The sequence below is a fragment of the Lithobates pipiens genome, unplaced genomic scaffold, assembly GCF_037356315.1.
Source record: "Lithobates pipiens isolate NorthernLeopardFrog02 unplaced genomic scaffold, aLitPip1_a1.2 Scaffold_3, whole genome shotgun sequence".
Lineage (NCBI taxonomy): Eukaryota > Metazoa > Chordata > Amphibia > Anura > Ranidae > Lithobates > Lithobates pipiens.
The window spans coordinates 32,419,312-32,538,061 of NW_027507790.1; the positions used below are offsets into that span (position 1 = coordinate 32,419,312).

The 118,750-nt window shown below is 42.4% G+C and overlaps 2 protein-coding genes across 3 annotated transcripts in view; both read right to left on the reverse strand.

Moving 5' to 3' along the window:
* Positions 1 to 28,813: 28,813 nt before the first annotated feature.
* On the reverse strand, positions 28,814 to 70,843 carry SLC7A4 (solute carrier family 7 member 4). Its single transcript, XM_077461422.1, has 5 exons — positions 70,686 to 70,843; positions 51,369 to 52,421; positions 40,594 to 41,288; positions 36,733 to 36,841; positions 28,814 to 29,572 (listed from the first exon to the last, which is right to left on the reverse strand). Exons 2-5 carry the CDS (start codon positions 52,348 to 52,350, stop codon positions 29,376 to 29,378), a joined length of 1,983 nt encoding a protein of 660 aa, XP_077317548.1. The 5' UTR covers positions 52,351 to 52,421; positions 70,686 to 70,843; the 3' UTR covers positions 28,814 to 29,375.
* Positions 70,844 to 114,647: 43,804 nt separating this feature from the next.
* Positions 114,648 to 118,750, reverse strand: part of DGCR6 (DiGeorge syndrome critical region gene 6) — a 25,104-nt gene continuing 21,001 nt past the window's right edge. For both annotated transcript variants that reach the window (XM_077461424.1, XM_077461425.1), the window contains exons 4-5: positions 117,159 to 117,299; positions 114,648 to 115,013 (exon numbers count right to left, since the gene is read on the reverse strand). In XM_077461424.1, the coding sequence (XP_077317550.1) occupies positions 114,930 to 115,013; positions 117,159 to 117,299 (225 nt within the window). In that variant the 3' untranslated portion in view covers positions 114,648 to 114,929. The remainder of the gene's footprint in view (positions 115,014 to 117,158; positions 117,300 to 118,750) is intronic.

The following is a 118,750-nucleotide window of genomic DNA, read 5'->3' on the forward strand; positions in this document are numbered from 1 at the left end:
GATGAAGACACCACTTTTGACTGTGTAAAAATGATGGTCTTAGAACTCCTTCTCCTGCACAAACTTGTTCCCTTCTGCACAAACTTAATGTTACTGAGTTAAAGTATGTCACATCTTTTTCCTTTGATAGATAAGGACTCACTCTGAATAAGCCCCTCATCTGGCTCTGTTTGCTCACTGCTACTAGGCCTGAGGCATGCAGAACCTCTCCTGAAGGCCTAGTGGTTTAAAAGCATTACTTCAGATGGTGGACTACTGCTCCCAGCCAGTCCAACTTGCAAATCCTGTGCCCTCAAGCCACATCGACTTGACACGAATCCCCCACAGTCACTTCTCTGATCCAGGACTCCCCATCATTCACCGTGTGTATGATGGAGACTCTGCTAATGACCGTGTAGAAGCAGAGTTCCCTCACAGACTTCCTGGCACCTCCAGCCCTCCATTGTGGTAACACTCACCAACCTTCCACTGCCCTGAGTCCTTGATGAGGAACTTGACCGGACCATGTATTCCGACAGCTTCACCTGCCCCTCTGCTCCAGGAGTTCTCTACCACCGACCGCGTGGTGGCAAAGACATTGCCAATGACCGTGTAGAGTCAAAGTTCCCCCACAGCTCTCCCCTCTAACCCTTACTAACACCTACCTATTGGTAGAGGGTGCTACAGACTTAAAAGAATACTTGGCAGGTCTTGGAAAAGTGCAATCCATTGTGAATAATGTACAGTAGCTTGTGATTAGCTGTCCTCAACATCAGAGGGGGGATATATTATCTTATAAAGCTATGGCAAAACACTGGAGAATATTGTGGTCATGTACAATTATAAACTGGCAATTATTGTATTTGCAAAGACTAACTTTGTCCAAAATGGATAGATTTGTATTTCTGCTGGCAATCTAAATCATAGGCTTCTTTTTAAATGAGCCTTTCCAGGCCTAGGGACCAATAAAAGGATGTTTTTATCTACAAACATAATGGTAATTAATTTTTGTGTACCTACAAAGTCCTGTAATTTGGTCTTTTGTATTTTTTATTTGTGATTCATTTGTTGCACCACCTCTACCCTTGGTAACATCCTAAGCATTGATTTTTATTAATCTCCTAATACTAACATAAAGGTATATTTTAGCAAACCATGCTACTTTTATAAATTAGAATAATTATCACAGATGAAAAAGAAATGGATCTATGTATTAGAAACATTGGAAAGTTTTAATGCAAACATACAGTAGATGTAATAATAAAAATGTGTAATTGGTAATGTGTCAGTACTTAGTTTTGCTTCCCCAATTTTGATTTAAGAGTTGCACCATTGCTACCCCTAGAAACACCCTAGGCATTTAGCATAGGGACATATTAAAGCTAAAAACTCTGTTTGGGCTCAACCGACCCCAATGACATACAGGGGATGGGGAAAAGAGAAAAGGAAATACACAGCCCAGTGTGCAATTGTAAAAAGTCAAAATGTATTATATCAAAAACACATAAATGGAATAGTCAATGATAAAAACAGAATCGTTCGAAACGTGTCAATCATACTGTGATAAAATCTCAATGTCCACCATTCTTGCCCCTATATTGCCCATATATATATATATATATATATATATATATATATATATATATATATATATATATATATATATATATATATAGCAAGGAATGTGAAAGTACAATATATTAAATCCTGAGCAGCAATTGAAATATAGAAATTGGATGCATGTGAATAGGATGTGGAGCTAACTTGGCTCCCATTGGGAAATGGATTCTAGGAAGACCAGACCTGGATCCTGGGAAAGAGGCACGCTGGCATATTGTGGTGAGTTACGTTAATACCTTGATGTATCCAGAAGAGGGGGGGGAATTGCTGAGATATGAAAAGTTGAAGGGACAACACCCTGGGTCATCAGTGGTCTAGAGAAGGTGTATGGAATTGAAAGATACAGTCACAGTATGTATGTGGCATGAAACGCCAGAGATTTGAATGCAAAGCAATGTCCTGTAACCTCCCTCCCATTGTTCAAAACCATAATTTGATATCCAGAGTGTGCAAGTAGGTTGACAGTCCTGGTCCATGGGAGACCATACATGGATCAAAGCATATAGTCCAAAGTAGAAAGAGAGTAAATGGATACTTATCAGGTGCTGATGGAAAAACAGATCTTCAGTGCCAGTACCATTGCCGATTTCCAATGAGGCCCGTCAGGCATAAGCAAGTGTTCATATCCTCCAGTCACAATGGGAAGGTGGACAAGGAAACAAATGGTGGACAGTGGGCTATGTATTTCCTTTGCCCTTTTCCCCATCCCCTTTATGTCATTGGAGTTGGTTGAGCCCAAACAGGGTTTTTATTATGAGTTTTTTATGATATGATACTGAGAGCTCCCACTCCAATCCTTTACCCCCTGTCTCCCCTTTTTGCAGTTTGAAACGTATAGGGGTTTATTTATATATTTTTAGATGTATTCATAACTGGCATTAGCAGGGTTTTGCACCTTGAGGGATCCTATCTTTAGTTCTCCATATTAAGTCACACCTCTTCGTTTATATTCTAACTTATACTTGTAGTCATGTGAAGAGATAAAGTCAGTTATATTTATAAATAGTCCATGCGTGTGTAGTCCTTTGGTGGTGAAACATATTGGAAGGAAGAGCTATATTACACACAGTGGCATCAGTTCCTGTGTCTTTGGCTTGTCTCTGATGGTTAATTTGATATTCAGTATTTAAAATCAGTGCAGTCGGAAGCAATGACTCGTATAAGTTTTTTATCTTTATGTTTTTAATAAATTCATATGGATTTGCACTACGTGGAGTTCTCTGCTTTGTGAACAGTGGAATGTTGAAGAGGAGAGGCTTTGAAAGTAAGGGGAGGGGAGTATAATGAAGCAATGTGACCTTTCCCATTACTGATGCAGGTATGAACAACCTTTAAAGATTTTGTCATGATTCTTGAAATATAGAGGTCAGTATTTTCGGGTGAGTTACCTGTGACATAGAGGTGGTGGAATCACTGGACAATGGTTACGGTGATATGCTGCATTATTGACACTTGGTGTGACACACATAGGGGTTGTTCGTCAAGCTGGACAAGTTTGTTGAAGAGTCACTACTGAAAACTGAAGATGTCTAAACACAAGTTTAAATTACTACATGTTCTTTTGTATCTCTTCCATAAACCCTCTTTGGTCTGACAATCCTCGAAAAGGTCTTCTAATATTCTTAATGCACCTCTTGCTGATTTTTGTTCTTATCAAGGGCTGACAGCTGTTTTTATGAAACCAATGAAACAATACCTTGCACAGAAAAAGATTTAGATAAACTTAAATGGAAAATTTAATTTGACAAAGCTTGATGGAAGAGATAGAGACCGATTAGTACTGAGATAGTGGGAGTCCCTGCCTCAGAAATATTTGCTAATGTCACACAACTGGGTGGGCTCAGGGTGAAGTTCTCTTCGCCCCCAAGCCCACCCTTTTTTTAGACCAATTAAAGCCTCAGGCGTATGGATTAGGGGGGCAGTGCCCATTATCGAGTGGCCGCACTACTTGGGTAGGACAGAATTGCCTACCCCTAGAGGAAAAGAGATTTAATCTCCAAATATAGAAAGGTTTCTTCACAGTAAGAGCTATGAAAATGTAGAATAGACTCCCTCCAGAGGTGGTTATGGCCAGCTCAGTAGATTGCTTTAAGAAAGGCCTGGATTCTTTCCTAAATGTACACAATATAACTGGGTACTGCTATTTATAGGTAAAGTTGATCCAGGAAAAATCTGATTGCCTCTCGGGGGGTCAGGAAGGAATTTTTTTCCCCTGCTGTAGAAAATTGGAGCATGCTTTGCTGGGGTTTTTCGCCTTCCTCTGGATCAACTGTGGGTATAGGATTGGGTACATGGGATTGTATGATAAAAAATTGTATTTATTTATTTTTATGTTTAAACTAGATGGACTTGTGTCTTTTTTTTCAACCTAACTATGTAACCCTGTGTCCGGGTGTTGTGGACTGCCAGCAGGGTGTGTGCCCAGGTACACACAGCTCATATAATGATGAGCTGCCATTTAGATTCAGAGCCCTCTCAGAGAACCCAGTGGTCTCTTTCTGAGACTGCATCCCTGGTTAGGGTTGCCACCTCATTCCTTTGAAACCGAACATATATTAATTACACAGGTTCTGTGGCTGATTAAAGTAGTAATTAAACCCACTCGGTGCCTTATCTGCATTAAATTAACCTCAGAACCTTTGTAACTCATATGTGTTTGGGTTTAAAGGGATGAGGTAGCAACCCTATCCCTGGTGAGGAGGGCTTCTTGCCTAAAGGATGTAGAAGGTCGGGACAGCTACATGGGCCTGGGAGACCAAAGTTCAAGGGTGCTAGAGGAAGTCCTGAAGTCTTGGAGAGAATGAGCCCAGGGGGGCTGGAGCATCTTGCTAAGGCCAGGAGTAGGACTGAGCAGCAAGGAACTGCCTCTGTATTTTTTTAATTTGTTGCATTTATTGGAGAAGAATCCTGTGTATGAACTTTTACTCACTGAAAAAGTATCTACTGTACCATGAGCTAAACATCCCCCAATATTTCAAATGGTGGAGGATGCGGGCATACACAGTGAAATCCAGATCCCTGCTCCAGTGGTGAGGCTTTCACGCCAGAAACTGCCATTAGCTGCGTGTGGCAGCCAGGTGAACAGCACAATTGATGAACTGTGTTGCATGCTGGTGGTGTACTTGTGGAAGTGAGAGCTCAGCGTGGCCTGAGAAGATGTTTGCACCTAGGATGGCCAGAGGGTCCAATGGTGTATGAGACAGTAAATGAATGGTTCGAGTAGAACCAGAATAAAGCCTGGGGCACAGTTGCGAATAGCTGAGGTCTGGGCCTCTGACTATATGCCATCCATGCTACTACAGAGGAGGTTGGGGACTTCTTAGTAAAATTTTAAAGTCGCTATGCAGAGAAAATGGCCTAGGGACCGGTGGCCAGAATTTCTGCAACCGTTATTACTGCTGGAGTTCAGGTCGATTTGCCATTTGATGGATTGGGACCAGGATGACTACCGCAAGTTTAAAGCGGAAATCCTTGTTAGAGGAGCGATTCAGCGTATCACTATCCACCCAGCAATGTGTCAGGATGGAAGAGGTGTTACTGGGAGGTCAAGGTATTGGAAATTCAGAGAAACGCAAAGTTTTGTGTTAGGGCTGCTTAGGGAAAGTGTTCAGCCCAGAAAGGAGGGCACAACAGCCAGCATCCTGCATGAGGGATAGCCACCCATCTTTGGAGTGCAAGTCTGCGGTTACCCCTAGCAATAGAGATCTTGTGTTACCTGCAGGAGACGTCAGTGGATCTGGAAAGGCTACAGTGTTGCCCCATGACAGCATGGGGGAGTCAGCCTGTGGAGACACCATAGATGAGAGACATTGCACTCAAGTTAAGGCTATGACACCAGCTACAGGAACTTTTAAGACTATTTCATTTTGTGGGACTGAACCCAATCAATTGGGGAGATCTGTTGCATGTATGGACATGAACTTCCTGTGATGTGCTACCCTGAGCAGTAGGGAGGCACAGGGTGAAGCCCAGCTGACAGCAAGGTTAAAGACTCAAGAGGACATGGGGACTCTAAGGGTGACCAAAACTGTTCGTGTGCCATGTTCCCTAGTGATAGGTGCTGCAGAGTTGCCCAGGAAAACTGGGCAAAAGAGGCTCGCAGTGACTGAGCGGAGTGTTTCTCAGGTCAGCTATGGAGATGCCCAAGTAGTAAAAGAGTCTCCCTTTAAAGAGAGGGTGCTGCGAAGAGCAACTCACAAGCTGTGGTATGTAATAGACAGAGACAACCCACAAAACCCGCAGTTATGTCTACATGAAATGAGAATGATGATGGTCATGCTGACAAATGTGTTACTGTTGATTAATGTAATGCTATTGATGGAAAAATGTATTTCTGGTAACGTCATGTTTGAAAACGATGGGAGTAGGTTATCTCCTGTGATAACCAGAGGCAGAACCACAGGGTTGTCCAAGGAATTCTTTTGGGGCCTCTGTGCTGTGGAGCTGGAGATTGTTCAGGACAACACTGGTACAGGTCTGGTGGAACAAAGGTGGACTGCAGAATGCAGTGAGAGTGTGTGGGCGCAGCCCCACAACCCTAAGTTTAGCTTAGTTGGTAAGGGGTTAATTCAGTCCGTCAAAGCTGGAAGAGCAGAGCTGTGTGTGTTGGTAGCGCCACCAGAGCCAGCTGGTAAAAACAATGTATTGCAACCTGCCTGGACTGATGAAGCATCATCCCAATGTCACATAGGTAAAAGTGTGCTTGCACCATGTGATGAATATAGAACTGATAAATGTGCTGTTTTGGCTAAAGAATCCCAGGTTTCAGTGGGGCCTTCTAGAACATGTGATGGAGCACTGTGGAGCGCCCCTAATGGAACCAGAATGGACTGGGATGGTTGGTGTGAGCACTCACAATACTAAACAATGTGACCATGTGTTACAAGGCTGTGGTGTATAATAATGTGGTGGACATAACACCTGCTACATCCAACGGAAGGATCGCAGAACAGCCGGTGCTCAAGGGCACATTAGCCCATGCGAAGGTTGATCCCCTCCAGTCTGAAGGGACGGTTCCGGGAGCGCCTGCATGGCAGATGTGTTGTTCACAGCCCAACAGCAAATCATGTCAAGTGTCAAGGTGACAATGTGACTAATGTTGACGTGCAGAGGCTCATTGTTGTTGAGTTAGAGGAGAGGAGTAGGAGACGTGTCTGACAGCGCTCCAGGGGAGTCCCAGGCTCTGATGATGGGTAGCTCCAAGGAGGTGGAGGTCTCTTTAAATGTCTCAACCTGCAGTGGTTGAGCCCCTCCACATCTCTGACAAGGGAAAGGTCCATAAAAAAAGGTCACACATTTAGATGTGGGATGACAGAAACCTTACAAGAAATGCTGGCGTTGGTAAAAACACGTTTGTCAGTCGGACAAGGTGGTACTGCATAGTACCAATGAGTAGAGCCAGGTGGGACAAGCTGTGCTGGGTAACCTTGATCAAAAATGGAATTGTGACAAATGCTTATTATCTCCCGATTCCCTATGAGGGTGCTTCCAGTTATTGATTGGTATGGAAGGCGCTCAGGAGAACTGCTGGAGACATCAGAGGTCTCTCCCCCTGGTGTGGTGACTAGGAACATCTCTGCTGGTGTGGTCCGAGGTGCAGCTGAGCATTGGTCAGTAGAGGGCACAGATACTGTCTCTCCCAGCACCCAGGGACAGCGCTGAAAGCTGAAAATTGACTTGGGCAGGAAGAGGGGAAAGTGCTCTATATTGAACTGGTTAAATCAAATTACAGAATTAATTGGTTTTAGACTTTAGAAGTTTGTTTTGGGGAATAATTATTTCCAGTTGCAGGCAGATTCTGTTGCCAAATAGGAATACTGAACCTTCACCTAAGGTATTGGGAACGTGCCAGGGTGAGGAGTATGTGTGAGTCTGGGGTACAGTACATGTGGCATTATGGAAAAGAAGTAATATAGATGATGTGCTCAATGAATTGAGAGGGGGGTGAAGTCGAGTTTAAGGCATGCTTTCTACATTGTGTAGAACTGGATACACTACTCATAAATCGCCCACTTCGTGTATCATCACCGCGCTAACACCAAACCCTCTAAACCTCCAGCTGCTACTTAAACATATAATTATATAAAGACAAGAAGGTGAATATAAATCTGTTAATCCAAATTACCACATAAATAACACCTTGTAGCGCTAGTGCTGTGTAAGAAATTACTTTGTTACCTCTACCTATCACCTATCACTGAAGGAGGTGTTGAACAAGGAAGAAGAGAAGAGAAGGCGGCGGCAGCAACAGAAGACCGGGCCACCGCTAGTAAAAGAGCTGGAAGAACAAATCGTAGGGCCCGGCAAGAAGACCCCAAGAGGGGGACAAGACCCCCGAAGTCGGAAGAAGACCCCCGGACGGCGGCGGCGATGAAGAAGAAAGCCGGGCTCCTCCGCTAGTAAAAGAGCTAGCAGAAGATAGCGGAGGAGTCCGGCGAGAAGACCCCCCAAGACGGAAGAAGACCCCCGGAGCTGTGCAATAAATTATTTTAAAAACATGTGTTTTTCACCAGGTGAATGGGTAGGGGCGCGTTGTGCAGTGACTTATATAGGGATAAGGGGTGGGGTCACAGGATGATGTCACATGGTGGCCCCACCCCTAATGTCACAGTCCCAGCATCCTTTGGGGAAGAAGAAGACGTTTTTATGTACACTTTTTTTCCCCAGGTGAATGGGTAGGGGTACATCGTACCCCATACTCATTCACATAGGGTAGGGGGCCGGAATCTTGGGGCCCCCTTATTAAAGGGGGCTCCTGGATTCTGATAAGCCCCCCGCCTGCAGACCCCGAAACAAACAGCCAGGGTTGTCAGGAAGAGGCCCTTGGGGACAAGGTGCTTTGGGGTGGGGGGGCCGCATCTACCTGGAGCCACATTCAAAATGAACAGACTTTATTCTGTGTGTGTGGGCAAGTCCATTCATTTCCAAAGTCCGGTGGACTAGCACACAGACGGCGGATTGTCCGCCAGACTGCCGAGTCCAGCAGACAATTTTGAGTCAAGACTTCTTTCAAAGTCCGCCGGACTTTTGGGAAGAAAAAGTCCGCCGGAGCCCACACACGGGCGAATTGTCCAAGTCCGCTGGATAGTCCGATTGTGTGTACGCGGCATGAGGCTACCTGCTATTCTTCTTTTGTTTCCTCACAGGGAATTGCTCCCTCCTCTTCTGCCTGGCCGGGTAGTTATTTTGCATTTATTTATTTTTTAAATGGCTTCTACCCTCAGGAAACAAGTTCCTCCTTCCCACCTGAGCCCATTATTCCAGAGATGTAGGGGTTTTGCATTTTGCATCTAGAATCTGTTTCTCTCATATGCTGCAGGACCAGGTGCAAGGCTGGAAGGTGCCACTGCTGTCAACTGCCCGTTAATCCTTCTTGCTTGTTTTTTGTTTGTGAGCCAGTTGCTGCTATTTTGCCTATTTTGTTGCCCACTGTGGAAATTATTACCTAGGGATGTCTCATGGTCAAAGAATCGATTCCTGTGTCATGTGCATCACAATTAAGATAACAGGAATTTTGATGTACCTGTAAATTCATATCCTGTAGTACAATACAGGAAACAGGTTTCTTCGCCTCTTTTAGCTGTAATTTCCTTACTAGTCCGGCGGTTTCCCCCCAAAAAAAAAACGCAACCTCTCAAAGTGGGCATGGTGATTTGGGTATACTGGGTGGTCCCAGCAAAGCTTTTGCCAGTGTACAATCACTTGAAGGTAGTGGCATATAGCCAAGGGTCTAATACGCAGTACTTGTGTCCTCTACTGTACTCCAAGATATGACATTTACAGGTATATCAAAATTCCTATTTTTTACTCTGTTATACTGTATAGGTTTTGTTCTAAACACATCTTCAAAAAAAGATTTTTTTCTTTAAGCTTCATATGTAAGAATTATGTGGTCTTTATATATAGAAAGTCACAAAAAAGATAAAATGTCATACAGTCAAGAAAATCTTTTTCTCCTGTAGCTTCTATACTGAATAGTGCTAATAAAACTCCTTATGTTTACACCCACTGAAAGTGGCTTTGTATTGTGTCTTGGGATCAGAATAGAAAGAACCAGAACCCAGGAACCCAGCTATTATTATATTCCCATTGATCACACGGATTACCTCTTAACGTGTATCCATGCCAACCTCCCTTATGGAAAGATGACTCATTGAAGATCTGTTTGCGTGTTCAATTACACAGGCTATCTCACAGAAGAGCTACAATAGAAATATTGAATTTGCAAGCAAAGATGCTGACGACTCAGTAATCAGTACTATTTTCAGTACTGAAAAGGAGGTAAAAGCATCTAACCAGATCTAAAACTTCCTTTTCAGCCAAGGAAGCTGCCATCTTAGCCTTTGTTTGATCTGTATTTGTCATTGTACTGCACATGTGATCAGTTATGACACCAGCTATTTTAATTCATATAAATTATTATCACTCTGTGCTATTCTCAAATAAAGACAACATTTTATGGAACGATGTATATAAGTGAATCAGTATGTCTTATTACATATAAGACCAATCACACCTATATATTTATAAGCATCACATTAAACAAAATAATAAAAATTGTGTTCAAAATAAAACCTTGTGCACAAACGTTTATATTGTCCCAAATGACATGCATTCATTCAGAATGTGCTATGGTATTCTAAATATAGTGCCTTGTAATACAATCCATGTGTATTGTGAATTTATAATCGATTCCACCTCCGTGTGAGGGAAGCTGAGGGAGAAGACGATGACTGTGGAAAATACAATTGCTTGGCCCGAGGGATTCCCCTATCAGTACTGTCTGTGTTTATGGGGGAATTGTGCGAATTCCTTTCCTGCAACCCGTCAATGCACCGTCAATGGCCTGCCTTACCTCTCTGAGAGCGCAGTCAAGTCCTTAGGTTTTGGTAGGATTTTTTTGAACAGCTTTAGACTTATTCTAAGTCTGACAACGAGCAGCTCTTATATTGCAATTTTTATTCTTTTTTTTTTATGTTGCAATACATTTATATATTTTCTCACAATTTAAATATTGGATTCTGGTTGTGCGGGTGTGGGGATATTAGATCCAGAGCAATAGGTGTCTCCTTGGCTTCTTGTATTTCTCTATTAGGAAAGAGCATGGGTCAACCAGTAGAACAAGAAGCAGTGGGGTCCGTAATGCAGGCCGCCCAATCCATGCATCTGGCCCCCAAATCTACATGCGGGGCACCAGACGCATGGATTCCAGTTTTTTTTTTTTTTTTTTTTTTTAGAAGCGTGTGATTAGAGCCAGAGGCTCTAATAGGCTTCAAAAAGGGGTGTGACAATAGCAAATTAATATTTGCCATTGTCTTCCCGATTCTCCTTCCAGCCAATCAGGAAGCAGATCCTGAGACCCGTCACCCAATTGGCCGAGAGAAGAAGCAATCCTATTGGCCACTGAGGAGGAGGAGGGAGGAGACACAGGGGAAGCCGCCGTGAAGCACCAGGAGGAGAAGATGCCTGTGACACGACTGACCGGGGGTAGTTTGCTGCCCCCCCCCAACAAAAAAAATTTACCACCAGCTGCCAGTGACAGGGACAGAGATTTTTCATCCTACAACAGGAAGAGCCTGCCATGAAACTTTGTGACAGAAATTACATTAGCTTGCAGATTAAAAAAATATTAACATTACATGCATAACCCACTTTTGAGTACACAATGGGGTTTATTTACTAAAGCTGGAAAGTGCAAAATCAGGCTCACTTCTGCATAGAAACCAACCAGCTTCTAACCATAGCTTGTTCAATTAAGCTTTGGTAATAAAACCTGGAAGCTCATTGGTTTCTATGCAGAAGTGAGCCTGATTTTGCACTTTCCAGCTTTAGTAAATAAACCCCATTGTGTACTTAAAAGTGAGGTATGCATGTATATTAAAATGGAATTCCAGGCTCTAACTAACGAAGCCTAAACTTCTCCCGCTACTCTTTTAACTCCTATTCCAACTACCCTGTAAAAGGAAGATGCTTATACAATTTGGAAAATAATAATTCAATCCCCTGCAGATTTTGTAAGTTTGTCCACTAAGGCTATTTTCACACTGGGGCGTTACGTGCCCTGGCGGTAAAGCAGCGCTATATTTAGTGGAGCTTTACCGTCGTTTTAGCGGTGCTATGCGGCCACTAGCGGGGTAGTTTTAACCCCCGCTAGCGGCCAAAAAAGGGTTAAAACCATCCGCAAAGTGCCACTACAGCAGTTTGCAGTGCTGCCCCATTGTTTTCAATGGGAAGGGGCGCTTTAGGAGCGGTAAATACACCACTCCTACAGCGCTCCAAACATGCGGCTTGCAGGACTTTTTTTTTTTTACCGCCCTACAAGCGCACTGCTCTAGTGTGAAAGCCCTCAGGGCTTTCACACTGGAGACACAGCAGCAGCTGTTTCAGGGCGCTTTGCAGGCGCTATTTTTAGCACTTTAGCGCCTGCAAATTGCCTCAGTGTGAAAGCAGCCTTACAAATAAATGAAGGATCTAGAATTATCATAGGTGTGTTTTAAATGATAGAGACAGAAAATTAACCAAAATTTCAGAAAAAACACGTGATACAAAATGTTATACATTTAGTTGCAGTTCATTGAGTAAAATAAGTATTTGATCCCCTACTAACCAACCATAATTCTGGCTCCCACAGACTTCCACAGTATGTGCTCATGTGGTACATAGATTATTCCTGTCAAATTTAAGAAGGTGTTCCTAATGGGAACTCGTTATGTGTATAAAAGACACCTGTGCTAAATTGACTGTGGTGCGTTTCTGTAAAACTGAAAATGCACTGCAAAACACTTAGGTGTGAACCTAGCCTGAAGCTGCCATTTTATTAATCAGGCTCGGTTCACATATATGTCAATTGGATGCCTTTTGAACTGTATCCAATTGGCACGACATGTGAACCAAACCGGTTTTCTATGGAGCCGGTTCACATATCTGTGGGCCACCGCAGTGCGTTTTTCAAAAGAGTCCTGTACGATTTTAGGTCTGATTCAGGTGCGATTTCAAGTGCCATACACTTAACAAATTCGCACCTCAATCGCACCTAAACTGGTGAAGGAAACCGCACTGGACTCCTTTGAAAAATTTGCAATAAAACTGTGCCCAAACGTATGTGTACGGAGTCTAAAGCCTCGTACACATGATCAGATGTTCGGACGACCTTTGTCTGTTTTTTTTTTGTTGCATGCTAGTCTCATGTCGAAAGTGAAGAGGTTACTCACCATACGAAAATTCTCATGCGACAGAATTCAACTTCAGAAGTGACATCATGCGTTGAATAATTTTGTATTTGATGCACATGGGCTCACTGTTGCCTACATGGGGCATACATTCTCTCTGCACCATGTACTTATGTCTAATGTGTGATATGTTTTTAACTATTTACCTTTTTTTTTTTTGCTCTGTTTGCATAATGTATTGTTATTAACCCCCCTAGCGGTAATCCTGAGTCTGGCTCGGGTTGGGATTTTACTAACAGGAGCGGTAACCCTGAGCCAGACTCTGGATTGCATCGCTGGATGCAGGGGAGGACACAGGGAGAGTTACTTACCTTGTCCCCTGGATCCAGCGATGTCCCCCGCGCTGTGTGATCGAGCTGTCCTCCGCTCGATTCACAGTGCCGAATGCCGCCGAGCTCCGTTCCCTGCGACGTTACGGCGCACGGGAGCGAAGAACGGCGGCAAATTCAAAAAAGTAAAAATACACAAAACACACACAGTACTGTAATCTTACAGATTACAGTACTGTATTAAAAAATACACACCCCCTTTGTCCCTAGTGGTCTGTGCAGTGCCCTGCATGCACTTTTATATTATAAATACTGTTTTTTCTGCCTGGAATTTCTGTCCCTTTTTCAGTGATTTAGGATTTGATTACATTATAATATAATAAAAATTATTCAATAAACTTTATCATACCCGGGATGTCTGCTAGACTCTGGTTTGAACAGATTTAAGAGAGTTATTCCTAAGAATTGCAGGCCTACAATATAAAACGCCAAATTTCCATGCAAAATAATTGTACCGCTTTCAGCACCTAAAACCTGACTGAATCATACCACCAGGGAGGTTAATAAAATATATTTTTTACCTATTCTTCGTCCAAAGTGCTTTTAAAGTCTGACACAGGACTGACTTTTGCCCTTTTTTTCTTTTTTGAATAGTTTTGTATGTATTCTTTTGTTTGTGAGCATGCGTAGTCTTGCTCTCATGATTTTTTTGGGCCGAAAACCGTACTAATTACCGTATATACTCGAGTATAGGCCGACCCGAATATAAGCCGAGGCCCCCAATTTACCCCCAAAAAAACTGGCAAACTTATTGACTCGTGTATAAGCCGAGGGTGAGACATGCCTGACTATCCCTGTGTGTGTGTCCGTCCATCCCTGTGTGTCCGTCCATCCCTGTGTGTCCGTCCATCCCTGTGTGTCCGTCCATCCCTGTGTGTCCGTCCATCCATCCCTGTGTGTGTGTGTGTCCATCCATCCATCCCTGTGTGTGTGTGTCTCCATCCATCCATCCATCCATCCCTGTGTGTGTGTGTCTCCATCCATCCATCCATCCATCCCTGTGTGTGTCTCCATCCGTGTGTGTGTGTGTGTGTGTGTGTGTGTGTGTGTGTGTGTGTGTGTGTGTGTGTGTGTGTGTGTGTGTGTGTCCAGCCTACCTTTGTCCCGAGCCTCCGTCCCGTGCCTTGCCTCCTTGCCTCCGTCCCGTGCCGTGCCTCCTTGCATCCGTCCCGTGTCGTGCCTTGCCTTGCCCCCGTCCCGTCCCGTCCCGTGCCGTGCCGTGCCTTGCCTTGCCTCCGTCCCGTGCCCTCTTCGTCGGCGGCCATTGTAAAATTCAAAAGCTGCGCCGCCGCCTTCGCCTGTGATAGGCGGAACACTGAATTTCCCAGCAGCCTGTGTTCCGCCTATCACAGACGTCGTATCATCCTCGTCCGTAGTACGAGGATGATACGATGTCCGTGATAGGCGGAACACAGGCTGCTGGGAAATTCAGTGTTCCGCCTATCACAGGCGAAGGCGGAGCCGGAGGCGCGGCTTTTGAATAGAATGGCCGCTGTCTGTCTGCTCGACACGCTGATCGAGCGGGCAGACAGCGATGACTCGAGTATAAGCCGAGGGGGGCACTTTCAGCCTCAAAAAAGAGGCTGAAAATCTCGGCTTATACTCGAGTATATACGGTAAATGAAAATCGGACATTGGGGGTTATTTACTAAGGGAAAGTGCACTTGGATGTAAAGTCGCTGTAGATCCGAGGGGGACATGCAAAGAAAATAAAAAACAGCATTTTAACTTGCACATGATTGGATGATAAAATCAGCAGAGCTTCCACTCATTTCAGATCTACCCCTCAGATTTAGAGCGACTGCACTTCCAAGTGCACTTGCAGTGCAAAGTGGAGTTGCCTTTCATAAATAACCCCCATTGTGTTCACATCCAACAAAAATGTTATATCCTGCACATCCAGCTTTTGTCGTATGCAAAACCAAAATCGGCCGTCGAAAGCACCATACTAACGATCTGAAAAAAATCGGCAGATCGGACAACAAAACTTTACTTCCAATTTTCGTATCATGTGTACGGGCCTTTGTAGTAAAGCCATGGGTACATTTGAAGACTTCAGTTCTTGATTTACACATGCTGGAACTTTAAGAAATCTCAAAATATTCCCCATTTTATTGAATATATATGCACTGGCCAGAGCGGCAGATTATCTGTGCAAAAAAAAAAAAAAAAAACTCTATGAATTTCTATCACACGTTCCCATGGAAGCATGCACCCCTGATCTAGGCAATGTGAGACCTCTGCTGGTCAGAGGCTATTTTCTACATAGCTTGATATGGTTAAAGACCTAAACTAGTATGCAGCATTCACTTAAGATTTCCTGTGGTCTGAGATATGACTGGGTGTTGGTTTCCTGCTGATCAGTATTTTATACTATAATAGTAATGTAATAAGTAGATGTCTTTAGTAAGACATTGCAAAGAGCAAACTTGAAGTGAGAAGTGCATTAACCTCCCTGGCGGTATGATTAGTTCTGGTTTTAGGTGCTGAAAGCGGTACAATCATTTTGCATGGAAATTTGGCCTTTTATTTTGTAGTCCTGTAGTTCTTAGGAATAACTCTCTTAAATCTGTTCAAACCAGAGTCTAGCAGACATCCAGTGGTGTGGCTGACAAAATACGTAGGCACAATGTGAGGTTTAATCATCCGCAGACGAAAAAAATTGTTATATAAAATGTCCGCTGGATCCAGGGGACAAGGTAAGTAACTCTCCCTATATATAGCGATGCGATCCGCTCGGGGTTACCGCTTATGATCGTAAAATACCAACCCGAGCCAGACTCGGGATCACCGCCAGGGAGGTTAAACACCGACAACCCGACTTTCCTCTACTGAAGACTGATCAGTGGACAATGAATTATTGAAAGTTGTGGGTTAGTGCATTTTGCATTCCTGACTGATTATCTTTGGCAGCCTTTATCAACCTTTTTAACCAGGGGTCTTGGGGGATCCTTAATAAAACCAACTCATTAGGGTCAATGGGGAAAAAATTTGAAGGAGCCAGCTGGAAAATTATTGTCCAAAAAGTAGCTGCATCCATTCAAACGTAACCCCTGACCCACTATTTTGACAGCCAGTGGTGTGGCTGACAAAATACGTAGGCACAATGTGAGGTTTAATCATCCGCAGACGAAAAAAATTGTTATATAAAATCCCAACCACGACACTACTAGTTTGCATGTTCTCCCTTCACCTGTGTGGGTTTCCTCCAGGGACTACAGTTTCCACCCACACTCCATGCTGGTAGGTTAATTGGATCCGGTCTAAATTGTCCCTAGTATGTGTATGTATGAATGTGAGTTACGGATCTTAGAGTGTAAGCTCCTTGAGGGTAGATACAGAAAGAAGGTTTATGGAAAAGCCAAAAAACGAGTGCTACCACTAAATTAGAAATAAAAAATAGTAAAAAAAATAAATAAATAATCCTTGAGGGTAGGGACCGATGTGAATGTACAATGTATATGTAAAGCACTGTGTAAATTGACAGCGCTATACAAGTACCTGAAATAATTAAAGTTGGCCATAGATTGCATACACCTGCAGGCTGAAAAAAAAAAAAAAAAAAAAAAAAAAAAAAAAAAAACAGTTATCCATCCATGCTATACAGTGCAGGCCACAGATGAGTTTTTTTTCCCATTCAACCAGCAGGTTGGCCTGTTCCTGCCCATCTATGGCCAGTTTAGGCGATTGATACTCTTGTTTTATAGAGCTGAAGCTCATTTCACACCAAGTACACTATCTGCTCAGAGATTTCAGGTGTATAGACATTTGCCCCTAGTGCAAATACAGTACAGTTATTGCTTTCTACCTAAATTGGCCCTATAGCGTGTGCAAATATTTTTTAAAACGAGGACTTATGTGAATAGTCTATGTACACTGTAAAAGGCTGCAGATTTTTTTTTTTTTAAATATAGGCAACCTAATGTGCAATTCGTTTTTTTTTGTTTTTTTTTACAAACATTTCCTAAAGGGGTACCAATAGACAATGGATTTTTTTTGAAGAGCATAGCAGGATCACTGATTACTTTCAGTCTGTCTCTAATTAAAATGTTATATCGAGCCCAGGCAGGAAGGGAGTGGAGTCGCTGCTCTGACTTATTCCATTGTGTCTGTCAATAATTTAATCAAAGCAGATAAGAAAACTCCCGCAAAACGCATGTGGAGCCTAACGTGCCACCTGAAAATTAAGAACGCTAAATATTTGTATTCAACATTTCATACATAAAATTCCATCATGTTTTTCCTAAAACCAGGTTTCTTCCAGCTGGCTACATGATAAAGTGTAATTTCTCCTCTTCTGTACTGTTGGGTGATTCTCTGTGCAGAAATGAGACACTGGGATGGCTTAGTGATGGTCTATTCAGCAGTCTTTAAGCCAAGGCTGTATTATGATGCATCCCCAAGGATGTGTCCATGATGGCCTGGGCTCACAGAAAGTGGGCTGAATGATACTGAGCGATAGCAAGAGGAGGAACAGAAGTGTCTGCAGTGGACAGCACCAGGGAGAAGGCGAGTATTCCATTGAAAACTGCATGTTTTATTTTGACAGGTCTAAACATATATGCATCGTTTTGTTTTTTTAATACGCAGGCGGATCTTCCAGCTATAATGCACTGTGCACTTTTTTTCCTCCTTGCTTAAGAGTAGCATAAAATCATAAAAAAAAGATGGGAAGGTGGCAAAAGAATCCAGAGGAAAGGTAAGTATACTAACAGTGTGTAGGCTAAGGTGACATTGGGGGTTATTTACTAAAGGAAAATCCACTTTGCACTGCAAGTGCACTTGGAAGTAAAATCGCTGTAGATCTGAGGGGGACATGCAAGGAAAATAAAAAAAACAGCATTTTAGCTTGCACATGATTGGATGATGAAATCAGCAGAGCTTCCCCTCATTTCAGATCTACCCCTTAGATTGAGAGCAACTGCACTTCCAAGTGGATTTGCCTTTCGTAAATAACCCCCATCGTCTTCCTAGCGTGAACTGTAAAATGCACAGTAGTCCAAATGTCATGGCGGAGATGCACCCAGCCGTGTCTTGCAGCTACTTCTCACAAAATATGAAGTGCTCACCATTCTCTGCAATCTCCTTGGCAGAAGAATGACATTACCCCTTGCACACGGAAGCTGGAGGAAAGGAAAGTACATTATCTAGCCCCCCAGGCATTTAAACTTTTACACTGATCCCCCGACACGTTCAGTCACCCGGGAACTACACATGCCGCATACCGCTACTAATACAAGCGAATGGCTATATACACACAACCATGCTCAGCAAAGCGCTGATGGCTTCTGCCTTTGGGAAGGGACCCTATTGCATTAGGGTGTGCACCCCAAAGCTCAAACACACATGCATGCGTGTGTCTACATATATTAGACACCGACACATTGATCTCCCTGCCGCCACAGTGAAAGAAGAGCATAAAAACACTTCTCTTATGGCAGCGCCGGTAAGAGGGAGATCTTTCCCATGTTCCTACTGCTAAACAGAGCGATAATACTAATGAGCATGGGGTGATTAGGGCATGCCTAGATACATCCGGCACACCCTGTGCCCACGCCTATGCTGTACGCACATGTGCAGTTAACCGCCAACACATCAGCATTTACCCGAGCACACCTGCATACAGCCATCTACTTGTATTAGTGGCTGTACATGTCAAAAGCAGCTTCCCAGGCTCCTGAAAGCACCGGGGATTTCACACTCCAGCACACTGGACGTAGTAAACTTACATGTGCATGAGGACTTAGACCCCATTCACACCTGAGCGTTTTGTAGCTTGACGCCTGAAGCTACAAAACGCTGGAGGGGAAAAAATCCATTATTCTCAATGTAGATGGTTCACGTCGCCTGAAGCTCAAACAAGTTCCCGACCCTTTTTTTTTTGTGCGAATCGGGCTGATTTGGGCTTTTTTCTTCTTTTAACATTGGTGACCTTTTGCCTTGCACAAATTCGCGGCAAATCGTGGTAAAAAACGCCACGAATCGCGGTAAAAAACGCTGCAAATCGTGGTAAAAAACGCCGCAAAAAACGCTTGAAAACGCTACGCTCAGGTGTGAATGCAGTCTAAAAGCAGAGGAAGTGCAAAGTCAGCTTTAAATGTGTCTGTGCACCTTTACATATACCCAGTGAAGTGACTGGCCTCAGGTGATACATGGAGATAAAACAAAACTTCCCACATAACTTGTACCTGTTTATCTGCAGTCTTCTCTACATGTTGGGGGGGGGGGGGAAGAGAGTGGCAGAGAGTTGAAGTGACATTCTGCAGAGCTCAGTGTGGAGAGCTCTGAGATCTGATAGGGGCTCTTAAAAAGCGGAATTACACATCTGAGAACCACGAAACGAAAAAACGCTGTTTATTCATTTTTGTTATTCAGCGCAAACTCAACCATCCATCCAAGCTTTATTTTGCAGAGAAATCATTTTGAAAACCACCCGCTAGCATTTCTGGCTGTGGCCATCTTAAGTAAGGGCAGATGATGCATGTAGCATTTACTTTAAATCCATCTGCCCTTAGCTCAGGCATACATACAAGAGGGTGTGCTTAGTTTAGCAAACCCCTCCTGAGATGTACAACATCATTTCCCTAGTGCTGGAAACCAGGAAGTAACTAAACTTTAAAAAGTTTAAGGCCCCTTTCACACTACTGATCCGTTCAGGTCCGCCTGAAAAACTGACAGGCGGATCTGAACGGATGTTCCATAGAGCTCTATGGAGCGTTGGATGTCAGTGATGACATGTCCGCTGAAATCCGACCTGCTCCGATCCGAAAAAGTGTGACGGAGGAAAAAGCTATTTTTCCATCCGTCATCGGATCGGATGACGATGGACACTGCGGTCTGTCATCACCCACTCTCCCATAGGGGAGAGCGGCACTGTGACAGGTCAGTCCCTGCGCAGTGTGCAGAGACGGACCTGTCATCTCCCTGCTCAGTGGAGATCGCTCCGGCGATCCCCGCTGTGCAAGCAGATATCCATGGGGCGGATCAGCACTGATGAAAGGACCCTAAGTAAATAGGAAAGTATATCATATCCATTTACTAATGCTAGCAGCATGAGGATTACAAATATTCAATGCTGATTGAGAGAGTGAAGTTCTGCTTTAAATTGAGACAAGTACACACCATAGAGCAGGGATATGCAATTAGCGGACCTCCAGCTGTTGCAGAACCACAAGTCCCATGAGGCATAGCAAGACTGACAGCCACAAGCATGACACCCAGAGGCAAAGGCATGATGGGACTTGTAGTTTTGCAACAGCTGGAGGTCCACTAATTGCATTTCCCTGCCATAGAGGGATATGCTTTCTTCATATTTCATAACCAAGGTTTACAAGCACTTTAATCCAAATTTACTAAAGAACCTTTTACGTGTACTGTATGTACAATAGGTAAACATTTATTTATTTAAAGACACACACACTGAGTTTTGCATCTCTAAACATTTATTATCTATTTTTTTTTTTCTTAAATAAATACATCACTGTACATTAAAACCAAACAAGAAAAAAAAAAATTTAAAAAATTATAGCAAATAGAGGATTTAAGGAGAAGCACTTTTTTTCCCCCAGAAGAATGTGAAACAAGTTGATACAAAAATACAAGCGGTTTCCCCCTCTCATTTTGCCATAAGCACTGATAATACAATAAAACTGCATGATTAGATTGTGACGCTGAAAATCACATGAATAAAACCAGTTCACAAGGTCATTGCATACACAGTCCTTTCTATACCAGCTAGAGAAAAAAAAGCTTTGAGTACAGTACTGGTTGCTGAATATTAGATGCACAATCAAATATCAAAACGGCAGAGAACGTGAACAGATATTCCTACAGTTCTTTGAAGTTTGTACACATGCAGTAAGTGTAATAAGATTTTTCTTCAAGACGACACATCTGCATGTCCAACAGTTTTGGTCCCACTGCACAGTTAGAAAAATTATCTTGCTGAACAAATATAGCATATACACTAACTTGGATATTGACATTAACACACACACCCACACCGGTTGAACTGGATCGACTGGTGTCTTTATTTAACCTTACTAACTATGTGACTACGTGATACAAATTCACACCGATCAGCCATAACTTTATGACCTTCGACAGGTTAAAGTGGTGTTGCAAAAAAAAAAAAAAATTATATATATATATATTTTAATTAAAATTCCTAAAAAACAAAAAACAAACAAAAAACAAAAACACACATTTGGATTTTTTTTTTTTAACTCACCTTTAAATGCCTGTTGCTAGGGGGTCCCTCGTAGTCTGCCTCCTTCAGTGCCTGGGCTGGTGACATCACTTCCCCTCTACGCAGGAAGGGCTCAGCTCTGACCCCTCCCTCCTGTCAGTCATCTGGGACACGTGGCAGGTCCCAGATGACTGCGCGGCCAATCACGGCACATGCGGCGCAGCTCGCGCATGAGCAGTGGGTGCCCGGCTGTGAAGCCACAGCCGGGTGGCCACAGTTAGAATGCTGGCTCCGCCAAGCTTCGTTCCCCCGCATCGCTGGACCCTGGGACAGGCAAGTGTCCGATTATTAAAAGTCAGCAGCTGCAGTATTTGTAGCTGCTGACTTAACATTTTTAAGGGGAACTCATCTTTAAGTGAATAACAGACGGTCTCTTTACAATGGCATCTGTGATATATTAGGGAGCAAACAAACGTTGTCACTGAAAGAAATTGTAAACCTCCAAAAAAAACAAAACAAAAAAAATTCCCTCCCCAAAAATAAAAGAAACTCTGCAAGACAAAAAAGGCTTACCTTCGAACGATGGCCGGAGTTTGGGTGGCACTGCAGGTCCCACGGCCAACATCTTTCCTGGAGTTACTTCCAGGTTCGCTGGCTCTGGCGCTGTGATAAGCCAGAGCCACAATGAGGTCGCTCCCACGGGTGCCGGCAGTCACAGCACGGGTTCTGAAAAAACTTCACAAATGGGCCGTTCCTTCAGTGCGCATGTGCAGATAGCGGCAGCGTATATAGTAACTATCTCCTAAACAGGGCAAGTTTAGGAGATATTTACAGTACCTACAGGTAAGCCGTACTATAGGAAGAAGAAGAAGACTTTACTTCCTCTTGAAGTTGATGTGTTGAAAGCAGAAAAAAAAAAGAAAGAAAAATGGACAAATCGCAGTTTGCTGTGTATTGGGCTACATAGCTGCAGACCGGTCAGGGTGCCCATGCTGATCCATGGCCACAGCCAAAAGTGTCTACAATAGGCATGTGAATATCAACTGGACCACAGAGAAATGGAAGGTGCTCTGGTCTGATAAAATGTTTTCTTTAACATCATATCGAGGGCCGGGTGCATGTGCTTCGCTTATCTCGGGAAAATAGATGCCACCAGCAAGCAGTGTGATGCTTTTGGCAATGTTCCGCTGGGAAACCTTGGGTTCTGCCATTCATGTGGATATTACTTTGACATGTGCCACCTACCTAAACACTGAAGCTGACCAAGTACATCCTTTTGTGGAAATGGTATTCCTTGATGGCAGTGGCCTATTTCAGCAGAATAATGTACCCTGCCACACTGCAAAAATGGTTCAAGAATGGTTTGAAGAACACAATGACAGTTTACCTGGCATCCAAATTCTTCAGACCTCAAACCAATCAAGCATCTGTGGGATGCACTAGAAAAACAAGTCTGATCCATGGAGGCCCCACCTCACAACTTACAGAACTTAAAAAGGATCCGCTACTCCCCAAGTTGTCAGATCGCCGCACACAGATATACATCACCCATCGGGCATACCTTACCCCAACTAGAGTGTCGAGGTACAGACAGGACCAAAACAGCCAACTGTCCTATGTGCACCCAGGCTTCAGGCACATTCTACCACCTGATCTGGGATTGTCCCAAGATGCAGGGCTTTTGGGCACAAGTAGTCTAGTCCAATTCCTACATGACACCATGGGATCCCCCATCACATTAAACCCCAAATCGTGCCTACTAGGCATATACCCAGAACCAGACATTAAAAAATTCATCAAGATATTCCTAAATGAAATGTTTTTCTCTGCTAGAAAAAAAAAAAAAAAAAAAAAAAAAAACACATAGCAAAACAGTGGATGAGGCCTACCCCACCTGAGTTTAAAATGTGGCTAATGGAATTAAACAATGGTTTAAAATACAAAAAACAATTTTTATCTACATAGAGTTTGTCCTTCCAAATATGGTAAAATTTGGGATAAGTCGTTACAAGCCCCGGAGACTCTATAATGAAGCCCCATCCATATACTTTTTATTTTTATATATAAAAATTGTTGAGCTCCTAATATCACTCTCAGTGGAGTGGGAACCATTAGAAGGATGATTATTTGCTGTGCCATGTGTACTATGTTTACATATTTTTTTGTCGTATTACCCTGCACTGTAAACCCCCTATTATTTCTAATTGCAATCTCCTCCCTATATGGGATCTTCCTCCATGCCTCATGCTGTAATTGTCACCCTCATTGACATTTACTGTGATAATGTCAGGGCCGTTTAAGGCAGGGCAAAAGGGGCAGCTGCCCTGGGCCCTGTCATTGTTGTGGGGCTCAAAGCAGCTGCCTAATCCTTGCCAACTATCCGTTTAAATTCCCTTGTCCCTTGAGGTTTTAGTCCTGTGCTGTGTCCCGATATCTCAGTGTGAAGTGATGCTACTAATGCTGCCCAGCTCTGCCTATTGTTGTGTACAGATGACTCACTGGCAGACCCTGTATTTACATGTAAATTACCGGCATTCATATGTAAATAGCGGCAGCATGCATACGTAAATAGCAGCGGCCGGCAGCATTGATATGTATATCATGCCCCCCTGAGGTCATATTCACAGTAATCTCTAGCAACAAGCAAAAATCATGTGCGGTTACCTCTAACAACTAATCAGTGAGCTGTAATGTGTGGTGTAACCTCTAGCAACAAGCCAGTGAGTGGTAATGATACATTGTAACCTCTGGCAACCAATCGCAATAGCTACCTGATCTGATTCAGTAAACCGATTTTGAGTCTAGCTGCTATTTATTGTATGTCTCAGAGCAGGTGGAGAGCAAAACTGCATGGGGGAGCCGCCCCCCAAGAAAAGTTTTGCCCGGGGTCCAATCAATATTAAAGATGGCTCTGGATAATGTTCTTACTGTATACGTTATTGAATGTACCAATAAAAGCGGATTGAATTGTTAAAAAGGGGGGGGGGGGGGGAGGAGAAGGATCTACTACTGACAGCTTGGAGCCAGATACCACAACATACCATCAGAGGTCTAGTGGCAACCATGCCTCAAATGGGACAAAGCTGTTTTGAAGGCAAAAGGGGGACCAATTCATAATTAGAATTAGATGGGTAGTCAAAGTTATGGCTGATCAGTGTATAGGAGCGTGTATGAAAAGTGTGCCAACATTCCTTGACTGCTTAAAACAAGTATACTGTCTACAGCTGCCATATACTGTACAAATTTTCCTGGTTGCTGATTAAATTGACAGAATTCACTGCTAGAATAGGACCTTCTTGGATAGTAGTACAATAGGCAGGCAGTACCTGGTGACAGTGCTAATCCTTACAAATACTTACCATAGTTTTCCTTTTCTGGCTCGGCGTCATGCCAGCACATGCCCTCCCTGGTCCACCAGATACTGCCTGCTTTTTCTACTACAAATCAGGAAGGTCCTATTACGGGTCAAGGGGGCGGAGTTGACCCGCAGTGATGGCATGACGCTGGGCCAGGAAAGGAAAATTACGTTAAGTATTTGATAACAATTTTCCGTTATATGTGCATAGCAAGCTTTGAGTCTATGGCATGTAACAGCAGCATATGGATGAGCTTTGACCAAAGAAAAAAACAGTGATATAGACACAGAAATGGCAAATTCTTCATCCCCCTTTCTTTACTCCCTTTAGTAAATCCATCTCGACGTGTCCATTTGTAAAGGCCTTTCTTTGGAAAGTGAAAGTTTACTTCGCTTAGTAAATGGGGTCAAGTTATCGGAACACCATGCTTGTGTTCAATCCAGAGCATCCCACTATGCCGATTTGCAGCCATGCCCACACCTCTCCTCAGGTGAAGTTGTGTGGTCAGTTACAATGCCTGCAGGTGGATCAAGGCAAAGCCAGCACTGACTGCACTGAGAAGGGTTCCTTCCTGTGACAACACTGCAGTGATTTCAATCAGCATGGTCACCTTACTGAAATTCTTAGGCACTAGCAAGATCACCGGGTATTTACGTACAGGAGTATAATCCAATCCTTTCTGTGGTTTAGACAAGGCAGGTACATATGCAGGAATCTATACTGCACCTAGTCAAAATAGTCATGAGTAAATATGCCAGTCAAATATTTGCTACATCATTTAACATACTAATGACCATTACAAACATCTCTCACTGGAACTATACATTTTCTTGGAGGGAATAGTTTTACCATGTTCTTTAAAACGGGAAATGTTCAAAACCTGTCTGTCTTTCTCTGAACAATTTTCTGTTCTTCAGTACTTTTAGGTTTGGTAATGTCAACTTTCTGATGGGGCAATGGTATGAACCCCAAAAAAATATAAAAATAAAAAATAAATCACACAAGGTCTTACATTTCCAAAAGAGAATTTCTACAGTATTTCATTTACGATATGGTAATATTTACTCAGCACAATACCCATATATTCTGCTATAATGAGAAGTACAACTTGTGGTCTGGAACATGTGGACCTCTAAACCCAACAAAGAACAATTACACATATCCTAGCTGTACAAAGGCAGAATTCCAATGTCCTTGTCACCATTAAAGTCTTACACATAAATATATTGAGCATTTTGCTGAATATAGTAGAATTTCAAGTATAAAAATGATCACTGTGCACCATTTGTTAAATGACAGAACAGTTGACAACTAAAGACCAAAAGAGAAGCTGCTATCCTCACAGTACTGAACCTTGTAATGATGGGTGCTGGCAGTGAATGCCCCAGAGAGTACCGTGCCAAAACCGGATGCATTGTCACCAATACTCAAAATAAATACATTTTACATGTTTATTGTAAGGGCAGCATCACATAAGACATGAGCAACAGACGCTTTGGTTGTCTCACAGGATCTCGATGTTGCCTTGAGAAAAGGACCCCCGCCAGGCTCAAAAATGCTGGTTTCTTATGCCTCATGTGATGTGATCTTCACAATAAACACATGAAAAAGCCATTTGTTTGGAATGCTGGTGACTTTGCAGAACAGTTGACATAACACTTTTAGCCACAATGAAGTTAACCGTCCACCAAATGATATCAGAATTGTCTACAGAATGTAATTTATGTACATGCTGAGGTCATGCTCAGATTTTACTTACACAATATTCTACATCTCACTATAAAATTGTGTTTGGAAATGAAAACCATTATAGAATTCTATAATTGAGCCTATAATAGAAAGGTCACAGCAGTGATCTTTTACACATTATTTGTGTGCCACTGGGTAATTACTTTTACTGCTAGATCACTTCAGGCTGGCCCCTTTTGCAAGTATAGCTACTGCTATGCTGTTTTAAATCAAGTAATAAGTCAGTCTTGCCATGTTCTGCACATGCTCAGTTGCTTTCCATTTTTGGGCACTGCCGAATTTGTAGAGGCCAATCTGCTGGCAGCCTTAAAGTGGAATAAACCCTATCTTGGACAATGCCTACAAGATTTTGTATAGATGGTATTACACGCTGGCTAGGCTTACACATTTTATCCCTGCCTTCCCGCCTAATTGTTAAAAGGATGCTCACAGGTTGGAACAATGACACATATCTGGTGGTCTTGCCCGAAGGTGTGCAGACTTTGGGTCAGGGTTTATGCCCTACTTTGCACTTTGCTTCATATCAACCTCAAACGAAACCCATATGAAACCCTTCTCTGCAAACCGATTGAAGAAATACTTTAGAGAGAGACAATTACCATTACGGTACACCTTTTTACTGCAATTAATTGGAGGATAGCAAGGGCTTGGAAAACCCCAATTCTGAGTTTTGAGGTGGCCAAAAGCTGAATGAATGACATTATAGTCAATGAAAAGCAAACAGCCATATTGTCAGACACTCATGGGAAATTTCTCTGGGTGTGGCAACCCTGGATCGCCCATGTTCAGCCGGCTTGGTTGGCTAGAGTTCTTTCGTCACTCTATCAACCTTGCATTGCGATTCCCTGGCGCTCCTTTTCTCATTCCTCTAGCTCCTGCTCTCTTTCTCCTTGGTTTGAAGGCCCGGCCCCCAAGCGTAGGCATGGCTTAGATGGTTACGATATGTACAAGCTTTACTTTTGGTACTGAAACAAGCCTTAAACATTACACTTCTAAGTCTATGCATTTGTAACATTAGAACCATTGTTTAATTTCGGATGTTGCCAACATTGATATGCCAACTTAAATCATCTAAATTTTATACTATAATGGCTCAGTACATTGGCTCTGTGGGCTTTTCATGCTCACATTTTTTCATTGTCGACTATAACTGTCCAATTTCTGGCTTGGTTTATTCGACAGATTAACGTCAATAATCCCTTGTAAAAGTGGATCCTTTACTGCCAATGAAGCTACTTCTGTTTGATCTTCAACTGCCATAGTGGTACACATGTGATCAGCTATGACACCACCCATTTGATGGTTTGACAGTTTGAGGACACAAGCAAATGTGACAGTTATCAATCCCAGCATTCTAGGAATGTAACTTTTTTGAAACCATTAAAAAAAAAAAAAAAAAAAAAAAAAAAAAAATCGATGGGTTTAGTTCTTCTTAATGATTTACTGTTGTTCAGGAGCGCTGGGCTTCAGCAAAATGGTGGCCTCCAGCAAGAAGAAACAGGAGCAATGCTGGAGGCAATTTACATCACTTTGGTAGCATTAATGTTAATCAGGAATGTATGCTCCTTGCTAAAGAACATTCTTTTTTTTTTTTTTTTTTTTTTTTTTTATTAACCATTTAAGTGGTTATGAGTAAAGTTCAGTTTTGAATCAAGGTTGCTACGGCCTGTCCCATGCTCATGTGGATAAAGGAAAAAAAAAAAAAAAAAAAAAAAAAAAAAAAAAAAATGCCAACCTCACAAAATCCAATAGCTACTTTAGAGACAGCAAGAGACAACATTCAAAGATACAACCGATCCAAGGCCAACGGTTGTATCCTGAAAGGCACACAAGCCAAAACAACATCTGTAGAATTCAGCAGAGATGAACTGAATAAACCACAGCACACAATACTTCCAAGGCTTATTAGGGGATTATCCCAGCAGCAGACTCCAGCCAACACTTCTCCGGTGCTTATTTTTTTACAAAATAAGCACAAATCGAAATGGTCTTTGTGGATGTATAGCAGGATCTTCCTTGATGCCGCAATAAAACCTAATGAGCAAATGGAAGTGTTGACGATTCCAAGCAGATTTCAGACAGCAAGTACACATAGCTTACTACATCAAGGTAATTTTGCCATAGTCCATAGAGAGTGATTTACTCACATAGCTCGTGTGGTTGGTTACTTATGTGCAAGCTTTTCTTGTTACTGACAAAATATGTGAAGTACAGAACCGGTTGTACCTTAACCTTCATTAGTTGAAATTATACAGGTATTTGCCAATTAGTGACAATGGGTTACTGTACTTTGTGTTTTTTATTTTTCTTAATTACATAACCTAGTGGTGTACATAACTTATGTATAAATAATAATAAAGAATGTCCTTTCCATATTTTTATTTTTTTTCAAAACCCTGACTAGGCCCAAAACAAGCAATTGTTCTGGCAGGACCAAAAACTACAATTCATTAAAACATACCAAATCTACATAATACTTCCCCATAACACCAGTAGGTCAGATATCTGGATTTTGAGGTCCAGATTAGCCAAGCCTTAAGGTACCAAAAGCTTAGGACTGTCTTTCAAATATAGAGAAGGTTATGGGACAGCGAACTGTCTTTCCAAAATAAAGACAGTTGTGGGGCTCAGGTCTGTCTTCCCAATATAGAGACATATATGGGACACATCACCCATGTAATTGTATATGACCAAACCATTATCCTTGTGCAGTTAGATCTAGCTTGTGAGGCTTCTTTTACATACCAAAAGTTACAAACTGTAGAAGAAACATATCTCTTGATTATGTTCTCTGTGCTTTCTTGTACAAGTATACAAGACTTGTTTAATGTGATTTTCAGTGCAAATGGTAAATTCCTTCCAGGGAAGGAGAGTGTACAACATAAGGGTTTCCTAGCATGTTGGGTCAGAATAGACCTTTTAGGTATCATCTCTTCTGGATTTCATCATCTATGACCTCTGCCCTTCCCATGGTGTCCTGAACGTTTGGCTGGACCTGCTGCACTGTTTCTTCAAGGCTGCTGTTTGGAAACACCACATAACGTGCCGTGACCCCATGGTTCTTCGGTCCTCGCAAGTTCTCTTTACTGTGCCAGATGCCATAACCAAAGTAAACAACCAGCCCTGCAAATAAACAGAGAATAATGATTTATGATTATTCCTGCATGGATGCCAAGGTGTTAGTTGGTACCAAAAGCCTATCTGGTTTCTAGCATAATACTGAGAATGTTTCTCATCAGTAATAAAGAATAGGCCTGAATGAAAAACGGTTAAAGTGGTTGTAAACCCTTACATAAACCCAGTGAAGTGACTGGCCTCAGGTGGTGCACAGAGATGAAACAAATCCTCCTACATAAGTTGTGCCCATTTACCTGCCGTCTGCTCTACGTCCATTCAAAGTGATGAATTTAAAAAGGATCGCTCAGCTCTGAAAAGCAGGGGGCGGGGAGTTGAAGTTACATCAGTGAGGAGAGCTCTGAGAGCTGACAGGAGGGAAGGGACACACCCACCAATCAGCACAAAGGAATAGAGCAGAAGCTGTCAATCACAGACCATGCCCTCCCCTGTCACCATTCTTCACCTGGTGTCAGGAAAACATGTCAGATGTGATTCAAGCCGATAGAGGAATGAGGTAACACAGACAGAAATGACAGTGCTCTGGATTGAGACAAGCACACACAAAGAGATATGATTTGTTTACATTTCACGCCTGAGGTTTACAATCGCTTTGGCAAAATTTTCCTCTAGCAGGTAGAAGAATCACCTGGTACAAATGTAAGTTGTAAGCCATCCTGCAATGCACTTAACATAGGCCACAACCCGCTATATATTTTAGAGATACAAGAAATTCTATAAGAGCACAGGGACATAAAACTTATAGTTCATACAATATGTCCCTTGTGCCGATTCTTCCTCTTTTAGGACATCTTTCTCTGTCCTACCAGACACATATTCGGCTTTACGTTTTAAGGTCTCATGCTCATCAGCTGTTCTTTGTAGCATGGCACAGGCAAAGACAGCAGATGTCTGTGCCATCTATTTATTTATTACAAGGCTGAAGAAAACAGCACTTCTGTTAGACAAGAAAATAACCGAAAGCCATTTCAAGGGCCACATGATTGCTGTGGGCATACATATGACTCCTTCCTTCTTCTTAAATGTGGTAGAATGTTGTTAAGTAGTTCTTAATCCACTGTATGAAACTGCTTTTTGATTTCAAGGGGCTTGTGAAATGCAATGAAGTAACTTTTCATTTGTATAGGAATTGTTCTATGCATTCTGTCCAATTATGCACAAAAAAAATAAAAATGTATTTTTCTCTGGTAATTAGTTATTTGTATCTTGAAAACGGTTTTTCAATTTAAAAAGCAATAAAAATTATTGAAACAGAAAAGTGATTTCTGAAGTTCAAATTTTAAATTATATAGTTAGACATAATCGGATATATTTATTGCTTTACACATTAAACTTCCATTATAATAATTTAGGCGTCACATTCCAATGGACATTTTTTGGTGGTGGTGGTAGGGGTGGAGGGTTCAGACCTTAGTTTGCACAATTTAATAATTACAATTATTCAAAAAAGTTAAAGCAGTACAAGTGTCATATTGCAGCTTACCAATCATTAGATGTGGTGGCTTCATTTGTCTTTTTTTTTTTTAACCTGACTGGCCAGTAAACACACCTCCTGTATTAGAGTGCCCCCACATTGGATGAAGGCGCAACAGAGACACCTTTGGACAGCAGCACGGTCAGCCTGGGGGGGTAGTGTTAGATGGACTAGCAAATTTTGATACACTATCAAACAGAAGCCAAACTTTTTAACCGCTTGCCTACCAGCGCACTGACTGATAGGTGGCACTGACTGCCACCGATTTGCGGCACTGATGGCTGGCACTGACTGATGGGCACTGATGGCTGGCACTGTTTGACAGTGGCACTGAATAATGCAGCACTAATTGCTGGCAGCCTGGCATGAGAAAATAAAAAAATGACAATATGTGATCACAAGAGCCCATCTTGATACACCCTGCACTCGGCCTCAGTAGGCCTAGTCAGAATGCAGCAGCGGACATATTTTTACACCAAAGCCCATATAGTTAGTAAACTATATGGGCTGGGTGTAACAAGATTTCCGCTTCTGCCTTGTGAAGCAGGCTACTGAGGCAGAGTTCAGGGTGTACAAAAATGGGCGTTTCCGTGTACAGCCTTTGACGGTGACTTGGGCCATCACTTCCGTTAACAATTCTGACGACCTGGTCACCGCTACAAGGACTCACCGTTCCTGGATCTCACTGTGCCTGGACCTTTTGCCACCCACGCCACCCGCCAACTGACTTCCGGGATGCAGGTATCGAGTGAAGCATTTGCCCGAGTACAAGTACTCGGGCAAATACTCAGTACCGATACTAGTATCGGTATCGGTGCAACCCTAATAAAATGTTTGCTTCTGGGTTTAATACCAATTCAATATTGGGCAATAGCAGCTCAAGCTCAGACATGAACTTTGTAGAACACAGCTTTTACCAAAAATAAAATAATTCAACAAAACATGACTCAAGGTAAGTTGTGTCTACAGTTTTCGAATTTGTAGTGTATGATGCCCGCCATACATGATTATTATTGAATATTTAATTTAACCATTGCTATATCGGAGCTCTATATGCACAGCAAACACTACTGTATATAACAGCACATTTTTCTGTGCATTTTTTCATTATTTCCAAAAGGTGTAAAAATATTTAAATTACTTGTACTGATTTGAAATGCGTTTAATAACCCAAGGCAGTGTACCTCCATCTCTTGCCCTACAGCTCTATTTACAAGGATACAGCTAAATGAGTCAAAGGATTATTATGGTCATAAATAATACTTCCATTGGTGCAATGAGGCACAAAGTATTTTTTCAGAGATGGATCACATCTGGGTTTTCCGAGAGCCATGTATCAAGCAATCCTACTTCTAGGAGAGGGCTTGTAGCATATTTTGTATATGTATTGGGAGCATTGTTCTATAAAAGAACGCTAGAGGGAATTCATAAAAAAAAAATAAAAAAAAAATTTCAATGGTGACATTTGCCAATTCTCTGTAGCGTTCTCTGGAATTGTAACACTGTATCTAGCGTTACAAAGACATACACTATATTACCAAAAGTTTTGGGATGCCTGCCTTTACATGCACACAAACACGAAATTTAATGGCATCCCCAGTCTTAGTCTGTACGGTTCAATATTGAGTTGGCCCACCCTTTGCAACAATAACAGCATCAAATTGTCCAAAATGTCTTGGTATGCTGACACCTTAAAAAAAGGGAGTCCACTGAGAAAAAAAAAAAATTCTTAAAAGCCAGCAGCTACAAATACTATAGCTGCTGACTTAATAAATGGACAATCACCTGTCCCAGGGTCCAGCGATGTCGGCAGCCGAGGCTGATCGATCGCTCGGCTCTCGGCTGCTGCTGCCGCCGCCATTCTCGGTGAGGGAATCTTGAAGTGAAGCGTTGCAGCTTCACTTCCCGGTTCCCTACTGCGCATGCGCGAATCACGCAGCGCAATGGGAATGGTCTGCGCCGTCTCTGGCACCCGTGTGTGTCCCAGCAGACAGTGCGCGGGGACAGGAAGAAGCATAGACTCCCGTGGGTAAAAATACAGGTATCTGCAACCCCCTCCCCCCCTGAAAGGTGACAACGGAGGAGGGGGGGGGAGGGTTCCGATGAGCGGAAGGTCCACTTTAGGGTGGAACCCCGCTTTAAGAGTTCCCTTCACTGGAACTAAGGGGCCAAGCCCAACCCCTGAAATATAACTAACTACACCATAATCCCTCCCTTCCAAATGTGGAATAATCTGGATCAGTGCACAAAGCAAGGTCCATAAAGACATGGATGAGCGGGTTTGGGGTGGAGGAACTTGACTGGTCTGCACAGGGTCCTGATCTCAACACAATAGAACACCTTTAGGATGAATTAGAGCGGAGACTGAATCAGGCCTTCTTGTCCACATCAGTGCCTGACCTCACAAATGTGCTTCTCACACTCCTAAACCTCATGGACAGCCTTCCCAGAAGAGTTGAAGCTGTTATAGCTGCAAAGGGTGGGCCAACTCAATATTGAACTGTGTGGAATAAGACTGGGATGTCATTAACCACTTCCCACCTGGCCAATGTACATATACGGCTGGGTGGGAGCCGTCTACTTCTGAATGGACGTTCAGGAACGTCCTTCAGAAGGAGGGGGATCGCGTGCGCGCGCCCGCACAGCGGCGTGATCCCGATGCGCTCGTGTCACCCAGACACGGCGCATCTCGGATCGGCAGGAGGGCTCTGTGATTGGCCCTTCTGATCACATGACGGCCGTGTCCAATCACGGCCATCATGTGATGTAAACAAACAGCCGGTTGCTAGGCAATCGGCTCTCCTCACACGGAAGTCGTCGCTGAGGAGAGGAGAGCAGATCGCTGCAGCCGGCTGGTGATCAGTGAGTAGGAGATGTTTTTACAGCTTTTTACTCACTGATCACCAGTCTAGTGTAAAACACAACACAGTATAAACACAATGTCCCCAAATAAAAATCACATGTCCCCCACATATGTCCCACTAAAATCACATGTTCCAATGATTATCTGCACACATATGTACATGATAATTTGCATACATATGTCCGTGATCACACAAACCAATTATTATACACTTAACAGAATTTTTTTTACCAAAAACATTTAGCAGAATACATTTTGGCTTAAATTTATGACAAAATTTGATTTTATTGGATTTCTTTTAAAATAGAAAAAAGAAAACATTGTTTTTTTTTCCAAATTTCCGCTTTTTTTGCGCTTATATCGCAAAAAATAAAAAACTGAGTCGTGAATAAATACCACCAAAATAAAGCTCTATTTGTGCGAACAAAATGATAAAAATTTAATTTGGGTACAGTGTAGCATGACCGCGCAATTGTCATTGAAAGTGCTAGAGCGATGAAAGCTGAAAATTGGGCTGGGAAAGAAGGGTCGAAAGTGCCCTGTATTGTAGTGGTTAAAGTGCATGCAAAAGGCAAGTATCCCAATACTTTTGGCAATATAATGCATTTCCTTTGCTCCTCAGCGCCATCCAGTAGCCATAAAGTGGTATTTATTGTTGGGTTCTTGCAAGCAGCTATGGAATTGTGCTAGTAATCAACTGCTGTGAGGCATGGAATCATGAAATGACCATGGAAGTGGAGCTACCCCACCAATCAACCCCCCCCCCCCCTAAAAGCTTGCAGGGAGAGATGCCACAACAGACTTCACAAGTGCTGACCGATGAACCTGCTGGTCTGCACCCTCCCCTGTGATCTGTGACCCCAAGGTGGCCTGGACTATAAAGAAATTCTCAGCTGGCTTGTTCTCCTGGTTCTCAGGGCCATGCCGGGTCAGGTGGCATGCTGTGCTGTGAGCAGCCCCCTCTGTAAATACCAGGACTAGAGAGCACCGGGAAAGGAACCGCCACGAGACTCCTGGAGCCAACCGCAGCTCTGCAAAGAAACAACGCGCATTGGCTGTAACCATGAAGATGAGCTGATGCAGGATCAGAAAGAGTAGTGATATATACCCCCCAGAATCCTCCTACAAATGCAGGCTAGCCTTAGGCCAGCCTTGTTACATGCGTGTGAAGGCAGGCGTCCCAATACTTTTGGTAATATGCATTTCCTTTGAGCCTCAGCTCCATCTAGTAGCCATAAAGTGGTATTTACTACTGGGTTGGGGTCTTGCAAGCAGCTATGGCGTTTATGTAAAAATATTTAAATGTGTGTACCCACTGTGTATAAATGGTGAATCAATCACACCTTGCACACTCTCATATAACTGTGCTAATCCTCAATAAACAAATCAAATAGTGCCACACTCCACCTTCACTATTGGGATCCTCTTCATTTAGGATCATAAAACTGCAATAATAAATAAATAAATAAAAATCATAATAAACTTGTGTAATTACACTAAACCTTTGTGGCTATAAATACCATGTATAGACAAGTTTAAGTGAACACATAAAAAATTAGTTCATGAAACCAATCCATGAATTTGTAACTGCAATGTACACATATGGCAAAAAATAAATAAAGTGTTCGTATGCAGTTAATCGGTAAATAAATTTGTGAGCGACTCCATATTGAATCTGACAACGCTGTGCTCACAAGTCACAATACAATTTGTGCTTTGTGCACCCTCCACCGGATGTGCTCTGACCACACTTTTACATATGGTCAGAAGCACACGTGCAACAAAAAAAAAAACCCATATGTAAAAGTGTGGTCAGATTTGTGAGAGCACATCCAGTGGCGGGTGCACAAAGCACGAATTGTATTGTGAGCACAGTGTTGTCTGATTCAACAAGGGGTCACACAAATCTATTTAAATGATTAACAGCATGAGGACACTTTTTTGGCATATTTGTACATTGCAGTAACATGCATGGATTGATTTTATTAATTTGTGGTTCACTTAAAGTGGTTGTAAACGTAAAGAAAAATTACAGCCAGCCCCTCTGTTCTATTAATCTAACCTACACTGTGTACATTTTTCATAAAAGTATGCCTGTAAATACATTATCTCTGATCTTTTTTGGCTGGTGGTTGATAGAACAGAGGGACTGGCAGTAATCATTCTTTACTTTTACTGCCAGCTACTAATAGTGGTGGGGAGCAGGGATCATACAGGAGCTGACAGGCAGGGAGGGAGGGAGGGGGGAGAGATACACACAGGAGCTGACAGGCAGGGAGAGGGGAGAGGGGAGGGAGAAGGGGAGGAGGGGGAGGAGAGGGGAGAGGAATAGCAGGACAGAGGCACATAAATCTTACCACAGTATTCAGGGCTCCGCACACACAGGGGGACACATGAACTGGCAGGATCAACCAGGTTTGTTATAGCTTATAAATTGGCAGATTAGACAGCACAGGCACTGTGCTGTTTAATCTGCTACAAGGGACCATGTGTTAGGGGTTACAACCACTTTAAACCTGTCTATACATAATATTTATAGCCACAAAAGGTTTAGTGTAATTACACAAGTTTATTATGCTGTTTTTTTTTTTTAATTGCAGTGTGAATATATAAAATTAGGAGGATTGGTATTTACTACTGCACATAATAAAAAAGGAAATTTTTCATAACAGAATCGCTCACTATAGACCCGAATAGGGATCAAAATATACCTGGGTTGTATTTGAAAAAAATAAATAAATAAATAAAAACACACACACACACACACACACACACACACACACACAAACACACCCCTCAATAAAAACTTACCAACAGCAAGCCATACTGCGAATCGCACCCATGTCAAAGCGTTCAGCTTAAGCATGAGATATGTATTTAAAAGGATACTCAGAGCTGGAATCAGTGGTACAAGTGGAACCTATGGGTTTAAGGTTGACAAATACTCTATTAAAAACATGTGCAAAAAAAAATAAAAAATAAATAAAATGTATATACTAAACCTATATACTAGTTTGACAACGTCAAAACACTTTGTATACAATGACTAATGATTCTAGGCTCCTGAAAGCTCCGTTAGTTCAGCATTACCCTTTTCTGCCTACAATTTTCCTTATTTCGTCGGTAGAACTGATTTATCAATTGACTAACAAATTAGAAATGTGATTCGCACAGGATTATGGTAAATAAAAGAGGTTTGGCCCCTGGCTGCCCTAGTGAAACTGTGCGGTACATACAGCATTTCACAAAAGTATGTACACCCTCACATTTTTGTAAATATTTTATTAAACCTTTTCAAGTGAAAACACTGAAGAAATGACACTTTTCTACAATGTAAAGTAGTGAGTGTACAGCTTGTATAACAGTGTACATTTGCTGTCCCCTCAAAATAACAAACGCACAGCCATTAAGGTCTAAACCGCTGGCAAAAAAGTAAGTACACCCCTAAGTGAAATGTCCAAATCAGGCCCAAAGTGTCAATATATTTTGTGGCCAACATTATTTTCCAGCACTGCCTTAACCCTCTTGGGCATGGCGTTCACCAGAGCTTCACTGGAGTCCTCTTACACGACGACATCATGGAGCTGGTGGATTTTGGAGACCTTGCGCTCCTCCACCTTCCATTTGAGGATGCCCCACAGATGCGCTAAAGTGTTTAGGTCTGGAGACATGCTCGGCCAGTCCATCACCTTTACCCTCAGCTTCTTTAGCAAGGCAGTGGTTGTCTTGGAGGTGTGTTTGAGATTGTTATGTTGGAATACAGCCCTGTGGCCCAGTCTCAGAAATGAGGGAACCATGCTCTGCTTCAGTATGTCACAGTACATGTTGGCATTCATGGCTCCCTCAATGAACTGTAGCTCCCCATTGCTGGTAGCTCTCATGCAGCCCCAGACCATGACACTCCCACCATCATGCTTTGACTGTAGGCAAGACACACTTGTCTTTGTACTCCTCACCTAGATGCTGCCACACACTCTTGATATCATCTGAGCCAAATAAGTTTATCTTAGTCTCATCAGACCACAAAACATGGTTCTAGTAATTCGTGCCCTTAGTCTGCTTGTCTTGAGCAAACAGTTTGCGGGCTCTCTTGTGCATCATTTTTAGAAGAGGCTTCCTTCTGGGACAACAGCCATGCAGACCACATTGATGCAGTGTGCGGCGTATGGTCTGAACACTGACAGGCTGACCCCCCGTCATCTCTTCAACCTTTGCAGCAATGCTGGCAGCACTTATACGTCTAATTCCCAAAGACAACCTCTCGATATGACGCAGAGCATGTGCACTCAACTTCTTTGGTCGACCATGGCGAGGCCTGTTCAGAGTGGAACCTGTCCTGCTGAACCTCTGTATGGTCTTGGCCACCGTGCTGCAGCTCAGTTTCAGGGTCTTGGCAAACCTCTTATAGCCTAGTCCATGCTTATGTAGAGCAACTATTCTTTTTTTTTTCAGATCCCCAGAGACTTCTTTGCCATGAGGTGCCATGTTGAACTTCCAGTCACCAGTATGAGAAAGTGAGAGTGATAACACCAAATTTAAACACACCTGCTTCCAATTCACACATGAGACTTTGTAATACTAACAAGTCACAGGACATCGAGGAGGGAAAAAATGGGCCCCAATTTGGACGTTTTCACTTAGGAGTGTACTCACTTTTGTTGCCAGCGGTTTAGACATTAATGGCTGTGCGTTGTTATTTTGAAGGGACAGCAAATTTACACTGTTATACAAGCTGTACACTCACTAATTTGCTACAATGTAAAGTGTAATTTCTTCAGTGTTGTCACATGAAAAGACATAATAAAATATTTACAAAAATGTGAGGGGTGTACTCACTACTGTATGTACTGAATGAGAAGTATAAGTGCACAGTACTCGAAAACTAAAGCCACTGGAATGAAAAAAAAAAAAAAAAAAAAAAAAGAAGAAGGCAAACTTGAGGATAAATGCATTTTTAGCATGTGAACTTTTTTTCAAAATATTAATATTGCTAGTACTCGGTTACACTTGTAGACAATTCACTCTAAACCAGTGGATGGTGAACCTTGGCACCCCAGATGTTCTGGAACTACATTTCCCATGATGCTCTGGCACTCTGCAGTGTAGTGGAGCATCATGGGAAATGTAGTTCCAAAACATCTGGGGTGCCAAGGTTCGCCATCACTGCTCTAAACAATAAAGTCTTTTAGAATGTTTCTGAACCACAACTTAAAACCTAAATTTAAAAAAAATAATTCCCAGGGACTTCAACATCCATGTTAAAGCGGTGGCCCGCCAACATTTTTAATTTTTTTTTTTAAAGTCAGTAGCTACAAATCCTGTAGCTGCTGACTTTTAAAATATGGAAACGTATCTGTCCAGGGTGCCCGCGATGTCGGCACCTGAAGCTGATCCGTCGCTTGGCTCTCGGGTGTTGCTGCCGCCATCTTCGGTAAGGGGATCAGGAAATTAAGCCTTGCTGCTTCACTCCCCGGTTCCCTACTGCGCATGCATGAGTCGCGCAGCGCTATCTGGATGGTCCCTGCTGTCTCTGGGTGGTAAGAGGTATGACCGGAAGTGCTTGCAAATACCTGTATTATACAGGTATCTGCACCCCCTCCCCCCTGAAAGGTGCCAACATATGACACCGGAGGGGGGGGGGGGAGGGTTTCCGAAAAGCAGCTCTTCAAGATGAAGCTACAGCACAGATTGCAATTATACAGTTGAATGGTCTGGTCCACTACCAAGTCAACAATAACTATTTCATGGACCTGGGTGTTTAGTTCTGGTGTACTTTTAATTTACCATCCGCAACAATATTCCAGGTACAGCATTTGTTTAGAGTAGAACTATAGGCAAAAGTTTCTCATTTTGGATAGAGCAAGGGACAGTTCTAACCCATCAGATTTTAGTTTTTTTTGTCATTTATCTCCTATGGGGGGGGGGGGGGGGATCCTTTCACTTCCTGTCCCATAGCCAAACAGGAAGCAAAAGGAAATCCCTGCAAATTAAAAAAGGTAAATCCTTGGGGACCCCTGGTCACCAGAACTAGTGTCTTCATTGGAAGATTTCCCCCCGGGTACTTTTCTGGGGACAACCCAAAATGTAGGAATTTTACTTTTTCTTTCAACGATAGTAGTAAAACAGGACAAATAGAGAGGGTGAATCTCCTTAAAGCGGTTGTATACCCCCTTTTTTTTGTAGGTAAAAGATCTCCTAAACCTGTATGGTTTAGGAGACATTCATTTTGCATACAGCTGCTGACGTCAGCGGTGCATGAGCTGTGAAGGCCCGGCTGCCGGATCTTGCCATAAAAGAGCACTCCCACGCATCGCAGCTCTGGCCACGCACAGCACCAGAGCTGCAAACCTGGAAAAAACGCCAAGGGCAAAATGTCAGCTCCCTCAGCATGGACCAGGATGTGATATGGGAAGCTCGTTCTAAGGCAAGTATTTCCATAATGAGCGAGTATGCGGTATAGTAAGCTCATTATGCCTTTGCCTTACAGGGGGTGTTTCTCTCTCCCCCACCCCCATGTGTGGGTATACAAATCGCTTTAAAAACGGGGGCACAGACAGCAATAACTGACAGGTGTTCTAATCCACCTCCACTCTGTCAAAAAAATAAAAGTTTTTACATCATTGCAATAGTGTACATATAGGAGCTGAAAAAGGTTTTGTATGCCACGATTACCTGAAACGTATTGATTTTCTTTTGCTGTTCATGAACCCAGATTAAGAACAGACTGATTAGGTACCCAATGAGGAAGATCACAAGCAGAAGATAAAAACTCCATGTAGGAAGGTGTAGCTGATTGCTTCCGAACACCAAGATGCAGCACATGCAGATGGCGAAGACCATCATTGTCACAACTGCAATAGTGACCACCTCTCCAGGATAATAGTCATTCAGGAACCTAAGGTATGGTTCAAAGGCAGCTTTCAAGTGTCCAGTTTCTCTACGCTCTTTGGCTTTTTTTTGACTTTCAACCAGCTGAAGCTTATCAGAGAAAGACTCGTATTCCTTCATTTCCTCCCCAATGATCCTTTCTAAATGGACTTCAGGCTCTCGGTGTTGAGGACTTTGCTCTAGATCCCCTGCAGCTGAAGGGTCACCTTTCTCTTGCTGAAATCTCAATACGATGATACTAGCTGCAACAAAAGTATAGGCCAGCAATGTACCAATAGACAGAAACTGCACCAGGGCTTCCAAGTCAAAAATAAGAGCAAGTAGAGCCATCAGGATACCAAACACCACAATTCCAATGACTGGTACTTTGGTGGTTGGGTTTACTTTGGCGAAAAACTGAAAGAAAAGTCCATCTTCAGCCATGGCATAAACAATTCTCGGTAGGGAAAAGAGATTACTTAGCAGAACCGTATTCATAGCTTTAAAAGAAAACAAAAACAGAAAGTTAATAGATACATTGTACTTCACATGCTCCCCATAAATGAACTATATAACACAACTTAATTTTCATAATTTAAAGCAATTGTAAAGATAATTTTTTTTTTTTTTTTTTTTAAAAGACATGTCTATACTTACCTGCTCCATGCATAGAAGTTACCTCGAACCTCCTCTTCTTGGGTTCCCCACTGGAGCTCCTGACTCCTCCCTGTCCAGTGCCTCCATGGAAAGCAACTTCCCATGGGGGCACTCATGTGTGCTCGCTCCCAAGCCCCGCTGCAGCAACCTTTGACACAGACAGGCGGGACTCAGCCCCCCACCTTCACTGGGACCTTCACCACTTTCCTTAAGTTTGTCTCTCCTCCCCCTTAATAAATGTGATTTTCTACCAATTTCCAGTTCCCAAATAAAAAAATAATATGCAATATTTGCAAAATATCTTTACCCTTCTTAACATCATGTCCTTAATCCTTTCCCAACGGACAATATTAAACATTTAGTTTAAGATCTAGTCACAGTACAGCCTTCTTAGGCCTCATGTACATTGCTGCTGGTAAACAAATGTTTAGGAGCAGTTGGGAGTTTTTTCAACTACCCCTGAACTCTTCTCTATGTTATCAGTACACATTCACAGTCGTTTCTAGGCAGTTGAGATTAGAGGCATTTTTTTTGGGGGGGGGGGGGGGGGGGCGGGGAAAAAAAAAAAAAAAAAAAAAAGCGTTCAGAAGCTTAGTTTACGGGCATTTCAAGCGCCAAAACACTTCTAAACGTGACAATTCACGTTTAGCCGCATTTCGCTTCTAGACGTAAACATGCCAAAACTGAAGTTTTAAAATGTGGGTTACTATCTGTCAAGTTATATCTTTCAAGAGGTTGTAAAAACATCCTGTGTACATGAAGCCTAAAAAAAAAACAAAACAAAAAAAAGTAGGGTCAGTTCCCCATGGCAGAAAAAAAAAAAAAAAAAAAAAAAAAAAAAAAACACAACGCTCACATAGAACATTTTTTCTACAAAGTTTAGACGAGTTTTGTGTTTTTTCTGCCAGTAAGCTCCAATCAAAAATGCAAAACAGAAGTTTTTTTTTCCCCTATATATGTCTGTAAATCGTCCTAATGTGCATGGACACATGTCGAGCTGCTTCTACAGGCAGAAAACAAAAATCTCCTGTAGAAGCAGCGATTTCTTTTTTTAAGCCAGTGTGCATGAAGCCTTAGGTCTCCTTCACAGGGACGTGTCCGTGTACGGGCCGCACTCTGCTCAGGCAGGCAGATGACAGGTCTGCCTCGGCACACTGTGCAGGGACAGACCTGTCAGAGCGTCGCTCTCCTCTATAGGGGAGCAGATGAGGACGGACTGTAGAGTGTCGTCACCCGTCACTTACGGATCGGAGCGTGTCGGATGTCAGCAGACATGTCACCAGTGACATCCGATGCTCCATAGATGTCTATGGAGCATCCGTTCAGGTCCGCCTAAAAAACTGACAGGCGAACCTGAACAGACAGTCCATGTGAAAGAGGCCTTAGGCTTCATGTACACTAGCAGCTCCTAAACTTGAGTTTAGGAGTTTGTCTTTTTTTTGCCAAAGCTCCTAAACTCAACTCCATAAAAGCCTATGCGGTTTATTTACTAAAGGCAAAATTGCAAAGTGCAGTTACTCCAGGACTTAGTAAATGAGGAAAGCTTCATGGAAAAAAAAAAAAAAAAAAAAAAAAAAAAAAAATAAAACACACCATCTTTGCTTGCACATGATTTGATGATGGAAGTCAGCAGAGCTTTCTGCTCATTTACGAAGCTCTGGAGCATATGCTCTTGCAGAGTGCAACTGCACTTTGCAAAGTCCACACTCAATTTGCCTTTAGTAAATCAACCCCTATGTGTCTATGTACACATAGGCATTTGGGATCGTTCAGGAGATGCCGAATTTAGGCGAGATTAAACCTCCCTCTCCTGAACGTGGAAGAAATTGCATTCAGTAGAGCAGGGGTGCCCAACCTTTTTAAGAGCGAGGGCCACTTAAGCAACTTGATAACCAGTCATGGGCTACAATGAGCAGAGCGGGTGGATGACAGGTCATGGCTACTCTATAGGCCCTCCGATCCGATCCACCCAGATGGAAGGGGGAAGAACTCCCTTCTATTTTTTTTTTTTTTTATCAGATTTTTAGGACCGGATCGGAGGCAGGCGGGAGTAAAACTGACAAAAGTCTGTTTACATCTGCCGCTCTAGAGAGGTGAATTGAGGGTCCGATTGGGTAGGGCCGATCGTGTGAAAAGGGCCTAAACTGCTTTCACACATGGCAGGTGCAGGGTAGTGCTGTGGGTTAACTGAACTTTGCCATAGACTCTGCCTGTGGCAAAAGCCGGCGCTGTAAAGGAAGCATTGGCTTATGGGCTCTGCTCTGCAGCTGTTTTCTTCCTCTACCACCAGCTTCATTTACAACACCGATGCTGTGGTATGACAGGTTGGCAACCTGCGATCTGGGATTGCTAACCTGCCATTCCAGAGCAGGAGGTCGCGGGCCACATCAAAGGGCTCCGCGGGCCACCTCTGCAGTAGAGGAATGTTTTTACTGCCGGCTGTTGGAAAACACAAATTGCGGTCAGGGTAGGCTAGTGTACACATAGCCTTAGAAGATATCTACATGTTTCATTCTATCACAAATCCCCAAAATAAAGGGCTTATGTCTCATTAGGATAGTGGATATTGGCCCCTTTTAGAATTTGTGGTTAGACATACACACATCTTGTGTTCCAAGAAGGCTCTACTGGTCTTTTTGGTTTATCTCACTAGAACTGGCCTGATTATTTTTTTCTTATTTTATTTCTAAATAATATCCAAAAAGGGGCGAGGTTTTCACTTCTTCACTGCAAGAAATCTAGCGACAATTGTGGGCTTCTTACTAATAAAATTCCATGACCCTATCCATTCTGCTACAGGATGCAATGAAACCCCAAGAGCCCATTCAAAAATGACAAGCTAAATTCTATTATTCCCTCCCCTGAATAGGCCCAGTTCACACCAAGCTGCTGCGTTTGTGTACATTGGGTAAAAATAAACATGCTGCATTCATATGCATTGGGATGTGCAGCAACTTATTAAAAGCATAAGTTCAGTGGATCATGGATGCAATCTCGGACTACTGCAGACATTTTATACAGCTCTGTATGGGCAAACATTTACCGAGTTGCAGAAAGTGTCAATGGACTACAAAGGCACCGATCATAAATTGAGTACTACAAGTCCCTCTTCCATGGTGGCAGATGGGACTTGTAATTCATTTATTCATAGAGCACGATGAAAGAATGACACAGCTGTGAGGGAGGAGCTGTGCCAATTTTAATTGCGACAGAGGCTGCAGGGGGCAGGAACCCCCAACCACTGTCACAGGGGGTGAGGGTGACTGGCGATTAGCAGCATGTTACATGTTATCCCCTAATATGGGTGCAGTATGTAACATGTTAAAAGTGAACTTAGCCTTTAAAAGCAGTGGTTCTCAACTCCTGTCCTCAGGGCCCACTAACAGGGCAGGTTTTATGCATTACCTTGGGGAGATGCAGACTAGAATACTGCAATCACTGAGCAGCAAATGAAATCACCTGTGATGTATTTCAGTTATCTTTCAAACCTGGCCTGTTAGTGGGCCCTGAGGACAGGAGTTGAGAACCACTGCTTTAAAGGAACATGGAATACTCAATGCATGTTATATACATCAGTGTGTTGCCAATCATTTTGAATGGTACCCAATGCACTACTACTCTGAAGAACATGCTTTACAGTGCACCACAACACATGGTAATGCAATACCCAGGGTTGTGGTGTGCTGCATTGGAAAATAAGCAACATATACTTTTTTGGTCCATTCTGGTGCATTGGCAACCCATTCAAAAATGAGCTGCCTTAACCCAGGACACACAGTACACAACATGGGTTAAAAACGCACATGTGTTAATAATGCAAGGCGCAAACGTGGCAAAGTGTGAATGGGACCTAAATGTTCCTGAAAACTACAACATGACAGTTAATTAGGTCGTTGCACCTTTCAATGCAACTATGGGCCCTATAGAAATGTTGTAATCACTATATTTTACATCTCTGGGTCCCCTTCATTTTAACTGTATGCACTCAGGTTGACACTTGCTCCTCAACACTTCTATAACTAAAATGCTGCCCATCCTTTGAAACAGTATTGCAAAAGCTCAAGTACTCAATCTAGTTATTGTGGGATTGCGTAGAGCTCCTATAGATTATTCAACATACTTCAGTAACCACAATTATATTGCTACAAATAGCCATTAGACTTTTTTCAGCTTTAGAGCTTGTGTGAATGGGCATTCATGACAATCTTTTTCATCAGAAGTTGTGCTATGGGTGTGGATGACATTACCCTCGTGACACAGTTCTAGATCCAAGGAGGTCAGTTTATCGGCATCTTGTACGAATTTAAAAGAGGCCCATGTTATTACAGTGCACTACAAAAAGAGTCTATGGATGTAGGGGGGGTCCATCCCATATTATCACAACATGGTCAACGTAATGACCATACAGTGGAGAAAATAATGATTTGATCCCCTGCAGATTTTGTAAATTTGTCCACTTGCAAAGAAATTAAGGGTCTATAGTTTTTTTATCATAGGTGTATTTTAAATGAGAGAGACAGAATATCAACCAAAAATGCAGAAAACGAATAAAACAAATGCTATAAATGAAGTTGCAGGTTCGCGAGTAAAATACTATTATTAATTACTATTAAAAAAAAAAAACACACACACTATTAAAAATAGTATTTGATCCCCAAGCAAAACATGACTTAGTACTTGGTGGAGAAACCCTTGTTGGCACAGAGGCAGGACGTTTTTCTTGTAGTTGGTGACAGTGCCAGGTGGTGCACAAAAAAAAAAAAAAAAAAAAAAAAAAAAAAAGACGCTGTATTTCGTGTGCCGGAAAAGGGGCCAGACACCTGAATGGGGGGGGGGGGGGGTGGGGGTGGCAGCGGCAGTCAAGAATAGATTCATGAAATGCATGAATCTATCCATTGGGCATAGAGGGAGTGGCGCCCGTGCATCCTTATGGACGCACCGCCACCGGTTGGCAACCACATCTCAGGAGAGATTTTAGTCTACTCTCCTTTACAGATCTTTTCTAAATCCTTAAGGTTTCTTGGCAACTCGAAGTTTCAGCTCCCTCAAAAAATAAAAATAAAAATAGTCTATAGGATTAAGGTCTGGAGAAAGACTAGGCCACTCTATGGCCTTAACACGCTTCTTCTTTAGACACTCCTTTTTTGCCTTGGCGGTATGTTTTGGGTCATTGTCATGCTGGAAGAACCATCCATGACCCATCTTCAGTGTTTTGGCTGAGGGAAGAAGCTTCTCACCCAGAATTTTACAATGCATGGCCCTGTCCTTTGGCCCCTCAATGAGTCGGCTTGAACCTTTAGCAGAGAAACTGCCCCAAAGCATAATGCTGTTTACACCTCTGTGTTTTGACTGTAGGGTTGGTGTTTTAAGGGTCAGTCAGCAATTTTCTTCCTCCATACACGGCGAGTCAAGTTAATGCCAAAGAGATACATTTTGGTCTCATCTGACCAGAGCACCTTTTTCAGATCCTTCTCTGAATCATTTAGATGTTCATTGGCATGACTGTAAATGTGCCTTCTTGAGGAGGGGGGGATTTGCTGTGTTTGGAGGAAAGAAAAATGCTGACTATGACCCTTAGAACACCACTCCTACAGTCAAACACGGAGGTGGAAACATCATGCTTTGGGGCAGTTCCTCTGCAAAAAGGTACAGGCCGACTTTGCCACATTGAGGGGCCAAGTATTGTAAATTCTTGGATAAGAACCTTCGTTCTTTAGCCAGAACACTGAAGATGGGTCATGGATGGGTCTTCCAGCATGACAATGACCCAAAATATACCGCCAAGGCAAAAAAAGGAGTGGCTCAAGAAGAAGCATATTAAGGCCATGGAGTGGCCTAGCCAGTCTCTAGACTTTAATCCTATAGAAAATGTATGGAGGGAGCTGAAACTTTGGAGTTGCCAATCGACAGCCAAGAAACTAGGATTCAGAGAAGATCAGTAAAGATAGAACCAAAATCCCTCCCAAGACGTACACAAACCTGGTCACTAACTACAAGAAGAGTTTCTCCACCAAGTCCTAAGCCCTTGTACACACGGTCGGACATTCCGACAACAAAATCTGTCGGATTTTTTTTGTCCGAAACTGGTGTTGCATACACACGGTCGGACAAAGTTGTTGGAAAATCCGATCGTTCTGAATGTGATGACGTTCGTTCGTTACGACTGGACTACGTTGTGGCTAGTAGCCAATAGTTTTGGTCTCGCAATTTGATCTGGCATGCATGGCACTTTGTCCGATCGTTTGTAGAGAATTACGATCGGACAAAGTCCGATTGGATCATGTTGTCGGAAAATTTTATATCCAGCTCTCAAACTTTGTTGGTCGGACATTCAGTCGGAATGTCCGACCGTGTGTACAAGGGCTTAGTCATGTTTTGTTTGGGGGATCAAATACTTATTTTACTCACTAAACTGCAACTTAAATTTATAGCATTTGTTTTATTCTGCATTTTGGGTTTATATTCTGTCTCTATCATTTAAAATACACCCATGATAAAAATTATAGACCTTTCATTTCTTTGTAAGTGGGCAAACTTACAAAATCTGCAGGGGATCAAATAAATATTTTCCCCACTGTAGAAGATTACATGTGCACGATAAGGGTTGTTAGTCCAAATTTATTGTTCCCACAGACCCATGGCAAGTTTAGCCTAACTCGGGGCAAAATTTACCCCTATGGCTGTGCCATGGGTCTGTAGGTGAAACTCGCTATCAAAACGTGAAATAATTGTGAGTCAAGCAAAATTCTAGGGCTTCTAGAATGAAATGGAGGTCTCTGATTCAGAAGGGGATCCTCATCAGAAAAATATTGTATTGCTTGGAGGCCCACCCTATGAGGAATACCACCAGCACTGCCGAGGGTTTCCCACTGTGGAGGAACATCAGCCGATCATCCGGCTAACTACAGAGGTGACTCACATCCATATTGATGGGATGCTGTTAACTCTACTTTTGGAAGCTGCCACTTTGCCTTTATTAAAAATTAACCTGCTTCCTCTCTTTCCATTGCAGAGTGTCTTCTAGCTCAAAGGCAGCCACTGGTTTTAGCTCATTGGACTTTTGGTTCTCAATAGACTACTTTATGCTCTATTGGACAATCCATATGTGGGAATTTTTGCTTATAAAATGTGCCAAATCCCCACTTTTTTTTTTTTTTTTCCAGTGCATTCTTGTCTTGCGATTGAATGCATAGTGCAAAAAAAAATAAATATAAATGCACTACACAACCATTGACATTAAGTCAATGGGAATCTGCTGACCAGCATTTGTCAAACATTTTCAAAGCACGTCAAGCACAGGGAAACAACCTCCAATTAAACAAGCCTTTACAGTGGCAGCAGTAGTGGAATTGACAACTTTTAGCAAGAACACAACTTTTGCAGCTTGAGAAATAACACACAAATAATAAAGATTTGACCCTTTAAACATACACACATATATGTTAACAGTAAAACAAATACACTACGATGTTATGTGCCTTTGAGATGAGCAATACATTTGGCATGTGAGAACACATAACTAAACAGAATCAATAGCGGTCACTTACACGGTCAAACCATGCACACCAAGTCCTGAATATTACACAGGACAACTTATTTAAACTGACTATGATTGACACAAACCAATATGCTGCTTGATCTGCTGACGCATGATTTGTTTTCCTCACACTGAACTTCCAAAATGTGAAGACACTCCCTGCTCCAGAAACAATTTTCTACAAAAGATGACATTTTTTAAAAACGCTCATTATGGACACCCCTAAGTTTTTAGGCCTTACGCACACTGCACGTTATAAAACCGCCAGTAGCTTTAGCTGTAGAATGCTATGTTAAAAACACAAGTTTTGCAGCATTTTTCCATTAGCGTTTTAACTATACTCCCACAAAAGCCTATGGCTCAAAAATGCTCATGAACGCCGAATAGCCACGCTTTTTCAGTGTTTTTACAGCTGAAAATCTCTTCAAACCCACTAGTTTTTCTTTTTGTTTTCCCCCAGGGATGCATGGAGGGCCACATTCACCTGCTAATATATGAAGATAACATTACACAGCCCCCGCACCTCTGGCCCCCCCCCCCCCCCCCTTTACATTACACAGCCTCCTGCATATTACACAGCTCCCCCACCCACTGTGTAAGCACGGAAGGAATAGGGCACAAAAAATAAAATGTAAACACTGTCCCTTTGAAAAAAAAAATAAAAAATCAGATCACTTTTATTGCTGTCAGACAGAATGTAAACATAATAGGCAGTGACAGGTACCCTTTATGGAGTGATCTGGGGTCTACGAGACCCCAAATCCCTCCTTTGCTTGGGATAACAGCCGAGCTGCTTCTTATCCATATTGGTTAACACAAGAAAGCCAAAACGCGGCACAAAAAAAAAAAAAAAAAGAAACAGTACTGGGGTGATGCCTGCAGCTGCAGTCATCACCCCGGTACAACCCCTTCATTCTGAGGCCGCATATTTGCATACGGTTGGTGTGAAGGGGTTAAAATGTCCACGGGCCGGATGCACGTGAATTCATCACGTGCACCGACGGGCCTAACATTTAGCACCCCCCCCCCCCCCGGGCCGTAGGTTGCTGACCCCTGCCATAGAGGAACCCTTGAAAGAATTTTCAGGTCTTGGGGTACCCCAGATAAAACCAGTTCATTGGAGGTCAGTGGGAGAATATCCCTTACATTGGTGGTCAGTGGTGGGAAAAATGCTCCTTTTACATTGGTGGTCAGAATGACCACCCTTATAGATACGGTAACTAGAAAGAGCATTGGTGTCATACTGCTAGCTCTGCCAAGTGGTGTTAGGCCCAAAACTATGCAAGCACCATCAGATGAAAGTTCAATCAGCCACAACTCAAGGAACCCCAAGCAACCGCTGGGTTCCATGGACTCCTTGTTGATCATAGCTGACCTAATAAATGCTTTACAGGGAAATTGCGTCCCATTCTTCCAAATGGTGTACTTTGCATGGGGTGAAAGTCTGCGTGTCAAACTCTGATTGCTGATTTAAGTTGGCTTTTGCCCCTACACTATGTTCACATGCAGTCAGTGCAGAAATGGCTACTATGCGTTGTGTAAATTGTAATTTATGTAATACAGAACCAACGATGAGCCTGATGTATTGTGTTTTTAATAAGACTTGTCTGTATTGTTCTGTGGCAGGTTTTAGCTTTCATGTTCCAGCTGTTATTTTCCAATGCAAGTTTGACATTTAATGGCAGGTGTGGCGGGAGAGGGGGGTGGATATATTTATTATTAATTGTAGTTTCACATCCAAGGCTCAATTCAGAAAGCTAACACACCAGGGTAAGGATCCTTATTTTCAAAACAGTGACAGTTATTTTAAGCGAAGGCCAATGAGATTTGACAATTATAACTACATGGCTAAAATAAAGATCCTTATCCTTGTGCTAAAACAATGGTTCCCAACCTCAGTCTTCAGGAACCCTCATGTTTTGGGAATTTCCTTTAGCTAATATATTGGTCATAAATACAAGCCATTGACACTGACCTAGGCAAGGTGAAAGAAATCCTGAAAAACTGACCTCTTGGGGGACATTAAAAAGTGGAAGTCCATGCTAAAGCTAAAATCCCTGCATCTATAGCCACCAATATTCTAACACTATCCCTGAAAAGACAAAAAAAAAAATAAAATTATTTTACAGCCGTGTCCTCTGCAGAGCTTCCGCGCTGGAGATCGGTATGGATCGCCTGCAGAAAAGGTATGTATACTGATTTTTTTTCCTTTTCAGTGCTAGATAGGTTAGCGTTAGAATATTGGTGGCTATAGGTGCAGGGATTTTAGTTTTAGCATTGACTTGCACTTTAAGGACTGATGTTGGAAGCCACTGTGCTAAAATATTGTGAACTTGTGTTGCACTGCAAAAATTTGTAAACCAAAAACTTCATATTTGAGACTTACCACAAATGGATCCAGCAGCTACGATAAATCCTGCCCAGGAATAGCCTCTCCTGTAAAAAGCATCAGAAAGGGCAGAGTCGGGTATTAATGTATTCCAAGGCACCATGAGAGTCAGGACAGTGGACACCAGAATGTATGCCCCTGTGGCAAGGCCTAGAGACACAGCAGTCGCAATGGGAATAGCTTTCTGAGGATTCCTTGCTTCTTCGCTTGAGGCTGCAATTACGTCAAACCCAACAAAGGCATAAAAACACGTGGCAGTGCCAGACATAATGCCGGAAAACCCAAACGGAGCAAAGCCCCCATGTTCAGCTGACCAGTTCTTTGGTTCTGCCAGGATGAAGCCAAATATGAGGATGAAAATGATTATTCCCATACTAATGGCAGCAAAGATGTGATTCAGCCAGGATGATACCCTAACCCCAAACGTTATAAATGCTGTGGCAAAGAGCAAGATTCCTGCAGCAAGAAAATCAGGGTAGTGAGCCAAAAACTGCACATTCCAGGTTCCAATGTGAGTTTCAGTAAAGTTTTTTATTTTATGGTCAAATATGGAGTCCAGATAGCCGCTCCAAGCTCTTGCTACGGCTGCACCACCAATCATATATTCTAAAATCACATTCCAGCCAATCAGAAATGCCCAAATTTCACCAACTGAAACGTATGTAAACATGTATGCGGAACCAGTTTTCGGCACCCGTGCACCAAATTCAGCATAGCACAGAGCTGCAAGTAGAGAGGCAATTCCGGCAATAAGGAATGATATGACCACAGCTGGGCCTGCTATTTCCTTGGCTACAGTGCCAGTAAGTACATAAAGTCCAGAACCCACCATTCCACCCACGCCTAAAAGGGTGAGGTCAAGAGTGGAAAGGCATCTCTTTAACGAGGTCTCCATTAAGTCATCTTCCAAAGTCTTCACCCTGTTCAGTTTCTGGCAGAACCGAACAAAGGTGGCAGTAGAAGGCAAGCTGTTCCCCATCTTGCAATGCGTTTCTTTACCGCGTACCAAAGATTGTAGATTAGCGTGAAGACTCCTTCATGTCAGCTGGTCTGTAATAAAAAAAAAAAATAATTTTAAAAATAAGAAAGGTTATTCACTAAAAGTTCAAAACCTACCCTACTTGGCTTTGTTTCTTCTGTAAAAATGCCCGTTGTTCCTGGCCCAACTGGAAGAAAAAAATAAATAAATAAAAAAAAAAAAAAAAAAAAAAAAAAAAGGGGGGGGGGGGGACCCAGTCTCAGTAAGGGACACCGACAACTATCTAAAATGATAAGAGTGGTCAGAGTTCTACTCCCACACATGAGCAGCTCCCCCAGCCCCACTAAATAAATACTTACCCAAGTCCTATCTTGATCCAGCACTGCTTACTTTCTCTTTCCTCACAGGACTCAAGAGGCAGCAGTGGGAACTGTTGACTCCTGCTGCTGTCAATCAATTGGGTTGAGCCACGTTGTGGGCCATGTTGTGTGGGTCTATGAACGAACACATACACACAGGATTGAGCATGCATGTGTGCCCCCATGGTAAGCAGCTTGCTACGATGGTGCAGACAGGAGAAACCAAGAGTGCAGGTGGGGGGGGGGGGGTTTACACCAAAAAAGGAGCTGTGGGCCACTCCATGCAATATCCCTGCACAGAGCATGTAGGTTTCAACTTTTTATTTTATTTTTGCGCTAAATTAATAGAGGGTATGCCTTTACAATCACTTTAAACCAAAAACATATTGCAGCTTGCCAGTCCTTACATGTGGGGGTCTGCATTAGTTTTCTATTTTTAGGTTTTTGTTTTTCTAATTTAATTTTTTCACATTATTTTCACTAGGCAGCAAGTGTTAATTTTCAACTTCCTTTTACTGCCACCGCCATAAAATTCTTACAGCTTCATCCTCCTGGAGCGTGTGTACATGCCACTAGCCCCCCCCCCCCCCCCCCAAAAAAAGAAGAAGAAGGTTGTGTAGCTGTGTTCAGAAAAAAGCAAATCACATTCAAACTCATTAAATAGGAGTCAGTACACACCTTCCATCATTTAAAGTGCCTCTGATTAACCCCAAATAAGGTTCAGCTGTTCTAGTAGGTCTTTCCTGACATTTTTTTAGTCGCATCCTCCAGCAAAAGCCATGGTCCTCAGAGAGCTTTCAAAGCATCAGAGGGATCTCATTGTTATCAGAATGGAGAAGGGTACAAAAGAATTTCCAAGGCATTAGACATACCATGCAACACAGTCATCATCAAGTGGAGGAAATATGGCACAACAATGTCATTACCAGAACTGGTCATCACCCCAAAATTCATGAAAGGACGAGATGAAAACTGGTCAGCGAGACTGCCAAGAAGCCTACAGCAACATTAAAGGAGCTGCAGGAATATCAGGCAAGTAGTGGCTGTGTGACACCAATCTCCCTCATTCTTCATATGTCTAAGCTATGTGCTAGAGTGGCAAGACTGAAGCCATTTCTTAAGAAAAACCATCCAAGCCTGGCTAAATTTTGTAAAAACACATCTGAAGTCTCCAAAAAGCATGTGGGAAAATGTGTTATGGTCTGATGAAACCAAGGCTGAACTTTTTGGCCATAATTCCAAAAGATGTGTTTGGCACAAACACAACACATCACCAAAAGAACACCATACCCACCGTGAAGCGTGGTGGTGCCAGCATCATGCTTTGGGGCAGTTTTTCAGCTGGAACAGGGATATTAGTTAAGGTAGAGGGAATTATGAACGGTTCCAAATATCAGTCGATACTGGCACAAAACCTTCAGGCTTCTGCTTTAAAGCTGAACATGAAGAGGAACTTCAACTTTCAGCATGACAACGACCCAAAGAATACATTCAAATCAACAAAGGAATGGCTTCACCAGAAGATTAAAGTTTTGGAATGGCCCAGCCAGAGCCTGACCTGAATATGATTGAAAATCTGTGGGGTGATCTGAAGAGGGCTGTGCACAGGAGATGCCCTTCCAATCTGACAGATCTGGAGTGTTTTTGCAAAGAAGAGTGGGAAAATATTGCCAAGTCAAAATTTGCCATGCTGATAGACTCATACCCCAAAAAACTGAGTGCTGTAATGAAATCAAAAGGTGTTTCAGCAAAGTATTTGTTTAAGGGTGTGCACACTTATGCAACCATATTTTATTTTTATTTCCCTCCACCTAAAATGATTTCAGTTTGTTGTTCAACTGAGTTGCAGTTTATAGGTCACATTAAAGATGGAAAAGTTCTGAAATGATTTTTGTCTCAATTTTTTTTATATCCAATGTAAAGTTCACCTTTAAAATTTGTTAGTCAAGTCAATTTAAATCTACTAGCTCATTTACCACTACCCTATTCCCCAAACTGACAATACTGCTGTCCAAAAGGTTGCTTCATTGCTTCTCCATCCAGAGCCTGGTACACACAATAAGATTAAAAACGATTGTCCTTTTTTTTGCATGCTAATCTCATATTGAAAATAGAGTTTACCAAAGTTCCGAAAATTCTCAGACAGAATAAAAAAAAAAAAAAAAAAAGTTTGGAATCGATATAATGTCTGGTGTTGCATTTTCGAATGACAGCCGTACAAGAAACAATTTTGTGCTTGTCCCATCGGAAAATTTTACATTAATTGTCATGATCAGCTCTCGAAAGCCGTTTACCAACGATCAGATTATAATACGATCGCTCTGAAAAGATTTTTTTCTTACGATTTTCTGATCGTGTGTACAGGCCATAGGACAGGAAGTGTGTTACTGGCCAGATCACCAATTGAAAATAAAGCCCAAAAAAAAAAAAAAAAAAAACACACACACACACACACACACACACACACACACACACACACACACACACACACACACACACACACACACGATTCGGCTCACTCAGGGAAGGTAAAAGGTTTTTTTATTAACTTTATATATACTGTATTTATTGGCGTATAACACTCACTTTTTCACCATGAAAATCGGGAACAAATAGCGTGTGCGTGTTATAACACAGAAATTTTAGTTTTTTCCTGAAACTTCCCTCTTAAAAGGAATGTGCGTATTATACACCCGTGCGTGTTATATGCCAATAAATACGGTAATTTGTACTGTAAGGGCCCTTTCACATGGGTGGACCAATTGGGTTCGCTTGTCGGTTTTTCAGGCAGACCTGGTCGAACCCTCCAGTCACCCCTAAGGAGCGGCGGGTGTCAACAGACATGCATCTGTTAACATCTGATTCTTTCTGCTAAAAAGAGACAGATGGGGAATCGGATGGCAGTCAGGTGTAACCGGAGAGATGGTCCATTTACATCCGACCGCCCATAGAGGAGAACTGGCTGTGTCTGTGTTCACTCTGCATAAGCGGACAAGACATGTACCAGCCATCTGCCCGTCCAGCGGGGGGATCAGCGGAAAGATTCCCCACTGAGCAGGTGGACGCAAACAGAGCCAGGCCCCAATAAAGCGGCCTAACTGAATTTGGTACTTGTTTAGACTGTCATACAGGAGCCTTTAGAGGTTTTAAAATCACTGATTAAGTACAGGTAGCACATTGTGAAATCCGAATTTTATTCTGAAAATAGAACTGAAAATCAGTGTAAAATTCACATAAAGGAGCCTTATGTCTGAAGGTAAAACAGTTTTTGTTTCTTTGACATTCTTTACAAACAAGGACAAAATGTGGACTGTTATCTGCTTGACTATTACTAAATAACTGAATATTATTCTATATAAAAACAAATATTCGAGAGAACATTTGTTTGAGGGCTCTGCGTTTTTTCACCTCATTCCTGCCCCCATTATACCCATTATAGTAATTGTGTGTACACCAAATTAGACAGACAGCAGCTGCTTGTTATACCAGAATGGTCATTTCTACAGCAAGGAATTACACTCACAAATTATTGGATATATTTACAGAGCTTGAAAATTAATTAAGTGGGTGGAGGCTGCAAGTGTAAGTTTGTTATATAGGAGGTGCCCTTCAAAAAAATGGCATATGCCTTGCCAGGAATGGATAATTAATATGTTTGCCTTGGGGCACTGGTTTACTAGGATAAACTGACTGCAGAGAAATTTGCACAGAATTCTCCACCTGCCTGATGGATGGAAGCTTCATGAGGGACGGGACTTGATGGTTCAATACGTTCTGTGAAGTATTACGTGACAAATCTGAAATTATATATAAAATAGGTTTTTGTATACAAACGCCTACAGGAGGATTGAAAAACTAACAAAAAAAAAAAAAAAAAAAAAAAGTTTTGTAGCAAATCAGCACCAAGAGTTTGATGCCATTTTCTTTCTCTCCTTTTGGAGGGACACAGGGAATCTGTTATGGCCAAGAAAACAAAAAAAAAAAAAAAAAACAGGACTGTCTGCAGCTCAAAGAGCCATCTAAAAGACCTTATGCTCAAAAGTTGGCATTAGAGGAGGCCAAAATGTCCACCTTGCAGAACTTCGAGAAAGTGTGAACAGAAGATAGGTGGCAGCCATTCAAATCCGGGAATTAGTTGCCGGAGGGCTCAAGAAGCACTCACAGATCTGGTGTGGTGGAGCATGCCTTAACAGGAAAAGGTGAGGCCCAATCCTTGGGACTGTGAGCTTGGATGATAATCTTCGAGCCAAAAGACAGATAGTAGAACAAGGAGTCGGTGCATCCTGATGGGAGCTCGTCCATGATGGGAAAAAAAAATAAAAAAAAAAAAATAAAAAAAAAGCAGTGGCTGAGAGGTATACTCTCATAGCCCAAATCATGAACAGCATCAAGACAATAGAGGGGAATATCCTCTTGGTAAAATGAAGCCAGACAGGGGGGATGGATGGATGGAAGAACAGTGTCCTGGTTGAGGTGCATAGCGGAAAAAAAAAAAAAAAAAGCTCCTTTGGAATGGTAGTGGAACCCTTATATATAAAATTGAGTTTACTTGGACATACATTTTGGAGGAGGTGGACTCTCGCTGATAGAATGCTTATTGATTTGTGGTCAAATTGAAAGTTGAATTTATTGTTTATACCAGCATATTGTGGTTTTATATTTTTGTTCATGCATTGCACTTATGAAATAGTGGTGCTAAAAACAGTGTAGAGCTGTACGATTCTGCCTAAAATGAGAATCGCTATTTTTTTGCTTAGAATAAAGATTACAAACTTGAGGTGTAACATCTTTTACATTATATAAAAAAAAAATTAATATTATTAATAGCTACCTTTACGGTTTATTTTTTTTTTTATTCATTAAATGTGTATTTGTTCCCAAAAAAATTGTGTTTGAAAGACCGCTGCGCAAATGCAATGTGACATAATATATTGCAACAACCACCATTTTATTCTCTAGGGTCTCTGCTAATAAAAATATATATTTTTTTTTTATACACACACACACACACACGCATGCATGCATGCGTTAAACTGACCTCGTTTAGACCCCTTTCACACTGCGCCACCCATAGTGTCGGCGGTAAAACGCAATTTTTTTTAGTGGCGTTTTGCCATCGGATTTGCGGTGCGTTTCAGCTGCTAGCGGGGCGATTTTAACCCCTGGGCGTATAGTGGTATAGCTGCCCTACCCCATGGAGTTCCATGGGGGAGCAGCGGTAAATGCAACGCTCCTTCACCGCTCCAAAGAAGCTGCTGGCAGGACTTTTCCTGATGTCCTGCCAGCACACCACTCCAGTGTGAAAGCCCTCAGGCTTTCACAATGGAGCAGCTGTTTGAGGGCGGATTGCAGGCACTATTTTTAATGTTATAGCACTTGCAAAACGCCCTCAGTGTGAAAGGGGTCTTACAAACCAAAGTTCATTCTTTTGATCTAAGAATGAATGTTACTTTGCATCTCTTGATCTCCGATGTTGAGATAAACTTGGCCGGCTGCCTGGATTTTTTTTTTTGTCAGAAGTGAGCAGAGAACTCTCTTCATTTGTTACATAGAATCGGGAAATGCAGTTTTAGGACTGGGGGGGTTGGGGGAAAACAGACGAGGGTAGAATTTTGATTCTTTAAAAATGATTAGTTGTGCAGCTCTAACCTCACATTTTATTTTTCTTACTTAACAATGGTAAATCTTTGAGACAGTAGCTCTGGACAATCTGGAAAGAGTTTTACCAGGTCGATGTGCCATATCTCCTTTGCAGCAATGAGGACCACCAGAATACCCTCAATGTTAATACGATGAAGAAGACAGATGTTTCAGAGGGTGAAAGGCATAGATCACCATGTACTGATCCCACAGAGTCACCAGAGCATCCATTGCTTCTGCTTAACCTGAAGCTCCAGCATGTTGAACAGGTGATGATGACCAAGTCCCCTGCATCAGCATGGTGCCCAAGATGCCTTTGCAGCCTGAAAGGATGGCATGGGTTATGAAAATAAGCCAAAAGACAGGAAAGAACTTCTGATTCCTGAGTAACCAAGCCAGGGACAACCCGATCCTTGGTGCCAAACAAAACCACTTTTGGAGGACTTGACTTTCTTGCCCCACAATGACAGAATGTTGCATTGCAGGAAGGCTGGAGTAAAAGTGGGCAAACTAGACTGCCTTGAAGCAAACTACCATCAAACCCTGGGTCGGAAGAGACAGACAGGATAGCTCAAATCTGAGATGAGAAAATCTGAAGTTTCTCCTCTGTAACAGAAACTCTGGCCTGAACTAGACCCAGATAACCCAAAGTGAGGAGTTTGTTCCAGCGACAGCTGCTGAAGGCTCTGAATCCATCTGAACTGCTGTATTTTGTAGACAGTCAATGCCACGTCGAACAGAGATATGGTTGTCTAAGTATATCATAATGATTATGCTATGAGAGAGAAGATGGGCTTCTTGCTGGGGCTAGCACCCTAGGTGTAGACAAGTGGCCAAAAGAGCAGGGCAATGAGCTGGCAGTGTAAGGGTAAGAGTAGGAAACTCCGATGCACTAAAAAGCTGAAAGAATGTAGATACGCATTTTTAATGTCCACCAAAGCTAGAAAAACTCTGAAAGGATCAGAGAGGAAACATCTTAATTTTAGAAGACTTGAGAGGGCTCAGTGGACATCAGGTGCCTCAGGTGATACACAGAGATCAATCAAATAATCTTTCATAAATTGTAGCTGTTCATATGTAGTCTTCTCTTCTCTGCATCAGTTCAAAGTCCATAACTTATAAAGCATGTCTGAGCTGTCAGAAAACAGGGGGCAGGGAAGGGACACATACCCCCTTCACGCAGGAACGGAGCAGAGGCTGTCAATCATGGACTACGTGTGCTGGAACTTCCTCCTGTCCCCTTTTTTTCTCTTGGTGTCAGGAAAACTTGTCAGAAGTGACTCATACAGATAGCAGAGGAACGGGGTAGCAGACAGAAATGACACTTAGTGCTCTAGAGTGAGGTAAGTACACACTATACAGGAACATGTTTAGTTAATATTTCACGTCTGAGGTTTACAACCCCTTTTATAGAGGAAAAATATATATATATATATATATACATACATTATATATATATATATATATAATAATAATAATAATAATAATAATAATAATAATGTTAAAAGCTCCCAGCAGCCCACTCGCAAAGTAAGTCTTCAGTGACAAGGCAAGCGATGAGACAATGCCAGCAGCTCTGGACCTGCAAAACGCTCCACCACTTACTTTTGATCTGAACATGTTTTGGAAGGTGCCCTATTCTTAACCAGTGCCCAAATGCGTGCACTCCAAAAGGGTCAGGCTGGGGGCAGTAGCGCTGAATATCTTGAAAAGACCAACTCTAGCTGCAGTGTGCATAGACAAGAGTATTCATTGAAAAAAAAAAAAAAAAAAAAAAAAAAAAAAGGTAGGTGCTAGAAAAATACAAAAAAAAAAAAAGGGGGGAGAAGAAGAGGTTAATCTCAGCAGGTCTGAAAAACAGACATCCATCCTCCGAGGACACTAGTACAAAAACATGTTGAGGTTATCCTGGCCTACAGGTTTTTTGCCTACCTGTGTCCCAGGTGGCAGTAAAACCCAAAGATAAAAGACTTCTTGTGTCTCTTCATGGACGAGAGAGAAAATCAGTTACTGACTGATGACTTTTTGAACCAAGTTTAGTGCCCAATATTACAGAAGGGTTAAATAAATGCTCTTCATAGCGTGAGAAAATGTTCATGAACAATATAAGCCTTTTAAGTACTTAATTCCCCCAGTAGCTCCCTGTAACTCTGAAGGCTGTGTTCCAAGAATACGAGTAGTGAGCTTGGCAATAATTTACTTCAGGTATTATGCTATGAAATTCTACATTGCACATTATTGTTCTATGTGCCTTTTATTGGCCAGAAACCTACAACAGCGTACGGATAAAATGGCACTAATCTTTAAATTTATCTACATTATTTGTAATGAAAGGGTTGAAGAATTCCTGAACAGCTAATTGCTGATGTTATACTCGCAATAACAAATAAATATCACTAAAGCAGAACTCCACACAACAGATTTGAATAAATACATCTAAAGCCCCATACACACTATCAGATTTTCTGCTGACTTTTTCCTTCAGATTTACCAAAACCATGTAGTAGAAGGGCCTGCCTGATTGCATACACATTGAAATTCCTAAGGTTTGCCCTCATATTATATTATATGGTTTTGGTAAATCAGAAGGAAAAAAAAACTCAGCAGAAAAACTGATAGTGTGTATGGGGCTTAAAGCTGCGTACACACGATCAGATTTTCAGAGGGGAAATGTGTGATGACAGGCTGTTGGCAGAAAATCTGACCATTTGTACGCTCCATCGTAATGTTGGGGACAAATGTTGAATGGCAGGCTTTAAAATTCTCCACGGACAAATGTCTGTTGTCAGATTTTCCGATCATGTGCACACAAGTTCGTCGGACAAAAGTACAAACACACATGCTCGGAAGCAAGGACGAGCGGGAAGCAGTCGATCTTGTAAACTAGTGTTCGTAATGGAGAATTAACATTCGTGACGTGGCAAATTATGAAATCTTGAAATGCAGCGCACAATTCTCTTCTTTAAATGGGATAATAATGAAGCTGCTCTGCTGGCGATACTGATGGAGGTACCCCTTTTTAAAATGTACATCTGGTAAATTACTTTTTCTGGGTATTGTCACCGTTTCCATATGGTGTTTAGGCGGTTTAAATATGAATGTCTAATAGGAGTTCTGTCATTATTTAGGTCATCAATAAAAATAAAAAAAATAAATAAAAAACACACCACACACACACACACACGTTTTCTTAGTTTCTTCTATAAACTTTTACAAAACAAATAAATAATAGTTTGTCCTAGGCCAAAATGTATTATTTAGTGTTTGTGAAAGTCCACAAACTATGGTTTAAATATTTGAAAACTGATCAATCCTGATGTACACACACACACACACACACACACACACACACACACGTGACAACACTGAAGAAATGACACTTTGCTACAATACAGTGTAAAAGTAGTGAGTGTAGAGCTTGTATAACAGTGTAAATTTGCGGTCCCCTCAATATAGAAAACTCACACAGCCATTAATGCCTAATCCACTGGCAACAAAGAGCAAGTACACCCCTAGAGTAAATATGTCCACACTGGACCCAAAGTGTCAATATTTTGTGTGGCCAACATTATTTTCCAGCACTGCCTTAACCCAGATTCCACTCAAAACAGGCCCGCCATGGTCGACCAAAGAAGTTGAGTGCACGTGCTCAGTGTCCTATCCAGAGGTTGTCTTTGGGAAATAGACAAATGAGTGCTGTCAACATTGCTGCAGAGGTTAAAGGGGTGGGGAGTCAGCCCGTCAGTGCTCAGACCATATGCCGCACACTGCATCAAATTGGTCTGCATGGCTGTTGTCCCAAAAGGAAGCCTCTTTTAACCACTTAAGCCCCGGACCAATTGTCAGCCTAAGGACCAGAGGTCTTTTTACAATTTCGCACTGCGCTGCTTTAACTGGTAATTGCGCGGTCATGCAATGTTGTACCCAAACAAAATTTGTGTCCTTTTCTTCCCACAAATAGAGCTTTCTTTTGATGGTATTTGATTGCCTCTGCGATTTTTATTTTTTTTACGATATAAAAGGAAAAAGACTGAAAATTAAAAAAAAAAAAAAAAAGATATTTTCTAAGTAAAAACGAATAAACTCAAATTTAGTCATACATTTAGGGCAATGTCAATAAGCGTATATTTATTGGTTTGCGCAAAAGTTATAGCGTCTACAAACTAGAGTACATTTTCTGGAATTCACACAGCTTTTAATTTATGACTGCCCATCTCATTTCTTGAGGTGCTAAAATGGCAGGGCAGTACAACCCCCCCAAATGACCCCATTTTGGAAAGTAGACACCCCAATGAAATTGCTGAGGGGCATGTTGAGCCCATTGAATATATTTTTTTTTTTTTTTTTGGTCCCAAGTGATTGAATAATGACAAAAAAAAAAAAAAAAAAAAAAAAAAAAAAAAGTTTACAAAAAGTTGTCACTAAATTATATATTGCTCACACATGTCAGTTATATGTGGAATTGCACCCCAAAATATATTCTGCCGCTTCTCCTGAGTACAGGGATACCACATGTGGGACTTTTTGGGAGTCTAGCCGCGTACGGCACCCCGAAAACCAATCACTGCCTTCAGGATTTCTAAGGGTGCAAATTTTTTATTTCACTCCTCACTACCCATCACAGTTTCGAAGGCCATAAAATGCCAAAATAACACAAAACCCCCCCCAAATGACCCCATTTTGGAAAGTAGACACCCCAAGCTATTTACTGAGAGGCATGTTGAGTCCATGAAATATTTTATATTTTGCCACAAGTTGCGGGAATATTACAAACATTGCTCACACATGCTATGGGCATAAGTGAAATTACACCCCAAAATAAATTATGCTGCTTCTCCTGAGTACGGGGATACCACATGTGGGGGACTTTTTGGGAGACTAACCGCGTACGGGACTCCGAAAACCAAGCACCGCCTTCAGGATTTAAATATAAAACGCTACCAAAAAAACCTGTTAGCGATCACAGGGATCAGGCCTGACTCTGCGAACACTGCAGTTATGTGTTTAGTGTTTTGTAAGGGACAGTGATCGAACGATACTGCACTTGGGTGGGCTGGGCGGAGGGGCAAAACGCAGGTGCTAGCAGGTATCTGGGCTGATCCCGCTAACAATGCGTTTTTTTGGAACCCTAAACTGCTGGGGACGCTAGTGTAGATCTTATCAGATCAGATACTATACCACTACAGGAGGTGTATGCTTTGCACTAACCTAGCGCTGCCTGGGGCGACGCAGACCCTGACCCTAAAACCTAATTGATATCACCCGCCGGGTGATCAGGGGGTTAAACCTTTATTGGGTAATAAATGGTGGGTGCCCTGATGCTACAAAAAGCAAACTAACCAGAGTCACCCGTAACACTTATACGGTGATCAGTGGTGAAAGGGTTAACTAGGGGCAATCAGGGGGTTCAAATTTTTATTAGGTAGTATATGGGGGTTCCTGACGCTATATAAAAACCTGACGGGGAACCTAAATAACTAACTGGCTAACCAGCGTCACCAGTGACACTTATACAGTGATCGCTGGTGAAAGGGTAAACTCTAGGGGCAATTAGGGGGTTAAAACCTTTATTGGGTAGTATATGGGGGTACCTAACGCTATAAAAACCTGGCGGTGAACCTAAAAAAATAACTTGCTACCTAGCGGCACCAGGGACACTAATGCAGCGATCAGAAAAACGATCGCTTAGTGACACTGGAAAAAGGGGGTGAAAGGGTCAACTCTAGGGGCAATCAGGAGGTTAAGCCTTTATTGGGGGGGGGGGACCTAACACTAACTGCCCTGACACTGTATACTGTCACAACTGACACTAAATGCAGTGATCAGTGAATAAATGATCACTGCAATTAGTGACACTGTGACTGGGGGGGGAAAATCGGGGGGCGATTTGTGTGCTTATGTGTATTTACGTGTCAGTGTAGTGTTGGTGCACTTACTATCTCTGCTCTCCTCGCAGTCTGGTCAAAAAGACCGCCCCAAGGAGAATGACATCACTTCTTCCCTGCCTGTGTTTACTATACACAGCGGGGGAAGCTTCTCCTCATTCGCCAGGAGGGATCAAGAGGGGATGGCCAGAAACCAACGGCCATCCCCTCATCCCGGATCGCTCCTGAAGCGAAACGGACCACCGCAGCCAGCGGGAGGGGGTCCGATTGGACACCCCACCCGCTGGAAGGCAAGCACGTGCCCGTCTGTGCCATTGTGCCGACGTATATCTACATGCGGCGGTCCTTAAGTGGTTAAAGATGATGCACAAGAAAGCCTGCAAACAGTTTGCTGAAGACAAGTTTACTAAGGACATGGATTACTGGAACCATGTCCTGTGGTCTGATGAGACCAAGATAAATTTATTTGCTTCAGATGGTGTCAAGCGTGTGTGGCAGCAACCAGGTGATGGTACAAAGACAAGTTTGCCTTCCCTATTGTCAAGCATGGTGGTGGGAGTGTCATGGTCTGGGGCTGCATGCCGGCACTGGGGAGCTACAGTTCATTGAGGGAACCCTGTAATTGTCAACATGTATTGTGACATACTGCAGCAGAGCATGAGGCCCTCCCTTCAGAGACTGGGCCGCAGGGCAGTATTCCAACATGATAATGACCCCAAACACACCGCCAAGACGACCACTGCCTTGCTAAAGAAGCTAAGGATAAAGGTGATGGACAGGCCAAGTATATCTACAGACCTAAACCCTATTGAGCATCTGTGGGGCATCCTCAAACAGAAGGTGGAGGAGCGCAAGGTTTCTAACATCCACCAGCTCTGTGACGTCATCATGGAGGAGTGGAAGAGGACTTCAGTGGCAACCTGTGAAGCTCTGGTGAAGTCCATGCCCAAGAGGATTATGGAAGTGCTGGAAAATAATGACGGCCACACAAACTATTGACATAATTTGAACCATTTATTCCTTACTATCTTTTTTTTTTTACATTCTGTCAAAGTAGTTCAGCATCACCATAGGGACTACTTCTCTGGGGAAGTGATCAGGGATTGTTTCTCTTTCTTTACACAGTTATTGCTTAGAACCAGTGATAATCACTGTCATAAGCAATAACTGTCATGAATGGCTTTCCATTTATGAAAAAGGCCGCCGCCGGCTGGGGGAGAAAATAAATAAAGAAAAATAAAATAAAAAAGGGGACCAGGGTTATGGCTGCATAACTCTGGTAAACCACTTCAAAGCTGTAACATATATATACATATTGTGGTCTTGAAGTGGAGGTGCAGGGACAAACATGAAGCCCAGCAAAGCACACTGGCTGCTAAAGGCATCCAATATGTCCCCACACTGCTTCCAGGCATACCTGTCTTTAAAGCGGAACTCCACCCAAAATGGGAAGTTCACCTTTGGGAACATGTTAAATGTTCTACCGGATATTAGGGTGTAACATCTTCTTAGTGCTGCAGTCACCGCCTGCTGCCCCTCCCCCTCTCCCTGTGGCAGCAGTACGGTGAGAAGTTTCCCATACTAGCTGTCAGTTTTTGAAAGCAGCACATCTGTGCAGGGCACTGCCCACACGTCTGCATCATTCATACACACATCTCTGAATAAACTACAAGTCCCAACATCCTTAGCAGCTGTCAGCTTGTAGTTCTCAATGAACTACCATGGTGCTGTGGAGCGCTGTGGTAGTTCATGGAGTCTTCCTGTCAGCGAGTATCGGCTTCCCCGTACTGGATGTGTGGGCCCACAGATACACTGACAGAAGGCAGGAGATCTGCATGCCATCAGCGATCTCCTGATTTCTGGTGCAATGCTTTACAAGGTCCTACTACAGTAAAAAATAAATGCACATTTTTTTTTACCTGGAAAAAGATTGTATTTATTATTTTTTGTACAAACGTTATCCTTACAATCCCACTTCCGTTTGGATTGCATTGCCTAGTCAAGTGGAAGTTCTCTCCCCCTCCCTTTCTGCAGTCTGAGACACGTCGCAGGTCCCAGAAGACTGATGGACCATTCAGGAGGCGTAGCAGGACTCACACATACAGTGGGGATCAAAAGTTTGGGCACCCCAGGTAAAAATGTGTATTAATGTGCATAACGAAGCCAAGGAAAGATGGAAAAATCTCCAAATGGCATCAAATTACAGATTAGACATTCTTATAATATGTCAAAAAAAGTTAGATTTTATTTCCATCATTTACACTTTCAAAATTACAGAAAACAAAAAAATGGCGTCTGCAAAAGTTTGGGCACCCTGCAGAATTTATAGCATGCACTGCCCCCTTTGCAAAGCTGAGACCTGCCAGTGTCATGGATTGTTCTCAATCATCGTATGGGAAGACCAGGTGATGTCAATCTCAAAGGTTTTAAATGGCCAGACTCATCTGACCTTGCCCCAACAATCAGCACCATGGGTTCTTCTCAGCAGTTGTCTAGAAAACTAAAACTGAAAATAGTTGACGCTCACAAAGCTGGAGAAGGCTATAAGAAGATAGCAAAGCGTTTTCAGATGTCAATATCCTCTGTTCGGAATATAATTAAGAAATGGCAGTCATCAGGAACAGTGGAAGTTAAAGCAAGATTTGGAAACCCAAGAAAAATATCAGACAGAACAGCTCGCAGGATTGTGAGAAAAGCAATTCAAAACCCACGTTTGACTGCACGATCCCTCCAGAAAGATCTGGCAGACACTGGAGTTGTGGTACACTATTCCACTATAGGAGATACTTGTACAAATATGGTCTTCATGGAAGAGTCATCAGAAGAAAACCTCTTCTACGTCCTCACCACAAAAATCAGCATTTGAACTTTGCAAATGAACATATAGACAAGCCTGAGGCATTTTGGAAACAAGTTCTGTGGACCGATGAGGTTAAAATATAACTTTTTGGCCGGAATGAGAAAAGGTACGTTTGGAGAAGAAAGGGCACAGAATTTAATGAAAAGAACCCCCTGTCCAACTGTTATGCATGGGGGTGGATCAATCATGCTTTGGGGTTGTATTGCAGCCAGTGGTGGCACAGGGAACATTTCACAAGTAGAAGGAAAAATGGATTCAATAAAATTTCAGCAAATTTTGGATGGTAACTTGATGCCATCTGTGAAAAAGCTGAAGTTAAAGAGAGGATGGCTTCTACAAATGGATAATGATCCTAAACACACCTCAAAATCCACGGGGGATTACATCAAGAGGCGTAAACTGAAGGTTTTGCCATGACCTTCACAATCTCCTGACCTCAACATTATTGAAAATCTATGGATAGACCTTAAAAGAGCAGTGCGTGACAGACAGCCCAGAAATCTCAAAGAACTGGAACACTTTTATAAGGAAGAATGGGCAAAGATACCTCAAACAAGAATTGAAAGACTCTAGGCTGGCTACAAAAAGCGTTTACAAGCTGTGATACTTGCCAAAGGGGGCAGTACAAGATATTAACTCTGCAGGGTGCCCAAACTTTTGCAGACACCATTTTTTTGTTTTCTGTAGTTTTGAAAGTGTAAATGATGTAAATAAAATCTAACTTTTTTTGACATATTATAAGAATGTCTAATCTGTAATTTGATGCCATTTGGAGATTTTTCCATCTTTCCTTGGCTTCGTTATGCACATTAATACACATTTTTACCTGGGGTGCCCAAACATTCGATCCCCACTGTATGCAGTGGGCACCCAGCTGTGAAGCCACAAGCTGTCACAGCCGGGTGCCCAGTTAGGGCTAGTTTACACTTGCTTCAAAACATGGCTTTGGACACGCTTTGCTCTCTGAACGCCAGTAAAAACCCCTTTCACTAAATAAAATGGTTAGCTTACAGTCCCATGTACACCTTGCTTTTGCTTGGAGCTTCAATGAGGCTTTGGTGGGGCTTCACCATAGACTTCTATGGAGACTTTAAAGACGATTTGAAGTACCACTAAAACTACAAGGTGTAAACAGGACTGTAAGCTAACAATTTTATGACAGGAGCTTTGACTTGCATTTGGAGAGCTTTACCAAAGTCTTGTTTTGAACTAAGTGTAAACTAGCCATTAATGTGTGTTGAAGCCGAAGCAAGTGTAAATTAGCCCTTAAAAAGGGGTTGTAAACCCTCCTGGTTTTTTCACCTTCATGCATTCTATGCATGAAGGTGAAAACCCTTCTGTAGTGCTGCAGCCCCCCCAGCCCCCCGTTTTACTCACCCAAATGCTGTCATCCTCCATCCAGGAATGAGCACACCAGATCTAGCGGGTGTCTCATGTTCCGATTGAATAGATTGATTGCTCTGCTATCATTGGTTCTCGCTGCGGTCAATCAAATCCAATGACGTGGGGCCGAGTCCTGCATTCTGTGTGAATGAACACACAAGCATGGGTATCCACCAAAGAGCGCTTCTCCAACATGGACACTCAATGCGGGGGAGGAGCCACCAGCGCCGCTGAAGGACTTCAGAAGAGGAGGACCGGGGCCACTCTGTGCAAAATCAACTGCACAACTGAGGCAAGTAAGTTTTTTTTTTTTATTATTATTAAAATAACAAACAAAGGTTTACAACCCCTTTAAAGGTGCCAGGGAGAGAAGAGGAAGAGAATGGATGGCTCGAATGAGTAGATCACTGGATCGTGGAATGGGTGGGTGTGTGTTTATTACAAGTCAGCAGGTACAGTTTTTTGTAGCTGCTGACTTTCAAACACAAAAACAAAACCGGAGCTTCACTTTAAAATTTCCCATTGCTATATACCAGGGATATGCAATTAGCGGACCACCAGCTGTTGCAAAACTACAAATCCCATCATGCCTCTGGGTCTGGGTGTCATGCTTGTGGCTGTCAGAGCCTTGCTATGCCTCATGGGAATTGTAGTTCTACAACAGCTGGAGGTCCGCTAATTGCATATCCCTGCTATATACTGTATGCTCCAACTTGGAGACTCTGAAATATAAAAGTTAGAACCATGCTTTACAACAGCACCTTCCACCTTCCACATGTTTTTTCAAATGCTGTGCAACTAAACCCTCTGATGTAAACGGTTAGCCATTAGTTTTTTCTGCAGGTTATCTGGTAAGTGTGCTGGGAAAACCTGTTTGTTTTTGCAGTGCTCTTCCATGTATACTTTACTAAAGGCTACGTATATGAAATAATAAACCGTAGCATACCATGGTGAGGAGTTTACTGTAAATGTTTCCAGCAGTACTAATGATAAACACTAAAGACACTGACAATAGGAGCATAGAACAAGATTTACCACACATAACTAAGCATGTCATATCACACATGCATGAAAAACACACATTAACATTTATTCTGTAATCACCACTACACAAGAAGTTGTAGTTTCTGGTGTTCTTAGAATGCCTGTTGCTACTACTAGATGTAGTAATATTAGAATGTATGCATGTAGCAAAGTGTTTACAACTCACTCCTGGATAAAAGGATATGCCTGCTTATATAGTACAGAAAGCCAGCACAGCATCATGGCCCTGGGCCTTGGAAATGGCACATTTCATGTTCTATAGGCACTAAATAGAAGCATGTGAAGAAATAGCAATGCAATATAGCAATGCTTAGACCTTGATGAGAGGAAGCATTAAAGCTGCCATCTCCCATGCTGTATGTTATACAGCACCCACACAGGCAGCAGCCTGCCAGAAGAACAGATGCTACTTGATAAGGGAGGCAGACACAAGCATTCATTAATTATTAAGCACTCAAGTAGCAAGCCATCAGATATGGAAACTCAAAGTAACACATACACCTAGAGGCTGTGGTCTATACACATCCACTGATGGGATGAGGACTATGTCCACAATGATGGGATGAGGACTAATCTACACACACACACACACACACACACACACACAATGATGGGGATGAGGACTATGTACACACATACAATGATGGGGATGAGGACTAATCTACACACACACACACACACACACACAATGATGGGGATGAGGACTATGTACACACATACAATGATGGGGATGAGGACTATGTACACACACACACAATGATGGCGATGAGGACTATGTACACACACACAATGATGGCGATGAGGACTATGTACACACACACAATGATGGCGATGAGGACTATGTACACACACACAATGATGGCGATGAGGACTATGTACACACATACAATGATGGGGATGAGGACTATGTACACACATACAATGATGGCGATGAGGACTATGTACACACATACAATGATGGCGATGAGGACTATGTACACACATACAATGATGGGTGGGGACAGCGCATATATCATGGTTAGGCTCTATGAACACACACTAATCTCCCCTTGCCTGGCCATGTAAGATGTCCTAATGTGATAATGACACAGACAGACATAAGATGGAGATCACCAGTCCTGCCTCCCCCAGCAGAGCCCCCCCTGCCTGCCTTGTACTGCGCACCTGTTCCTGGTGTCATCATAGGAGCGGCTGTGGTCATCTCCTGTCCCCAGAGTAGGATGCGATCACCTGTGTCAGCTGGATGGAAGGCTTTCCTGGTGTAAGTAGAGCAGCCGGGGGCGGGGCCATGCTCACAGACCCTGGAATCTTTAAAGTGACAGCCCTATCCTTCGTGTGCTGACTCTACTTACACAATGACGTACTGCTCTGGATTTAACCCTTTCCACTACTAGGTCATATGCTCTCTGCTCTTGTGTTCAATATCACATTGTTGGGAAAGATTTGTCTTGTGCTTATATTGTTGTATTTAATGGTTCTGATGTGCTGTCTCTCATATTTTTTATTTATTTATTTTTTCTCTTAGATCTAAGGCTGATCATAATAAAAATACTGATCATATTAAAATACTGATAATAAAAATGCTTATCATGTTAAATTAGTGATTATAATAAAAATATTGATCATAATAAAATACTGTTCATTATCAAAATACAGATCATATTAAAATATTGATCTTAATAAAAAACACTGATCATATTAATCTAGTGATTATCATAAAAATACTGATCAGAATTAAACTTATATTGTATAAAAAATACTAATCATAATACAATACTGATCATAAAAAAAAATACTGATCATAACAAAATATTGATCATATTAAAAATACCAATCATAATAAAATACTGGTCATAACAAAAATACCAATCATAGTAAAATACTGATCAAGATAAAAATACTGATCATATTAAAGTAGTGATAATAAAAAAAATACTGATCATAATAATATACTAATCACATTAAAAATACTGATCAGAATAAAATACTGATTATATTAAAAATACTAATCATAACATAATACTGGTCATAAAAAAAATACTGATCATAGTAAAATATTGATCATAATAAAAATACTGATCATAATAAAATATTAATCATATTAAAAATGCTGATCATAATAAAATATTGATCATATTAAAAATACTTATAGTAATAAAATGCTGATAGTAATAAAAATACTGGTCATAATAAAATATTGTTTATATTAAAAGATAATACAATATTGATCATAAAAATTACTGATCATAATAAAAACCATAAGAAAATAAAGTAACATAATAACATAACATAATAAATTACATTATAAAATACAAAGCATAATAAAAATACTAAATATACTGGCAGAAGGATCCTGCATAAAAAGAACGGACCGTAAAGTGCATGTGTTTATATGGTTACATTTGTTCTTGTCTTCTTCCAGCTCTGTTTGTATTCCCAGAATATTGTGTTTATGTATTCAGATTAAATCTTCTTGGAGCCCTTTTCTTGCACTTTTCTTTTTGCTTGCTCTTGAGAGAGCAGTGTTCTGGTAGTGTAGTAATATCTTGTTTCTGCTGATATTATGGACCCAATTGTTAATCTAATTGACAAAGCTCTCCTTTTAGTTATGTTGAGGAGAAGAAGGAAAAATAATTAATGCCGCGTACACACGATTGGAATTCTCGTCGGAGAAAGCTCTGATGGTTTTCCCAACGGAATTGTGCTTAAGCTGTCTTGCCTACACACGGTCACACCAAGTTCAGATCATTTAGAAAGCGATGACGTACAACACGTACGACGGGACTAGAAAAAGGAAGTTCAATAGCCAGTAGCCAATAGCTAATAGCTTCCGTTTCGTAGTTGAATCTGAGCATGCGTGATTTTTGGCGTGTCGGAATTGCATATGTAGCACTGACCCCCGAAGGAGCTGTTGGTTTTTTGTTGGGCTTACCGTTACCTCACCTGCTCACTGTGTCCGTCTTAGGAGTCCTGTTGTAAAGTGGATTAAAGAATATGGCTCCGACACTTAGTCCTTTTTCCAACGATTTATTTGAAAGAAACATGACATTTTGCAATAGAGGGATAGAGGGTTAAAGGGAGTTCAGGTACCTTGTAATTGCGGGTTAGAGGTATTTCCTTGATCCAGAGGACAAACAGCTTCCACAGGCTGGATCTGGCAACCATCGGATAGGCCTCTCTCACTGACCTAGCAGCCGGTGAGATGCGCGAACAAAGTCTCTGCCACAGACTTGTCAATTCAACAAAATTGTTGTGCAATCCTCTGCCACAGGAAAGCACAACCAGCAACTTGTTGAGAAATTAAAGAGTTGTCACACAGTACCAGTTTCTTTCAGCGGATCTGGCGATACTGTCTGATAGGTGACACGGGATGCGTCCTCCAACTGAGTCTCCAGGCTCTTCCAGAGGTACCAGCCTTGTTGCTCGGTCCTTTCCTGAAAAAGTCCTCCCCTGGATCCTCCAGTCGATTGGCTTCTCCCTGCAGGCAAGACAGCACAGGACCACCCCTGGATCAGTGGGCCCCAAGACTTTAGGGCCCACTCTTTCAGTTACAAAGCCTCGGGCCAGCCGACCCCGAGACATAAAGAAAGGCAGCACACACCTCAGGAGGGCCATGAGGTCGGAATAACGAACCCCAAAAATATGGCGCCTGTACCTTAAGTACCCTTACCCAGAATGCACAGCAGGTGAATCACTCCCACTGGGCTATTTCTGACAAAAAGGGGTAATCAATGCATTCAGCCTGTTGCATTTCCAACAACACTTACCAGTGGTGACAGCGACACCCACGGCCAAGTGGAAACTAGCACAACCCAGCTGAACTGGTACAGAAACCAGAACTTTGACATAATTAGTCTGAGCCAAACTGCAGCTTCAGACAAACTTAAATTTACAAAAACAATAGCGTCTGCTCATTAACCGCAGGGCGCTACATACTCCCCCCTCTGCACTAGACGATGTCCCCATCGTCCGAAAAAAAAATAAAGACTCTCAGTCCTCAGAGTCTAGTACCTGAACCCCAAAATTTTGGATAGGAAGGGGAAAAGGGTAAGGCAACAACATATAGTGTAATTAACAGTTTCAAACATAGAAAAATTACAGCAACATAACTCCCAACACCTATCTATCTAGGCCACCCACTCTCTAGCAGCTTGATGGTAGATCCAGTTGAATCCTGAAACAAAACACATAGAGAGAACAACAACATACAAATCAGTATACACGGTAGGAAGCAAAGCCCCATTTCCATGGAAATTACACTTTCTTTCCCCTGCTTTGTCTGTAGTGATTAAGTGCAAAAGTTAAACCTCTGTTGTGCAAACTTCCACCATCTAGTGGCAGAAACATTATAACACAAGTCCTTCATGCAAGTACTGTGGCAGGTAGATAGTCTTGACCCGAAGCTTTTCTCTATGAGCCAACACTACCTGGCTATACTCCCCAAAGGTCTTGTATTTTAAAAGTTCCTCTTTCCAGAACTGACATCAACAGAACAGTCACTGTATTCGGTTACCAATAAAAATGGGGATCAGGCAAAGTTACAGCTTTCCCTTTAGCATCCATGGTTGTAATAAAGTACACAATGTTATCTTTGCCCGGCTGGCAAATGATTACTTTGCATAGATGTGTCTCTCGTAGCTCGAATGTAGAAGACATCCGGTAAACTGACCATCCATGCTGGGAGAACGCCCTGGCTTTCTGAAGGGCTTTGGCACTTTTAAATAGTCCCAAACATCTTCGGCGTTGCAACTTTCTCTGTTCCTCTTGATCTCCTGCATAACTTCTTTGGGGACGTAAGGAAACTACAGCCCATACTCTGTGGCCACCCGTTTTAGTAACCGCTGTGATCATGTGAGTCTCGGCAGAGATTGGGCGCTTCCCAATCCAGGGGGCACACATGAAATCGGTGACTTTTGCACCATAGCAAAAATGGGTAACTTTTTTGACCTGAACAAACTAGCATCCTTGAGCAAAGTCTCGCTAACAGTGACAGGTCTTTCCATTCGAGACAATGTACTCCCCGAGTTTATGGCTAGCCAGCCAGATACATTACACGCTGAGGCAACATCATCAGCATTTGCCCACAGGATCTCCTGGAACACAGTCTCAAAAAGGTCATCATCTCCAGATATATCAGAAAGAGAGTCTATTTCAGAGTCCCATAACTCCTCTGCGGGTACATATTTACATACAGTCCCTCTATATACATTTTCCCCAGATTTCTCACACGTTCCTGTTGTGGATTCCTCTGGAGTGATCTCTCTCTCCGGATCCGGTTCAGGCAATCTCTGAGGTAGGCTTCGCCACGGCCGCGGGAGGCTTTCACATATCCCACCTTCCTTTGGGCAGGTGCAGTGAAGTGGATAGTGGTAGAAGTGGCGGCTTCAGCAATGTCCACTGTTGTTCCTCCAATGGCAGTAACAGCACCATCTCCCTCGGGGAACACTCGTAGCAGGCTTTGAGAACGTAGGCCCGACCGTAGGAGTGAACGTATCGGTCTCCTCAGTGGCAATGCCCGTGGCCAATCCATCCGGTATGCACAAGGTGGCACAGTGGGTTGCTCCACAGTGAACAGGTACTCCCCGCTGTGTAGGCATCGAACAAATAGACAGGGGTTTGCGACCAGTCCCTCGCACCTGTTACACAACATGCCCAAGGCCTCGAACATCTCCTGTCGTGTACAGTACGAAACGCCCCTGCGGTTTCAGGCGAATTCCAGTGTCCGTCAACAATGTTCCAGGCAATCTGACACTTGTAGTGGTACCCCCAGAGAACATCCTGGGCCCCATAGCAGACTGCATTCCTGGCATTCGGAACATTTCAGCAACAGACAGCTCCTTCCTCTCAATGTCTCGACACAGACATGCGGTGTCTCGTGCATGTCATGGTTATGCAATAGAGTTTGTCTGCTTACCTGTTTCCATGTGGTCCCTCACCTGACTGCTTTTGTAATCCATCCTCTGGCATGACTCCACCCTAGCTCCTATCAGAGAACTCTATATTAACCTGTGCACTGCAGGCCAACCCTGCTGATCAACCATTGTGTATTCCTTTGTGTGTTAGCTTCCTGTTACCTGCCGTGTGCTCTTCTGTTGTTCTGTTACCAACTTTGGCGTGTCCTTGACTATTCCTGTTTGCCTGTGATCCTGACCTATTGGCGTGTCCCTGACTAGTCCTGTCTGCTTGTGGCCCCGACCTTGGCTTTATCCCTCACTATCCCTATCCTCCTGTTGCCTACTGTGGGTGCGAGCTGGGGGACCCTGGGGGTCGCGACCTGGAGCCAGTTGCAGCCAAGTCCATCCTCACCACTGGAGGCTCTGGTGAACACCTGCTGGCTCTTAGACTCCGCGCCCCAGGGAATCTTACGCTCTAACCTCGGTGGGATCTGTCTCCCGTCCGCAGCAGTCAGCCTTAAGGTACACAACCTTGCGGTGCACTCCTGATCCCTGCGGTGTGCATGTCACCTCGCGTCAAGGTGACCTGACAGTGCAGTAAGTAGATGGAAAGACTCCTCCTACTGGCTCCTCTGGTCAGGTAACTCCCGGGCTTTCTTTACTCCACCCACAGCTCACGTGCCAGGCAGTGACCCACAATTAACCCCTTGTGTAAAAGTATGGCGCAGTCCAGCACCCTCTATTGCATATGTTTGCAGTGAATAGTTTCCTTGAGTTGCAAGAGGTAACGGCAAATCCCGGACGAGCGCCCACATGTAGCACTGACCCCCGAAGGAGGTGCTGGTTTTTGTTGGGCTTACCGTAACCTTACCTGCTTACTGTGTCCATCTTAGGGGTCCCGTTGTAAAGCGCATTAAAGAAATTGGTCCGACACTTAGTCCCTTTTCCAAACGATTTATTTGAAAGAAACATGAAGTTTTGCAATAGAGGGATAGAGGGTTAAGGGGAGTTCAGGTACCTTGTAATTGCGGGTTAGAGGTATTTCCTTTATCCAGAGGACAAACAGCTTCCACAGACTGGATCTAGCAACCACCGGATAGGCCTCTCTCACTGACCTAGCAGCCGGTGAGATGCTCGAACAAAGTCTCTGCCACAGACTTGTCAATTCAACTAAATCGTTGTGCAATCCTCTGCCACGGGAAAGCACAACCAGCAACTTGTTGAGAAATTAAAGAGTTGTCACACAGTACCAGTTTCTTTCAGCAGATCTGGCGATACTGTGTGATAGGTGACCCGGGATGCGTCCTCCAACTGAGTCTCCACATACACACAATTGGAATTTCCGATAGAAAGTTCTTCCTTCTGGAAAATTGAGAACATGCTATACATTTTTGGCTGGCGGAAATTCGGACAGCTAAATTCCAATGGAGCATACACACGGTCACATTTTCCGATGAAAAGCTCTCATCGGTCTTTTTCTGGCCGGAATTCCGATCATGAGTATGCGGCATGAGAAGAAAATATAGCAATGCAATGCTACTGGACACATCCTCTGTCACAGCATCTCACACAGGGATACTTAGCCACTAGGTATGGAGATCTATGCAAGGTTCTTTGGCTAGGTTCACACTTGTGTAGGTGGTGCAGCTCATGTTTGCGTGGACACAGCAGCCCATTCGAATGGGCTGCTGTACATGTGGAAAATGTGGGGAAATAGTCCCCTACCTTTTTTAAAACGTGGCTGCACAGAACCACATGTTCCTGTGGCATTCTGTGGTTTCACACACATGAAATTTTTCCAATGCATGAAGGTGCAATTAGGAATTAATGTTAAATCTGTTAAAGAGCAGCACATTTTGCCTGGGGATTGGGAATGTGTGTGATAATGCACTGTTCCCGACCCACACAAGTGTGAACCTAGCCTTCAAGGTAACTCGAATGTCCATCACCACCTTTGACATGGTTCTGGAGATTCTGCAGCCAAGGCTCTCCCAGATGGATACCAAAATTGGGAGGAGCATGTTAGCAGAGGAGCTACTCTTAAGCCGCGTACACACGGGCGGATTGTATGGCCTACTTAGTCCGTCATACAATCCGACGGACAGTCCGTCATACTTTCGAATGAACGGACTTGACCACACACGGATGTACAAACAGTCCGTCGAAAGCTTGCGCGATGACGTGTACAGCACGTACGACGGGACTAGAAATAGGAAGTCCAATACACAGCAATGCAACCTTCCGCCGTGTAAATCCTTTCTGAGCATGCGCCATTCTTAGTCTGTTGAACTAGCCTACTCACGAGCGGATTGTCCGCTGAAACCAAAGTATGACGGACAATATTACGGAAATTCCGAAATACTTAGTACGCCAGACTGCACGCTGAAAAAGTCCGCTGAAGCCCACACACGAGCGGACTGTCCGCTGAAATGTGTTTCGACTGACTAAGTAGGCCATACAGTCCGCCCGTGTGTAAGCGGCTTTAGTCACGCACAGATATCTTGTATATGTTATCTAGTGCTATGCATCATTCAGCTACTGCTATATTGTACACTAAAGTATATGGACAGTAGAGTTCAACATATAGTATGCTGAACTCATTCCATGGAGAATCTACAGATCCCAGCATGTGAAATACGTAAGGGTATTCACAACAGAAAACACCCTTTTCAAATGTATTGTGTGTAAATATACAATATCTCCTCCCATAGCTTCCCTCTTGTCTGAGTGCATGGGATCCTCTTTGTTCTTTGTTCCAAATTGCTGGATGTCCCTCCACTGCAGCAAAAAGTCACTCTATGACATGTGTCTTTTGGCTGCCATCTTGGATCCTACTCACCCTACTTCCTCTTCCTGTCTCAAACGTCACTTCATGAAACAAATGTTCTAATGTTTTTTGTTTTTTTTTCAAACTAAGATTTCAATTACACATACATACATACATACACAGTATGTAGCATCCTGATGTTTAGGCAGGGTTGCTAGTACATTTACCTGCCAGGTATAGTTGCCTTGGCCAATTGATAGGAGATCAATTGATTTCACCCTAATTCTGGAATTGCTGTACTTTTCTCTTCTGTCACTAGATGGCCGGGTATCTGGTAGCACTATATAAGACAAGGTCGTTACAAGGACAGATTAGGAATAGATAGGGTATCTCATCCAATGGGTAGGGATCTACTTGGGTCCCTTGGCCTGCAGGGAGAGCCTATTTATTTGGGTGAGGTTAGGTGATCGAGGTTCTATGTCATCTGGACGGCTGTCTGGGTGGACGTGTGTTGTATTGTCCCAGGCTGCTAGACCAGAGCCGGAGGCCTATCACGGGGACATCTTGCTGCTAGGCTGTCTGAGGGCCTATCCAGAAACAGGAGAACAGCGCAGGGTTGGGATTGCGGCTTGCAGTCCAACCACAAGTGACAGTTCTTCTGGTCAGAGAACCTGTCATGGTTGGAGGTAGAGGGGAAGATGTCGCCACTAAAGGACCATCCACCTTGTTACCAGGAACCATCGTGAGTAGCTGAAGCAAGAACTAGAGCAGTATTCTCACCAACTGGGGACAGCGAAGAATTGGGAAACTTCAGCAGGTGTCAAGCCAGGGACCCAGCCAGCGGAGGTGACGCTTGCAGAGCAGTCTTGTGTGCCAAGCTCGGAACCGAGCAGTCCAGTGGAGTGGCGCTTAAAGAGTATCTGTGAGTGCCAAGCTAGGAACCCAGCAGGGACACCGGGGCGAAGCTTGAGGAAGATACTCAGTGAGAGGATTGGAAAAGCTCAGGTGAGCCAGTGGCAGTGGATCAGCTTGTCTAGGTGATAGACTGGGAGCTCAGTTGAGTGTAGATCGAAAGAGGAGATTATGGAGAAAGTGAAAGTTCATTGCAACCTTTGTTAGAAACTGTTCAAGATTGTTGCCATAGGAGACGGCATGTCTACACGTGCAGATGTGGCGCCCGGCTGGATGCCTTTCCCTACATGGCTGTATACCTATAGAACTTTGGGAGTCTGCTAATTAACATTACAACTACTAAAGGGTGTCCTGGCTTTAAACCCTTTCTCCCACAGTTCCGTTTAAGAGACAATAAATCTCTTTTTCATCCAAAAAGTGTCTGGCGCCCATTAATCTATCTTACATTGCACCCACCATGCCTCGTAACACACTATACACAGAAGGATGTCAGCTGTCCTTAACTTTAGAGGTCACCATTAGGCTTAGAGAGGCCCGGGACTTGGCTACATATACAGTATATATAGATATATGAAAAATAGCCGCGCTTATGGAGGTAAATAAGAACAACAAGAGATGTATATATAAGGAAGGGGATAAGTGCTACTGCACGGAGAGGAGAAGATGCAAACAGGTTGCAGCCGCCCCTAAGTGCAAGGGCTTTTGTTAAAGTCTGTGCCTGAAAGTTGATATAGATATTTGTTGGGGGCTATTGGCGCTACCTTCAAGTGATGGTTGTACCATTAGACCTCCAGTAAGTGACCAATATCAATATGCCAAACTAGTTTAATGATACAGATCTTTCCCTATTTTTTATCTGTGTATATCTATATACATAGCTATACTGATCTTAAATATACATATATGTATATACACTAGTGGCACCAATAGTGTGCGTCCACCATACACATATAATAACTTCCACAGATGGATACAGAACTGTGCATAAGAAAACTTCAATTAAGAACCTTATCCAAGTTCAAAAAAGGGGGAGTGCAGATATACCAATAGGGAAATGAAAATTATAAAAGTGAGTATAAGTAGAAATAAATAAATAAAGATAGAGCACACAAAGCTGCAAAAACTTATAAAGTGCTATGTGAATAATTGTGATTAATTCCTCTACATATATAAATAGAAATCTTTATGTTCAATGTTTATACTAGCTCCCCCTATAAATAATATACTCAGTCAATAGTAGTGCAATGTAGACCCCATGTGAACTAATTACTATGAGTACCAACTGGTGTGAATAGAACCAAGGATTGTATAGATCAACACCACCTACATAGGTAATGCCTGTAAGAGCAGGCAGTACATATATATGTCTAAAAAACAAAAACAAAAAGTGAAAAAAATGTGTCAAAAAGACAATATTATATAACACAAAGGATATACCACAAAAAATGTATATATATATATATGTGTCCTAATAAGTGAAAATAATGAAAGCTATACTTAGGTTTACAGTGACCTTCCCATCCACATATAGCAGATAGACCAGATAATGGATAAAAAATAAAAAAAATATATAAATAGAAAAATGTAAATTTTGCAGTGAAAAAAAGTTATATAGGTTAAAGTGAAAATAGTCCACAAAAATTCTTCTGATAAACGTCCAGCAGTGTGTAAGGTTCCAACTCAGAAAAAGCAAGAAAGGTGACTTTCGTGATCATATAATTATCTTTAGTGACTTCCGTGCTTGTTTTCCCTTTTGGGTCCCCACTCACCAGATCCACGTACCCCCTAGGGGGTTGCAAGCGTATAGGTTCTACTCCGCTGTATGCTGTTGAGGGTTCCACCTGCCGGCTATGGCCTCCACACTCTGCTCCAGGGTTTGGTTTTTCATGCAGGAATTATCGCATCTGGCAAAGACCTCTTTTCCTGCATGAAAAACCAAACCCTGGAGCAGAGTGTGGAGGCCATAGCCGGCAGGTGGAACCCTCAACAGCATACAGCGGAGTAGAACCTATATGCTTGCAACCCCCTAGGGGGTACGTGGATCTGGTGAGTGGGGACCCAAAAGGGGAAACAAGCACGGAAGTCACTAAAGATAATTATATGATCACGAAAGTCACCTTTCTTGCTTTTTCTGAGTTGGAACCTTACACACTGCTGGACGTTTATCAGAAGAATTTTTGTGGACTATTTTCACTTTAACCTATATAACTTTTTTTCACTGCAAAATTTACATTTTTCTATTTATATATTTTTTATCCATTATCTGGTCTATCTGCTATATGTGGATGGGAAGGTCACTGTAAACCTAAGTATAGCTTTCATTATTTTCACTTATTAGGACACATATATATATATATATATATATATATATATATATATATATACATTTTTTGTGGTATATCCTTTGTGTTATATAATATTCTCTTTTTGACACATTTTTTTCACTTTTTGTTTTTGTTTTTTAGACATATATATGTACTGCCTGCTCTTACAGGCATTACCTATGTAGGTGGTGTTGATCTATACAATCCTTGGTTCTATTCACACCAGTTGGTACTCATAGTAATTAGTTCACATAGGGTCTACATTGCACTACTATTGACTGAGTATATTATTTATAGGGGGAGCTAGTATAAACATTGAACATAAAGATTTCTATTTATATATGTAGAGGAATTAATCACAATTATTCACATAGCACTTTATAAGTTTTTGCAGCTTTGTGTGCTCTATCTTTATTTATTTATTTCTACTTATACTCACTTTTATAATTTTCATTTCCCTATTGGTATATCTGCACACCCCCTTTTTTGAACTTGGATAAGGTTCTTAATTGAAGTTTTCTTATGCACAGTTCTGTATCCATCTGTGGAAGTTATTATATGTGTATGGTGGACGCACACTATTGGTGCCACTAGTGTATATACATATATGTATATTTAAGATCAGTATAGCTATGTATATAGATATACACAGATAAAAAATAGGGAAAGATCTGTATCATTAAACTAGTTTGGCATATTGATATTGGTCACTTACTGGAGGTCTAATAGTACAACCATCACTTGAAGGTAGCGCCAATAGCCCCCAACAAATATCTATATACAGTATATATGCATGTACATGTAAATTACTAATCTCAGATGCAGATTTTTTGATTTGTATCTTATGGTTATGAATGCAGTGCAGTTTTACTGATCTTTAAGCATAGTGTGATGGACCAATAAAAAATAGAACCACACTCAGATCCATAAAAAAAAAAGATAAAAAAAGATTTTATTTACGCAAGAGCAGTGAAAGAACTACATTAGGTTATGGGGTGTAGTGTGTTGACATAAAATTTAAGCGCTGCAACCAAGCAATAATTAAAAGTGTGCTGGCCTTGTGCTAGGTATACAGTACCTTGAAAAAGTCACTACTTTGTAGAACCACTTTTTTTCCATTCTTCTTTGCAAAATAGTTCAAGCTCTGTCAGATTGGATGGAGAGTGTCTTTTAACAGCAATTTTCAAGTCTTGCCACAGATTCTCAAATGGATTCAGATCTGGACTTTGACTGGGCCATTGTAACACATGAATATGCTTTGATCTAAAACTATTCCATTGTATCTCTGGCTGTATGTTTAGGGTTGTTGCCCTGTCTGCTGTGTTCCCCACATGGCTTCTCTCAAACTGCAAACGGGACTTCTTATGGCTTTCTTTCAACAATGGCTTTCTTCTTGCCACTCTTCCATAAAGATCAGATTTGTAAAGAGCATGACTAATAGTTTTCATGTGGACAGATTCTCCCACCTAAGCTGTGGATCTCTGCAGCTCCTCCAGAATTACCATGGGCCTCTTGGCTGCTTCTCTGATTAATTCTCTCATTGCCTGGCCTGTCAGTTTAGGTGGATGGCCGTATCTTGGTAGGTTTGCAGTTGTGCCATACTCTTTCCATTTTTGGATGATGGATTGAACAGTGCTTCATGAAATGTTCAAAGCAGGTTATATTTTTTTTTTATAACCTAACCCTGCTTTAAACTTCTCCACAACTTTATTCCTGACCTGTGTGGTTCGTTCCTTGGACTTCATGATGCTGTGTGTTTACTAAGGTTCTCTAACAAATTTCTGAGGGCTTTACAGAAAAGCTGTATTTATACTGAGATTAAATTAGGTTGAGGTAAATTAGGTGACATCTGAGGACAATTGGTTCCACTAGATTTTAGTTAGGGGTATCGGAGTAAAGGGGGCTGAATACAAATGCATGTCACACTTTAGATATTTGTAAAACATTTTGAAAACCATTTATCATTTTCCTTCCACTTCACAATATGTGCCACTTTGTGTTGGTCTATCAAATAAAAATCCAATAAAATACAGTTACGTTTTTGGTTGTAACATGAAAAAACTTGGAGAATTTCAACAGGTAGAAATACTTTTTTAAGGCACTGTAAGTTAATAAATCACATAAGAGACACAATAAAAGTGCATTAAACATATGATGAACTCATCCTAAAATTGACATATCTGTATATATGAAGTCCATATAAATGTGCAAACACTGTGCAATTTTTTTTATAGAAAAATAAATATATAATGTGCAAAAAGGTGCTCAGATTTACTAAACATTAGTAGTTCCTCTTTCTTTGTCATGAAGGAATGATGATAACGTGCACCACTGAAGAAAAATTGCTCCCACAAGGAATAACCAAACAATTACACGTGCTCCTTACCAGCTGCTCTGATCCCACTAGGAGATCACTAAACGCCTTGCTGCATAGCAGCCATATATACCACAAGCTTGCATGCAAAGATACTACAATCTCCTAAGCCAGAATAGAATCCATGGAGGAAGATAAAGTACAGAGGAAAATCCACATAGTGTAGTATTTCACCAAGGTTAAAATTATAATATCACATTTACAATTTTTAATGAATTTCACAGCATGTGTTACAAACAACCAGCAGGTCTAAGTGATCAGGCCAACTTGGGGAATAATTTCACATGTGAGGCATTTTGGCTCACAAACACGGATTAATGCTGGGTACACACATGAAGTTCTTTTTCATTCAACCAAGTGATCTGGTTTTCCAGCATGCTCGTTCAACAGAAGCCATTTGTGAAGCCAGTTCCTGCCAAACTGATAATTTTTGGACGATTTTAAGCCCATGTGTACCTAACTTTAACCTTCTATCAATTCCAACACAACTGGTGCTTACTACTGATTGAGTGTTGAGCACCAGTCAAACACCTTCACACCTGATGAACAGGCATGACTCCTGTAGCATTAACCCCTGACGGAGCTGTTGGTTTTTTGTTGGGCTTACCGTTACCTCACCTGCTCACTGTGTCCGTCTTAGGGGTCCCGTTGTAAAGTGGATTAAAGAATGTTAGCTCCAACACTTAGTCCTTTTTCCAAAGATTTATTTGAAAGAACATGAAGTTTTGCAATAGAGGGATAGAGGGTTAGGGGGATTCAGGTACCTTGTAATTGCGGGTTAGAGGTATTTCCTTGATCCAGAGGACAAACAGCTTCCACAGGCTGGATCTGGCAACCATCGGATAGGCCTCTCACCTAGCAGACGGTAAGATGCTCGAACAAAGTCTCTGCTACAGACTTGTCAATTCAACGGAATCTTTGTGCAATCCTCTGCCACAGGAAAGCACAACCAGCAACTTGTAAAGTTAAGGAGCTGTCACACAGTACCAGTTTCTTTCAGCCGATCCGGCGATACTGTGTGATAGGTGATCCGGGATGCGTCCTACAACTGAGTCTCCAGGCTCTTCCAGAGATACCAGCCTTGTTGCTCGGTCCTCTCCTAAAAAAGTCCTCCCCTGGATCCTCCAGTGGCTTAGCTTCTCCCCGCAGGCAAGACAGCATAGGACCACCCCTGGATTGGTAGGCCCCAAGACTTTTGGGTCCACCCTTTCAGTTGCAAAGCCTCGGGCCAGCCGGCCCCGAGACATAGAGAAAGGCAGCATAAAACTCGGGCCAGGAGGGCCATGAGGTCGGGATAACGAACCCCAAAAATATGGCGCCTGTACCTTAAGTACGCTTACCCAGAATGCACAGTGGGTGAACCACTCCCATCGGGCTATTTCTGAGTAAAAGGGGTACCCAATGCATTCAGCCTGTTGCATTTCCAACACTTACCAGTGGTGACAGCGACACCTATGGCCAAGTGGAACTAGCACAACCCAGCTGAACTGGTACAGAAACCAGAACTTTGACATAATTAGTCTGAGCCAAACTGCAGCTTCAGACAAACTTAAATTTACAAAAATAATAGCATCTGTATTGAAAATACCAGCGCTACACTCCTTTTTCATGTTCAATGATCAACTACAATATCCCTGCCAGTCCCCCACCCCTCCATAATTAGAACCTCTAACCCTAATCACCTTTCTGGCCAATCAGCACCAGCCAACCTTCTTCCACCCCCGGTGAGTAGACACCACCCTGACCATCCATTCAATCAAAATAATGAGTAGCTGTGACACTAAACATCTCTTTGCTGAATAAGGCACTCATTTGAACAATTTTATCTGTCACTGGAATGCTGTCATACAGGTCCTAGACAGAATGCAGTGGGATAGTATCCCTTTCTTAAAAGTGTAAAGCCTGAAGCTTTTTGTGGAATGAAGGGTTTGGAAATCTACTTTGGATATTGCAGCCTAAAATTTCCTTATAAGTGTACCACCCTCCTAGTTAGGTGCTACTAGGTATAGGTAAATTTAATTTTTTTGGGGGGCTTCACTGTAACCAGTGAAGCTGGGTTGATTGTTACAGACTGTTCTAGGTTCTGCAGCTACAGGCTTTCCTACTTTTTTTTTGTATTCCAGAAAGTGCTGGAACATGGTGGGCTGGAAGAGGCAGATCCTGGGCTGAATATCATCCCTGGTCAAGAGAGTGAGGTGAGTATAAATTTTCTGGGACTGGGAACAGCAGGGCTCTTTGGCAGTGGGAGAGTGGCCCAGCCTGGAGGAGCTATCTGCCCCCCAAAGTAAGGAACAGACTTCTAAAGCTGCAGGAACAGTTGGAGCAAAGTCTGTGGAGGATTTGGATGGGAAGCTCATGGCACAGGGTCTGCCTACTATTGCCAGTTAGAGGTATTTCCAGCTGGACAGCAAAGAGTTAAGCGAGACAGAATACCTGGATTGCAGCAGTTGCTGCCGCCACCAGTTTGAACATTGCTGTTTAGAGAGCAAAGGTTTAATCTGCAGAGCGGGAGAAGCAACAGCAACAGCCAAGAATCCCGAGGGGGCAGGGTGGGGAACTGGTGGCGAGTAACCCTTAAGGCCTGGCTAATAGATCAGGACTTTAAATTTTTAGCCCTGCAGTTATAGTTATCATGCTTTTTTACCAGCCACAAACTTAGAGTGTTCAGGCATTCTTTGGCTTACTTCAAATGTAAACTGTTGGGGTAGAGAAAGTGAACATTGACTTACTACAATATATAAGTTTTTTTTGTTACATTACTTACACCCCTCACATTTTTGTAAATATTTCACTATATCTTTTTTATTTGACAACACTGAAGAAATTAAACTTTTCTACAATGTAAAGTAGTGAGTGCACAGCTTGTATAACAGTGTACATTTTCTGTCCCCTCAAAATAACTCAACACACAGCCATTAATGTCTAAATCACTGGCAACAAAAGTGAGTACAACCCTGAGTGAAAATGTCCAAATTGGGCCCAATTAGCTATTTTCCCTCCACGGTGTCGTGTGACTCGCTAGTGTCTCAGTTGTTAATGGGGAGCAGGTGTGTTAAATTTGGTGTTATCGCTCTCACTCTCTCATACTGGTCACTGGAAGTTCAACATGGCATCTCATGGCAAAGAACTCTCTGAGGATCTAAAAAAAAATTGTTGCTCTACTTTAAGATGGCCTAGGCCAGTGATGGTGAATCTTGGCATCCCAGATGTTTTGGAACTACATTTCCCATGATGCTCATGCACTCTTCAGTGTAGTTGAGCATCATGGGAAATGTAGTTCCAAAACATCTGGGATGCTAAGGTTTGCCATCACTGGCCTAGGCTATACGAAAATTGGCAAGACCTTGAAACTGAGCTGCAGCATGGTGTCCAAGACCATACAGCGGTCAGGTTCCACTCAGAACAGGCCTTGCCATGGTCGACCAAAGAAGTTGAGTGAACATGCTTAGCATCATATCCAGAGGTTGTCATTGGGAAATAGACATTTGAGTGCTGCCAGCATTGCTGCAGAGGTTGAAGGGGTGGGGGGTCAGCCCATCAGTGCTCAGACCATATGCCACATACTGCATCAAATTGGTCTACATGGCTGTCGTCCCAGAATGAAGCATCTTCTAAAGATGATGCATAATGCCGCGTACACACGATCAGACTATCCGGCAGACTTAGTCTTTCCGAACGAGCGGACCTGCCCACACATGTGACTTGTCCGGCGGACATAGTCCGCCGGATTATCCGCCGTACTTTTGAAATGAATGGACTTGCCCACACACACGGAGGAAAGTCCGTTCATTTTGAGTGCAGCTCCAGGTAGCCGGGACCAGCGAAGGAAGCGTCGCTGGCCCGTCACCTGTTATGGAGTTAAAGGGGAAGCCCTATGCCGAAAAACGGCGTGGGGTCCTCCCTAGGTCCATATCAGACCCATATCCAAACACGCAACCTGGCCGGTTAGGAAAGGGGGTGGGGACGAGCAAGCAGCCCCCCCTCCTGAGCCGTACCAGGCCGTGTGCCCTCAACAAGAGGGGGTGCTTTGGGGAAGGGGGGCAGCGCGGCCCCCCCACCCCAAAGCACCTTGTCCCCATGTTGAAGAGGACAGGGGCCTCTTCCTGACAACCCTGGCTGTTGGTTGTCGGGGTCTGCGGGCGGGGGGCTTATCGGAATCCGGGAGCCCCCTTTAATAAGGGGGCCCCCGGATACCAGCCCCCCCCCCCACCCTATGTGAATGAGTACGGGGTACAATGTACCCCTACCCATTCACCTGTGAAAAAAATGTAAAAAGAAAAAACAACACACAAGGGTTAAAATAGTTTATTGCACAGCTCCGGGGGTCTTCTTCCGTCTTCAGGGGTCTTCTTGCCGGACTGCTCCGCTATCTTCTGCTCTTTTGCTAGCTCTTTTACCAGCGGAGGAGCCCGGCTTTCCTGACCGGCTGAGTTGCGTGCTCGGATAAGGGTCTGATATGGACCTTGGGGGGGACCCCCACTCCGTTTTTTTGGCGTAGGGCTTCCCCTTTGACTCCATACCAGGTGACGGGGCCAGCGACGCCTCCTTCGCTGGTCCTGGCTACCTGGAGCCGCGCTTAAAATGAGCGGACTTTTCTCCATGCGGGAAAAGTCTGTTCATTTCAAAAGTACGGCAGACTGGCAAACACACAGCCGGATTTTATGCTGGACTGCGAGTCCGGCGGACATATTTTAGTGCAAAACTACTTTCTTAGTCCGCCAGACTTTTGGGTAAAAAAAAGTCCGCTGGAGCCCACACACGGGGGGATTGTCCGCCAGACTTTTCCACCAGAGTGTTTGATCGTGTGTACGCGGCATAAGAAAACCTGCAAACAGTTTGCTGAAGACAAGCAGACTAAGGACATGGATTTAAAACAAGGTGGGGGTGTGTTGCGCTACCTTAACCAGTTGCCGACCGCCGCACGACGAGGTACGTCGACAGCATGGCACGGGCAGGCATATTGGAGTACATGTACGTCCCTGCCTTCCCGCGGGTCGGGGGCCCGATCGGGCCCCCGCCCGGTGCCTGCGGCGGTCGGTTTTCGTCCGGGAGCGATCCGGGACGAGGGGGCGGCCATTCATTCATGGCCACCCCCTCGCGATCGCTCCCGACGAATAGAAATCCCCCGTGACATCACTTCCTCTCCTGTAATGTAAACACAGGAGAGGAAGTGATGTATTCTCTCCTCCGTGTCGGTATTTTTCGTTCCGACACGGAGGAGAGCGGATCGGTGAGTTGCACCAACACTCTACACACACAGTAGAACATGCCAGGCACACTCACACCCCCCCTTTACCCCCCGATCACCCCCCCAATTACCCCTGCCCCCCAGTCACAGTGACACCAATGTCATTTTATTTTTATTTTATTTTTTTGCATTGGTGTCATTTGTGACTGTAATAACTGTTAGGGCAGTTAGAGTTAGCCCCCTTTAGTTCTAATGTACCCCCCTAACCCCCCCAATAAAGGTTTAACCCCGTGATCACCCCCCGTCGCCAGTGTCACTAAGGCTGGGTTCACATTGCAGCGGTTTATGAGAACGAATGTGATTCGCACCGCACTGCAGTGCAAATCACATCCGATCTCTGTGCGATTCGAGTTCAGCCATTCGCCGCACCCGCCGCAAATTCGCACGGGACCCTTTTTTTGGCCCGCAGCAGAATCGGATCGCATGGGTGTTCACACCATGCGATCCGAGTTTGCAGATCGCACTGCGATATGCGAACTGATCTGGGGGTGTCAGTAACATTTCACTGACACTCCCAGCAGTTCGCATAGGGCAGTGTGAACTGCCGCCGGGAGGCATGCGATGCGGGAACCCGCCGCGGATTCGTGGCGTTTCCGCATCGCTCCAGTGTGAACCCAGCCTAATAAGCGATCATTTTCTGATCGCCGTATTAGTGTCACAGGTGACGCTAGTTAGGCAGGTAGGTATTTAGGTTCGCCGCAGCTTTTTATAGCGCCAGGGACCCCCATATACTACCGCATAAAGCCCCCTGATTGCCCCCTAGTTAACCCTTTCACCAGTGATCACCATATAACTGTTACAGGTGACGCTGGTTGGTTAGTTATTTTTTTTATAGTTTCAGGGCACCCGCCATTTATTACCTAATAAAGGTTTAACCTCCTGATCACCCGGCGGGTGTCATTTGTGACTAATAACTGTTAGGGCAGTTAGGGTTAGCCCCCTTTAGTTCTAAGGTACCCCCTAACCCCCCCAATAAAGGTTTAACCCCGTGATCACCCCCCGTCGCCAGTGTCACTAAGGCTGGGTTCACATTGCAGCGGTTTATGAGAACGGATGTGATTCGCACCGCACTGCAGTGCAAATCACATCCGATCTCTGTGCGATTCGAGTTCAGCTATACAGATAGTATGGCTGAATTCGTGTCGCACCCGCCGCAAACTCGCACGGGACCCTTTTTTTGGTCCGCAGCAGAATCGGATCGCATGGGTGTTCACACCATGCGATCCAAGTTTGCAGATCGCACTGCGATATGCGAACTGATCTGGGGGTGTCATTAACATTTCACTGACACTCCCAGCAGTTCGCATAGGGCAGTGTGAACTGCCGCCGGGAGGCATGCGATGCGGGAACCCGCCGCGCATTTGTGGCGTTCCCGCATCGCTCCAGTGTGAACCCAGCCTAATAAGCGATCGTTTTTCTGATCGCTGTATTAGTGTCACAGGTGACGCTAGTTAGGCAGGTAGGTATTTAGGTTCGCCGCAGCTTTTTATAGCGCCAGGGACCCCCATATACTACCGCATAAAGCCCCCTGATTGCCCCCTAGTTAACCCTTTCACCAGTGATCACCATATAACTGTTACAGGTGACGCTGGTTGGTTAGTTATTTTTTTATAGTTTCAGGGCACCCGCCATTTATTACCTAGTCTCACTAGTGTACCCCTAAATTTAGGGGTGTCTACTTTCCAAAATGGGGTCATTTGGGGGGGGTTTGTGCCATCTTGGCATTTTATGGCCTTCAAAACTGTAACGCCCTTAGAAAGCCTGAAGGCGGTGCTTGGTTTTCGGGGCCCCGTACGCGACTAGGCTCCCAAAAAGTCCCACATATGTGGTATCCCCGTACTCAGGAGAAGCAGCAGAATTTATTTTGGGGTGTTATTTCACATATGCCCATGGCATGCGTGAGCAATATATCATTTAGTGACAACTTTGTGGAAAAAAAAAAAAAAAAAAAAAAAAAAAAAAAAGTTTGTAATTTTCCCGCAACTTGTGGCAAAATATAAAATATTCCATGAACTCAACATGCCTCTCAGCAAATAGCTTGGGGTGTCTACTTTCTAAAATGGGGTCATTTGTGGGGGTTTTGTGCCATCTTGGCATTTTATGGCCTTCAAAACTGCAATAGGTAGTGAGAAGTGAACTCAAAAATTTACGCCCTTAGAAAGCCTGAAGGCGGTGCTTGGTTTTCGGGGCCCCGTACGCGGCTAAGCTCCCAAAAAGTCCCACATATGTGGTATCCCCGTACTCAGGAGAAGCAGCAGAATTTATTTTGGGGTGTCATTTCACATATGCCCATAGCATGTGTGAGCAATATATCATTTAGTGACAACTTTGTGTAAAAAAAAAATATATATATTTTTTTGTCATTATTCAATCGCTTGAGGCAAAAAAATAAAATATTCAATGGGCTCAACATGCCTCTTATCAATTTCCTTAGGGGGTCTACTTTCCAAAATGGGGTCATTTGGGGGGGTTTTGTACTGCCCTGCCAATTTAGCACCTCAAGAAATGAGATAGGCAGTCGTAAACTAAAAGCTGCGTAAATTCCAGAAAACGTACCTTAGTTTGTAGATGTGACAACTTTTGCGCAAACCAATAAATATACAATTATTGACTTTTTACCAAAGACATGTGGCTGAATACATTTTGGCCTAAATGTATGACTAAAATTTAGTTTATTGGATTTTTCTAATAACAAAAAGTAGAAAATATCATTTTTTTTCAAAATTTGCGGTCTTTTTACGTTTATATCGCAAAAAATAAAAATCGCAGAGGCAATCAAATACCATCAAAAGAAAGCTCTATTTGTGGGAAGAAAAGGACGCAAATTTTGTTTGGGTACAACATTGCATGACCGCGCAATTACCAGTTAAAGCAGCGCAGTGCCAAAGTGTAAAAAGAACTCTGGTCATTTACCAGCAAAATGGTCCGGTCTGAAAGTGGTTAAAAACCAGATAATATGAAAGAATAATACATAAATAAAAATAACACTAAAACTGGCAAAATATAAGTGCAGGTGTGCTTGTAAACAATACCAGGTGATTGTATATTATATGAAAAGTGCATCCGTGCATTTATACATAAATCAAAAAGTGAAAGTGTGCATCATTCAAGTGTGATTTGCTACATGCAACAAAACGCATATATCCAAAAACAGTGTAAAAATGCAGTGTCTAATTAAAATTACACAAAAAAAAGAAGAAATCTATTCCAATCAGGAATCAGATAGCAGCAACTAAGTGAATTACGCAGGTAATGGCAACAAAATATACTAAAATTAGCAGCAAAAAATGAATAAATGAATATAAATCAAGGTGACATCAGTGAATCACACTAAAGTGTCCCATACATGATCCAATCGTGCAAATCGAATGATCACAATTCAAAAGATTTAAAGTGCAAAGGACATGGATAACTGGAACCAGGTCCTGGGTTCTGATGAGACCAAGATAAACTTTTTTGGTTAAGATTGTGTCAAGCTTGTGTGGCGGCAACCAGGTGAGGAGTACAAAGACAAGTGTGTCTTGCCTACAGTCAAGGATGGTGGTGGGAATGTCACGGTATTCCAACATAACGACCCCAAACACACCTCCAAGGCGACCACTGCCTTGCTAAAGCAGCTGAGGGTAAAGGTGATTGAAAGGCCAAGTATGTCTACAGACCTAAACCCTATTGAGCATCTGTGGGGCATTCTCAAACGGAAGGTGGAGGAGTGCAAGGTCTCTAACATCCACCAGCTCTGTGATGGCATCGTGGAGGAGTGGAAGAGGACTCCAGTGGCAACCTGTGAAGCTCTGGTTAACTCCATACACAAGAGGGTTAAAGCAGTGCTGGAAAATAATGGTGGCCACACAAAATATTGACACTTTGGGCCCAATATGGACATTTTCACTTAGGAGTATACTCACTTTTGTTGCCAGCGCTTTAGACATTAATGGTGTGTTGAGTTATTTTGAGGGTACAGCAAATTTACAGTTATACAAGCTGTACACTCACTACTTTATATTGTAGCAAAGTAGCAAAGTGTAATTTCTTCAGTGTTGTCACATGAAAAGATATAATGAAATATTTACAAAAATGTGAGGGGTGTACTCACTTTTGTGAGCTACTGTATTAACAAAAGTTTTACTCTCCTAACACCAGGTTGTGCACGTTTTAATTGGATTAGATGTAGAAAGATGTAGCATTTTTAAACTTTTGAGGCATTTAGTAAGGCAACTATCTTCTTAATTTGCCTTTTCCTTTTTGGAACACTTTGAATTGTGACTACGGTTTATTTTTTTTCTGGTACAGCTTGTCCTTAGGTAGCATTATCTGGCATAAGACTGTTCTGTTGCAGCTTGAAGTAATTTTGCAGTTTTGTGCACCTTTAAATTAGGCACCTATTTCTTGCCGACTATTGGCTGCCTTATTTTGCTATATATATACATTAAAAGAAAATTCTAAATACTGTACACTTCTTTAAAGCAGTAGTAAACCTCAGAAAAAATTTATAAAAAATGTCCTTCTGCAAGGTAATTGCATAATGTGCTTGTGTGCATTGCATACTAGCACATTATGAGAAACTAACCTTGAAACAATGTCCTTCAGCAGCACGCTGTCACCACTGACAGCGCTTCCATCTTCACCCAGTCTTCCTTCCAGGTTGGCTTAAAAAGGCCAAGCCATAATGGTGTCACTCCCACACATGTGCTCAGGAGTCACAGCTGCGGCACAGGGCTCTGAAGGAACGTCATGAGTACGCCATTCCTTCAAATTGCATGCGCCAGTGACATCACCCACTAGCAAACAATTGACTATCTCCTGAACAGCGCATGTTTAGGAAATATTCGCTTTAGCTACAGATAAGGTTTATTAAAAGACTTTACCTGGTAAATATATTCCAGATACAATAAAACAAAGTGTCCAAAATCTTAGAGTTAATTTTCATTTTTGTAGTCACAGCCCAATGAGTAAAAAATTCTGCCCTTTGCATTGTGGGCTTGATAATAACATATGAACATTGCAGAGAAGGATCCGTGGCTATCTGTGTGGAAGCAGTGGTCTCTCTGTGGGGGTCTGACAACACCCCATGAGTCAGACCTAGAGCTCTAAAGCCATCAATGCTTAATCTCCCTGCCAACTGGACTAGCATTCAGGTTATAATTGTGTTAACGTGCGCATTATGTTGCTATGTGGTAAGCTATATACGTTGGGCTTGCCCTCCTAAAGGAATGGCAGTGCAACATACTGTAGCAGATGTAGCACCATGATGTTTAGGCAGGGTTGCTCTTAAATTTATTTACCAAGTGATAGTTGCCTTGGCCAATTGCTTGGAGGTTAACTGACTTCACCCTAATTCTGGAATTGTTACACTTCTCTCTTCTGTCACTACGTGGCTGGGTACCTGGTGGCATTAGATAAGACAAGGGCATTGCAAGGACAGATTAGGAGTATATAGGGTATCGCAGGCAATGGGCAGGGATTGTCTTGAGTCCCTTGACCTGCTGGGAGAGCCTATTTATTTGGGTGGAGTCAGGTGATTGGGTTTCTGTGCCACCTAGACGTCTGTCTGGGTGGATGTGTATTTTACTGCCCTGGGCTGCTAGGCCAAAGACCCGCCTATCCTGGGGGCATCTGGCTGCTAGCTTGGCTGAAGGCCTATCCAGAAGCAAGAGTGCAGTGTAGGGTTGGGACTGCGGCTTTCAGTACAACCAGAAGTTGCCAGTTCTGCGGGCCGGAGAAATTGTTGTGGTCGGAGGTAGAGGGGAAGCTGTTACCACCTTGTTACCGGGGACCACTGAGTAGCTGAAGCAAGTACCAGAGCAGTAATTTCACCAACCAGGGACGAATTGGGAAACCTTAGCAGGCACCAAGCCAGGGACCCAGCCAGCACAGGTGACACCTGCAGAGCAGTATGGCGTGTCAAGCCAGGGACCGAGCGGGCCAGCGGGTTGACGTTTGAGGAGTATCTGTGAGTGCCAAGCTAGGGACCCAGCAGGGATGCGGGGGTGATGCTTGAGAAAAATACTGTGTGAGAAGATTGGAAGAGCTCAGGGGATCCAGTGGTAGTGGATCAGAAAGTCTACTGAGAGAGACTGGGAGCTCAGTTGAGTGAAGATCTACAAGAGGAGATTGTAGAGGAAGTAAAGGAATTTGTTACAACTTGTGTTAGAAACTGTTACATGACTGTTGCCATAGGAGACTGCGATCCTACTCATGCAGATGTGGTGTCTTGATGGATGCCTTTCCCTGCATGGCTGTCTGCCTATAGAAGTCTCAGTCTGCCAATTAACATTGCAACTGCTAAAGGGTGTCCTGGCCCTAACCCTCTCTCCCACAGTTCTGTTTAAGAGACAATAAATCTCTTTGCATTCAAGAAGTGTCTGGCACCTGTTAATCTACCTTGCATAGCACCCACCATGCCTCGTAACCCAATCTACATAGAAGAATGTCAGCTGTCCCTGACTCTGGAGGTCATCATTAGGCCTTTAGGGTTCGGGGCCCTTGCTGAAAAAAAACCCCAAAAAACGTATGCATTCATGTGCGTCACCTCAACGCCTATATGAGAATCTGCCCTAATTCATTAGTACTCTTTGATGTCCTAATCTGCTTTCTGTCCTTCTCCCGTATGCCAAAAACCTTGTGCATGAAACCTAAAAAAAAAATCAAAATATTTTGCAAACACTACAAAATAAATACAGTTTTCTCAGCATACATATAACACTCATTGGACCGCATAGTGTGTCATTTGCAAATATATGCAGTCCAAATAGTGATCTGTAAATAAGAGAGGAGCTAGAGCCAAGAATAATCTTGCTTACAGAACCAGTTCTTGATCTTGTCATTCTTGTTCCTAAGCTTCCACGTTGCATATCCTGAATAGGATCATTGCTGTCATCTGATCCTGGCACCAGCCCCCTATTGGCCACACACAGATAGTTATTTCATTTGTTTGAACAACAATAACGATCAATGATTATTCACACTAATCATTTATTACCCTTGCTTCATTATTGGAAAGAGCGTTTCCTGTTGACTTACACCTCCAGACTCCGTGGTCATCAGATCAGTGTGAAATTCCTGACTTTAAATGAATTAAAGAAAACGTTTGTTGTCAAAAGCCATTGTTTTACCCAGATCTTGGTAGGCCAGGGATATCCTGATTGGGATTTGGATTGACATCAATATGCTTGCAAAACTAGATGATCATCAGTTTCTGTCCAGGTAAAACATGATATTGAATATTGAACTTGGATGCCATTTCTTTCACTTGAGAGAGATTTCTATTGAACTATGCATTCTTAAGCCCCATACACACTATTAGATTTTCTGCTTTTTTTGAGTTTTTCCTTCAGATTTACCAAAACCATATATATATGAGGTCAAACCTTAGGAGTTTCAATGTGTATGCAATCAGGCAGGCCCTTGCACTACATGGTTTTGGTAAACCTGAAGGAAAAAATCTGCAGAAAATCTTAGCTTGGCTTAATCTTCTGGGCTTAAGGCTCCATTCACACCAGAACGTGGTGTGGTAAAGCTGCGTTCCTTGTACGTTTCCTGCACCAAGCGCGCGGCAGTTGCGATCTACAGCGGGTGTCAATGTTAATTAAACAACGTTAAACAACAAAGTCAGTTTCCAAGTACTGCATGCACTACTTTTGGTGCAGTGCAGTGTGATTTGAGCCCATTCAAAATGAATAGGTTCAAATTGGACTGCACATTCATGTTTGGTTCCTAGTGTGAATCAGCCCTTAGCCCATGTTCACATGGGTCTGATTTGACATATCAAAATCGGCGGCGACTTGGCGACTGTACTACTTTTGGTGATTTCGGGGATGATTTGAATAGACATCTGTGCAGGACCTTTTGTTACCTCTAGGTAATACAAGAGTCCTCCTTACATCTAGATTGTGAAACAGTCTCTCCTTTTCCCCTGAGGGATTTGAACAGAAAGCTGGCAGGACAATGTCTTGAGAACGGTTCTGGGTTAATGCCACTTTTGGCAAAAACTTTGGATCCGTTTGGAGGACAACCCTATCTGTGAATATGGATAGAAAAGGTTCCTTCGCCGAAAGATCCTATTTTGAAAAACCCTTCATTTGGACAGGCCTGGCCCGGGCCAGAGCCTTAAAAAAAAATCTTGCAAGCAAAGGCTTCAAGGCAATAGATTTTTTTAAAGAAAACTCCTAAAGCTACTTGAACTACCACCTTCTGTTGCATCAGATCCTTTAGAAGGGTCTTCATAGCCAGAGCTTTGGTAGCTTTTTAATCAGAAATCTTTCTGGGGGAAGATTTGAGAAATCTTGTACCCCTGGGAAAGCACTGCCAAAATGTATTAACTTGACGTCATCTTTGACCACTGAGGGAGGAACCCCTGAAGTCTTCCTCTCACAGGAAGTGCCAAGTCTTGTTCGTTTGCGTAGGAGGATTGAAAAGGAGCCCAGGGGACGGCTGCTTCTTTTTGACCGGGAATGATTTCTTCTTGTCAGTTGTTCTATCCATAATGGAATCTAAATCTGGACCAAACAACAGATTCCCCTGTAAAGGAAATTCCGCAAAACGTACTTTTAGATGTGGGGTCTCCAGGCCAGGCTTTCAACCAAAGTGCTCTTCTGACCAAATTATATAGTGGTGCCGATAATCTAATACACTCTGCTGATGTGTCCGCATCATAGGCTATAGCTGACGAAAGAGTTGAGAAAGAATCCAGGATTTCTTGTTTGGTTGAATCCGCTAAAATATGTTAGTTAACCCAGTACTCCAGATTCCTGGCCACACAAGTACTTGCCATTGCTGGCTTAAGATTACTCATAGTGGCCTGCCAAGCCTTTTTAAGCAGGAGATCCATCATTTTATCCATGGGATCTTTTTTTCCCCCACTATACTAGGGTCCAGTGCATTTTTGATGTGTTCCAGTGCATTTTGATGCATTTTACTGCATTCCAGTACAGTCCAGTGCAGGAAAATTGCAGCATGTTCTACTTTTTTCTGGAACTGAAAAGCCCTGAAACTGTGTGAACTATGCCATTGGAAACCATATAACCTATATTCCATGCAGAACAAAAATGCATCGGACTGCATGTGGTGTGAACTGGCCCTGAAAGTTTCACCACCAGAACTTCAGCAGTGACATTACCATCAAAGGGTGCAAGTAAGTAAAATTTTTCAAGAAAGAAGCCACCAGGGCACACATAATTAGAGGTACCCAACTAATGCCCCAAGAAACTTTTTACCTACACTTTAGCTTTAAATACTTTGAGTTACCAATCTGGAACGAGTGCAGATCTGACTTTACTTATTGCATGTTTTGTTCTGGGTCAGAGACTAAAAGTATTGAAGCCAGAGCCAAGTAGGAATCTAACCAACAATGGCAGACGACATACAGTATGTGAAAGTAGATGGCACTTTACTTCAAAGCCCTGACCATCATACACCCTCTACTCGCGAATGAAAAAACAAATCGACCTCATAGCTGGTTTTGCAACAATAGGATTAAGGATCAAGGATCAAGGTCAAGGATCAAACTCATTATAACTGCCAAAATGATCTTAAACATACCTGTTTTATCACCTCCAGGTAAGACGTCATGCACATGGACAATTAACCCTGTACAGTGTAAAATCCCAGCATTTCAGGGTACCTGGAGGCAAAGGTGCTGTGTACAGCCAACTGCCAAAATATATGACAAATCTAATCAAGTTATGTGGCAGCCGTACACTGTTCTTAGCAGTACTCACATTCAGGGAGTTCTAGTGAGCTAATATTTATTATTATTATTATTATACAGGTTTTATATAGCGCCAACAGTTTGCTCAGCGCTTTACAACATGAGGGCAGACATTACAGTTACATTACAATTTGGTACAAGAGGAATCAGAGGGCCCTGCTCATTAGAGCTTACAATCTAAAAAGTAAGGGTCAATTGTAGGGCCGAAACAACTAATCGATTAATCGACAACTAATCGATTAAGAAATTAATCGATTACTATTTTCATAATTGATTAATCGGCTAGTAACATAATGGGGTTAAAAAAAACTAAAATGAGCCCTTTATAGTAAAAAAAATATAATCACTACTGTAAATATTACTTTCATAGTTCTACAGTAGAAAAATGAACCCCTTCCAGTAGTTATCTGATTTTTTTTTTGTACTATAAAGGGCTAATTTTAGTCTTTTTAACCCCATTATGTTACTAAACGTCTTAGGCCTGGTTCACATCTATATGTTTTTTAGTGCTTTTTGCAGAAACGCACTACAGTTCATTTACATGGTTTCCTATGGGACACGTTCATATCTGTGCTTTTTTCAGCTGCTGAATATTTGGAGAGGGTCAGGGACTTTTAATGCAAAATGGTGCTTTTTTTGGTTCAATATACTTCAATGGAGAAGCTGCAGAAAAGAGTGTAATGCATTTTTGCAGCAATTTGTGTTTTTTAATCTGCCCAAAAAAATGCAAAAAACGCAAATTGCAGTAAAATCATGTGTGCAAAAATCAAAACACACAGCAAAAAGCACTGCAGAAACAGATCAAAGGCAAAAACTGCATAAGTGTGTACCGAGCCTTATGCTGGCCACACGGATCAATTTTCAGGTGAGAATATTCAGATGAAAAATCTTTGTACATTCACTGAATGAAAGAATTTTGTTTGAAATTTTCACTTCATTTCTGAACAAAAACCACATACACTGTCTGAAAACTCCTTTGACCGAGAAGTTTTCTATTTCAAAATTTTTCCTGTCGCTGTGGTTGAAAATGTATGTCAATTTGACCCGCTTTTTTTTTTTTTTTTTTTTAAGGTTATTAACCGATTAATCAAAACAATAATCAGCCAACTAATCGATTATGAAAATAATCGTTAGTTGCAGCCCTAGTCAATTGATACAAAAAGGTAATAGCTATGGGGGATGAGCTGATGGAGAAAGTAAAACAGTGTATTAGTTAGAAGCAGGATAGAGAGGGGTTTTCAGGGATCGTCTAAAGATGGATAGATTAGGGGACAGTCAGACAGATTGGGGTAGGGAGTTCCAAAGGATGGGAGAAGCTCAGGAGAAATCCTGGAGGCGAGCATGTGAGGAGGTGACAAGGGAGCTAGAGAGCAGGAGGTCTTGGGATGACGGAAGAGAGCGGCTTGGTTGGTATTTTGGGACTAGGTTAGTGATGTAACTAGGGACAGAGTTATGGATGGCTTAGTAAATTATTGTTAGTACTTTGAATTTTATTCATTGGGTGAGTGGAAGCCAGTGTATGTAAAGTTAATCCAATGAGGAGGGAGCTGCAGGCGTCGGCACACAGGCGTGATGGTACGTACGTGAGAGGGGAGGGGCCAGTCGGCGGCACTCACACGAGTAGATGGAGGAAGCCCTGCCGAGCCAGCTGGAGCAGAGCGCTGTGAGAGAGCGCAACGCTCCGTAATGACGTCACACTGACCCCGCCGATCATGCTTCCTTCCCCGCCGCACGAACGGTCCCAGCCGTGGAACAGCTGAGGAAGAGTTGCTTGACAGCATAAGCGTGATCTGGAGCCCAGCTTTGACGGCAGACGGAGGGCCCCGCCGGAGCATGCGGACCCCCCCCGGATCCCCCCCACGTTGCCCTCTGCTGTCGTACCTCTCCAGTGGACCACAGAGCCCAGAAAGAAGATCAGAAGGGAAGAGCAATGAACAGCTACGAACAGGTCAGACTAAAAGTATCCCTTCCTATTTGATCTGATTGTTGTGGACTGTAAGGTCTGGAGATACATGGATAGTATAACAAAAGCATACAGAAGCGTAATAAATATAGAGTTGGGGCCCTGAACTCAATAATGTGGAAGGAGTGTGTCTGAAAGCAGTAAGGAGCCCCTCTTTATGTCAAAGACAGCTGCTGAATGGAAGGATTAAGAAGAGCTGATAAATAAGCACTCCATGGAAATGCATGTTAAAGCCCTGAAAACGAATGTTATTTTACTACGTATTGTCTTTCTTTGGTCTACTGGCAGTTGATCCTCTTTTTTATTTATTTTTTGAGCTCTGAAATCAATTTAAGCCTAAATTAATATAGGTTTTTTGCTGTGCCTAAAAACGCATGCATCACAGACTAAAACATCCACCAGAAAGACGAGACGGTAGTGCTGAAAGGAGAGAAAGGGGGGTGTGTGTGGTGAATAATTGGTCGGCATTTATTATGATTTATGCTGAAATGATAATGACGGACCACACCTTATAAAAGTCTTAAGTGATCTCTCTCTAAAACTGTATACCCGCAGCAGATATTCCAATCCACCACAGAGTGTGATGTAAAACGTAAAGGTTTACGTACAAAGGGCTGTAAACGGAGTGGTAAAGATCAGGCGGATTGGTGGGCTGAAGCCAGAGCTCCCAGTATAACACTAACACATACATCTCTGAGGAAGGGAATTTAATCCCGGACTCCTATTAATATCTATAGAAGGTCCTGGTAGGACACTAAGAAAGGAGGGCTCTCTGCGGCTTTGCTTTCCTTCCCTGTTTTCTGGAAATAGTTAAATTAAGGGGAAAGCTGGGGAAGCGAAAAATAAAGAGTGGCAACATGAAAGGAAGAAATCAAAAAATGAATGACCCTAAAGCCCCGAGGGAAAGCCTAAATACCAGCACGATCCAGAAATACCTCAAGGAGACAAGCCAAAAAAGCCCAGGAATAGAAAGAAAACAGGGTGCTAAGGAGAAGAGGAAAGACACTGGAAAATTAGAAGAGACGCGGGGAGACACCTCAGGGGAGGAGAGGGACTCAGACATGGAGGGCAGAAGAAAAGAGCTGAGGGATATATCTCAAATACCAACCAAAAGCGAAATGATGGAAATGTTCATGAAACTAGAAAACACAATTAAAGCCGAAATTCTAACAGTAAGGACGGACATGGGGCACTTATTAGGAAGAGTAGAGGAAGTCGAAGAACAAACAAGTAGACAGGCCCAGGAGATACTAGACTTAAAAACGCAGGTAAAAAAAATGCAGGTGGCACACAGGGATATCCTCTATAAAATGGAGGAACAGGAGAATCAAAATCGACGCCAAAACCTGAGGATCAGAGCGTTACCAGAACAACAGGGAGAAGACTTAGGAACAAAAATGGGAAAGATATTTAACCCTATTCTGGGAAGAGAAGAAGGGGTAGAGTTAAAGATAGATCGGGTGCACAGAGTGAGGAAACCCCCAGGAATAAAGGAAGAGGTACCAAGAGACGTGATTATAAAATTCCATCTCTATGAAGACAAAGCTAAGATTTGGAGTAAACTCAGAGGACTACCTCCAGTTCAATTTGAAGGGTCAACACTACAGGTTTTTTCAGACCTTTCATCGGGAACTTTAGCACGGAGAAGACGACTAAAACCCTTATTGGAACAAATGAGACGAGCTAATATAAGATATAGCTGGGGGTTTCCGGCAGCCCTTATGGTGCAGAAAGAGGGAAGAACTATTAGATTAAAGTTCCTAGATGAACTGGAGGACTTCTGTAACCAAGTGGGAATTTCAACCCCCAAGATACCTATAGACCCCCGTGAAATATAGTAATAAGTGGTGATGGGGGAAGGGGATGGGGGAGAATATGATTGCTCTTGAGATTTTTTGTCTTTTCCTCTCTCTCTCTTTTTTTTTTTTTCTCTCTCTGTCCATATTTAGCTTTGGCTCACTGTTTCCAGTGGAGCCACGGGTATATTGTTAGGCAAACTCAGTGTTGCTCACTGAAATCAGTTTGGTTGTATTGATTATCCTGTTCTGTTCAGTGTTTCACCTATTGCAGGTTTGATTGCGCTGATAAGGGGGGGTGGGGGGGAAGCGGGTGGAGGGGGGGATAGTGTGATGGAGGGTCTGGGCGGGGCTCTGGCTCCATCACTCTTACTATGTAGAGGGTGTTCCCCTTCTCCCATTGAGGCGAAGGGGATAGGGATTACAGAGGGGGAGTGCCGTAGCCTGAGCCATAACCTGATGGATATTGCTTGCAGAAGGGAGTGAGGTCCACAATGCAAAGCAAAGGCCGGAATGGGGCCAGAGGGAGGGGGGAGGGAAGGAAGGGGGGGGGGGGGAGGTTGGAGGGAAAAGGGGGAAAAGATATTCCTTGCAGAAGAAGAAGAGGGAAAAGGAAAGAAAAAAAAGGGAAAGAGGAAAAAAAAGAAAAGGGGGTTCTAATGATTTACAGGATTAAAAGGGGGGACTAAGTACCTCCTTTGGGAGTCTCAGATGACAGAGGTGAAATTTGTATCATATAATGTTAAAGGCCTGAATTCGCCTATAAAGAGATATAAACTACTACAGGAATTACAGCAATATAAAGCAGAGGTGGTGTTTCTGCAAGAAACCCATCTAACTCAGGATACAAATGTTAAGCTGTTCTCTGACAACTTCACGAAATGGTTCTATGGAGACTCCCCAATAAGGAGGGCCAAGGGAGTGGCGATCGGGTTTGAGAAACATACAAAGTTCACCGTGATAGATAGGCAGACTGATCCAGAGGGCCGTTATCTGTTCTTGAAAGGTAAACTTGGGGATAGGATATTTACCTTGGCCAATGTTTACGGTCCAAATGAAAATCCTATTAGATTTTTGAAACAAATTTTGAAGAATCTTGCAAACTTTAAAACAGGAGACGTGATTTTGGCGGGTGATTTCAACTTTGGCATGGATCCATCTCTGGATAGTACGTCTCGTGCAAGGGGGACAAGTGGGAAAAATATGAAAGCATTAAAACTCCAACTGAGACAAAATCAATTAATAGATGCTTGGAGGATACAACATGAAAAAACAAAAGATTACACTTTTTTCTCCCCAGTGCACGGGACGCACTCCAGGCTGGATTATATAATGGTCGACCATAGACTGCTGGAGACCGTGTTGGAAACAGAGATAGGAATAATATCCCTATCAGACCACTCCCCAGTGCTAATGAAGATGAGGATACCTGGAATACATAGACATCCATTTACTTGGCGATTAAACGAGAACCTTATACAGGACAAAAAAATCGCAGAAATAATACGGAAAGAAATAGAATTCTATTTCTTAACGAATGACACGGGTGAGATAACGGAGGCCTCCCTTTGGGAGGGACACAAAGCATATATTAGGGGTATCCTCATCTCCATAGGGACAAGAAAAAAAAAGGAAAGCCTAGAGAAAAGAGAAAAATTAATAAAGGAGGTCCACAGATTGGAACAGGAACAAAAAAAACAAAAGGAGCATCATCAGGAACTTTTTCATTTATTGAACAATAAGCGAGAGGAATTAAAAGATATGTATGAACAGGAAGCAAGGAGGGTTTTAGAGGGGAGAGCCAGAGAGAGGTACTTGGGAGAAAATAAAACAGGTAAATACTTGGCTCGACAGGTTAAAAAGAGAAGAGAGATTAATTTCATCGAAAAAATACAGGATAAAAGTGGGAAGACGGTGTATACAACTAAGGAAATTGCGGAGGCCTTTAAGCAATACTATGAAGCCCTGTACAATGTAGGCCAGAAAGGGGTACAAGGCAAAGAGGAAAAGGGGAAAAGCAAAGAATTTTTGTATAAAGCAAAACTTCCACACTTAACAGATACTGACAGGCATAATATGGACAGACCCATTACAGAGGAGGAGATCTATAATGCATTAAAAGATACAGCACCGGGTAAAAGCCCGGGGCCAGACGGGTTCTCGATTATTTATTTTAAAAAATATAAAGAGATCTTAGTCCCTAAGCTATGCAAATATTTGAATGGCTTGGGGACAAAATATGAACTGGGGAGAGAGGCCCTGCGTGCTTCAATTACGTTGATCCCAAAGGAGGGTAAGGATCACCTGCTCTGCTCTAATTATAGGCCGATAGCCTTGCTTAATGTAGACACAAAGTTATATGCTAAAGTCCTGGCATCTAGATTAAAGGAAAAAATGATAGAACTGGTACATTCAGATCAAGTAGGGTTCATACCCGAGAGAGAAGGCAGGGATAATGGGGTGAGGGCATTGCTCCTCCTACAGGCCCTAAAAAACAATGGGACCCCCGGTCTATTCCTGTCAATAGATGCCGAGAAAGCATTTGACAGGGTAGACTGGGGACTCATGATAGAAACGCTAGAAGTCATGGGCTTGGGCCCAAGGATGATCCAGTGGATCAAAGTACTTTATAACCACCCGCAAGCTGCGGTGAAGGTTAACGGAGAATCATCTGCACAGTTTCAAATGGGAAATGGCACCAGACAGGGGTGCCCATTATCACCCCTTCTGTTTGCATTGTCTCTTGAACCCCTATTGGCCTCCGTACGAAATAACCCGGATATAAAAGGGATTAGGGTTGGAGAGGAGGAGCACAAACTCGCAGCTTATGCGGACGATGTGCTCTTTTTCATTACCAACCCTAGGACAACAATTCCAAACTTGTTGAGGTTGCTAGAAAAGTTTGGTAAAATATCAAATTTGAAGATAAACCTGGGCAAGTCCGAAGTTCTAAACATCAACATTAGTATTATGGAAGAGAAGAAACTCAGCGCAGAATTCCATTTTCCCTGGCGTAAGGAGATTAAATATTTAGGAGTCACTCTCTCAGATACGATTAGGAAAATATACTTGAATAACTATATTCCTTTACTAGACGAAATTAAACGAGAAATAAAGAAAATTTCAACAAGTCCTCTCTCATGGTTAGGACGTATAAATGTGGTAAAAATGATTCTGGTTCCGAAGATTATATATAAATTCCAAATGTTGCCTATCTCTCTCCCCTCGGCCTTTTTTAAAATATTAAGAAATGTAATTTCAAGGTATATATGGCAACATAAAAAGCCAAGAATCGCTTTCGCGGTGTTAAGGAGGGGGAAAAAACAAGGTGGGTTAGCACTCCCGAATTTAAAAAAATATCACACTGCGGTGGTACTTTCACGGGTGGTGGAATGGGCGAAAGAGGTCAATGACAAGAGATGGGTTAATTTAGAGATGGCAATTTGCCAAGCACATTTAGGGAGATTAATATGGAATCCTCCACAACACAGGACATTAGGACATAATACACATGAAATAACACGATATGCACTTAAAATGTGGGATCAGGCCCATACACAAAACAAATGGGGATACAACTCACCTCTTATTTTTTTGAAAGAGAATGATTATTTTTTACCGGGAAAATTGGAGGTGGGAGGTAACTGGATAAGAAAAAATAATGCACAACTAAAAGATATATTGGTGAAGGGTCAATTAGTCACTTTTCAAGCACTGAGGGTGGACACTGAACTGATGAGGGTGGATGAATGGCGGTTCCTCCAGTTGCGTCAGTTTGTTGCAAAGCTCCCTCAACCAGTACGAGGCGTAGAAGAACTAAGGCCTATTGAACGGCTTTGTCAGAGAGAAAAGTCAAAAAATAATATTGCTCGAATATATAAAATACTATCAGAAGGGGACGATCTGGAGGACCCGGCATACATTAAAAAATGGGAAAATGATTGGGGTTCACAATGTAGCAGGCAAAATAAAAAGAAAATATTTAAATTAGTTCACAATACGGTGTTTGAGAACAAAATAATAGAGACGAATTATAAATGTTTAGCTAGGTGGTACATTACCCCCGATAAATTGAGTAAATTCGGAGTTGGACATTCCTCGGATTGCTGGCGGGGATGCAAAAAAATAGGGACTATGGGTCATATATGGTGGGATTGCCCCATTATTAAAGAATACTGGAGGAAGATCATTGATATAATAAAAGAGGTAACTAAAAAAGATATTAAAGAGGACCCCTGGACAGTTTTATTCCATGGAATAGACGAACCCATAAAACAATATAAATTCTCGCTAGTCCCCATCTTACTTGACACCGCGAAAAGTTTAATCCCGCAAAAATGGAGAGAAAAGGAGAGCCCTAAAATACAGGATTGGATTTTCCGAGTAAATAAAATACAAAATATGGAATGCCTAAACGAAGGGGGAGAGGACCTAACAGTAGAAGAGAATAATGGAGGGAAATGGGAACCCTGGAAAAAATTTAAAAAATCCTGGAGATTTGTTAAGGAAATAACACAATAATACTAAAGAAACAGAACCCCAGTCAGTAAATGATAATTAAATTATGAACCTCAGGCGATATCTGCAGGGAAGGATAGGTGGGAGGGGGAGGGAGGAGGGACGAGGGAGAAAATAGAAGAAGTATAAGGTTAAGAGGGTATATGTATGTATAAACTAAGAAGATATGTTTGTAAACATGAAATATGCGTTCTCCTCTTCTTTTAAATTTGTTCTCTCTTTTTGTATTTTGTGTAAAAAATAAATAAATAAAGATTAAAAAAAAAAAAAAAAAAACACTGCCAAAATGATCTTAAACATACCTGTTTTATCACCTCCAGGTAAGACGTCATGCACATGGACAATTAACCCCGTACAGTGTAAAATCCCAGCATTTCAGGGTACCTGGAGGCAAAGGTGCTGTGTACAGCCAACTGCCAAAATATATGACAAATCTAATCAAGTTATGTGGCAGCCGTACACTGTTCTTAGCAGTACTCACATTCAGGGAGTTCTAGTGAGCTAATATTTATTATTATTATTATTATACAGGTTTTATATAGCGCCAACAGTTTGCTCAGCGCTTTACAACATGAGGGCAGACATTACAGTTACATTACAATTTGGTACAAGAGGAATCAGAGGGCCCTGCTCATTAGAGCTTACAATCTAAAAAGTAAGGGTCAATTGTAGGGCCGAAACAACTAATCGATTAATCGACAACTAATCGATTAAGAAATTAATCGATTACTATTTTCATAATTGATTAATCGGCTAGTAACATAATGGGGTTAAAAAAAACTAAAATGAGCCCTTTATAGTAAAAAAAATATAATCACTACTGTAAATATTACTTTCATAGTTCTACAGTAGAAAAATGAACCCCTTCCAGTAGTTATCTGATTTTTTTTTTTGTACTATAAAGGGCTAATTTTAGTCTTTTTAACCCCATTATGTTACTAAACGTCTTAGGCCTGGTTCACATCTATATGTTTTTTAGTGCTTTTTGCAGAAACGCACTACAGTTCATTTACATGGTTTCCTATGGGACACGTTCATATCTGTGCTTTTTTCAGCTGCTGAATATTTGGAGAGGGTCAGGGACTTTTAATGCAAAACGGTGCTTTTTTGGTTCAATATACTTCAATGGAGAAGTTGCAGAAAAGAGTGTAATGCATTTTTGCAGCAATTTGTGTTTTTTAATCTGCCCAAAAAAAATGCAAAAACCGCAAATTGCAGTAAAATCATGTGTGCAAAAATCAAAACACACAGCAAAAAGCACTGCAGAAACAGATCAAAGGCAAAAACTGCATAAGTGTGTACCGAGCCTTATGCTGGCCACACGGATCAATTTTCAGGTGAGAATATTCAGATGAAAAATCTTTGTACATTCACTGAATGAAAGAATTTTGTTTGAAATTTTCACTTCATTTCTGAACAAAAACCACATACACTGTCTGAAAACTCCTTTGACCGAGAAGTTTTCTATTTCAAAATTTTTCCTGTCGCTGTGGTTGAAAATGTATGTCAATTTGACCCGCTTTTTTTTTTTTTTTTAAGGTTATTAACCGATTAATCAAAACAATAATCAGCCAACTAATCGATTATGAAAATAATCGTTAGTTGCAGCCCTAGTCAATTGATACAAAAAGGTAATAGCTATGGGGGATGAGCTGATGGAGAAAGTAAAACAGTGTATTAGTTAGAAGCAGGATAGAGAGGGGTTTTCAGGGATCGTCTAAAGATGGATAGATTAGGGGACAGTCAGACAGATTGGGGTAGGGAGTTCCAAAGGATGGGAGAAGCTCAGGAGAAATCCTGGAGGCGAGCATGTGAGGAGGTGACAAGGGAGCTAGAGAGGAGGAGGTCTTGGGATGACGGAAGAGAGCGGCTTGGTTGGTATTTTGGGACTAGGTTAGTGATGTAACTAGGGACAGAGTTATGGATGGCTTAGTAAATTATTGTTAGTACTTTGAATTTTATTCATTGGGTGAGTGGAAGCCAGTGTATGTAAAGTTAATCCAATGAGGAGGGAGCTGCAGTAGTCGAGGCGAGAGATGACTAGGGAGTGAATTAGAAGCTTGGGGGTGTCATTAGTTAAAAAGGGGCATATTCTGGAAATGGCGGCACAATTTGGACAGGGCTTGTATGTGGGCCTGAAAGGACAGTTCGGAGTCTAAGGTTACCCCTAGCACCCTGGCTATGGGTACTCTGCCTCTGGACTGTTGTCTGATAGCATTGTTCTCCATCTTTGGACTACAGAATGCCTCCCCCTTATATGAAGAAGAGGGAGGTAGTCCTAACAGACTCCTTGTCCTATGGTTCATATGCAAAGTAAAAATGTGAATAAAGTCTGCTTCACGCTTTTACCACCAAATCCACCACCTAGCTGCGGTTGGGTAGTGGATTTCATGGGCAATTAAACAGAACAAATGCTTCATACAAACATAGGAAAATCTGTGACTGCGGTCTCAGAGTTCTAATAAATAACTAAAAATAACATAGTGTAAGTGAATCCAAATAAACAATTATAAATACATAAGACTAAAAAAAATAAATCCATAAAAATGATGTGCAAAAAAAAAAATGCAAGTGTCCCATGCAAAAAAGTTCACTAATCCCTCAATTCATATGTGTTACCAAAAATTCAGATTTGCAGATGAATAAAGGTTCATCAAAATTGCATGATAATAAAGTGTCTTATATATCAGTTGACCATCCCTTTTAGATTGTAAGCTCTAACGTGCAGGGCCCTCTATTTCTTCCTGTATTGTATTGTAACTGTACTGTCTGCCCTCAAGTTGTAAAGCGCTGAAGAAACTGTTGGTGCTATATAAATCCTGTATTATAATCAGGGGCAGCCCATCCATTAAGGGTGCACGGGCGCCGCCTCCCCTTTCCGTCACCACCCCCTATTCATGCATCCAGCGTTACAGCAGGAAGGTTTTTTTTTATGCACCCGATTAGAGCCAAAGGCTCTAATAGGCTTCAAAATAGGGTGGGCTCACAGACGCAGAGCATTGCGCTCGGAGCCCACCCAGATGTGTTAGAATAGCGATATATGATCTTTTGCATTGGTTCTGAGCATGTGTGTTTATACGTGGTACAAAAGTCAGATGGTTTTGTGTGCACACGAATGGACTTTGCTCCATCGGACTTATGTTGTCAAAAAAGTTTGTCCGTTTGCACAGCCAACAAAAGTCGGATGAAAACCAAAAAAGTTTGTCCAATGGAGCGTACACATGGTCGGATGTTGCCTTAAAACAGCTAATTTCATGTTTTTTCTCAAAAAGTCTGATCGTGTGTACGGGCCTCAACACTGAATCACCTCTCTGCCAATCAGGAAGCGCAGGTCTGATAATGGTTTCCAGATTGGCTGAAAAGACAGGCGATCCTATTGGGATTTATGCACTCAAGATGAGTACAAGAAGAGGGTGTCTTTGATGGAGTGCTTCTCAAAAAAAGAAAAATTCTGGATTTATAGATTGTTTAACCCATTGGGAACCAAAGAATTTCAGAGTTAAATCTGCAGGTGTTCCTAGACTGAATAAATCCTCTCCCTAAATGCTAATAACAGTTACATAGTTACCGTGTCCATGGAGATTTTTTTTTTTTAAATAAAGGAAAACATGAGTATATTTAAAATCATCCCCAAAACATTCTTTTTACCCTAAATTTTGCAAATGGATCAATGCAATTTATACAAAGCCACCCATTTAAATCCACACCTACTATATATATTTTTTTTAAAGGTCACTATATGCAAATGAAGCAGCAGGCTCCTTAAAGCGGGATTCCACCCTAAAGTGGAACCTCCGCTGATCGGATCCCTCCCCCCCTCCGGTGTCACAATTGACACCTTTCAGGGGGGAGGGGGGTGGAGATACCTGTCAAAGACAGGCATTTTCACCCACTTCCGGGCATAGACTCCCACGGGAGTCTACGCCATTTCCTGCCCTGCCGCGCTGTCTGCTGGGACACACACGGGTCCCAGTGACAGCGCGGAGATTTCCTATTGCGCGGCGCGGCTCGCGCATGCGCAGTAGGGAACCGGGAAGTGAAGCTGATTCGTTTCACTTCCTGATTCCCTCACCTAGAATGGCGGTGGCAGCAGCCGAGGGCCGAGCGATCGATCGGCCTCGGCATCGCTGGAACCCGGGACAGGTGAGTGTCCATTTATTAAAAGTCAGCAGCTGTAGTATTTATAGCTGCTGGCTTTTAATATTTTTTTTTTTTTTGGTGGAATCCCTCTTTAAAGAAATTAAATAGGCTGGACTAAAAGGTGTATTTATACAGCTCACAGCTAGAGGGCGCCACATCCTGACAAAGCTGGGATTCCCCATCGAAACGTGTTGACGTCATGCCCTCACATGTCTGACACCACTCCACACTTGTTTCCACCACAGCTTGGACAGATGGGTGTTACAGCGCATGCAGTTCCAGAGCGAGACGCCGAACCCCCTGAATTGCCACGTGGGGTCTTGGACATACATGGGCGACTTCACACAGCCTGGGAAGGAAGGTGTTTCAACCTTTGAATTGCAGATCCTGCTGCCCCAGGGATGTTACTCACCAGCACGTAAGCCACACATTGCGGCAAGGCAAATCCTCACACCTTGACATTTGGCATACAAGTTTGGAAAGCCGTGTGCAGCACGCAAATTACCCAATTCATCCAGGGATCCTGTAGTCTCCTTCAAGGAACACGTAATTATGCATAGCCATTCATTTGCTTTTCATCTGCCATCCATCATTAGCCTTAGGGCTTTTTTTTTTTTTACATTAGACTGATTTTTCACACACATCTTTGGCTTTACGTTCTTTTACGGTCTCTTTGCTGTGCATCAGTCGGACAGACTTTTGCTTTATTTTTGCACACTGCCTATGAGGTGTTATCAGGTGGGTTTACCTAATTACACCTCCATCTGGATATGAATCCAGTTTATCGCATACTGGCCTGTTCAATCATTCAGTTATATTTGACACATGAATTTGTATGGCAGTCTGAGTGGTGTCTAGAAGATCTTTAATACCAGACAATGTTGTCTTTTTTTTTTTTTTATGTTGGAAGGCACAGTCTTTTTGAGTGTTTTTGTATTAATTGGTGTTTATCAATAGCCTTTAATTATTTTTAAATTTTTGACATTCATTGCTAGATCCCTGGGGCTCATTGAAGTGGTACTTTGGTTTGCATCCTCTTCTGATGCGATTTTTTTTTTCTTCAAGGATCCCATTGGATGCCTAGGAGGAGGGAGGCGATGGAGAAGTTGCCATGATCCACAGGAGGAAGTATGGAAGAAAGCTGTGGCTTTTGCTGGACATGCTTCCTGCCCGCTTCCTAGATGGGTTAAGTGCGGGGCTTTGATGTCCCGACTGTCTTCCCTGGGGCATTGCCGCCGACCGACCTAAAAAGGGGGGGGGGGGGGGTCGATTGTTTGGCACCCCCCCCCCCCCCCAAAAAAAAAAAAATCAAAAAAAGATCAGATGCTACTTTTTTCTCCATCTCATTATATTATATATATATTTAAAAAAAAAAAACACACACACCTTCCAGAAATCACCACTGTGCTTTGTGCAAAACAGATTCTTCTTAAGGTGCCTTATACACCACATGTCCTCCACCTCATCCCACTGATAGACTCACCCAAGATATTGTCAGACTCCATCTATCAAGATAAAAATCACAATAGTCCAGTCAAAAAACATGTAAATAAAAGAAATATGGGGTTTCAGTTTTTTCCAGAATCATACTAACCTAGGTGGATTTAGCATCAGTCCAATGCTGCATTTGTCCTCCTCCAGCTCTAGCACTGAGAACCGATGCTGTCACCAGCTCAGATGCAGTCATCAGTTCTCTGCACTGCCCCCCCCCACTCACTGGAGAGCTAGGCTGTGGACGGCCGGCAGGGGCCAGGTCAGGCTCTTGGCTCTGACTTCAGCTGCTGAAAACTGATGGAGAAGAAAAATTTTTGGCCAAAAAATAAATAAAAAAATACTGCTTTTTAGATCGATTGTCCCTTAATCTGATCATTAGTACACAGCTTTTGAGAGCCAATCAAGTTTATGTAAAATTACCCAAAAAGGGACAGCGATTTTCCTGTAATTAGTATAGAACTTGTACGGAAGAAAATCATGTGACCAAGACTACGCATGCTCGGAAACGAAAGATTGCAATACATTACATCACTTCTAAAGTTGTTAAATTCTCATTTAGTATAGGGGGCAAAGGATTAAGAACAACATACTTACCCCTTCTCCTCACTTCCAGCAGGCTCCCTCTAGCGCTGCAACTGGTCCCCTGCAGCTGCTATGTAAGCTGCGACCACCTCTGATCGCATTTCAACCTCCTAGATGTACAATTTAAAGTTAATGTCCCTGTATTCTATGTGAGGAAACTGAGGCTCTCGGCAGAGCAGTACTGGAGCAAGGAATCTGGGTGGTGATGGAGCTTGTTTTGCAATTCCCTAGACAAACAGCATTTAAACACTTGCAGCCCTCGAGTAGCAGGCCCACTGCAAGGGTGGATTTTTAATTTTCACTGAGCTGGACCATTCAATAATGTTAAATACAGGGAAGGAAACGCTATGCTAATTGGGGCTCTCCTGCACTGGATAGTGCTATCACAGTCTAGCACTAAATTTTGCATTCAATTTGGAAATCAAAGTCCCAGAGTGGAGAGGCTCAGAATCCAAGTTACATGAGCTCTAGTATGAAGTTTCCAGAGTCAGTGATGATTTGTGGAGCCATGTCATCTGCTGGTGTTGGTCCACTGTGTTTTATCAAGTTAGTGCAGCCCTCTACCAGGAAATTCCAGAGCACTTTGTGCTTCCCCATGCTGACCAGCCTTATGGAGATGCTGATTTAATTTTCCAGCAGGACTTGGCACCTGCCCACACTGCCAAATGTACAAATACCTGGTTTAACGATCATGGTATCACTGTGCTCGATTGGCCAGCAAACTCGCCTGACCTAAACCCCCCCCATAGAGAATCTGTGGGGTATTGTCAAGAGGAAGATGAAACACCAGACCCAACAATGCAGACAAGCTGAAGGCCGCTATCAAAGCAACCTGGCCTTCCATAACACCAATTTTTGAATTTTTAATTACTGAAATAAACTTTTTGATGATATTCTAATTTTGTGACATGCGCCTGTGTATATACATTTTTTTTTTATTTCAACTCCTTGTTATTTAGTTGTCCAAGCTCAATTTATGGATGGACAGCCATATAAGTTGTAGAATGTATTCTTCAGTGACAAAAGTTGAACACTTTTTTTCTCATTGTTCATGACAACAGTGTTACAGGAGGGTTTACCTTTTTGTTCATTTTAGGATGTGATTAAATATATTACAGATAGAATATGTTAAGAATTATAAATACCAGTAATCAGCACCTGAGGGTATATCAAATTTCCCAGCAGACCAAATCAAATGTTCTCTACAGTCTATTTTAAAAGTTCATATATTAAAAATGGACTTTCATATGTTACTCTAACCAGAAAATTTAAGAAACAAAGCTACACATGCGTCTTTTGTTGACTGTTACTGTCCATTACACTCCACAGTATATTAAGAATTATTTCGTTTGAAAACACGCATAACCACACTTCAGTAAATCTTATTAAAGGAACAAATACAACCACATATAACCAAAGTGCAAGGTTTAATAAATAAAGAAATATTAAACAAACTGAATATTCAGAACTAAAAAAAAAGGTGTTTGTATTACAACAGGTTATATACATTCTACAAACGCTGGATTCTAATTTACAAAAAAAGCATCAAAAACAATGAAAAACATCTTGACAAATGTACAGAAAAATATGACTGAATAACAGAAAATCTTAAGGCTGTTCCATCACAGCCAACAGACATGGATAGGCCTTTATCACTTTTCAGAGTGCAAATGAAATGTTCTAGTTTAACTTAAGAATACTTATTGCTTATCCCGGTCTCCTTTTGCTGCAGCTTGAGGATTAGCTCCAATAAATTCATTTGCAATGTTAGTTCCTAAAATAAAAAATAAATAAAAAAATTAAATATATTAATGGGTGTGGATCCACAAGATAAAAATAAAGGTTACTGCCAGAACTAACCTGAAGGCTTGTTTTGTGCATGTGTCCTGCAACTTGGGACTTGCAATGACAAGTTGTACCCCACGATTGCCCATGAGTACCATACATATCTGTGTGACTTCAAGTCGCAAGGACTTCAAAGTAGTCCCTGTACTACATTAGTCTGACTTTGATGTGAGTTGAGGTCCGTAGACCTCAAGTTTACACAGGCCTTCCCTGAAATCGCTGCAAAAAATAAATAAATAAATAAATAAATGGCACTACTTGGCAGTGTGAAAGTGGCTTTAGTGAAGCGAATTTACGGTTTCTCTTAGTTCTGATTGTACTTCTTATTTATCACTGTGTCTAAAAGGATGAATATCTCAGTCTGCTTTGCCCACAGCAGCTAGTTTCTTTCTCTCCTTCCTACAATATGGGACCAAGAACAGTTGCTATAGGTAATAAAGAATTTTTGCCTTACACAGAGATAAATCGATTTTCTATTCTTACAATCTCCTTTCACACATGTTGGTTTCAGCACCTAATAGGCCTCACATATGAAAACTGGAGGAAAGGGGAAAGTATAGTGTCCAGAGTCATAAAGCAGATGTTATATTCATATGTGCTAGAAATACGACAGTTGAAACATGTATCAATACCCATTGCTTCCCCACAGATGTGATTCCCTTTTATTGCCCAATTACAATTTGCAGATATACAGGTAGCCAAGAGAGGGGAGGTCTACATATTAGGGATGCATCAATACCAGTTTAAGACTGAGTACTGATACTTTTTCTCAAGTACTCACCAATACCAATTACTGGCTCGGTCACACGAGTTGAGAAAACTGCACAGATTTAATTTGCAGGGACATCAGTTTTCATGTGCGTTTCAGTGAGTTTTTACAGCCTGTTTGCAGTGTTATTTGAAAGAGTCCTGTGTAAGCCTTTAAGTAGCTTCTGGAGGAGGAATGGGAATTATTTAGCGTGTCACTTGAATGACAGCTCAGAGTATGCTGGGGCTGTTGAGATCCGGTCCAGTATGGCGACATTCAGAAACAGTCCACCCAAGGGAGACTTTTACACTCAAGTAACATGCAGGAAATCCATTAAATGCACAAATACCGTAGCCTTGTGGGAAAATTTGTTAAAATAAAGAATGTGGCGACAGCATCTCTTTGGCTACCTCATCTTTTTCATCTCTCTGTTCTGGTCTCATCCAGTGTTAGGTCACCTTTACAGATTTTCTCTAAAGGTGAGCACTTTAATCACACTACGTTTAGATTTTGGCTTCTAAAATGCAGGTTACACGAAGACTGTGGATTTCCGAGCACTTCATGGACCTGCTGGTGGGCATATTCAGAGAAGTTTGCCCTCCAATTGCGCCTCTTTGCGATGTCAGATGTGTCTGCCCCATTCTATACACGCCCACCAGCCAGTCCGTAATTCACTTGAGAATCAAAAGTGATCATGTGACCTGAAGGTGAGAGTACATAGAATGGGGCAGATACTACTGACTTCAGACACAGGAGAGGGTCAGCAGCTGGAGGGAAAGTCGCTGTCAGAAAAGGCTGGAGGGGTGTGGCTTACACTGACTACAGAAAATACAGGCACACTGTGCGATTGCACAGCGTGCCTGTATTTAAGTGCAGGATGTACACTGACCACGCTGGCAAGGATTGGCTGCCATGCTTAGTTTACTATCCAAAGGAGGGGCACAGGCAGAATTAATCAGGTAATAGAGAAGAACAGAAGGCATAGCTGATCATGCTTGGCAAATGGTTGTTACAGCTCCCTCAGTTCTATTAACCCCTGGCCGCACCAGATAATTAGGTTGTGAAGGTGGGGTCAGTGGTTGAAGTTTTCAAGGAAATCAGGAGCCAGCAGCATAAGTGACATCAGATAAACGGTAAGTAATGCAGTTTTTGCTGATTTTTTTCTTTTAAATAAACTTTGGCTTTAAACCCTTAGGCAGCGGGACTTCCATCTAGCCTACAGTCTGCAACCAGTGGGACTGACATTACAGGCATAAGGAATTCTAATTTATCTAAAATAAGTAAAATTCTTATTCATCTAAAGTTCTAAAGTACGTAGTCACTTACCTGGGGATTAGTTGTGACATAGAAGCCCGAGACACCTGCTTTCTCTAATGTACTCTGTTGGTCTATGACTTTCTGGTCTAACTCCAGCACAATTTTTTCATCCATCATTTGCTGTTCTTCTTTTATCCTCTGTTCCAGAGCCTAACACAGACAGGCATAGTAACACATTAACCAATTCTCAAACATCTGTGCACATGCTTGGAAAATTGTCTCCATTAACATATTACATTTTTTAAAGCAAATCTTTTTTAGTACAAAAAATATAAAGTAGGCACTAATTAAACTACATGTATCCTAAAATTGATACGAGCCAAGTAATAAAGATTATTCCCACTGTGATAATCACTATTGTGCAATGCCAAAAAAAAAATAATAACCCTGCAAAAACAATTCCACAAAGATGCTGTGAAAAAAAAAAATCACTTTTTAATACCAGTGTTCTATCAGTGATAGCTTAGTTCATATACATTCAAAAATGTAGATAATGTGATAATCCCTATTGTGCAATGCCAAAAAAAAAAAAAAAAAAAAACACAAACACACCACCACATATAAATTTCACAAAGCTGCTTTGAAAAAAATTCCAAATACCAGTGTTATATCAGTAATAACTTAGTGCATATACATATCAAAGATGAAAAGTGCCATGAGCTGTATGACAGCTTGCAGGCTGGGAGGTTATTTGCACAGGTGGTGCTCGGGCCACTGCACACAACACTTTATACGTAATTATTAAGGGTTTATATTTCTGTCTGCACAACTGGAGTGCTGTTATATGCTATATATCCTGATTGACATTTACGCTGTACTGTTTGAAAACTTAAACACCTTTAAAAAAAAAAAAAAAGATGAAAAGTGCGTAAAAATATACAGGATGAAGTCCTTATTCAACTGTGACCATTTCCAAGTCCTTGCACTTTAATCAAATGATTCCAATCCACTGTGCATCTTGATAGGATTCCAAAACATAAAAACTGCATGAAACTGCACAGCAAAGAAGGGTATTGGGCCATGCAACACTGATATAATTATAAGTTTACAATATATAAAAGACACTTAAAGCTGAACTCTGGCAAACAGATAAATAAAATGTATTTTATGGTGTGTGTTATGCATTTCAATATGTATTTTATGCTTCACTACCCAACCACAGGCAAGGGTGGATCCTTGACCAATACAATATTGCATATCTGCAGGAAGATCCAGATATGGCAGAGGTGTCCTGAATCACAAGACTGGCTGAATAGAACTGCAAATCCTTTGGCAATCTAATTTGTTTTTCAACTGTGTATTTATATCTGTAAATCAGCTTTAGACAGATATTAGCTAGGATCTGACCTTTCTTTCCTACAGCATCACATGAATGGGCATGTATTCAGGAACCATTACAGTTGCACTTTTGTTTAAAGTGACTAGATGGATCCTATTTTTTTTTTACCAAACATGATATACTTACCAACCCTGTGCAATGGGCTTAGGAAAGACCAGCCCTAAAATGTGTGGGGATCTGCTGCCCTCTACTGGTAACTGCCTAATAATATACTAGCCCTTGTGTAGAATTATCTATCCTGTCCTCTGGCTGACTGGGAGAG

Bases quoted from the DNA above. Each gene is read 5' to 3' on its own strand.
- SLC7A4 (XM_077461422.1), bottom strand. From the start codon at position 52,350: ATGGGGAACAGCTTGCCTTCTACTGCCACCTTTGTTCGGTTCTGCCAG. The intron at 41,289-51,368 runs GTAAGTCTCAAA...TTTCTTTTAAAG, and splicing joins AGCTGCTGGATCCATTTGTG to CTATGAATACGGTTCTGCTA. The intron at 36,842-40,593 runs GTAATCGTGGCA...TTAAACCCATAG, and splicing joins AGAAAATCAATACGTTTCAG to GTTCCACTTGTACCACTGAT.